The 144,179-nt window shown below is 28.5% G+C and overlaps 10 protein-coding genes, 1 long non-coding RNA gene and 1 pseudogene across 13 annotated transcripts in view; 5 read left to right on the top strand and 7 right to left on the bottom strand.

Moving 5' to 3' along the window:
* The window catches only part of LOC105251625 (TBC1 domain family member 31), a 3,552-nt gene extending 476 nt beyond the window's left edge, over window positions 1-3,076 (top strand). Inside the window, exons 2-5 of the mRNA XM_020027629.2 lie at window positions 1-1,288; window positions 1,645-2,117; window positions 2,178-2,407; window positions 2,742-3,076. The exon at window positions 1-1,288 is cut by the window's left edge and continues 213 nt beyond it. Coding sequence (XP_019883188.2) covers window positions 1-1,288; window positions 1,645-2,117; window positions 2,178-2,407; window positions 2,742-3,028 — 2,278 coding nt within the window. The 3' untranslated portion in view covers window positions 3,029-3,076. The remainder of the gene's footprint in view (window positions 1,289-1,644; window positions 2,118-2,177; window positions 2,408-2,741) is intronic.
* A 151-nt stretch (window positions 3,077-3,227) lies between these two features.
* LOC105251623 (adenine phosphoribosyltransferase) lies at window positions 3,228-4,903 on the bottom strand. Its single transcript, XM_011258567.3, has 5 exons — window positions 4,784-4,903; window positions 4,302-4,482; window positions 3,766-3,997; window positions 3,594-3,672; window positions 3,228-3,503 (listed from the first exon to the last, which is right to left on the bottom strand). The coding sequence occupies exons 2-5, from the start codon at window positions 4,382-4,384 to the stop codon at window positions 3,361-3,363; spliced, it is 537 nt and encodes a 178-aa protein (XP_011256869.2). The 5' UTR covers window positions 4,385-4,482; window positions 4,784-4,903; the 3' UTR covers window positions 3,228-3,360.
* An 18,362-nt stretch (window positions 4,904-23,265) lies between these two features.
* LOC109610044 (proto-oncogene tyrosine-protein kinase ROS-like) lies at window positions 23,266-29,269 on the top strand. Its single transcript, XM_025414181.1, has 9 exons — window positions 23,266-23,400; window positions 24,054-24,141; window positions 24,273-24,596; window positions 24,778-25,074; window positions 25,303-26,792; window positions 27,408-27,503; window positions 27,698-27,915; window positions 28,200-28,670; window positions 28,905-29,269. Exons 1-9 carry the CDS (start codon window positions 23,328-23,330, stop codon window positions 29,250-29,252), a joined length of 3,405 nt encoding a protein of 1,134 aa, XP_025269966.1. The 5' UTR covers window positions 23,266-23,327; the 3' UTR covers window positions 29,253-29,269.
* A 3,607-nt stretch (window positions 29,270-32,876) lies between these two features.
* On the top strand, window positions 32,877-40,919 carry LOC112639618 (proto-oncogene tyrosine-protein kinase ROS-like). 2 transcript variants are annotated; one of them, XM_025414183.1, is made up of 6 exons: window positions 32,877-33,250; window positions 37,589-37,742; window positions 38,357-38,444; window positions 38,580-38,903; window positions 39,086-39,381; window positions 39,608-40,919. In XM_025414183.1, the coding sequence occupies exons 1-5, from the start codon at window positions 33,098-33,100 to the stop codon at window positions 39,276-39,278; spliced, it is 912 nt and encodes a 303-aa protein (XP_025269968.1). In that variant the 5' UTR covers window positions 32,877-33,097; the 3' UTR covers window positions 39,279-39,381; window positions 39,608-40,919. The 2 variants fall into 2 exon arrangements, with proteins under 2 accessions (XP_025269968.1, XP_025269967.1); XM_025414182.1 differs by lacking the exons at window positions 32,877-33,250; window positions 37,589-37,742; window positions 38,357-38,444; window positions 38,580-38,903 and having other exon boundaries at window positions 39,279-39,381.
* Window positions 40,919-43,740, top strand: LOC112639619 (proto-oncogene tyrosine-protein kinase ROS-like). The gene is made up of 5 exons (XM_025414184.1): window positions 40,919-41,094; window positions 41,848-41,949; window positions 42,138-42,355; window positions 42,613-43,083; window positions 43,357-43,740. The coding sequence occupies exons 2-5, from the start codon at window positions 41,895-41,897 to the stop codon at window positions 43,459-43,461; spliced, it is 849 nt and encodes a 282-aa protein (XP_025269969.1). The 5' UTR covers window positions 40,919-41,094; window positions 41,848-41,894; the 3' UTR covers window positions 43,462-43,740.
* A 12,776-nt stretch (window positions 43,741-56,516) lies between these two features.
* On the bottom strand, window positions 56,517-71,390 carry LOC105256363 (leucine-rich repeat-containing protein 15). The gene is made up of 5 exons (XM_025414180.1): window positions 70,815-71,390; window positions 62,533-62,812; window positions 60,339-60,653; window positions 58,691-59,023; window positions 56,517-58,586 (listed from the first exon to the last, which is right to left on the bottom strand). Exons 2-5 carry the CDS (start codon window positions 62,809-62,811, stop codon window positions 57,147-57,149), a joined length of 2,367 nt encoding a protein of 788 aa, XP_025269965.1. The 5' UTR covers window position 62,812; window positions 70,815-71,390; the 3' UTR covers window positions 56,517-57,146.
* LOC105256362 (dynein regulatory complex protein 11) lies at window positions 63,671-70,372 on the top strand. Its single transcript, XM_011266206.2, has 9 exons — window positions 63,671-63,810; window positions 64,003-64,155; window positions 64,272-64,405; window positions 64,693-64,950; window positions 65,488-65,789; window positions 65,908-66,429; window positions 66,564-66,911; window positions 67,046-67,294; window positions 69,965-70,372. Exons 1-9 carry the CDS (start codon window positions 63,671-63,673, stop codon window positions 70,364-70,366), a joined length of 2,508 nt encoding a protein of 835 aa, XP_011264508.2. The 3' UTR covers window positions 70,367-70,372.
* Window positions 71,391-75,306: 3,916 nt separating the features above from the next.
* On the bottom strand, window positions 75,307-81,152 carry LOC105256364. 2 transcript variants are annotated; one of them, XM_025414187.1, is made up of 8 exons: window positions 80,906-81,152; window positions 80,401-80,528; window positions 78,679-80,012; window positions 77,163-78,474; window positions 76,906-77,069; window positions 76,458-76,662; window positions 75,703-75,825; window positions 75,307-75,624 (listed from the first exon to the last, which is right to left on the bottom strand). In XM_025414187.1, exons 1-8 carry the CDS (start codon window positions 80,966-80,968, stop codon window positions 75,495-75,497), a joined length of 3,459 nt encoding a protein of 1,152 aa, XP_025269972.1. In that variant the 5' UTR covers window positions 80,969-81,152; the 3' UTR covers window positions 75,307-75,494. The 2 variants fall into 2 exon arrangements, with proteins under 2 accessions (XP_025269972.1, XP_025269971.1); XM_025414186.1 differs by having other exon boundaries at window positions 77,163-80,012.
* A 2,178-nt stretch (window positions 81,153-83,330) lies between these two features.
* On the bottom strand, window positions 83,331-86,812 carry LOC112639626. The gene is made up of 3 exons (XR_003123592.1): window positions 86,606-86,812; window positions 83,766-83,825; window positions 83,331-83,479 (listed from the first exon to the last, which is right to left on the bottom strand). It is a non-coding gene; the product is annotated as an uncharacterized LOC112639626 (long non-coding RNA).
* Window positions 86,813-87,098: 286 nt separating this feature from the next.
* On the bottom strand, window positions 87,099-88,699 carry LOC112639600 (annotated as a pseudogene).
* Window positions 88,700-116,033: 27,334 nt separating this feature from the next.
* LOC112639601 (histone-lysine N-methyltransferase SETMAR-like) lies at window positions 116,034-117,065 on the bottom strand. Its single transcript, XM_025414157.1, has one exon. The coding sequence runs from the start codon at window positions 117,063-117,065 to the stop codon at window positions 116,034-116,036; it is 1,032 nt and encodes a 343-aa protein (XP_025269942.1).
* A 5,650-nt stretch (window positions 117,066-122,715) lies between these two features.
* LOC112639602 (proto-oncogene tyrosine-protein kinase ROS-like) lies at window positions 122,716-123,485 on the bottom strand. Its single transcript, XM_025414158.1, has 2 exons — window positions 123,291-123,485; window positions 122,716-123,060 (listed from the first exon to the last, which is right to left on the bottom strand). Exons 1-2 carry the CDS (start codon window positions 123,462-123,464, stop codon window positions 122,716-122,718), a joined length of 519 nt encoding a protein of 172 aa, XP_025269943.1. The 5' UTR covers window positions 123,465-123,485.
* Window positions 123,486-144,179: the final 20,694 nt, after the last annotated feature.

Genomic DNA, 144,179 nt, shown 5'->3' on the forward strand with positions numbered 1-144,179 from the left:
CACGCAAATGTCCTTTGACTACGACGAGGAATACCTGATCGCAGTGGACACCAAAGGATACCTGCATTGCGTCGAATTGTCAGATGAAATTCCATGTTACAAAGTATTCGGGAAAGTCGGACGATCCACATTTCTGGCATTCAATCCTGTATCCGAGGGAGAAATATTGATAGGACTCGATACAGGCGATATAAAGATCTGGAAGCTTCACGCAGACGTCAACGAGTTCTGTCTGTTATCTGGTCATAGATTAGCAGCGACACACGTTTCCTTTTACAGGAATTATTGCCTAACCGGCTCCAGGAACGAGGTGATAATATGGGACCTGCGGTCTTACAGCAAAGCTCATCAGTTAAAGGTTGATGTAAAGAACGCTGTGATCAAGAAAGCTGCCTTTTCCAACGCGGGTCACATTGTTGTGCTGTATCTCAATGATACCATGCAAGCCTGGACACTTGAACAATTGCACAGAGACATCAAGATCGACACAAGCACATTCGGGGTGCGTTATATCAAGGATTTTGTCTTCACCAGAGATGCAAGAGCCATGATAATGGCTGGCGCAGGAAGCATAAGCGTTCTGAACACGTATGATTGGAGCTTGCTGAAGAAGCTACAGTTATCTAAGAATTTTGCCGAGGCCAGACAATTATCAGTTGTCCCGTATCCATTGGATGGTGGAGCGAACAAAATTGTCGCGTTTCTATCTTCCAAATGCACTCTTCAGTTTTGCGATATAAATGAATCAAATTTTCTCCACACATCTATCTCCATCGATAGAGTTAAAAAATTTGCCATTTCGTCTGCCGGCAGATATGTAGCCTACATAGACCAGGAAGGGTGTTTGAATATAACGTATGCGGATAAAATAATTTCGAGAAAATTATTTTCTCACCAACCGAGAAAACCATCAGAGCCACGTAGACTCCAGGCGCACAAGATAAGCGATCATTTGGAGTGCGTTAGACAGAGTATGAAACGAGAGTTGGATACGGAACGATTAATGTCTATTTTAAAGGAATTTGGGGAATTCCCAAATAAATATCGCACGCTCATTTGGTCCACTATTTTAAAACTACCGGCCAACAAGAGTGCATACGTTGCCTTGGCAAGTAAGGTGACTCGTGGAAAATTTACGTCAAGTACTTCGAAAGATCATCCCCTGGCGGACAAAGGCAGGGCGTCATTGCTGGCCATGACGATGGATTGCCTGTTGCAATGGTATCCATTGCTAATACAAAGTCCGTTTCTCCCCAACTTGATTTTTCCATTTCTAGTCGTATTTCAGGTATTATTTTATTTATTCTGTTATTATTCTATTATTATTTATTTATTCTATTATTACTATTATATTATTATTTTATTTATTCTATTATTTATTTTATTTATTCTATTATTTATTTTATTTTGAATGTGTATTTTTTATCAACATGAACCAAGATATTTAATTTTGTTAATTATTTTATTTATTCTATTATTTATTTTATTTATTATATTTATTCTATTATTATTTTATTTATTCTATTATTTATTTTATTTATTATATTTATTCTATTATTATTTTACTTATTCTATTATTTATTTTATTTTAAATGTGTGAGTATTTTTTATCAACATGAACCAAGATATTTAATTTTGTTTCAGAAAGACCCCCTACTTGCCTTTGAGTTGATTTTAAGCATATTACTAAATTACTGTCAAAAATGGTTTGAATACCATCCATTGCCCCCACTGAACGTCCTTGGAATTATTGAAAATATTCTCTTGGAGGCAGACCCTGCGCTACTAAATATCTTCTGCGAACATGGAATAACGACTAGCGAATATGCGTGGCCGTTACTGCAGACTGCCATGAGCGAAGTGTTATCGGGAGATGAATGGTTAATTCTGTGGGACCATTTAATATCTCTTCAGAAACCCTCCCTCCTATTGATGTGTGTCGTTGCTTATAATATTTATTCGAGAGAAAATATAATTTCCTTGATAAAGTCACGTTCTGGAGATATCGAGACTTTTTATAGCACACAAAGTCACATTAGAGCCAAGGATTTATTGAAGATTGCGAGAAGATTAGATCAAGAGATACCGGAACGAGTACATCCTAATCGTTATCTAAGGTATTATTGTGTAGTGTACGCAACAATCATGTATTTATTAATATTGGAAATTTATTTCAGGGATAAACTGTTGCAATTAAATCATATTGGGCCTTATCCTTCGTTTATAAAGAAGGAATATCCAAAATTCCTCGCTGAGAATCTCAGCATTGCGGATTTGAGAAAATTGAAAATACAAGAACAACATTTGCAAGAGTGTAATCGTAAGATTGTAGAACGTGCCGATAGAAAGAGATTATGCACAGAGACTAAAGCTTTTGCGAGACAAATTCATGAAACAAGATTAAATGGTATATAATTCATATATTTTTCTCTTCATTTCTCATATTTTCTCGCCTTAATCTTGATAGCATATATTTAATTACAATTCATATAACATTTAGTTTTTATTATTTTAGTAATATAATTATAAATTATAATTATATTTTAGTAATATAAATTATAATTATATTTTAGTAATATAAATTATATTTTAGTTATATAATTATATTTAGTATTATAATTATATTTTAGTAATATAATTATAATTATAAAGTATTATTTTAGTAATATAATTATAATTATTAAAGTAATATAATTATAAATATGGAAGGAAATTTCACTAATCAATGGTTTTTATTTCAGAGGTAAAAAAATGCTTTCAAGAATATATTAATAATTTAGATTGGAATTTTGATAAATTTACACCAGATGCGAGAGTAGAAAACTCTTACTGTCATTTGTATAAAAATAATGACTTGGAAAAAATACAAGAATGTAATAAATGCAAGATTAAGGAAGATGGCATCTCAAATTCTGAAGACAGCAAATCAAAGAATCATGAAAAATTGCAGCAAGATGTAATAAAACTCGAATATGAAGTACAAAGTTTTCTAGATTCACTGAGATCATGTAGATCAGAAGTTAGATAATGGAAAAGTTAATCTCGTCAAATTTAGATAAAATAAAGTACTTTAACATAATCATTGATATATATAAATAATTACATTTTAGTTGTATATATGTATTTTAAAAAATTATATATACAATTTTATTTATACAAATTTACTTTTTTACATTGTATATAAAATATAAAAATCATTTATTTATGTATATACAAATATAAAAGAATATTCATTTTTTCTTATCTATTTTTGGAAATGTTATACGGCAGGAATGCAAGCGGTAATACATGTTACTGTATTACATTATTATGCTCAATTGTCTATGCTTTGTACTTATCAATTTTTTAAAAAATTATCTATTAATCATCGTATTTTAAAAAAGAATGTAGAGGAACTTCAATCTTGTCTCGGCCTTTTAACGAAGTCAATTCTATTATCACCAAGCATTCAACTACATTAGCTGCTACGGATTTTAGCAATTGAACAGCAGCAGACATTGAACCTTCAAATATATATTTCATTCATTCTTAACATTTATATATTCTAATTAATATATACATATCATAAAATTAAAAACTATTTCGCACTTTACCTCCAGTTGCCAGCAAATCGTCAACAATAAGCACTCTAGTTCCATTGGTAATCAAGTCTGATTGCAATTCAAATGTGGCCTGTAAAAGTAGGATAAAATTCATGTATAAATTATATATAAACAAAAATTTTTCCAAGTCACAGTCAACATTGTGTAAAACTTTTTAACTTACTTCGCCATATTCTAGGACATATTTTTGTTGAACGACTTTCCCTGGAAGTTTCCCTTTTTTTCTAATAGGTAAAAACGGCTTGCCTAATTCCATGCAGATCATAGGGCCAAAGAGAAAGCCACGCGAGTCTAATCCTACAATCAGATCTACTTCGAGGAATAAAATATGCTCCACAATTAAATCCTTCATCGCTCTTAGCGCTGTGATGTTTTGAAATACACCAAATATGTCTCTGAAAATGAGTGACTTAATAAATATAAAAAACGAAAGAATTGATATTAATTTAATTAAAAAAATAATAATGATAATAATGATAAAGTATATTAATAATTAAAATATATTAATATTCTTAATTAATTAATATATTTAATATATAAAATATATTAATTATTCATACAAAATATATTAATAATTAAAATATATTAATAACAATAATAAATATATAATAATAATTATATAATTAAAATATTTTTCTATCTTTCTCGTGTAATCTTTTTGGAAATTTTCTCGCCTTTTTTTTTTCAATATTGACTTACCGAAAAGTCACTCCAGGTTCAGGAAAATTGGGATAAGCTTTTATAGCATTCTTCAATATTTGCAATTTATCGTTCTTGTCCATATTTGTGATGTGTATAATTGTACTTTAATAAAAAAGCTAACGACTATGAAATGGTACGTCGAAATAATTGACAATGTCGATCTTCTCTAAAATTTACACTAAAATTTGGAGTTTATTAGTTACACTTATATATCACGAATTTCTGGCGTATCAGCTCGCGAATTATCAGTTTGATAAAATATTTGTTTTGTCTAAATTGGATTTAAAATATAAGGTTATCTCGGAATTATTGAGATTATTCAAAGTATAATGACTTTGACCTTAGCCGCTCATTTTCCAATTTAGGGACCGTGAAATCACGGTTCCTGTTCTTAAAACGGGGGGATGACAAAAGTGGGAGATACTTAATAATTTCATTTGTCAAAATTTAGTAAATCTGCTCATTTTCACAATTTTTACCTCGTTTTAAAAACCGTAATAGGCCTCTTAAAAAAAAAAACTGTTAAAAACTATCACGTGAGTAAAAATAAAGGTAGATAAAAGATCTGTTGAGTGATGCGCATGAACGACATGTGATTCATTCCATTTTACTCCACGCGTATGCGTGGAGATCGCTCCTCCCACCATCACGCATGCGCCAAAGGTAGAAAACAAATTGTTTTAAAGTTCGCGTTAAAGACGTTCGCGTTTCGGGCGTTAAGCTTATTATTAGATAAAAATTCAAACCTTTGATATTTAGCAAGAATAATAACATTGTGATCGTTCTTACAAAATTCGTGGTATGTTATCGGTCATTAAAAAAAGTTATTAACGATGAAAAATCTTTTTTTTAACATAGGCTGTTATGAAAAACCATAACTTTTTATGTTTCAAATTTATGAAAAAAATATTATTAGAATAGATACGATGACAAATAATGTTTTGAAATATCCTTTGAATCATAATATTATTATCATAAAAAAAAGGTGTTATCGTACGTTTGAATTATTTATTAACAATTACAATTAGTACTACTACTGTACTATTCGTCTACCTGACAGGTGAGAGAGGTTAGATGCCGGTGATGAAACTGATAAATCACAAGTTTTTATTTTTTTAACACTTTGTAAGTGATTATCTCGCCACAATTTTTGTTTTTGAGAAACAAATTTTCTCTTTAAAATTCCATGATTATTTCTAACGTTGTAATAATTACTTTTATTATTATTCATGTCATGTATTAGTATTCGTGTGTTTTTGTCAAATTAATTATTTTAGTTTTTTGCGATAATTAATCAACAAATAATTTTAATAAGTCAAAAAAACTTAATAAATTATTTTAGATTATTTATTGAAATATTTTTAAACAGTTAACAAACTGTAAATAAAATTTGTAAATGATAGTCCTCATTTGACTCACGATTACCGCATGAATGTCCTTAAATTGGAAGAATTTGTTGTTCTAAAATTCGTAAATGGCCTCGAGAAAGCACATTTATATTAATGATAAATAATGAAAATAATACGAAAATAAATAATAATAACACTAATACTGCTCGTGTGTTGCAAAGCAATAATAAAAATTCTAGGGCCAATAATACCAGCTAATAACTAGGGTCTAAATAAAATAAAACCAATATTAATAAGTTCATTTAATTCAATAATCACAAACGTTTCGACTTTACTTAGTCTTCCTCAGTATGAAAAATAACAAAATCAACATATGAAAATCATCTGTATTCCTTTAACAATATTATTCGTATGTCGCAGAAAAGTAAGTATAAATTTAGTTAAAATGTGAAAAAAGAAAAATTCATCGTTAGAGCGCTATAGGATAAAATAAACAATAAAAAGCCCACATACATTCATACAAAACCAAATGCTTCGATAGTAATGAAAATAATAATTTATGATGCCGACAGTGCTGTATAGCAAGACATTTATGTATATAAATTGATAGTAAATAAATTATTCAATCGCGAAAGATACTGTAATTTTCCAATGTAATGTTTAAGGGTAAAATAAATATTTTTCTATATTTATTGTCGTATTTATATATTTTTATTTACAAAACACAAAATGCCTGCTGTGGAATAAAAACATTTTTAACCGTATTTCTATCAATCTTAATTAGCAGTAAACTGATCTTTGATATTTATTAATCATTTTTTAAATTATTTAAAAATTTAATTATTAATACATGTATAGAATTTATCAAATTAATCACTGATCCTTCTGAAGTTTTTATAATTAAGATTCGAAAAATATAGATGTTGCAAAATATTTTAAATGTCTCTTTCTTTATATAAAATATAAAGAATTTATATGTTCCATTTTAATATAGCCAACATTATTTATATATTTTTATTATAATTTTCATACCAGCATAATATTTTTGCTTAATACTTTATATAATACAGTATACTAAATTATAAAATTTAATATAATTACAAAATAATATTATTATTAATAAAAATAGGATGTATGCATACTATCTTTTAGTTTTTAATCTTTCCCAATCATTATGCATTTCTATCCAATATATTCTTTTCTTTAAGTTCTTGGATTATTATGGTTTATTGTATTCTTTTATGTAACATCATAAAGATTACCATCACTTGTCATGCTTAGTCCTTCCTATTATGGAGTCCATCGGAATACTTTCTTTGTTCTCAGATATAGATATTTAAATCACTGTAGTTGCCTTTTTCTATTTTTTTTTATATTATTGTCTCTTTTTATACATATATAAAATATATAAACATATATAAATATATAAAATATATATACATGGAATAATTTATTACACGAAAATGTCCAAAATATACGTATAATATAAAATTTACTAAAAATTTTTACATAGTCCAGACGAGATTGATTAGCGAAGATTAATTTCGCGACATTTATTATTAATAATAGATATGCAATAATAGAATTTAATAAGTTTTATATAATATAATGTAAATAATTGTGATCAAAAGAGTCATTAATAAAATTATTGATCGTTTCTTCAATTGTAAAAGAAAATTTTTGCATTACTGGCGCATTTTGTGTAGATTATCAAAGGAAATATTCAAAATGAAAAGATAGATTAAACTTCGAAATCAACAATTAAATTACTAAATAAATCGCAATTTAAAATTCGCGAGAAAACGACACGAATAAATAAATCGACAATAATCGGAATATTTGATTGCGAGATACGCATAATTTTTATAATATGATAATCTAAACCATCAATAGACACGCGTACGATATAATTATTATCACACAAATGATGACAGACAAAGATATTTTGGCAAACATTTGTGATCCGTATTGTTTATGAATATAAAATTCACTGTTTGATTTATTTGCGATTAATACACGCGACTTTATATGAATTTCACGATTAAGAATAAAATACATTCTATTTCGCGCATGATTAGCTGAATAAGATGAACTCTATAAGCTTTAAAATATAATTAAAAATAGCGTTGTAGCGACGTTTAATAGAAAATAACGGAACGAATAATTTTCAAAGTCTCTTTAATAATCGATGTAAAAGTAAAATTTAATCAGATTTAAATAAATTAAAGAATCACGATTAAAACAGTCATTAATAAAGTTATCGATTGTCTTTTAAATTATAGAAGAAAATATTTGCACTACCAGCATTTTGCACGAACTATTAAAAACAATATTCAAAGACGTGGAAAGATAAACAAAGCTTCAATGTATAAGTCAACGATTAAATTATAAGATAAATCGCGATTTAAAATTCACGATAAAACGCGACAAATAAATAAATCGATAATAATCGGAATATTCATATTGCGAGATACGCATAATTTTTATAATATGATAATTGATAGGCATGTGTGCGACATAATTATTATCACACAAATGATTAAATTTTAAGATAATGTTAAATTATAAGATAAATCGTGATTTAAAATTCGCGATAAAACGGGACGAATAAATAAATCGATAATATTAAAAATATTCAACTGCAGATACGCGAGTGACATACAGGTAGTATCCGATAAAAAGAGAAGCGATCTTAAAAATCGAGAACATCTTGTTTCTGCATCAGATTTCGCAAGATCAATCTATGAAGAAAAGTTAAGTGATCCATTGAACGTCGAGAACTTCACTGTAAGAGGAAACGAATCCCGGATCTTCCGGACTATTCCCGATAGCAATGATTTCAGTAATAAATCAACGACAATTATCCCTCGTCATTATCTTCAATTTACGAAAATGATATTCACGCCAGAAAATATGTCCTTCCATTACTAAGAAATATATTTCTTTATTGAAAATTAAATGGATATAACAACCTTTTTTATTGAAATGTGATTACGAACGATTATATTTATAAATAATAAAATCCATGCATCATTGGAGTTTGTGTTAAATATGCGAACACATACATATAATAATTTTCAAGTATCGCGCGCACGAGATGAATCGAACTCGATATCAGCAAGATTTAAAAAAATTTCAATTAGAATAGTGTGCAAAATAAAATAAATCAAACAATTTCAAATAATTAATTCTAGATTAATTCTTTAGATTCTTATTCTTATAACGTTTAAATTAATAATTTTTTTCTTTTAATCAATATCTTACTGATATAGGGGTACCCATTCGATTTGTCTCGAAATTTTCTCGTAAGTACTCGCACATTTTATATAACATTCATGTATAATTTCGCGTATATATAATATATAATATTAATAAAAATTATAGAAATATTTTTGATACATGAATTTGTGCATGTATTTTATTATACATATACATATATAAAATGATATATCTAAAAACTATATCTAAAAAACTAATATTTCAAAATGGCGATGGATGTCCAATACCTGCAAATAGTTTCTTAAAAGAAACTAAAAATTAATATCCTCAGTACCTAGAAATAATTTTCCAAAAGAGACAAATTATATTAATTAAAAATATATTCGTTCGTAATTATTTTTATAAAAAATTTATACAAATTACAATATGAAATTACTTAAAAAATAAAAATTTATACACAATGCTACATCCATATTTAATCTACCATTAAATCTTTCTGGCATTAGACAATAATAATACCAATCCTAATAATGATAGAACATTTTTAATGAAGAAAAGTCATTTCTTTCATCTAAATATATATTATTTAAATTAACTCGACGTTAAAGAAGCATATGGCATTCGTCGTTGAATTACTATCGAAATCATTGTTTTCGGAAATTGCCAAGAAAACCTGGGATTAGTTCCAATCTTACAATAAAAATTCCCAATTTTTAACCGGACACCGAACTAGACGTCGCGAATGGATCTCACAAGAACCGATGAGAAATAATTCCTCACGATAAAAATTATTTCGACTCCTTGGCGGTACGAACCACGTAACTTTCACTAACGTTTATTTAACGGAAGGAACAACGATAACTCTTTTATTAAAACGATAATCTCGTCTAAGAACGTGAAAAAGAACGCGAGAAAAACATGGTGTTTTCGCAACGGTAATTTATTAATTTATTTATGAATATTTTCCGATACGAAAAAAAAATTCGTAAATACAAATATAACTGAAAAAACAAATTATTAAATTCATAATAATTAACTCGCGTTTCTATAATATCGAAGGTGATTGTTAAATTTTATGGCTAATATTTAATCTTTGACTTATCGAATCTTCACTCTCTTATTCGACATTTCTTTATATTTAATTAGCAATATTTAGGAATATTATCTAACGAGAGAGAGCGATAAAATTCTTTTGTTAAAATGATAATCTTGTATAAAGACACGAAGAGAACGCGTAAAAAACGGTATTTTCGTAATCAAAATTTAATAATTTATTTTAAGAATATTTAGTTCCGCGCGATATGGAATTCATAATAAATAAAGTTAACGGAAAACATATCATTAAATTTATAATAATTGACTCGCAATTCTGTAACGAAGGCGTCTAGCAAATTTTATAATGCTTATATTTAATCAATAATCATCATTTTATAATGCTTATATTTAATTTAGCATCGAATTTTTACATTTTATATAAAAATTTTTCGAATTTATTAATGACTCTTTGACATGAAAATACAAACAGTTACTCTTTTATGAAAATATATATTAATTTTTCCGAAAATATATACTACAGAAACAAATACTTTAATTTAATGAATAACTATTATGTTAATTACTATTATGTAATTATTATACGTATACTTTCGATCATTTTTCGTGTAATTTACATAAAAATTTACAATCGTAAATACAATTTTATATAATATAATTATAGTCATAATTGTATTGTATTTTATAATTAAAATATCAATATTGGATTATAATTAAAATACAATTATAACTATTTATAATTTACAATTTACAATTTATAAATTTATGATGCTGTCAATATCAAATAATAATATTCGATTTATTCAAATATTTAATAACATTGATATGATAATTTGATATTGATAACAATAACATTTGGATTTAATATTATTTGATTTAATACACATATATTTTTAAGTTTTAAAATAAAATATAACGTTAAGATTTCTTAAACGTTAATAATTGTGCAATTTCTTTAATATTTCTGAAAATAATTTTTTGATCATTTAAATTTCACTTTTAAAATATTTTTATTTTTAAAACATGTTATATTTATTTTCACAACGTTTATAAAAATAAATTCAACTTAATAAAAATAATTTTAATTTACCCCTAGGATTATTGGAATATTACAAGAAAGAATGAATCTTTCTTAATAGTCCTAACAACCCTACTATTAAAGGATTCTAATAATTTTAATAGCTCTAACAATCTTACTATTACAAAATTCTAATGATCTTAAGAGCCCTAACAATCCTAATATTAATAGAAGAATTCTAATGGTTTTTCTTAATAGCCTTAACAACTTTACTTCCTGATTAATTAAAATTATTCGAGATTTGAAGAATCTATCTCTAATCATCATCTCACCTAATCATGTATATATTTTAGTCGTGTGCCCTAACCGCGTGCCCTAACCGCGTATCTTAACCGTACTCTTCAGGCCAGTTGAACCTATCTCTCGTTGATCCTGACCACTTTCTTTCTCGATCTCTAATCAGAGATCGAAGAAGGAGTAATTACTCCTTCTTTTGCCGGATTAATTACCAAAAGAAAAGAGCGTGAAATATTTACGCTCCTTTAATAACGATCGTTCGATTTCATGATCGTTCATTAAATATTGAATATAACCTTATTTTAACTCAAATAAAGCCAAATTACTACAAATTTCTATAAATTATATTTTATAATAAAATATAAAATTAATGTGTGTATTTATCATATTTCAAATTATTTAATTAATTAATCATTTGGCTTTATATTAAGTTAAAGTAAAGTTTAAAAACAATATCTACAAACAAACTTTACGATGGATGAGCTATGAGCAATTAGAAGATAAGTGCGTATTATAAGAGTAAATTAGCATTAAAAATTGATAAAATTGATAATTGTCAATACGTGTCCTTTATTTAATAAATTATTATTTAATAAATTATTTATTAAAATCTTTACCAAAAAGTCTTTTCTTGATCTCTTCTTTTTTTAATTAATATTTCAATAAATTTTTGCAATAGATGTAAAGCATAAGACATTATTTAATTTAATTTATTTAATTTTATCCATTCCAGCTCACCCATTTTAAGGCAACGAATTTATCTACAATCTACAATCTACATCTACATCTGCAATCTCTACGAATCCGTTACCTTAAAGTTAAATAAAAGTTTTTTTCACTCACCGGCACTGATGCGCAACAGCAGAGTTGTTGTTATCGAAGCTAGTTGTCTGTAACATACAAATGTAAAATTGATTTATAATAATGCTCATAAGATGCAATTAATATTTTAAAAAATTTTTAACGCGCGCATTTTATATCTGATGTGTAAAATAATAAGCAGATAAATACGTCTGGAAAAATTTTATAAATTTTTAAAACTGTTTTTTAAATAGAAAGCTTTATATGATTTTTGTAAAAATCTTTCTCTCTAATTTTCTTTTTAATTCATTTAATAAGATCGAATTATTGTTCGTTTATAACAATTTATAACAAATGATATATAAATAATAGATACTCACCATCAGATTGCTCCGCCGATGCAAGATGCCTCTCCCAGGCCTCCTCCTCCTCTCATGTTGTTGGCGCGCGATACTTTTAACGACACTCCCGCACTTGCGAGCGATATTTTTATATCGCTATTTTCCTTATTTTACGCGCGTTACTGAACGACACTCCCGCACTATTTCGATGCGATTAAAAATTTTATATTTGATCGCGCGATGTATATACTTAATATGTATATACCTTTAACGGCACTTCCTAATATGTATATACCTAACGCGACGCATTGACGAAGCGCTTGCCGTCCGCGGCACGTTGATGGCACCAACGACGCGAAAGGATACTTGGCTTCCCATTCAAGCACCTTAAGATTTATCATAAATTGAAAAATTTAAGATAAACCTCAAGGTACCATCCAAGTACTAAGCCCTCCCATCGCGACAAGGTGTCCCCATAGGACAGTTATATTATATTATATATTATCTTATATTATATTATATATTCAATAGGTGGCGAATACATCCAGGGGGATGGGACGCGGAGACATAACAATATAATAAATAATAAATGTGATAAATAATTAAAATATTAAAGACTTACATCATATCTTATTGATCCATCCATTTCCAAGACCTTCTTTTTTTCTTTTGTTTCACTTTCTCACTTTCTCGTGGCACTCCAATCCTCGTTGCACTCATTTGAATTCCTCGTTACACTTACACTCATTTACGAAAAATTTTTCGTTACACTTGCAATTTTGGTTAGAGAAAGAATTTGATAATATATGGAACGTCTCACATCACTACCTCACTGCTCGAGAGTCACTGAGCGAATGATCGTAAGTCAGAAACATTACCGCGATATTGTTTGTATTGCCAAGGTTGACTATGTAGAGAGAGAATTTGATAATATATGAAACGTCACTACTTTATTGTTCAAGGTTACTGTGCGAATGATCGTAAGTCATAAACATTACCGCGACATTACTGTTTATATCGCTAAGGCCAACTTATATTATGTTATTGTTATAATTCGTTGTTAAAATATTCTACGAGTGATCGCCGATTAAGAAAATTTAAAGCATTGGTCGAAATTTATTTAATTAATAAGAATTGTTAGAGAAATTATTATAATAAGCATCAATAATCGAAAGATCATAATAAAATTAATTTCTTTATCTCCTTTTATATTCCCTTTTTCAATTTTTATTTACAGTAATTAATGATTGCGATTCGATAAAGATTTATCGTTGCGATACATTTTCATGACATTTATTATAAATTAATTTATTTTTAATTATTAGTAATTATATCAAATTATATTTCGATACTAATTGTAATCGTATTTAGAAAAAAAATTCGACAATATTCGAAGCGTTTCGCACTACTACTTTATTGCTCGAGTGTCACCGTGCAAATGATAATAAAGCCGTAACATATTAACAATAACGCGCTATTTATGTTTATATTGCCAAAATCGAACACCGTGTTATTGATAATTCGTTGCCGAAATATTTTACGTACTATATATACTGTTATACATGAAAATATTAAATTGTAAACGTTTTATAGATTAATTAAACAATTATTTATTAAACAATTAATTAACATACGAAGCATTTCCCATTGTTACTTTACTGCTTGAGTGTCACCGAATAAATGATAGTAAAACCGTAACGTACAAACAATAATACGCTATTGTTTACGTCATCAAAATCGAACATAATGTTATTGATAATTTGTTGTCGAAATATTTTATATACTATAAAACAATTTATTGATTGAAATTGATTATTTATTAAACAATTTATCACGGAGTCTTTCATTATACTAATTATTTGCATCTATAATTCGATTGTTTTACTTCGTGTTCTCTCATAATCCAAATTATATTTACATTATCAAATAGAACGATAAGATAACACGAATGAAATATATTTGTGACTCTAAATATTAAAATAATAATAATAATAATAAAATATTAATAATAATTATTATCCGTAAAATTCGCAACGATTGACGCAATTATTTAATATTTTGGATTCCTATAATTTAATCAATTTTTGATTAAATTGTATATTGTTTAATTAACAAGGATTGAGAAAATTTAAAGCATTGTATGAAATATATTTAATTTTAATATTGTTAAAGAAGTATTATAATTAACAGCAATGATCGAAAGATCATTACATAATTAATTTTCTTATCCCTTTTTATATATCCCCTGTTTCAATTTTTAATCGCGGTAATGGAGTATTACGATTCGATAAAGATTTATGGTTGCAATACAGTTTCATATTGTTAATTAATTTTCAATTAATTAATTTTTATTAATATTTAAATTGTGTTTCGATACTAATCGTGTTTAGTAAGAAAATTACAATATTCATAGCATTTCTCACTACTTTATTATTCAAGAGTCACCGTGCGAATGATGACAAAATGCGGTAATGTATAGCACGTTACTCTTTATATTTTATATTGCCAAAATCGAACGCCGTTATCGATAATTCGTTGCCGAAATATTTTACTTAAAAAAACCTTAATCAAACCTAAAATCAAAAAATCTAAAAGAGTGATAAAAATAAAATATTTAAAAACTGATATGAGATCAATACTATTAGCCAGGTACAATAAATTATGTGATATTAATTCGTAATTGATAAATGAGTTAAAATTACTTTAATTCCTGAAACATTTTTTATATGATGTATAATTTAAAAAAGCTTTACACAAATTCTAAATCGCATAAATGACCTTCAGGTCGAAGTAAGATATGAAAACTTGGCGTACCCCGTATTTAAATCACATAGTTTAAAATAGGAAAAAGTTAGATTTTTGATGTCTAATGTAAAACTTAAAATTACACTACGGACCGCGCACGCGCGTACCTAAATTTCGAACTTATATATCTTGTCTCCTCTGTATTACGTGGAAAACATCACATAGAGATTAGGCAAAGTGAAATTTCTTTTTTTATAAGTTTTTTTTATTTTCTCTGCAAGTAAAGTTTGATTATTGTAAACCGGATTAAAAAGCTTCGCAGGTCGTTTCTGGCCCATAGGTTGCCTGTTGCATATTCGTAGTCTAAACCTTATTTTATAAAAACGTAAATTGTACTTACTAAATGAAAGGATTAACAAATATATATTTTATATATGTATATTGTATAATTAATTTTTTTATTTTATTTAAGATATGTAAACGATGGGGCGGCGGGGGGGGGGGCACGCCAAGTTTTCATATCTTACTTCGACCTGAAGGTCATTTATGCGATTTAGAATTTGTGTAAAGCTTTTTAAAATGATATACATCATATAAAAAATGCTTTAGGAATTAAAGTAATTTTAACTCATTTAGTATCGATTACGAATTAATATCACATAATTTATTGTACTTGGCTAATAGTATTGATCTTATATCGGTTTTTAAATATTTTATTTTTATCACTCTTTTAGATTTTTTGATCTTTTTTTATGTACTTGGCGTATTATTTTTTTTACCTTTATAAGGTTTTTTTTAGGAGATCTCACTGCTTTTTATAAAAATTTATATTATTTCTTCAGAAAATATGTTAGACTTTTTAAAGATTTTTTTTATGTACTTGACGTATTTTACCGTTATAATCTACCTTGTATTTACTATTTACTGCTGATATTCCCATGAATTCGGAAGTCCGTTTGGCTACTTTTGCTGATGATACTGCGATTTTAGCTACAGGTAGTAACACTGCCATAGCCACGGATAAATTACAATGATCTATTAACCAAATCGTTGACTGGACCAAACGGTGGCGTATGAAATTAAATGAAAGTAAGTCACAGCATATAAATTTCACACTAAAAAAGGAGATCCTCCTGCCGGTCACCATTAACCAAGTAGTTCCATATGCTAATATGGCGAAATACCTCGGCATGACACTCGATGCTAAACTTCAATGGAAAGAGCATATAAAGATAAAGCGGAAGCAGTTGAATAAACTGCGATCTTCAATGGAGTGGATGATTGGAAGGAATTCCAAATTATCGATACATAACAAACTATTGCTTTATAAACAAATCCTTAAGCCTGTTTGGACATATGGCATTCAATTATGGGGATGCAGTGCTAATTCGAATATTAAAATTATCCAATCCGTCCAAAATAAAGTTCTTAGAGACATCGTCAGTGCGCCGTGGTACTGTCGTACATCGGACATCCACTATGATCTTCAAATGTGCACAGTTGCTGAAGAAAGGGGGTCAGCAGCGGATAGGCATAAACTGCGTCTTGCCAAACATACTAATCGTTTAGCAACTCGTCAACTTCTCAACTTAGAAGGAAAATTCAGAAGGTTGAAGAGAACCAAACCCACTGATCTAATGAGACAATGAGAACTTAATGAGTGTAGTCTTTCTCCACATGAACAGATGGAACTTTTCAAAATTGTAGTGGCAATTACTGCAATTGTCACATAGTGTTCAACGTTACAATTCCTATGAAAAATATTTTGTAAAACGGTCTCTACGACTGGCTCAAATTTATTTACTAGCAGATAGCTTTTTAAAAAAAATAAAAAAAAAATGAGTCTGAATCTTATGATGGAGGAAAACGAAAAATGTCACATTTCTGCATTCGATTATCATTTCTCGAGATTGACTGCACAGATTTTATTCAAACTGGTCGCAATCGAAAGCTTGTATTCACATTATATAAGAAAAATGCCGTTAGATTTTTTACGACTTTCGTTTCTAAAATATTTTAATCGAAAGTTTATTTGACGTAAAATTCCGGATAAGCTACTTGGTATCACCGCGTCGAGGACAGTGACTCTCAATGCTCGGATCCAGTTCTTTTTCAGTTTTTTGGCGTGATGTATTTGGCGTCACGATGCTACTGCGTCGCTTGATTTAATAATAAATGTTGTCGAATAAAGTACTCTCTAAAAGTGAATCAGTGTATTATCACTGAAAAACAGTAAATAGTCACTGATTACAGCAGTTATAAATATGTTATGAGCATTGTAAATCAGTGATATTTTATTGAAAGAATTAGTTAATAATTTTGACTATTTCAATCAGTAATATCTCAGTAATATTTCTTTCGTTATTGCCAGTAATATTAAATTCTTATTAAATACAATTCATCTCTCTATCTATTTCATTAATATAATATAAATATAAAAATATATAAATATATATATATATATATATATAAATATATATAAAATTAAAAATTTTATTTATATTTTCTAAATATTTATTATATTAAAAGTTTTATTTTATTTATATTACATATAATGAACTTATATTATATATTACACATTATATATTACATATAATATATAATTATATTATATATTACATATAATGAACTTATATTATATATATATATATATATATATATATTATATATATATATATATTATATATATATATATATATATATTATATATATAATGAACTTGTTATTTTAAATAGATATCGAACGAATAATTTTCATTAAGTAGCCACACATTTATTTATCCGACTTAAAAGATCGATTTAATATTTAAAGCCTCTCTATTGAGATTATCAGAAATTAAATCGAAGTAAAATTTCTAATTTTATCTGTTTTATCTCTTTGCAAACTTTATATAATTTTTATGACTATAATTAAATACGATAGAGATAGCGATCATAGCGGTAAACGAACGTACTAGCGATTACTAGTTTTACAGTGAAATTTACTTTAATAATTGTTAAAGTCTGATCGCAAAAGTCATGTTATATGAAAAATTTTAGAAGACTTTTTTTGGGATCTATGTACTAACTAATGACATTAATAATAAAATAATCGTCACTTCATGACTGAAAAATGAAGAATGATCAAAATAATGTTATATCAAGACATCAATATATAAAGTCATGTCACATATCAGTAATTTTGACGACATATGACCAAAAATGACCAGTTTGGAACGTCAAAATGACGCGTGCTTGCTACCTGGAATTATCAATAAGCAATCTTCGCATCATAGCATATCTTAAAGTTATTTATTGACGACAGCCATAAAATGTTTAATCATCTATTGACAATGCCGTAGTTAAAGGGTTAACTGTCCACTTAACTGTCCAATATTAGTGCTGTCTTGTTGCAATGCAATGAAATTAAACCATACATCAAATTTTGTCTCGAAAATATTATAGTTCTAAAAAGTGACATAGAAGAGATTTATTAAATCTAAACATTATACTTATATTTTCTAACTGATATATACATAACTTTTAGTTAATGAGGAATAATTGTAGATAGATATGCATGTATTAATATTAAAATGTTTGTTTTTCACGATATATATTAGACATTTAACATGTAAATTTTTGTATTTTATATATTATATAAGATCTACACTTTTTAATGTAGTATTAACTATTTTGTAAATTCATAAATATTAATACACAATTATAATTTTCTTTTTAAGTTTTTTTTATATTATGTTTTGAAACTTTTTCTTATTTCAAACTATACATATAAATTTTTGTACGTACATATATCATTGTTGGAGGAAATAAATTTATAAAATATTTGAAAATATATCTATTATTATACATAAATTTAAAAGGAGACCATTATATAAATACTTGTTTAAATCTTTCTATGCTGAATGTTTCTTTGATAATATAATGAAATTTTTAAAATAAAAATATTGTATATTATTTAATATAAATGGACTGGATATATATCACAAAAGGAGACCGGAGCATCACAGAATTATTTTTAATTTTTAATTATATTTCACGTAATTAAGTGTTTATAACACTTTTTGGAAATAAAGTAATTGATCATTTATAGCGGGAGAAAGAGAGAATTTGATTGAATTGGATGCATTAATGCACACTGATGTATCTAAAGATTACTGTATATAAAATTGCAATAGTATAATTAAAATAATAAAGTAATTAATATTATAAGTTTTTATATTATATTATATTCTATTAAGTATATTATGTTAAGTTAATATTAAATAAAATTATATTGTATACGTTGTTATTATATTATAAGATTATTCAATGCAAAAAACGATAATAATAATTCGTACAATTATTTTATTTATTTTAGTTATTTATATATTGTAAATTTGTATTTATTTATACTAGTGTAAAAACGCTATCGCGTTACGTATTCAAATTACATTATATGAATTATATGAATATCACAGAAAACGTATAAATCACTTTTTTTAAATCCATTATTACTTTCATTATAATCAGAATATCTTTTATATAAACGTCTCTCTCCTATGCCAAAGAGAAGATACGCAAAAATAAATTAATATAAATAATTTAATATAATTCATTAAACAGTTATATGTACATATAATTATTTTTATTTATATATAGAACTATTTTTGTTTTATACATATATAACTTTTTTGTCAAACAATTTTTAAAGATTTTAATTCTTTTTAACGCCAAGTATCGCACCGGAGAGAAAAAAATTACAAATGGAATGCAGTTAATAAGACGTCATGGCAACACATGATCAAATTGATCATTCGAAGTCATTTATCATTGTGCTCGCTACTAGCCAAAGACACTACCGCGTTACTTGTCGCTTGATTCAAATTTCATCATATGAATATCACAGAAAACGTGTAATTGTGTACGAATAGTGGATTTTAAAAAACATACGTAGTAACACAATCGTAAGAATGATGTGTGTATATATGAATTAATATCAATTCGATTAGCACATTAAAAATAATAGAGTGAGAAGAAAAAACTAACTAAGAATTCAACGGGAACTGATTGAGCAAACATTTACAAAAAATGCAAATTATATTTGGAACAATTTTATGTATTTTATTGAAAGGTTTAGTACATACAAGAGCAACTATTACGTCTATTCCGAAAATTTATAAGACTTCAAACAGCCTTCAGAAAGAAAATATTTCCATGTATCCGGATTTAAATTTCACGCAGGTAAGAGATATTTTTCGTTTGATTAAGAATCAATTGAATGCTATTACAGCTAGTAATTCATAAATGATTGATAATAATAATATATACTCTCTCTACAATAAAATAAAACTATTCAACTAAAAAAAATGTGTTGTAAAAAAAGGATGTATAAAGTTTCGAAATTGTATTTATAAATGGAAGTGTTATATAGTATAATATATTAAGTTTAATTAAAATTTGATTGTATTATTCTCTCTCTCTCTTTCTCTCTCTCTCTCTCTCTCTCTCTCTCTCTATATATATATATATATATATATATATATATATATATAATTATTATTTCTAAAAATAACAATTTTTAAAATTAATAAAGTTTGCTGCTTACTAAATATCCGTTACATTAATATATACATATATACATATATATATATATACATATACATATATACGATGACACTTGAATAGACCTTTATGTCATTTTTCTTCAATTTTTAAAATTTCTTTATTTTTCTAGATATTTATAATAATATTTATTGATATATAGTGTAAGGTTTATATTAATATAGATTTCATTTTATAAAATTAATTTAGAAAATCGCTAGATGCTAAAATTTTATTAATTTTCATTGAACATAAAAGAAGTAGTTAAAATATGTCTTTCTCTGTGTGTTGATGGAGACAGTGACATGATAATCTTGACGAAGTGATTTCTTATTTCTCACGATAGAACTGTTAATTTAATTACTGTATGTATATAACTTGTTGCTCAAATCTTATTTGAACATCTATGTAATTTAGTATCATTAATTTTTCTGATTTGTTGTATTACTGGAAATAATTTTTTTTGTAGTTCACTCGAAAAGAACCAAAACCTATGGTCGAAACGTCGTGATTGTGATTTTTTACCTCAATAAATATTGCCAGTGTTGATCGATTTTAACTACTTCTTTTATTTATTTACTGGCAATCTTCAAGAAAATTTAAATTTCATTGAACATACTTATATATCCAATAATATATAATTATATACACATATTTTTATCGAGGTATTATCGATTTATACTATCACCTTCAGAATTTGTGTTAAAAATATAACAATAATGAGAGAAAAAATTTGATAAGGTTATAGATAAAAGACTTTATATAATTTCTACGACTAATATTTAATAATTGTAAAGAAACAATATTTTTAATATTTTTGAAGTACAAACATTAATAAAACTTTAATAATATCGGCAAATTTTTGAAAAAAAGATTAAGTTACGATAAAATTGGACAAAAGTTATCTAACCTATTATGAAAGGATCAAATTGTTAGACACAAAATTGTTTCAACAATTGCAAAGAGCTACACTTTTACTTGTATTATTTGCCAAAAGAGTAGCTGTTATAAATCCTTATTGACTCTTGTTAACCTATTGATTGATCTTCTTTTTAATATACAGCGTGTGTCAAAAGTTCCGGGACGGCTGGATAATTTGAAAAATACGCATCACAGAGGAAAATGACCTAGACAAAAGTTGTAGGATTTTTCCCGGGATTATGCAAATGATTTTGCAAATGTAATTTGCAATTAACAATTCCATATTTTTTCTTAAAAACAACTGTATGTTTTCTTTACACCAATTGATTCTTCTCATTATTTTGTACATAAAAGTATGAAGGTAAGATAATCGAAAAATGAATGGTTTACTAGATATTTTATGGTTTATGTAAAATTAAGAAATTATTTCAAGCCTTATAACTCAAAAAGTACTTAATAAAAAGGTACTTAATTATAGTGTTTTGGAAAGCTTTCGAGATAAGCTACAAGAATATGCAATGAAAAATAGGGGGTTCCATTTAAGAAATTGAAGGTAATCTTTATGTGACCTTCAAATGACTATCCAAGGTCAAATCTAAGGTCACCGTCGGATTGCCCGGGAAAAATCCTACAACTTTTGTCTAGGTCATTTTCCTCTGTGATGCGTATTTTTCAAATTATCCAGCCGGAACTTTTGACACACGCTGTATATATATATATATATATATATATATTTGTTTTTATACAATATATATTTGTTTTTATACAAAATGTTTTAAAAAAATTAAAAAATAGATTTTATATAATTTTATATAAATAAAACTACATCATATTTAATATATATATATATATATATATATATATATATATATGTATACATATATATATATACATATATTATATATATATATATACATACATGTATATATATATACAGGGTGGGGAAAAAGTATGGAAGCAAACAATTATTTCCGAAACTATTCATCTTCCAAAAAATTCTATGAATACTCATAGACAGTGTATCATATGACAACAGGTACAATTACATGTTATTAGTGGACGCAACTGAACGTCATGATGCGAAATCAGTAAGCAATGTCCATGTGCATACAAATTGTTTGTATCACAATTGTTTCGTAACTGGGAGTGTTTTTAAGGGAATGGGGCTCATATGCAGTGTTTTGTAAACGTTTCGACATCAGCTACAAGAATCTGTAACAAAAACTGACGAGTTCCATTTGAAATTTTTTACGTTATTTGTATGCAGCTCGTAAGGGTCATTTCAAGTCATGCCGTCTATGTCACATAATACATCTTTTCATACCATAAAAATTATGTCTAAGACATTTTGTCGAAAAATGAATAGTTTCGGAAATAATTGTTTGCTTCCATACTTTTTCCCCACCCTGTATATATATATATATATATATATATATATATATATATATATATATATAAATTAGGAATAACATATTGTATATCAAACCAGTATTATTAACTCAACAAATGGCAATTTTTCGTTTAATTTTATTATTTATACATATAATTTATCAAAAGCAACAGAAATAATCGTGTTTCTGTTCTAACGGTACTCACTCAATTCTTTTTGTATGTTATACTTTATGAAGGATATTTTAATATCGGAGAAAAGTGATCATCATATACTAAATTTCAAATCTGACTGGAGTTATTTTGATAATATGACTATAACAAGTGAGCAAGAAGTCGATGAGGTTCCACTTGCAAACATTTCTATCACCCCAGAACCTATCAGTAAGTTGCAAAAAATGCATAAAATAAAATGCATTAATGATAAAATCTGCAAAAAAATTCATAAAATAAAATGCATTCATACAATAAAATCTACAAAAAATTCTAAATATAATTTAAATTCAAATGAGAATGGAAATCAAATCTAAAAATATCCTCTAGCAGTGAGAAAAATATAAATTCTTTTCTGTTGAAAAAGAAATAGAAAATCATAATATTGTAAAAATAATATTGTGAAAATTATAATATAAACAAAATATTGTAAAAATTTTCATGATTTAAAATAAAGTCTATACATATTTTACTAATTTGCTATTTTGTTTTAAAGCAATCGCAAATATTATACTTCTAATTTTTTAAGCAACAGAAATTTTTCGAAGAATGTGACTTATCATTTTATTAAAAATTATTTATTGATTTTAGCTAAGGATTAACAATTAAGACTTTCTAAGTCTTAAATAACGGAAAATTTTTTTATATTTTTTATATTTTATTTTTTTAAAGATCAATACTGTACTAATTTTATAATATACATTTATTTTTTTTTTCTTTTCACATTAAATTATTTTTTCTGATTTACTGAGATAATTCACTTAACTATTATATATTAATTTTATATATAATTATGTTAATGTGTACGATCTTAAAATCTCTAGAAAGCAGTTTGAGCAAGCCAACATCTCTCAAAGCATTTGTACAATTCGACGATGAATTTACAAAAAACGATATTTTTGTGACATTGAGGTAAAAAATCTAAATTCTCAGTTTGTATTCTTTTATTTTTCTTTCTTTTTCTTAAATTCAACGACATAAAAAGGTTAATTCTGTTATAATTTTACTAAATATAAAAAAACTGAATTGTTGTTCTTTTACAGATGGAATCAACCTGAGTTTACCGATGAACCAATACAAGGATATACAGTGAAATGTTTTATCGAAAACTTACAAGAGATTCAAATCTATGACGATAAGAATATCACAACTACAAAATTGGAATACACGGTAAACAATCTAAAACCTAACACGACATATTATTTCCGAATATGTGCGCATACTAAAGTTGTTGCTGGTCCTTACGCGGAAATCCGTGTGTCAACTATACGTGAAAATCCAATACCTAAATTATTAATCTACACGGTTGACGGTTTCGAAATATGGGACCAGGATTCAAACATTACTAAATTCGTATCGATGGAATAGTACGTATACTGATAAAAAATAGTTATAATTATCAAATTGTTTTTGACACTTTTAAAGTTAATGTTATTATTGCTATGCACAAGTTTATTATTATCAACATTATAGTAATAACTATAGAAATAGAAATCTTAACTATAATTTTTAGTTTACTATACAATTGTAGTTGGCCCTTTTTTTCAGTGGATTCACTTACTCGATACAAGAACAAAGAATTTATTGGTATAACGATAAACATGACCTAATGACAATGAAAATTAATGAAAATAATATCACAAAAATGGCTAGCTATGATAAAGATCTATATGGTCTCTGCATTGACTGGGTAGCAAGAAATCTATATTTTATGAGTGATTATCAAAAGTCAAGATATATTGTAAAGTTCGACTTAACAATGTGGGAAAATGGCATAATTAAATTTGATGAGATTATAGAGATAAACGCTTATTATGCAAAAATTCGTATGTTACCGTCTATGGGGTATGTTTACTACCTTTCACCTGAAAAAAAAATTTTCTATTAAAGATTTATGCAAATTTGTAATTTTTCTATAATTTTACATAATTAAGATGTTTTATATTTAATTAAGATCATAAGTAAAAAAAAAAGTTATTATATAATTATAAGAATTTCGAATTTTTACTACGTATAAGATTTTATTTTTGTTAAAAAGTTTTATAATGAGTAAAATAATTATATATTTTTTAGACTTTTATATGCCGTATCGCCAAATTCATTTAATAACCAATACGATATGATGAAATATCATCTCGATGGAAAAAATAAGCAAATTGTTCAAATAAATTCGTCTATTATGTACTTTTGCCCATTTCAACTTACAGAACTTAGAAGCTTAACAGAATACTATTTACAGTATACGATAATTGATGACATGAATAATGAGGAGCCGTTAATTTACTGGTTAACTAACCATCACGTAATTGTGACAGACATTAACGTTTCTATGTGCAATACGATTTTACACAATAAAAACATAAACAATACAAGTGATGGTATAATATTCAAATCTATAACAATTGACAAAACATACGTTTACATTTTAGCAATGGATTATAATGGTTACTATCTCTACATTTTGGAAAAAAGATATGCAAGTCTCAAAAGCGTAAATGCAAACAAATATGTTGAAAAGATAATAATAGACCGAAAAGAAGATTATCAGACTTTATATCAAATTCACGCTTTCGATAAATCTTCTCAACCATATCCTCCAATAAGATGTTTGACACCTGACGAAAAAGTTTATAATTTTGAGAATGTGACTGCAATGACAAACAGCATCATTGTAAGTCTTCCGGAGCCGGTTGTAAAGAGTGAATGCAAAAAATATAATTTACCAACTACTATATATACTATCTCCGTAAGCTGTTTAGACAACAATCTCAACAAGTCTGAAAAATTCAATGTGCTGACGTGCGAGCGATATTACGAGATTCAGAACTTAATTCCATTTACAGAGTACAAGTTGAAGTTTACTTTAAGCAATTTTTACTTTGATCAATTATCAATAAATCCATTCGATTCGAATGTGATATCAATAAAAACTAATTCGGGCAAGCTTCATGCACCAGAAAACGTAAGTGTTCTAGCTTTGACGCCTACTATAGCAGTAGTTCATTGGATACCACTCAAGAAAGTGAACTGCATAACCGTGACCTACGAAGTGCATTGGAAGTCAGATATATTATTGAACAGCATGCAACAAAATAATAAACAATTGATCAATGTGCCGAAACGTATGGCAGACGGCAGATTTTTCACAAAGATTAATTTGTCGGTATCAGTACAAGGTTACTTGATACATGTACGTGTGTATCCAACTAATTTCAGTGATTTTTACAACGAGAGTTTGGGTAAGATCGTTCACATATACTCAGAACCAAACATTATTATTTTGAGCGATGTCAACACAAATAGCATGAACATTTCATGGATCTCAAACATCAATCTGACGATCTCTTCTGCACTAGAATACAAAGACGTTTCAACAGAAAAGTGGCAAACAACGAATGATACTAGAACGAATTATAACAAGGAAGTAATATACCATATCAAAAATTTACAATCGGGAACTTCATACCAGTTTCGCTTGATATTGAGATACCTCGAATATGAGGAAAATTTTACATGGCCGCCTGATGAAAGATTTATTTTTTCAACTCGTGGTAGCAAACGTGGTAAGCAAATTAAGATATCCATACAACACAATAAGATTGCAGATATATTGAAGAATAATTTCATTGCAATACTGCAAATCGATTGCGAAACTCTTCTGAGTTATAAGTAAATAGAAAACACTTTTTGAAACCTAAAAATTCGGCTACGCAATTGGGAGATGCGAAAAAATTAAAGAGTGTTTTAAAATGTTTTAAAATGTTTCTAAAATATAAATATCATATTCCTAATATCTAACTGATATTTTGTTAATTTGTTTTTCTGCAATGTTTCTGTAATGTATTACATTACAATTTGCAATATTGCAACATTATCACAAAGTAGCTGTAATATTCTGTGGTGCATAGATGTTATATTATTATACGCTTATTTTTTTACAATATATATGAATAGATTGATAAAATTTAAAAAATTCATTTATTTATTACTAATTTATTATTATCTATTTATTATTAATTTATTAATAATTAATTATTAATTAATTTATTATTAATTATTATTAATTATTTATTATTAATTTATTATTAATTAATTTATAATAACGTTATTAGTAGATATAAGTTTTTAAATAAAACACACACACGAAAATATTAAAATTATGTTTTTGCATAACATAGATATTTCGAACACTCCTGGAATAACAAAAACAAAATATTATTTACCATTGATGTTAAGTTGTATCATTACGGTTATATATATAATCTGCATCTGTTGTAAGTATATTTGATATAGGTATCAACTTAAATTGTAGATTATACATATATATTTGATATAATATCTAGAGATTTACTGAAACTATTAATTTACTAGTGATTTACTTATATAAAATTAAACTAATAAATTTACTAAAAAACAATAAATTTTATAATGCATATTATTACATAATTAAATCGAAATTTTATAACAGTATATCATCGACGCAGAAATAATAATAAGCAACTTTTGCCTTCAACAATGACCGACATGGAATTAGAGATTCTACATGAACTACCTTGCCAAAACACTCAATTGAATATGCTTTACAGTCCTATGTTACATTATAATCCGAATGAATATGCGATAACTAAAATCGAACGTAAACAAATCACATTAACAAAACCTCTTGGTAGCGGCGCATTTGGAAAGGTAAAAATTAGTTTTTTCAAGCAATGTTTCAAATTAATTTCTAGATCAAGAAAACAGACCTTTTCTAATAAAGATATAAATTATATGAATTTTTATAGTAGATTATATGTAATATAAAATTTAGATGAGACAACATACATGTACTTTGTTATATATTTTTCGTTGAATTAATTTAATATAAAATTGAATTTATTTAATATAAAATAAAATATAACGATACTTGACATTAATCTATACATTTTTAAATGAAGTACATATTTAAATTTGTGTGAAATATTTCGCAGGTGTTTCAAGGAAATGTGAAGAACTTAGAAAGATCGGGCACAGAGATATCCGTTGCAGTAAAAACGCTTCAAGACGATGCTTCTTCCAATGAGAAAAAGAAATTTTTAAAAGAAGCCAAGCTTATGAGTCACATTCAACATACACATATATTAAGATTGTTGGCCATTTGTGAAGATGGGGATTCTCCATTATTAGTGTTGGAATTGATGGAAACTGATCTGTTAAAATATTTAAGAGATTGTCGAAATTTGCAACCGTCAGATTTGCATGCCTTGCGTTTGCAGGATTTACTCGCCATGTGCGAAGATGTTGCACGAGGCTGTTGCTACTTGGAAAAGTTGCGCTTCGTACATAGAGATCTTGCGTGTCGCAATTGTTTAGTATCTTCGAGAAATCGCGAGAATCGTGTCATTAAAATTGGAGATTTTGGACTAGCTAGAGATATCTACAAGGATGATTATTATCGCGTGGTAAAAGCAATTATTTAAAATTTAATTATTAAAACAATGAATTCTTTTGGAAATGCTTTCATTTTTTTATCATAATATTATTTTCCATTTTTTGAATAATATTGAGTATAAATACATTGTTTATATTTATATAAAGTAAGAGATAAATAAGAGTTTTTTTCATTTTGTATATATTTTATTCTAAATGAACAACTTGAGCCAGAAAATTAAATTTTTGTTAAAAATATGTTTTAGAAAGGAGAAAATTTGCTTCCTGTTCGCTGGATGGCACCGGAATCTTTAATAATCGGAATATTTTCTTCTCAAAGCGATGTTTGGTCATTTGGTATTTTAATGTGGGAAATTACATCGTTGGGTGAGCAACCTTATATTGGCAAGTCTAATGAAGAAGTGATAAATTATGTACGTGCTGGAGGCAAACTGTCGATAAATCTTAACTGTCCGTCAATATTATACCAGTTGATGCTACGTTGCTGGAGTACAGCGGATGCTAGGCCAAATTTCAAATTATGTTTGAAAAATATTATAGAATTAAGAAAGAACATAGAAGATGCCTTACTGAGTCCAGTCGATACTATTTAGCCGATATAATTAAATTAATGTTTATCTTCGTTTCCGAACGATTCGATAAATCTTAATGTAAAAAAAATATTTCTAGAATATTTCTAAATTGATTCTGTTATTTTAAAGTTTAATCTTAATATTAGATTTATCAATGAAGGTAAAAGAAATTTTTTACTCTTACCTTCCATAAAATCTTGATTATTAAAAAATATCACATCCATTTTCATGATTATACAACAACGTAATATAATGATATATCTATTTTGTGTTTTTGAATAATCTATTGTAAGTGAAATCTAATGATTGCGATTATATATATATATATATATATATATATATATACATATGTATAAACAATATTTAATATAACATAATTTTTTTCAACATGGAAGTTTATAATTAATATTCGACATTATATATGAGCAATAATTACAAACTGATTGTAAAATTTATGAGCGAATGAGGAAACGCGAATAATATCCTTTATAATTAGTTGTGAATATATAAATATAATAATATAATTATTACTAAATTTATAACAATTATATATAAATTTTTACATTATTCGAGATAAGTGTGTGTATATATATATATATATATATATATATATATATACTTATCTCGAATAATGTAAAAATTTATATATAATTGTTATATATAAATTATATAGTTATATATATATATAATTATATATATATATATATATATATATATATATACACATATATTTTACCTTATATTTAATGACTTACTATATATTCAAATTATATTGATTACAAAAGTATGCAATTGTAAAAATGAACTATATTTATTGCTCTATCTCCACTAACTATATTTAATAAAGCTAATGTGCAATATTTACACACAATTAAGTACGATCTATCATTTGGAAAAATCATCAAATACTCATAACGTTCCCAGGTACCAAGCACACGTCATTTTGACGTTTCAAATTGGTCATTCACTATGTATTCTTAACGTCTCGAATTGACGTTTTTATAACGTAACAGTAACGGTCTAATGTCACAGACTCTTGACGTCAATTCATGACATGTACCGTATTTTGACGTCATAAAATATATCATATTTTAACGTTCTTTTTTTAGCATAATAATATTATTTAATAGTGTCGTAGAATAAAGCACTCTCTAAAAGTGAATCAGTGTATTATAAATGAAAAACATTAAATAGTCACTGATTACAGCAGTTATAAGTACAGCACTGTAAATCAGTGATATTTTATTGAAAGAATCAGTTAATAATTTTGACTTGATTTCAATCAGTAATATGTCAGTAACATTTTTTTCGTTATTGCCAGTAATATTAAATACTTATTAACTACAATTCATCTCTCTATCTATTTCATAAATATAATATAAATATAAAAATAAATAAATATATATTAATATAAATAAATATATATAAAATTAAAAATTTTATTTATATTTATTAAATATTTATTATATTAAAAATTTTATTTTATACTCTTATATTATATGTATATTGAACCTGTTATTTTAAATAGATAACGAACAAATAATTTTCATTAAGTAGCCAGACATTTATTTGTCTGACTTATAAGATCGATTTAATATTTGAAGCTCCTCTATTGAAATTATCAGAAATTAAATCGAATTAATATTTCTAATTTTATTTGTCACTCTTTGCAAATTTTATATAATTCTTATGACTAAAATTAAATACGAGAGAGATAGCGATCATAGCGGTAAACGAACGAACTAGCGATTACTGGTTTTACAGTGAAATTTACTTTCATAATTGTAATTCTGATCGCGAAAGTCACATTATATAAAAAACTTTAAAAGATTTTTTTATGGGATCGATGTATTAACTAATGCCATTAATAATCAAATAATCGTCATTTCACGACTGAAAAATGAAGAATGATCAAAATAATGTTATATCAAGACGTCAATATAAAATCAGTCATTTTGACGACATATGATCAAAAATGATCAGTTTGGAACGTCAAAATGACGCGTGCTTGCTATCTGGGTGGAATTGTTAATAAACAATCTTCGCATCATAGCATATCTTAAAGTTACTTATTGACGACAGCCACAAAACGTTTAATCATCTATTGACAATGCCGTAGTTAAAGGGTTAACTGTCCACTTACTATTAACGCTGTGCTGTTGCAATACAACGAAATTAAACCATACATCAAATTTGTTTCGAAAACATTATAGTTCTAAGAAGTGACACAGAAGAGATTTATTGAATCTAGTAAACATTATATTTACATTATCTAACTGATATACATAACTTTTAGTTAATAAAGAATAAATTGTAGATAGATATGCATGTATTAATATTGGAATGTTTGTTTTTTTACGATATTTATTAGACATTTAACATGTGTATTTTTGTATTTTATATATTATATATGATATAAGATCTGCACTTTTTAATGTATTATTAACTATTTTGTAAATTCATAAATTTTAACACACAATTGTAATTTTCTCTTTTCAAGCTTTTTTTATATTATGTTTTGAAGCTTTTTCCTATTTCAAACTATACATATAAATTTTTGTACGTACATGTATAATTGTTGGAGGGAATGAATTTTTATAAATTTGTAAAATATTTGAAAATATGTCAATTATTATACATGAATTTAAAAGGAGATCATTATATAAATACTTGTTTAAATCATTCTATGTTAAATGTAATTATTATTTAATAATATAATGATATTTTTGAAAATAAAAATACTGTATATCATTTAATATATAAATGGACTGGATATATATTACAAAATGAGACCGGAGCATCACAAAATTATTTTTAATTATATTTTACGTAATTAAGTGTTTGTAACACTTTTTTGGAAATAAAGTAATTGGTGATTTATAGCGGGAGAAAGAGAGAATTTGATTGAATTGGATGTACTAATGCACACTGATGTATATAAAGATTGCTGTATATAAAATTACAATCGTATAATTAAAATAATAAAGTAACTAATATTATAAGTTTTTATATTATATTATATTAAGTATATTATGTTAGGTTAATATTAAATAAAATTATATTGTATACGTTATTATATTATAAGATTATTCAATGCAAAAAACGGTAATAATATTTCGTACAATTATTTTATTTATTTTAGTTATTTATATGCTATTGTAAATTTGTATTTATTTATAGTGTAAAAATGCTACCGTTACGTATTCAAACTACATTATATGAATTATATGAATTATATGAATATCACAGAAAACGTATAAATCACTTTTTAAAAATCCATTATTACTTTTATTATAATCAGAACATCTTTTATATAAACGCCTCTCTCCTATGCCAAAGAGAAGATGCGCAGAAATAAATTAATATAAATAGTTTAATAAAATTTATTAAACAGTTATATATACATATAATTATTTTTATTTATATATAGAACTATTTTTGTTTTATACATATATAACTTTTTTGTCAAACAATTTTTAAAGATTTTAATTCTTTTTAACGCCGAATATCGTACCGTAGAGAAAAAAAAATTACAAACGGAATGCAGTTAATAAGACGTCATGGCAACACATGATCAAATTGATCATTCAAAGTCAGTTATCATTGTGCTCGCTACTAGACCAAAAACACTACGCGTTACTTGTCGCTTGATTTAAACTTCATCATATAAATATCACAAAAAAACGTGTAATTGTGTACGAATAGTGAATTTTAAAAAGCGTATACGTAGTAACACAATCATACGAATGATGTGTGTATATATGAATTAATATCAATTCGATTAGCACATTAGAAATAATAGAGTGAGAAGAAAAAACTAACTAAAAATTCAACGGGAACTGATTGAGTGCAAACATTTACAAAAAATGCAAATTATATTTGGAACAATTTTATGTATTTTATCGAAAGATTTAATACTGACAAGAGCAACTATCACGTTTATGCTGAAAAATTATATCAGTTCAAACAGCCTTCAGAAAATAAATGTTTCCATGTATGCGGATTTAAACTTCACGCAGGTAAGAGATATTTTTCGTTTGATTAAGAAACAATTGAATGTTATTGCAGCTGGTAATTCATAAATGAATGATAATAATTTATATATACTCTCTCTATCTATATAATGAAATAAAATAAAATAAAACTATCCAACATAAAAGAAAAAGTGTGTTGTGGAAAAAGAATGTATAAAGTTTCGAAATTTTATTTATAAATGGAAGTCTTATATAGTATAATATATTAAGTTCAATTAAAACTTGATTGTATTATTCTCTCTCTCTCTCTCTCTCTCTCTCTCTCTCTCTCTCTATATATATATATATATATATATATATATATATATATATACACAGGGTGCTTCCGCAACATACATATCGGTAAGTCGGGTTGCCTATCTGACGATCGGTCTTCTTTTACCGACCTCGCATAATTGAAAAATAATAAAATCAGAGGATCGATCATGTAATTTTTTTTCGTGAAAAGTGAAAAAATTCCTTGATTGATACCTTGAATGCAAATCCGTAGGGAATGAGGAACGTGAAAGCTTTCAACATTGATATAGTATAATTGTAATATTTAATAACATAAATAACATTATATTTAATAACATAAATAACTTAAATAACATTAATAACATAAAATGACACAATTGAAATATAATAACACAGATAAAATATAATGAATTTAAACAAAAAACTATTTTTTAATGTTCACAATACATGCTCAATGTAACCGCCATTCTTTTATAAACATAAAGCAATCCTCCGCATAAAATTTTTCCTTACTCTCCGAATTATCGGAGGAGTGATTTCCGCACACGCCTTTCGAATTTTATTTTTAAGATCTTCTTTATATAATGTTATTTATGTTATTAAATATTACAATTACACTATATCAATGTTAAAAGCTGATTTTACTTTCCTCATTCCCTACGGATTTGCATTCAATGTATCAATTAAGGAATTTTTTCACTTTTCATGAAAAAAAATTACATGATCGATCCTCTGATTTTATTATTTTTCAATTATGCGAGGTCGGTAAAAGAAGACCGATCGTCAGATAGGCAACCCGACTTACCGATCTGTATGTTGAGGAAGCACCCTGTATATATATATATATATATATATATACAGGGTGCTTCTTCAACATACAGATATATATATATATATATATATATACAGGGTGTTCAAAAAGTCCCGGTACGGGGGAATAACTCGAAAAGTAAGGGTCGGACAAAGAAACTTTTCCAACAAAAGTTGTAGGGCTTACTCCAAGCTTTTATCTCGTGACCTTGAGTTTGACCTTGAGCTTGACCTTCAAGGTTATTTGAAGGTCAAAGTGTTTTTTTAAAATGGGAACCCCTATTTTTGATTGTATATTCTTATAGCTGATCTCGAGAGCTTTCCAAAACACTATAATAAAATATTTTTCCCTCAAGCATTTATCGAGTTATGAGGCTTCAAATCAATTCTTAATTTTACATAAACCGTAAAATATTTTGTAAAATATTCACTTTTCTATTATTTTACCTTAATACTTTTATGTACAAAATAATGAGAGGAATCAATTGGTGTAAAGAAAACATACAGTTGTTTTTAAGAAAAAATATGTAATTGTTAATTGCAAATTACATATTTTTTCTTCGGAACAATTATGTGTTTTTTTTTAGACCAATTGATTCCTCTCATTATTTTGTACATAAAAGTATTAAGGTAAGATAATCGAGAAATAAATATTTTACTAGATATTTTATAGTTTATGTAAAATTAAGATATTATTTGAAACCTTATAAATCGAAAAGTATTCAATGAAAAAATACTTTATTATAGTGTTTTGGAAAGCTCTCTACATAAGCTATAAGAATATGCAATAAAAAATAGGTGATTCCATTTAAGAAATTAAAGGTGTGACCTTGACCTGACCTTAACGATGCCATCCAAGGTCAAACCAATGACACCATCTTATGTTCCCCTCAAAACCATACAATTTTTGTCTAAAACGTTTTTCTCTAAAATGCTTAGTTTTTGAAAGAAAAGGGGTGTACGGGTGGTCTAGGACACCCTGTATACAAGGTGTCCCATTTTAATCGATGAATCCAAATTTCTCCTAAACTACGCCAGCTACAAAAAAATGTTTCAGACAAAAGTTGTATGGCTTGAAGAGGGACATAAGGTAGTGTCATTGGTTTGACATTGAAGAGTCACCTAAAGGTTACGTGAAGATCACATCCAATTTTTTAAATGGGACACCCTATATGCTTTTACATATTCTTATAGTTCATCTCGAGAGCTTTCCAAAACACTATAATTAAGTTAGTTTTCATTAAGTAGTTTTCGAGTTATGAGGCTTGAAATCATTTCTTAATTTTACATAAATCGTAAAATATCTAGTAAAATATTCATTTTTTGTTTAACTTATCTTAATACTTTTGTGTACAAAATAATAAGACGAATCAATTGGGGTGTAAAAAAAACATATAACTGTTCCGAGGAAAAAAATATGTAATTTGCAATTAACAATTCCATATTTTTTCTTAAACAACTGTATGTTTTCTTTACACCATTTGATTCTGCTTATTATTTTGTACGTAAAAGTATTAAGATAAAAGTATTAAGTATAAAAGTATTAAGATAAGATAATCGAAAAATGAATATTTTACTAGATATTTTACGACTTATGTAAAATTAAGAAATGATTTCAAGTCTCATAACTTGAAAACTACTTAATGAAAATTAACTTAATTATAGTATTTCGGAAAGCTCTCGAGATGAACTAAAAAAATATGCAAAAGCATATAGGAAGTCCCATTTAAAAAGTTGGATGTAATCTTCACGTAACCTTCAGGTGACTTTTCAATGCCAAACCAATGACACCACCTTATGTTCCCCTTCAAGCCATACAACTTTTGTCTGAAACATTTTTTTGTAGCTGATGTAGTTTAGGAGAAATTTGGATCCATCGATTAAAATGAGACACCCTGTATATAATAGTCTTAACATCACAGAGCGCCGCTAGCGCAATCTTACGTCGAATGCGGCAAACGGACAACTTTTTACGCTTGCGCATTGGGGACTTGGGCGACGATGATCAAGGAGACGTTTCTTAATGAAAATTTTTCATATTTCGACTTTGGATCATAATATTGCTGTTCACGATGCACGTAGAGCAAAAATAAAGACACTTTTCTTATATAAATCAACCTCAAGCTATCCATTAAGCCTAATAAGAACTCGATCCGTTCAGCGATTATTTCAATATGATAATCTCGAACATCTCCAACTATCCGACTCGCGTAATGATACACGGCGCGTCTTGTTGCTTACGCGGGACTTAGCACAAGACATTACCGTGTCACTTGATACGATGACACTTGAACAGGATTTTAAGTCATTTTTCTTCAATTTCTAAAATTTCTTTATTTTTCTAGATATTTATAATAATATTTATTGATATATAGTGTAAAGTTTATACTAATGTACATTTCATTTTATAAAATTAATTTAGAAGATCGCTAGATGTTAAAATTTATATTAATTTTTATTGTACATATCCATATATCCAATAATATATAATTATATGCACATATTCTTATCGAGGCATTATCGATTTATACTATCACCTTCAAAATTTGCGATAAAAATATAACAATAATAGAGAAAAAATTTGATAAGGTTATAGATAAAAGAATTTATATAATTTCTACGACTAATATTTAATAACTGCAAAGAAACAATATTTTTAACATTTTTGAAGTACAAACATTAATAAAACTTTAATAATATCGGCAAATTTTTGAAAAAAAAAATGAGTTACGGTAAAATTGGAGAAAAGTTATCTAATCTATCATAAAAAAATCAAATTGTTAGGCACAAAATTGTTTTAACAGTTGCAAAGAGCTACACTTTTACTTGTATTATTTACTAAGAGTAGCGTTATAAATACTTATTGACCAGTTATAAATCCTTATTGACTCTTGTTAACCTATTGATATATTGATTGATCTTCTTTTTAATATATATATTTGTTTTTATACAAGAAGTTTTTAAAAAAATTAAAAAATATATTTTATAATATAAATAAAATTACATCATATTTATATATATATATATATACATCATATTAATATATATATATATATATATATATATACATATATATATATATATATATATATATATATATATGTATATCAATTAGAAATGATATATATCAAATCAGTATTATTAACCCAACAAATAACGAATGAAAATTATTCGTTTAATTTTATTATTTATACATATAATTTATCATTAAAAGCAACAGAAATAATCACGTTTCAGCTCCAATGGTACTCACTTAATTCTTTTTGTATGTTATAGTTTATGAAGGATATTTCAATGTCCGACAAAAATGATCATCATATACTAAATTTCAAATCTGACTCAAGTCATTCTGATGATATGACTATGAGAAGTGAAGGAGAAGTCGGTGAAGTTCCACCTGCAAATATTCCTATCACTCCAGAACCTATCAGTAAGTTGCAAAAAAATACATTAAATAAAATGCATTAATAATAAAATCTACGACAAAAAATTGTAAATATAATTTAAATTCAAATGAGATTGGAAATCAAATCTAAAAATATCTTCTAGTAGAGAAAAATATAAATTCTTTTCTGTTGAAAAAGAAATAGAAAATCATAATATTGTAAAAATAATATTGTGAAAATCATAATATAAACATAATATTGTAAAAATTTTTATGATTTAAAATAAAGTCAATACATATTTTACTAATTTGCTATTTTGTTTTAAAGCAATCGCAAATATTATACTTTTGATTTTTTAAGCAATAGGAATTTTTTGAAAAGTGTGACTTATCATTTTATTAAAAATTATTTATTGATTTTAGTTAAGGATTAATAATTAAGACTTTCTAAGTCTTAAATAACGAAAAATTTTTTTATATTTTTTATATTTTATTTTTTTAAAGATCAATACTGTACTAATTTTATAATATACATTTATTTTTTTTTCTTTATTTTCACATTAAATTATTTTTTCTGATTTACTGAGATAATTCATTTAACTATTATATATTAATTTTATATATAATTATGTTAATGTGTACGATCTTAAAATCTCTAGAAAACAGTTTGAGCAAGCCAACATCTCTCAGAGCATTTGTACAATTCGACAATGAGTTTACAAAAAACGATATTTTTGTGACATTGAGGTAAAATATCTACTTTCTCAGTTTGTATATATTCTTTTATTTTTCTTTCTTTTCCTTAAATTCAACGACATAAAAAGGTTAATTCTGTTATAATTTTACTAAATATAAAAAAACTGAATTGTTGTTCTTTTACAGATGGAATCAACCTGACTTTACCGATGAACCAATACAAGGATATACAGTGAAATGTTTTATCGAAAACTTACAAGAGATTCAAATCTATGACGATAAGAATATCACAACTACAAAATTGGAACACATGGTGAACAATCTAAAACCTAACACGACATATTATTTCCGAGTATGTGCGCATACTAAAGTTGTTGCTGGTCCTTACGCGGATATCCGTGTGTCAACTATACATGAAAATCCAATACCTAAATTATTAATCCACACGGTTGACGGTTTCGAAATATGGGACCTGGATTCAAACATTACTAAATTCGTATCGATGGAATAGTACGTATACTGATAAAAAAATAGTTATAATTATCAAATTGTTTTTGACACTTTTAAAGTTAATGTTATTATTGCTATGCACAAGTTTATTATTATCAACATTATAGTAATAACTATAGAAATAGAAATCTTAACTATAATTTTTAGTTTACTATACAATTGTAGTTGGCCCTTTTTTTCAGTGGATTCACTTACTCGATACAAGAACAAAAAATTTATTGGTATAACGATAAACATGACCTAATGACAATGGAGATTAATGAAAATAATATCACAAAAATGGCTAGCTATGATAAAGATCTATATGGTCTCTGCATTGACTGGGTAGCAAGAAATCTATATTTTATAAGTAATAACGATGAAAACTCAGGATAATTGTAAAGTTCGATATGACAATGTGGGAAAATGGCATAATTAAATTTGATGAGATTATGGATATGAAGGCTTATGGAAAAATACGTATGTTACCGTCTATGGGGTATGTTTACTACTTTTCACCTGAAAAAAAAATTTTCTATTAAAGATTTATGCAAATTTGTAATTTTTCTATAATTTTACATAATTAAGATGTTTTATAATTAAGATCATAAGTAAAAAAAAATAAGTTATTATATAATTATAAGAATTTCGAATTTTTACTACGTATAAGATTTTATTTTTGTTAAAATGTTTTATAATGTGTAAAATAATTATATATTTTTTAGACTTTTATATGCCGTATCAAATTCATTCAATAACCAATACGATATGATGAAATATCATCTCGATGGAAAAAATGAGCAAATTGTTCAAATAAATTCATCTATTATGTCTTGCCCATTTCGACTTACAGAACTTGAAAGTTTAACACAATATTATTTACAGTTTACAATAATTGATGACATGAATAAAGAGAAGCCGTTAATTTATTGGTTAACTGTCAATCACATAATTGTGACAGACATTAACGTTTCTATGTGCAATACGATTTTACACAATAAAAACATAAACAATACAAGTGATGGCATAATATTCAAATCTATAACAATTGACAAAACATACGTTTACATTTTTGCAACGGATTATAATGCTTACTATCTCTACATTTTGGAAAAAAGATATGCAAGTCTCAAAAGTGTAAATGCAAACAAATATGTTGAAAAGATAATAATAGATCGAAAAGAAGATTATCAGACTTTATATCATATTCACGCTTTCGATAAATCTTCTCAACCATATCCTCCAATAAAATGTCTGACACCTGACGAAAAAGTTTATAATTTTGAGAATGTGACTGCAACGACAAACAGCATTATTGTAAATCTTCCGAAGCCGGCTGTAAAGAGTGGATGCAAAAAATATAATTTACCAACTACTATATATACTATTTCCGTAAGTTTTGACAACTGTTTAGACAACAATCTCAACAAGTCTGAAAAATTCAATGTGGTGACGTGCGAGCGATATTACGAAATTCAAAACTTAACTCCATTTACGGAGTACAAATTGAAGTTTACTTTAAGCAATTTTTACTTTAATCAATTATCAATAAATCCATTCGATTCGAATGTGATATCAATAAAAACTAATTCAGGCAAGCTTAATGCAGAAAACGTAAGTGTTCTAGCTTTGACGCCTACTATAGCAGTAGTTCATTGGATGCCACTCAAGAAAGTGAACTGCATAGCCGTGACCTACGAAGTGCATTGGAAATCAGTTACATTAATGAACGGCAAGCAACAAAAGAGCAAACAATTTATCAATGTGCCGAAACATATGGCAGACGGCAGATTTTTCACAAAGATCAACCTGTCGCCAGTACAAGATTACTTGATATACGTACGTGTGTATCCAACTAATTTCAGTGATTTCTACAACGAGAGTTTGAGCAAGATTGTTCACATATACTCAGAACCAAACATTATTATTTTGAGCGAGATCAACACAAATAGCATGAACATTTCATGGATTTCAAACATCAATCTGACGATCTTTTCTGCGCTAGAGTATAAAGACGTTTCAACAGAAAAATAGCAAACAACGAATGATATTAGAACGAATTATAACAAAAAAGTAAGATACCAGATCGAAAATTTACAATCGGGAACTTCATACCAGTTTCGCTTGATATTGAAATATCTCGAATATAAGGAAACTTTTACATGGCCGACTGATGAAAGATTTATTTTTTCAACACGTGGTAGCAAACGTGGTAAGCAAATTAAAATATCCATACAACACAATAAGGTTGCAAATATATTGAAGAATAATTTCATTGCAATACTGCAAATCGATTGCGAAACTCTCCTGAGTTATTATTATAAGACAACGTTATGATGACAACGTTAAGATGTTCACTTTTTGCAATATTGCAATGAAATATATATTATAACAACATTGCAGTATAATATATTTGAAAGAATGCAATGTTATTGCAACATTTAAAATATTACGTATAAAATACACTAGTCAAGAAAAAATAGAAAACATTTTTTGAACCATAAAAATTGGGCTACGCAATTGAAAGGTGCGAAAAAATTAAAGAGTGTGTAGTTTTAAAATGTTTCTAAAATAGTTTTAAAATGTTTCTAAAATATAAATATTATATTCCTAATATCTAACTGATATTTTGATAATTTATATTTCTGCAATGTTTCTGTAATGTATTACATTACAATTTACAATATTGCAACATTGTCACAAAGTAACTGTAATATTCTGTGGTGCATAGATGTTATATTATATGCTTATTTTATGCTTATTATATGCTTATTTTTTTATATATGAATAGATTAATAAAATTAAAAAAATTTATTTATTTATTGCTAATTTATTATTATCTATTTATTATTAATTTATTATTAATTTATTATTAATTAATTTATAATAACGTTATTAGTAGATATAAGTTTTTAAATAAAACGCACATACAAAAATATTAAAATTATGTTTTTGCGTAATATAGATGATATTTCGAACACTCCTGGAAAGACAAACTATTATTTACTATTGATGTTAAGTTTTATCATTATAGTTATTATAATCTGCATCTGCTATTTTTACTGTTGTAAGTATATTTGATATAGATATCAACTTAAAATGTAGATTATGCATATATCTGATATAATAGAGATTTACTAAAACTATTAATTTACTAGTGATTTACTTATATAAAATTAAACTAATAAATTTACTGAAAAACGATAAATTTTATAATGCATATTATTACATAATTAAATCAAAATTTTATAACAGTATATCATCGACGCAGAAATAATAATAAGCAATTTTTGTCTTCAACAATGGCCGACATGGAATTAGCGATTCTACATGAAGTACCTTGCCAAAACACTCAATTGAATATGCTTTACAGTCCTATGTTACATTATAACCCGGATGAATATGTGATAACTAAAATCGAACGTAAACAAATTACATTAACAAAACTTCTTGGTAGCGGCGCATTTGGAAAAGTAAAAATTAGTTTTTTCAAGCAATGTTTCAAATTAATTTCTAGATCAGGAAAACAGACCTTTCCTAATAAAGACATAAATTATATGAATTTTTATAGTAGATTATATGTAATATAAATTTAGATGAGACAACATACATGTATTTTGTTAATTTTCGTTGAATTATTTAATATAAAATAAAATATAATGATACTTGACATTAATCTATATATTTTTAAGTGAAGTACATATTTAAATTTGTGTGAAATATTTCGCAGGTGTTTCAAGGAAATGTGAAGAACTTAGAAAGATCGGGCACAGAGATATCCGTTGCAATAAAAACGCTTCAAGAAGGTGCTTCTTCCAATGAGAAAAAGAAATTTTTAAAAGAAGCCAAGCTTATGAGTCACATTCGACATACACATATATTAAGATTGTTGGCCATTTGTGTAGATGGGGATTCTCCATTACTAGTGTTGGAATTGATGGAAATTGATCTGTTAAAATATTTAAAAGATAGTCGAAATTTGCAAGCGTCAGATTTGCATGCCTTGCGTTTGCAGGATTTACTCGCCATGTGCGAAGATGTTGCGCGAGGCTGTTGCTACTTGGAAGAGTTGCGCTTCGTACATAGAGATCTTGCGTGTCGCAATTATTTAGTATCTTCGAGAAATCGCGAGAATCGTGTCATTAAAATTGGAGATTTTGGATTAGCTAGAAATATGTACAAGGATGATTATTATCGCATGGTAAATGCAATAATTTCAAAAAATTAATTATTAAAACTTTAATTATTAATTATTAAAAATTAATTATTAAAATTAATGAATTCTTTTGAAAATGTTTTTATTTTTTTATCATAATATTATTGTACATTTTTTGAATAATATGGAGTATAAATAAATTGTTTATATTTATATAAAGCAAGAGATAAATAAGAGTTTTTTTCATTTTGTACATATTTTATTCTAAATGAACAACTTGAGTCAGAAAATTAAATTTTTGTTAAAATCATGTTTTAGAAAGGAGAAGATCCGCTTCCTATTCGCTGGATGGCACCGGAATCTTTGACATTCGGCATATTTACTTCTCAAAGCAATGTTTGGTCATTTGGTGTTTTAATATAGGAAATTACAATGTTGGGTGAGCAACCTTATATTGACAAGTCTAATGAAGAAGTGATAAATTATGTACGTGCTGGAGGCAAACTGCCGATAAATCTTAACTATACGTCAATATTGAACAAGTTGATGCTACGTTGCTGGCGTACAGCGAGTGCTAGGCCAAATTTCAAATTATGTTTGAAAAATATTATAGCATTAAGAAAGAACATAGAAGATGCCTTACTGATTGTGAGTCCAGTCGACATTATTTAGCCGATATAATTAAATTAATGTTTATCTTCGTTTCCGAACGATTCGATAAATCTTAATGTAGAAAAATTATTTCTAGAATATTTCTAAATTGATTCTGTTATTTTAAAGTTTAATCTTAATATTAGATTTATCAATGAAGATAAAAGAAATTTTTTAATCTTATCTTCCATAAAATCTTGATTATTAAAAAATATCACATCTATTTTCATAATTATACAACAACGTAATATATTGAAATATTTAATTTGTGTTTTTAAATAATTAAAGCGAAACCTAATTGATTGCAATTATATATATATATATATATATATATATATATATGTATATATATATATATATATATATATGTATAAACAATATTTTTTTCAATATGGAAGTATAATTAATTTTCAACATTATATATGACCGATAATTACAAACTGATTGTAAAATTTATGAGCGAAAGGAAAACGCGAATAATATTCTCTATAATTAGTTGTGAATATATAAATATAATAATATAATTATTTTTGAATTTATAACAGTTATCAAGTATAAATTTTTACATCATTCGGGATAAGTATATACATATATACATATATTTTATCTTTATATTTAATGACTTACTATATATTCAAATTATATTGATTATAAAAATATGCTGTAAAAATGAACTATATTTATTGCTCCATCTCCACTAACTATATTTAATAAACCTAATGTGTAATATTTACACACAATTAAGTACGATGACATTTATGTATATAAATTGATAGCAATTAAATTATTCAATCGCGAAAGATACTGTAATCTTCCAATGTAATGTTCAAAGATGAAATAAATATTTTTCTATATTCATTGCTATATTTATATATTTTTATTCACAAAACACAAAACGTCTGCTGTGGAATAAAAACATTTTTAACCGTATTTCTATAAATCTTAATTAACAGTAAATTAATCTTTGATATTTATTAATTATTTTTTTAATTATTTAAAAATTTAATTCTTAATACATGTATAGAATTTGTTAAATTGATCACTGATTCTTCTGAAGTTTTTATAATTAAGACTCGAAAAATATAAATGTTGCAAAATATTTTAAGTACATTTTCCTTTATGTAAAATATAAATAATTCATATGTTCCATTTTAATACAGCTAACATTATTTTTATATATTTTTATTATAATTTTCATACCAACATAATATTTTTATGGTAAATACATATTACAAAATATAATAGAAATTTAATATAACATATAATTCCAAATTTAATACAAAATAATTCATTACATGGAATAATTTATTACACGAAAATGTCTATATATACGTATAATATAAAATTTACTAAAAATTTTTACATAGTCTAGACCAGACTGATCACCGAAGATTAATTACGTGACATTTGTTATTAATAATAGATATGTAATAGAATTTAATAAGTTTTATATAAGGTAAATAATTGTGATCAAAAGAGTCATTAATAAAATTATTGATCGTTTCTTCGATTGTAAAAGAAAATATTTGCATTATTGACGCATTTTGTATAGATTATCAAAGGAAATATTCAAAATAAAAAGATAGAATAAACTTCGAAATCAACAATAAAATTACTAAATAAATCGTGATTTAAAATTCGCGAGAAAACGCGACGAATAAGTAAATCGACAATAATCGGAATATTCGATTGCGAGATACGCATAATTTTTATAATATGATAATCTAAACCATCAATAGACACTCGTGCGATATAATTATCATACAAATGATGCCAGACGAAGATATTTTGTGATCCGTATTGTTTAAGAATATAAAATTCACTGTCCGATTTATTTGCGATTAATATGCGACTTTATACGAATTTCATTGATTGAGAATAAAATACATATCCTATTTCGCGCATGATTAGCTGAATAAGATAAAATGAGCTTTATAAGCTTTAAAATATAATTCAAAAATCGCATTGTGGCCATGTTTAATAGAAAATAACAGAACGAATGATTTTCCCTCTGAAATCCCTCTAAAAATCGATGTAATTGTAGAGTTTAATAAGATTTAAATAATATAAAGAATCACGTTTAAAACAATTAAGTTATCGATCGTCTTTTAAATTAAAGAAGAAAATATTTGCACTACCAGCATTTTGCACGAACTATTAAAAACAATATTCAACTATTAAAAACAATATTCAAAGACGTGGAAAGATAAACAAAGCTTCAATGTATAAATCAACGATTAAATTATAAGATTAATCGATTTAAATTTTCCGAGAAAACGCGACGAATAAATAAATCGATAATATTCAGAATATTCAATTGCAGATACGCGAGTGAAATACCGGTAATCCGATAAAAAGAGGAGCGATCTTAAAAAAGGAGAACGATTAATATCATGTTTCTACATCAGATTTCGCAAGATTAATCTGCGAAGAAAAGTTAAGTGATCCATTGAACGACGGGAACTTCACTGTAGGAGCAACTAATTCTGGATCTTCCGGACTATTCCTGATAGCAATGATTTCAATAATAAATCAACGACAATTATCCTTCGTCATTATCTTCATTTCATGAAATTAATATGCACAGAAAACATGTTCTTCCAGTATTAAAAAGTATATTTCTTTATTGAAAATTAAATGGATATAACGACCTTTTTTATTAAAATGTGATTACGAACGATTATATTTATAAATAATAAAATACATGCACATTATTGGAGTTTGTGTTAAATGTGCGAACACATAATTTGGGATACCGTTTGCGCGCTCGAGAAGAATCGAACTCGATACCAGCAAGATTTAAAAAATTTCAATTCGAACAGTGTGCAAAATAAAATAAATCAAATAATTTTAAATAATTAATTCCGGATTAATTTTCTAGATTCTTATTCTTATAACGTTTAAATTAATAATCTCTTTTTTTTAATCATATCTTACTGATGTAGAGATACCCATTCTATTTGTCTCAAAATTTTTAAGTATTCACACATTTTATGTAACATTCACGTATAATTTGCTTATATATAATATATAACATTTGTGCATGTATTTTATTATACATATATATAAAATGGTATGTACCTAAAAACTAATATTTCAAAATGGTGATGGATGTCCTGCTGGAATACCTGCAAATAGTTCCTTAAAAGGAACTAAAAATTAATATTAATATCCCCACCACCTAGAAATAATTTTTCAAAAGAGACAAATTATATTAATTAAAAATATATTCGTTCGTAATCATTTTTATCAAAAAATTTATACAAATTAATTACAATATGAAATTACTTGAAATTACTTGAAAAATTAAAATTTATTACACAACGCTATATCCATATTTAATCTACCATTAAATCTTTCTGGCATTAGACAATAATAATACCAATCTTAATAATGATGGAACATTTTTAATGAAGAAAAGAAAAGATTCATTTCTCTCATCTAAATATATGTTATTTACATTAATACGATTTTAAAGAAGCACATGGCATTCGTCATTGAACTATCAACAAAATCATTGCTTTCAGAAATTGCCAGGAAAACTTGGGATTAATTCCTTCAATCTTACAATAAAAATTTCCAATTTTTAACAGGGCACCGAACTAAACGTCGCGAATGGATCTCACAAGAACTAATGAGAAATAATCCTCCATGATGTAAATCGTTTGGACTCCTCGGCGATACGAGCCACGCAACTTTCACTAATATTTATTTAACGGAAAGAACAATGATAACTCTTTTATTAAAATGATAATCTCGTCTAAGAACGCGAAAAGAACGTGGGAAAAACACGATGTTTTCGCAATTTTAATTTATTAATTTATTTATGAATATTTTCCGATACGAAAAAAAATTCGTAAATATAAATATATAACTGAAAAAATAAATTATTAAATTTATAATAATTAACTCGCGATACTATAATATCGAAGGTAATCGTTAAATTTTGTGAAGCTAATATTTAATCGTTGATTTATCACATGGAATCTTCATTCTCTTATTCGACATTTCTTTATATTTAATTAGCAATATTTAGAAATATTATCTGACGAGAGGGACAGCGATAAAATTCTTTTGTTAAAATGATAATCTTGTATAAGGACGCGAAGAGAACGCGGAAAGAACATGGCATTTTTGCAATCATAATTTAATAATTTATTTTAAGAATATTCAGTTCCGCGCGATAGCGAATTCATAAATAAATAAAGTTAACAGAAGCATATCATTCAATTTATAATAATTGATTCGTGATTCTGTAACGAAGGTGTCCATCAAATGTTATAATGATTATATTTAATCATTAATTTAGCATCGGATTTTTACATTTTATATAAAAATTTTCCGAATTTATTAATGACTTTTTGACATGAAAATACAAACAGTTTTGTGAATATTTCAAAAATATATACTGCAAAAACAAATATTTAAATTTAATGAATTACTATTATGTCAATTACTATTATTTAATCATTATACGTATACTTTCGATCATTTTTCGTGTAATTTACATAAGAATTTAGAAAATACAATTTCGTAAATACAATTTCATATAACATAATTATAGTCATAATTGTATTGTATTTTACAATTAAAATATCAATGTTAGTTTATAATTAAAATACAATTATAACTATTTATATAATTTACAATTTACAATTTATAAATTTATGATGCTATTAATATCAAATAATAATATTCCATTTATTCAAATATTTAATAACATCGATATAATAATTTGATATTGACATTAACATTAACATTTGGATTAAATATTTGATTTAATATACATATATTTTTAAATTTCAAAATAAAATGTAACATGTTAAGATTTCTTAAACTTTAATAATTGCGCAATTTCTTTAATATTTTCGAAAATAATTTTGATATTTTAAATTTTACTTTTAAAACATTTTTATTTTTGAAACATGTTATATTTATTTTTTACATTCATATTACAACGTTATTAAAAATAAATTTAACTTAATTAAAATAATTTTAATTTACCACTAGGATTATTGGAATATTAAAAGAAAGAATGAACCTTTCTTAATAGCCCTAACAACCCTACTATTAAAGGATTCTAATAATTTTAATAGCTCTGACAATCTTATTATTACAAAATTCTAATGATCTGATTCTTTCATGATTTTAAGAGCACTAACAACCCTAATATTAATAGAAGAATTTTAATGGTTTTTCTTAATAGCCTTAACAACCCTACTTCCTGATTAATTAAAATTATTCGAGATTTGAAGAATCTATCTCTAATCATCATCTCACCTAATCACGTATATATTTTAGTCGCATGCCCTAACCGCGTATCCTAACCGTACTGTTCAGGCCAGTTGAACCTACCTCTCGTTGATCCTGATCACTTTCTTTTTCGATCTCTAATCAGAGATCGAAAAAGCAGATAATTACTCCTTCTTTTGCCTTAATTACCGAAAGAAAAGAGCGTAAAATATTTACGCTCCTTTAATAACGATCGTTCGATTTCATGATCGTTCATTAAATATTGAATATAACTTTATTTTAACTCAAATAAAGCCAAATTATTACAAATTTCTATAAATTATATTTTATAATAAAATAAAAAATTAATGTGTGTATTTATCATATTTCAAATTATTTAATTAATTAATTTGGCTTTATATTAAGTTAAAGTAAAGTTTAGAAACAATATCTACAATCAAACTCTACGATGGATGAGCTATGAGCAATTAGAAGATAAGTGCGTATTATAAGAATAAATTAGCATCAAAAATTAATAAAATTGATAATTGTGAATACGTGTCCTTTATTTAATAAATTAGATAAAATCTTTACCAAAAAGTCTTTTCTTGATTTCTTCTTTTTTTTATTAATATTTCAATATATTTTTGCAATAGATGTAAAGCATAAGTTCGAAAGAACTTATTAAAATTATTGAATTGAATTTAATTAATTTAATTTAATTATTTAATTTAATTTATTTTATTTAATCCATTCCAGCTCACCCATTTTAAGGCAACGAATTTATCTACAATCTACAATCTACATCTACATCTGCAATCTCTATAAATCCGTTACCTTAAAGTTAAATAAAAGTTTTTTTCACTCACCGGCACTGATGCGCAACAGCGGAGTTGTTGTTATCGAAGCTAGTTTTCTGTAACATACAAATGTAAAATTGATTTATAATAATGCTCATAAAATGCAATTAATATTTTGAAAAATTTTTAACTCGCGAATTTGATATCTGGTATGTAAAATAATAAGTAGATAAACACGTCTGGAAAAATTTTATAAATTTTTAAAACTGTTTTTTAAATAGAAAGCTTTATATGATTTTTGTAAAAATCTTTCTCTCTAATTTTCATTTAAATAATAAGATCAAATTATTGTTCGTTTATAACGATTTATAACAATTAATATATAAATAATAGATATTCACCATCAGGTTGCTCCGCTGATGTAAAATGCCTCTCCTAGACTTCCTCCTCTCATGTTTTTGGCGCGCGATACTTTGACGACACTCCCGCACTCGCGAGCGATATTTTTATATCGCTATTTTCCTTATTTTACGCGCGTTACTGAACGACACTCCCGCACTATTTCGATGCGATTAAAAATTTTATATTTGATCGCGCGATGTATATACTTAATATGTATATACCTTTAACGGCACTTCCTAATATGTATATACCTAACGCGACGCATTGACGAAGCGCTTGCCGTCTGCGACACGTTGATGGCACCGACGACGCGAAAGGATACTTGGCTTCCCATTCAGGCACCTTAAGATTTATCATAAATTGGAAAATTTAAGATAAACCTCAAGGTACCGTCCAGGTACTAAGCCCTCTCACCGCGACAAGGTGTACCCCATGGGAGGGTTATATTATATATAATTTTATATATAATATAATATATAATTAATTTTGTAATATACTATATAAATTTTAATTTGCAAATATAAACGATAAATAAAAATATAAAACATAAGAGAAAATCTATTATATAAAACAATGTTCAAAATAATTGTTAGAAAAAGAATTTGATAATATATGGAACGTCTCACATCACTACCTCACTGTTCGAAGGCACTGAGAGAATGATCGTAAGTCAGAAACATTACCGCGGTACTGTTTATATCGCCAAGGTTGACTATGTAGAGAGAGAATTTGATAATACATGAAACGTCACTACTTTATTGTTCAAGATTACTGTGCGAATGATCGTAAGTCATAAAACGTCGTTGAAATATTTCATGAATGATTGTCGATTAAGAAAATTTAAAGCATTGGTCGAAATTTATTTAATTTTAATAAGTATCGTTAGAGAAATTATTATAATAAGCATCAATAATCGAAAGATCATAATAAAATTAATTTCTTTATCCCCTTTTATGTTCCCTTGTTCAATTTTTATTCGCAGTAATTAATGATAGCGATTTGATAAAGATTTATCGTTGCGATACATTTTCATGACTTTTACCATAAGTTAATTTATTTTTAATATATTCGTCATCAAAATATTTTACGTACTTTAACATATATATACATGGAATATAATATATTAAAGAATATACAAGTATTTTAAATTATAGATTTTTTAATTGAGGCCGACGACGCGAAAGGGTACTTAGCTTCCCATTCAGGCACCTTAAAATTTATCATAAATTGAAAAATTTAAGATAAATCTCAAGTCACCATCCAAATGCCACACTAAGCCCTCCCACCGACAAAGTATACCCCATGGGAGGGTATTATATTATATATAATTTTATATATAATATAATATATAATAAATTTTATAACATACTATATAAATTTTAATTCGCAAATATAAACGATAAATAAAAATATAAAAGATAAGAGAAAATCTATTATATAAAGCAATGTTCAAAATAATTGATTTTAAAACTAATTATTGCGCGGAATTAATTTTTACATTTTTACTTTTAAATAGATATATTTTAATGTTATGAATTGCGTAATCATAAAATAATTTATATTGTTTAAATGTAAACTTTTCGGCATACGCTGACGTTCGTGCACTTGTAAATAATAACGCAATTTAAAGTGCACAAGAATTTTAATAAACCGCGGGTAACATACAAGAATTCAAAATAATCATAAAATGGATCACAAATAGACGCGCGTCTGCACAACTTGACAGCTGGGCTCAGACTCTTTGACAGTCGTTTATAACAATATCTTGACAACGCGCGCGGAAACGATCTTCTTTGAAAGAATTCAACGGGTGACGAATACATTCAGCAGGACGGGATGCGGGGACGCAACAATATAATAAATAATGAATGTGATAAATAATTTATATTAATGACTTACATCATATCTTATTGGTCCATCCATTTACAAAATCTCCTTTTTTTCTTTTGCTTTCTTCGCTTTTTCCTTGTGGCACTTCAATCCTCGTTGCATTCATTTTAATTCCTCGTTACACTTACACTCATTCACGAAAAGTTCCTCGTTACACTTGCAATTGAGTTCAGAGAAAGAATTTGATAATATATGAAACGTCTCGCATCACTGCTCAAGAGGCACTGAGCGAATAATCGTAAGTCAGAAACATTACTGCGGTATTGTTTGTATTGCCAAGGTTGACTATATAAAGAAAGAATTTGATAATATGTGAAACGTCTCTCACGTCACTACTCACTGTGCAAATGATAATAAAGCCATGTAACATATTAACAATAACGCGATTCTGTTTATCAAGATCGAACACGGTGTTATTGATAATTCTCTCGTTGCCGAAATATTTTCTATAATATAAAATTTTTGCGCGAGGAATATTAAATTATAGAAGTATTTTAATTAATTGATTAAGATTAATTGATTATTTATTAAACTATTCATCATGAAGTCTTTCGTTATGCTAATTATTTGCATTTATAATTCGATTATTTTATTTCGTATCCTTTCATAATCTAAATTATATTTAGATTGTCAAGTAGAACGATAAAGTAAAACGCGAATGAAATATATTTGACTTGAAGTATTAAAATAATAATTATTGTCCGTAAGATCGCAATGATCGAAATGATTATTTAATATTTTGAATTCGTATCACTTAATCGATTCTCGATTAAATTTTATACATCGCGAAATATGCATTTCGAGATCTATCATCGCGACGTAATTTTACGTATTATTTAACATATATAAAATTAAGTATTCATCATATCAAATTATTTCTCAATGTATTTATCAAATCAATCGCGTTTAGAAAAGGAATTTGACGGAGCTTCTCGCGTTACTTTTCTGTTCAAGTATCATTGCGCGAATGATACGAGAACCAAAACAATGTCTTTTGAATATCATTACTCTATATGTCATAAAGATCAAATGCAGTATTATCATTAATTTGTTAGAAAAATATTTTATAAATTATTACATATATATTATACATATATATATATGCAAAATATTAAATTTAGAGAAGTATTTTAAATTATTGATTAATTTAGAGAAGTATTTTATTGATTAAAGTAAATTATTGATTAATTTAGAGAAGTATTTTAAATTATTGATTAATTTATTATACGATTGATGTACGATTCTTTATATTAATCTCGACTTTGCAATTTGACTGTCAGACTAAAAACAATAACGAAATAAGCATATTTTTAAAAATTTATTTATTTTATTTTGTTAAGTTAAAATTTTTTTTGTATAATATCTACATATATGTCATAATTATTACATAAATAAGACATTTAAATAATTTTCTTGTTTTAACCCTTTTCGTCCCAAATGTCCATAATTTCTTCTCAACTTTCGACGCTGTAACTTTTGACCTGAACGTCGTTGAAAGAAGACATAATTGAAAAAAGATATTTCTTATAGTTTGAAACCTCTTCCTTCGAATGCCATGATCAGAATCAGCCTACGAATTGACGGAAAAAAGTTATAACTGTTTTTTTAAAAAAAATGTCAATTTTTCGACGCCGTTTCGCAAAAACCCTATATTTTGACAACGAAAAAGTTATTCCTGACCATTGCAAAATGTAATCGCGTATTTTTCACATGCTCTTTCTTATCCCGTTGGAAGTTTTTTAAAAAACAAAATGTTGGCTTTAAGATAGCTGACAATTCAGAATTCCTCATTTTTTTGCACAAATGTCGATTATTCTTCCGTTTCGCATCTATGACTGAAAACTTGATGAAATTGAATGAAAGAGTGGGGATTATCATTTGTGAATATCTAACCTCAAAATGACTCATTCTTAATTTCAAATTAGTCAGATATTATGTTTCCATCTTGAAATCGCCATTTTGTTTTTCAAAAAAATTCCGACGGGATAAAAAAGGGCATGTAAAATATACGCGATTACGATATTTTGCGATGGTCAGGAATAACTTTTTCGTTGTCAAAATATAGGATTTTTGCGAAACGGCGTCGAAAAAAATTGACATTTAAAAAAAAAACAGTTATAACTTTTTTCCGTCAATTCGTAGGTTGATTCTGATCACGGCATTCGAAAGAGGAGGTTTCAAACTATAAGAAATGTCTTTTTTCAATTCTTTTCAATGACGTTCAAGTCAAAAGTTGAGAAGAAATTATGGACATTTGGGACGAAAAGGGTTAAGAAAGAGAAAGAGGAAAATGATTCGTAGTAATATTAATTACAATTTCAAGAACTTTGTCTGATTATCAGTTAAAAATATAAACCCCAAGCACAAATTAAGTATGCAATCAAATGGTACTTTTACAGATCTTTTATAAAGTAAAGTGTTCAAAATCATTGATTTTGAGAAACTAATTATTACGCTCAATTTATATTTTTATTTCCTTTGAACAGATATTTAATATCATATTTTTATATAATAAATTATTATTAATTAAATTATTTATATTATTTATATTATCAGAGGGACATATATGTTACCTTCTGATAATATAAAACATTCGTGGACATTGGTTTTGTTATTTATGTCCACGTTTTTAATGTCTACAGAGGGAGTATCGCTTCCAGAAATCAGCGAGCCATGACATCTCTCAGTCTTCTCTCTGCAAGTATAAAGACCTATGATATTCCCTAAGATATAAATTCATGGGACGCTTGACGCTCATTTTTAGCGTCAAAAGATATCACGTGATTAAAAATAAAGATATCAATTCGTTATTTTTTGTTGAAAAGACGTCTTTATATCGTAAATTATCGAAACAAATGTCTATGCAAATTACCTAGATTCTTCACTTGTTTGTTACATTGATAATAATGAGATGACTGCGTCATTCTTCAAATTTACCGCGCAAAACTTTACACTTTGGTTGCAAGATGGAATTTATTGAGAAAGCAGTCAATTAATAAAAAATAATAATTAATAATAATTGTGTAATCATAATATATATATTTTAATTATTTTAAATATGTATATATTATATATTATATTATATATTAAATATTATATATTTAATACATTAATAAATTAAATAAAATAAACTATATTTTTTAATTTACTTAAATTAAAATAATATTTTAAAATAATATTTTTTTATAATTTCCTATATTGACTAAAGGGATGAGAAAAATAATCAAGACGCGAAATGTTAAACAAGAATTTATTTATATTCGTTTCTCTATGAGACGCATTCGTGTGTCTTTCGATATTTTAGTAACAAAAACGAAATACTTGCTAGTAATATAGTAATTATATAAACTATAATTATATATAATATAATTATTACTTTACAACAATGCACGTATTAGAAAGACATATTTACAGCATGTAAAACATACAGATGGCATTAGTACATATATATATTACAAAATGAAGAAATAATCCTTCCTCTTTCAAAATCGTTCGCAGATCTCGAGTCTGCGTCTATGGTATTTTTTTTTATTTCTCTCTCCCTCTATTTGATTAAAATTATGTAAAAATATTGAGATGTAGAATATTCTATTTTAGAAGTAATTTGTTACGTTTTTATATCGATAGATCGAAAAATATTTAATCTGGGGCTCTTTACAAATATTCCCAGCAAACACCAAGTAACATTTATTCCACCAAACGCAAAATATTGCCGCGACATTGCTATAATATTGCCGCAATAATGCTGCAATATTCTGTGTTTGCTGGGTATATAACTTAGTTGTAATTTTTCACTCAATAATATAACTGTTATATAACATGTTATACAGAGTGTCCCAAAAGTCCCGGACCGGTCGAATATTTCATAAACTATGCACTTTAGAAAGAAATGTTTTAAACAAAAGTTGTATGGCTTGAAGGGGGCCATCAGATAGTGGCAATGATTTGACCTTGGAGAGTTATTTGAAGGTGACGTAAAGATCACCTTCAATTTCTTAAATGAAACTCCCTATTTTTTATTACATATTCGTGTAAAATCATTTCTTAATTTTGCATAAACCATAAAATATCTAATAAAATATTCATTTTCCGATTATCTTACCTTAATACTTTTATGTACAAAATAATGAGAGGAATCAATTGGTGTAAAGAAAACACATAGTTGTTTAAAAAAAAAAATGTAATTGTTAATTGCAAATTACATATTTTTTTCTTAAAAACAACTATGTTTTTTCTTTACACCAATTGATTATTATTTTCTTAAAAACAACTATGTTTTTTCTTTACACCAATTGATTTCTCTCATTATTTTGTACATAAAATTATTAAGGTAAGATAATCGAAAAATGAATATTTCACAAGATATTTTATGGTTTATATAAAATTAAGAAATGATTTCAAGCCTCATAACTCGGAAAGTACTTAATGAAAACTAACTTAATTGTAGTGTTTTGAAAAGCTCTCGACATGAGCTATCAGAATATTTAATAAAAAATAGGTGGTTCCATTTAAAAAATTGACGATTTCTTTACGTGACTTTCAAATGACTCTTCCATGTCAAATCATTGCCACTATCTGATGGCCCCCTTCAAGCCATACAACTTTTGTCTGAAACATTTCTTTCTAAAGTGCATAGTTTATGAAATATTCGACCGGTCCGAGACTTTTGAGACACTGTATAACTGTTATTTGGCGTTTGCTGAGTTCCTATGTAGATTGAATCGTACATTACCCAACGAACAGTTATATAACTGATACCAGATAACAATTATATAACTGTTAGTTATAATTTCGCATGCAACAATATAACTGTTACATGTTATGTAACAGTTACATAATATGTGACAGTTATATTGTTGAGTGAAAAATTACAAAATTACTAACGGTTATATAAATGTTATATAAAATGTTACTTAGAGTTTGCTGGGTAAAATCCGTGCACGTATATGTATCTACATTTTCGAGTTTTTAAATTCTAAATTTTTAATTCTACATAAACAATCTCATACAGCACAGAATATTGCAGCAATATTATTATTATCGTAACATTGCAATATTGCCGCCATATTGCCGCAATATTGCCGCAATATTGTTGCAATATTCTTCATGTGACGTTGCTGATTCCATCAGGCGCTAAACTTTGGTTGTGGCCAAAAGCTTGATGTAATGCGCCTTGTGGGTGATCTCGAATTCCTGAGTTGGCAAAAAACATTGCGCCTGAATCCTGGGATGCCGCAATCGTTTAACGATGCTCCGACCGAGCATAGCAAGGGCGATCAGGAAGACACCGGTCACGGCAACCACGGCCATCACCACAAACACCTCGGCGTTTTGTCTGCTGTAGTCCTGCTCGACCACCTCGACGCAACGAAATCTCTCGCGATCGTCCACCAAGTTGCCGGTTGCCGAGGAGACGACGGTCACGTCAGCTAGTTCATCCAGACTCGCGCATACCTTGTAATAACCTGGCAACGACACCTCCACGTCGGTGACGAACGCGAAGCTGCAATTGAGCCTTTGCCGATGAATCGCGGAAATTGCGTCGAACACGACGACGGACAGCTCGCAGGTAGACGCGAGGTTCGTCTCCTTCATTCTTGAGAGAACCACGTCCACGTGTAGGTAACCCTTGTCGGATACGTTCACGTGGACGCCGGTGATTCGGGGATCGGAGCCGAAAGACGACTGTGTCGAGGACATCGAGGAATGATCCTCTTCGCTTGGCAACTGCTCTTCCGTCGCTATCTTTCGCCGCTCCAGGGTTTCCTCCAAGACGATGACATCGCTACAGCCGAGACCGAGAGACATGTCATAGGCTGTAGGTACCAGCAGGACCACGCAATAACGGTACTTGTGACCTAATTTTAGGTGCACAGAGGCTGGTATGGCGACCGGCAGGGTACAGGGATCTCGCATCATCCGGGAATCGCAATGCAACGGGCTAGATTCCGTCCGCATCTCGCTGTCATCGATTGTTTCGTAAACGATGAGTGAGTCGCAGGTGTAATGTTCGGTACATTGCTCCATATGCCACAATAGATTGATGCCGGTCGATTCGTCATAACGGAACTCCTTAAGACTTAGTTGCACTCCTGCCAGCGGCACTCGAGTCATCATGGGCGGCGTGGGTTCACCGCAGAGCAGACTGCCAGGTGGTACTTGGGTCAGGATGCCGTTCTCCAGAGCGGGCGGTGTCGCGCACACCGCCGATGACTTGTCTTCCTCCAACACGCTGGAGTTTGCCAGCCAGTTGGCGAATTCTAGTAAGGTGCAGTCGCAATTTAACGGATTGTCGGCGAGCGAGAGTCTCTTAAGACGCAGCTTTGACGTTGACACGTCGCTCGCCACGATCGTTATTTCATTATCGTCCAATCGTAAGTCTTGTAGACTCTTCAGCGGCACCACTAGATCGGCCGTCAATGCTCGTAAAAAGTTGTGCGTTAAATCCAATGTGATTAGCTTCTCTAAATGCGCTAAAGAGGCACTGGATACGGCAACTATGCGATTATTTGCGAGATCCAACCGCGTCAAGGTCGATAAGTACTTGAACGAATGATCCTCCAACACGTCGATCTGAGCAAATTAAAACAATAATTAGCTTAAACTTAACTTTTTAAAAATATTTTCATTTATTACTCTTTCAAGCAAAGTCTAACTTGAATTAAGCCACCACTTGCCTGATTGTGACTCAGACTCAGATAAGTAAGATTCTTGAGACCCATGAGAGCTCCCTGCTGAACGTTGACAAGGCCATTCTCTGACACGGTGAGGAAGTGCAATTTAGGCATTAGTGGCAGCAGATTGGGACCCATTGGGCCTAGCAACAAATTACTCGACAGATCCAGTTCCTCCAAGCGCTTGAGACCTCTGAGCGCGGATAGTGCAGCAACGCTTAAGCGATTTCCGCGCATTCTCAGCGAACGCAACACTGGCAATGCTAGGAAAACTTGTGGTGACAATTGTGACAACAGGTTATCGCATAAGTCCAAATAAGTCAGGCTTGACAGTCCCTGAAACCGTAAACGTTCTGTTGCTCTTTCAAAAACCAATTTTCTCAAAACCGTTCTTATCTCTTTATTATATGTTTATAATAATTATTTTATAATTTACTGTTTTTTATAATCCATCCAACACAAAATATTGCAGCAACATTGCTGCAATGTAATATTGCAGCAACATTGCTGCAATCTTGCAATATTGCTGCAATATTCTGTGTTTCCTGGGATTTATATTCTTTCCTAGCAAACACTAAATAACAATTATATAACTATTATGTAACAGTTACATAACATGTAATAGTTATATTGCTGAATGAGAAATGCAGTGTAATATTGTAACAACATTGCTGCAATCTTGCAATATTGCCGCAACATTGCTGCAATATTCTGTGTTTCCTAGGATTTATATTCTTTCCTAGCAAACACTAAATAACAATTACATAACTATTATGTAACAGTTACATAACATGTAACAGTTATATTGCTGAGTGAGAAATTACAACCAACTGTTATATAAATGTTACTTGGTGTTTGCTGGGTTAATTTCTGAATTTAATTCTTTCCTTTAATGAAATTTAAATCGAAACGCATTTTTTAAATGGTACAATAAAATAAAATTCAATTACATCCCAATAATAATTTCCTTCTATTTATATTAAGGATGTTTTGTACCTATTTTTAAAATATTGAGAATTTAATGAAAATTGTACAGAATGTCCTTACATATGTTTAGAATCTTCAGTACAATTTTTAAATCGATTCACTAAAGCGTTCACAAGTTATAAGGATTTTAATTTGCACCGAATTAACATGTATTCTTATGGGAAACGTATAACCACGTCGGTTCAAATGACAAAAACACATGGAAATAATATTCAGAATTTGTTTAAAATTTGCAAAAGTTTAGATACAGAGGAAATATTTGGTCAAATAATATTATACAAGTACTAACTGGTTAAAAAGATATTAAATATAATTCAATGAAGTTAGCTATGTATCTGTTACAAGGCGAAATTCTCTGCCAAAAGTTAATCATTTCGATTCACAAAATTCGGAATATTTCAATAAAAACGCAATAAATATTAAAAAATATATCTCTGCACTGTAGTTAAGATCAAATTGTAATATTTCACACAATTTTTTATTCAAAATACACCAAAAGTGGATATATTCGTCAATATTGATTTTCAGCTACTTTTTGCTGGGATTGTACATACAAAACATCCTTAACGTTCCTTTTATTAAATTTATTTCCATCACTTACTGGTGATATTTATAAAAATTAAACACTTTATACATAAATTACCTATCGCTTAATTAGCCGTACCTTGAACGAATCCGCTTCTAATGTCTTCAATTTGTTATGGGACAGGTCCAGTCGATCTAAACCGACCAAGTGCGACAGCGCAGTCGTGGGAACCGAGTCCAGAAGATTATTGGGCAATCCAAGCGCCTGCAACGGCCGTGTCAACGCTGTGAACGCGTTCTCGTGGACGTGTTTCAGTTCACCAGTAGAGACGACCAACCCATGAAGCGCGACGTCCTCGAAGAAGCGTGCTGGCAACACGGAGATCCCTGTCACGGTCACATCCAGCAGCGATATCATGTCCGGTCGACTACGTTTTAAATGTTCGCTGATGACCTGAGGCAAAGCAACAGTAGAGACAATAAGAAATCTCTTCATTCTTTCTTATCCTCTATCTTTCTATATCTACCCCTCTCTCTCTACCTCAAAATTGATGTATAAATTGTACATTTTCCTGTAATCGACTTTCTATGACAGTTTAATCTGAAAGATATACGAACAGTTGTTCTCGATAAATACATTTACAAGTTTTCATCTATGTGAAATATCAAATTAACCCTTTCAGCCATATATATTTGTCCTTACATCCAAAATTTTTTAATCCATTTTTCAGGGGTTTTTTGATCGCCGAATTTGAATCTAACGTGAAAATTTTCGATTTCAAAAAATTCAATATGGCGAATCCAATATGGAAAATTATAAATTTTTCCTTCAGATTCGGATTCTGATCAAAAAACTCTCGAAGAGAAAGTTTTAAGAAAATACAATTGTCAGTTTGGATTTAGTACAGAAAATATTGTATTTTTTATACAGAATAAATAACAAAAACATGGCGGAAAATTCTGAAAAAATTCTGAAAAATACTTTAGAGTCTACTCAATTAAAAAAATTTCCCTTTTTATTTTCTTAATAGATTAGTGAAAAATGCATTTCTCCGTAAGAAAGTACTAATTTTGACTATTTGTTTTCTCATCATATATCTTATTTTTGCAATTAACAATTAATGACTTCATATTATTTTTATATTTATTAATATTCTTAATGTTCTTAATATTCTGTAGAAACAAGAAATCCGGTATTGTTAAAAAAAAATAGTTGTAAAAATGAAAAGCTACGAAGAAAAAGATGAGTCGCTGAGCGACGTATCATGACGCGAAGGATTAAATCAATATATTTAATCTACTTGGCTATTATCGCGTCTTTTCTGATTCTAAATTTTTTAATAGATTCACAAAAAGAGAGTTATGAAAGATATTTATCGCAATATCGACAAATATGATAACGGAATATTCGCGCAGCGAACCGGATGTACGCAAAACAAGAGAGACCGAATGAGAAAAAAAAGAGAGAGAGGAAGAGAGAGAGAGAGAGAGAGAGAGAGAGAGACGAGAACGAGAGAGGAAAAGAGAAGTGAGCACAATGGATTCTTGAATAATATATGTATGCGACTTGTATTTCATTGGCAGTCTATGCCACCCACGTCCTTCTTGACCGTTGCTTAAAAAGTAACGACCTCGATTGCGCCGCGAAGCGTAACATCAGAGATTGAGCTTACATCTCATTCCGCGGTGTCTTTCGAAATTTTCCTCGAGGAAATATTAATTTCAACTTTATAATATGAATTTAATTTGAATAAATTATTGTTCGAGTTAAAGCATTTTTTGTAATTATCGGGGATTTAAATATTCACAAAATTATCGAAAACATTTAATTCGTTACATTAATATAAGAAATTGTCCTTTAATCTGACTTGAAAGGATATTATTTTTTATAAAAATTCGAGTTTTTAAATATAAATTAAAATAATTCTTAATCTTTTAATCTCTCTAAATCAATATTGCTTTACTCAATAATATTGATTAATTTCGTCAATTACTTGCAACGTCATTCTGTACGCAATTGTCGTCGGTACAATTAAGTTACAGATAAATTAAGGATTTTCAAGATTTTTTTAAATTACACATCTAAATATCTGCAAGATTTTCGAAAACATTTAATTCGTTACACTAATATAAGAGATTGTCCTTCAATCTGACTTGAAAGGATATTATTTTGTCTTACAAAGATCGAGGATTTTTAAATATATTTAAATTAAATATATTTAAATTAAATAATTTAATTAAATTAAATAAATTAAAATAATTCTTAATCTTTTAATTTCTCTAAATCAATATTGTCTCAATAACATTTGATTAATTTTGTCATTCGCAATTACTTGCAACGTCGTTCTGTCGCCGGTACATCTGAGCGTGTGTGGAAAGTCGCAGGAACACTCCACGCCCGCTTTTGTGATATTCGGACACTCCCAAACCGCATCGGAGGGAGAAGACGACGAGGATGACGGCGATGCATTTTCCTCGGTGGCGATTGTCGTTACTCTAGATGCACTCGTAGACGTCTCCGTTGTCGTCCTGGCGTCGTTCTCCGTCACATCGAGACATGACGCTGTCATTATCAACGTTAAAACGAGCAAGCTTCGAAATGGTCTCGGCATCCTGGAAAAGAGCATGTAATAAATATATTGTAAATAAATAAATAAATAAATAAATAAACTAATAAATATATTGTATTTGCAATCACAAAAGATACCTTCTGTGCAATGTGACAAATAATGCTGCAAAGTATTACTATTATTTTTAAGAAACTTTGAAGATTTCGAAGATTTAAAGTTTAAGGTATCTTCGAAGCTTGGAAAAATATATTCTTGCAAATTCAAATTGTAAGAAATATTGAAAATATTGTAAAGGTGTAATAATAATAATAATTATAATAAATAATATTATAATTATAATATTAAAATAATTATTATTATTTAAAAAGAATAATAATAGTATATTAAAAATATATAATATTATTAATATTATTAATATTATTATTATTTTTAATATAATATTTAATAATTATTTTAATATTATTTATTATTATTTATTTTTTAATAATTATTTAAAAATCAATTATTATTAATAAATTATTAAAAGTGAAAATTATTGAAAATAAATTATTGAAAATCAAAATTTTCAGATACATTTTTCAATTTAACAATATAATTGTAACAGATCATTTTATCATATAATTTTATAAATATATATTTATTGTGATATAATTTTTGAAGTTTTTCGAAACTTTTATCTTAAAATTTCGATCTCCGAAGATCTTAATAAGCTTCGAGTTATAGAGAATAATAAGATTTCGATTTTGTTTCCAGTTGACATTCCGTGCAAATTCATTCTTAAACGCCAATCACCGATAACCACAGTTTTGAACTGACAAATTCGAAATTGCGAGTGTAAAACTACTTCAAATTCTTCTTATTATTATTTTATATCTCCCTAAAATATACGTCCAATTCTGAAATGTCCCACGTTTATTACACAGAATTATGGCTTGTCACGAGAAGCGATTTAGAAAAGCTGTTGGAGCTCGAACGAAAGCAACAAGATACGCCACTAAAGAAAAAAGTGGCTTTAAATTTTGCGTTATCCATGTATCTAAAGTACGTGCTCAAAAATATATTGATTTTATAAAAACATTCGTTATATATGATATATTTTTTACTAATATAAATTATATATGTATTTATAAATTATTTATAAATTATTTATATAAATTATTTATAAATTATATAAATTAATACAATTAATTATATAAATTATTTCATTATAAAATTATTTCATTATACACATAGATATCGTAATATCGTAAGAAGACTCATCATGTGTTATGATCAAATGGTGCACACGCAAAAACGAGAGTTAATCAAGCAAATGTTAGATTGTGCTATCGGGCGAATGCTGGAGTACAAGGAGGAAATCGTCAAATTAGATTATACGAACTATCAGTACGCTCTTCCTCTTTGCTTATTCAAATATAATTTTAAAAATATTTTTCGCAATTTAAAGAAAGTGAAAATTAAATATCTCCGCACTATACGATTTAAGAATATTTTTCACGCAGATGGCCCGACGATATCCTGAATCGTATGAAATTTACACCGGATGATATCGAGCTGTTTGCATCAGTATCAGGCCGCGAGCGTCTCGAGGAACGCAGGAAGTTTATTCAGGAGTTGGTGGAGAGTGCCTACAAAGGTGCGCAAAATCATTTCAATTAATAACGAAATTGTTTTCGGGATAAGAGTCAATAAAACAAATGCAATAGAGAAATTAATTAAATTTGAAATCTTACAATTAATTAAATTTGAAACTGTATACTTAACTAAATTTGAAATTTTGATATTTTAATATTTACTTAAATTGATCACTATTTAATATATTTATTTAAATTAATCATTATTTATTTCAATTTATCACTATTTAAAGAAAATTAATTGTAATTTTAAAAATAATTTCTAATCTTTTATCCTATAATCGTCCAGCACCACCAGTAAGAGAACGGAGTTTCTCGCAGTTGCATATTGAAAGCATGACCGAACTGGGGGAAGAAACGCTGAAGATGCGGGTGTCACGAAGGAAAATGCGCGCTGTTCCCTCAAAGATGGAAGTAATCCGCGAATCGCCCGAAGAAATAGCCGCCCGAGAAGCAAAGCTCGCTGCCGAGAAAGCCATGCACCGCGCAATATTATTGATACAGAGCCATGAAAGAGCCAGGATGGGACGCTGCACCGGAGCAGATGGTATATTTAGAAAAAATACAGAGTGTCCCAGACTTGACGAATCAGCTGTTAATGTAGATTCCTAAGATCATTTGCAGACGAAAATTCTAATACCAAAATGTTGAAAAAGACTATAAAAATGTCCAAACTACTGACGTATGAAAAACACAATCGCGTTCACTTTAGAATCCTATTTTTTACTTTATATTCATCCCTCTATCGATATCGATATTATTGTGCTGTATGTGAGGCCCCTTGACGCGCTATGTCCCTGAGAATAGGAAAACATAACACGATTGGTAATCCTTAATCTTTCATAGCGCCGAAACTACATCTTCCTCAACATTTTGGTATTAAGATTTTCGTTTCCAAATGACCTCAGGAATCTACCATTAACGGCTGATTCGTTAAGTCTGGGACACCTTGTATAAGATTTTTTTAGACAGTATATTTTCAATTGTATAATAAAGGAAAACTTTGTTATCCAAATATCTGTCGGCTTTCCTTAATACAATTGTCCTCATTCGTGTAAAATTATTAATACTAGATCTTTCGCAGTGAAACGTATATTCGATTACAACAAGAAAATAGCATCCGGAATGATAGTACCAAGGAAAATAGACCGCTCCAGGTACATCAAGTCAGCGATAACGATACAACGTGCGTGGCGTCGATACGCCGCGAGGAAAGCCATGAAGAGACGAATCGCGCGTCTCGAGGAGGCTCTGGGTATGATTATACCAAGCTGGCAGAGTCGCAAAACGATCGCAAAAGACGAGGAGAATTTTCAGCGACGACGAGCTCTAATGCCCATATTCGAAGCGCACACTAAGAAGACAACCAGCGAGGAACGTACGAGGGTAAATTTTCCGACCAAAATTTCTAATAAGTAAATGAAAGAAAAGGTACGAAAAAATAAGTCTTGAAAAAGAAAAAGAAGATGAGAATAATTTTAAACGATTCATTTTCCTTCAAAAGCTACTAAGAATTAGAGGCCCTGGGTTGATGGAGGATATTACCGATGAGATTCACGAGTGGTTTGTCATCTGGTATGACACGTTAGGACATTATGATGCGTTTCCGGCAGCGGAGCTCGGCGGCAGCGTGTTGATCGCGACCGGGGAAACCTCAACGCCGGAGGAATATCTAATGGAAAAACTAGTAAAGGAAAAACAAGCCAAGAAGAAGCGTCGAAGGGCCGAAAAAATGCCAGAAGTTAAAGTTGAACCTGTCAAGCAGGAAGCTCTTGATTGGAAGATGCCGCGAACGAAAGCTCTGACTTGTTTGGAGGAGGCCAACGATGATTTCATCCGAAACTGGAGTCTTCGCGACGAAAGTGACAATCCGGAGCAGGAAGAGTACTTGGACTTGATTACTGAGAAACTTTGCCACGAGTTGCAGCTCGAAATGAGGGAGATCGTGGATGAGCTGATGAGGGCTGAGCTAGAATTGCTAAATAAGGCTCTGCAGAAGGATCATGATAAGAAAAAACCTGCAAAAGTAGACAAAGGTGATCAATAAAGAGCTAATAATCAGTCACAGTTGTTACCTTTAATAAATTTTAACGTAAACTAGCCTTCAAATTTGTTCACCTAGATATTACAATTTTGATATTAATTGCAGATATAAAGAAGGACACTGACACAGTCAGAATACAGAAGAAAAGGGAAGACATTTTGGAAGACGTGGCCGTCGAGGACCTCTTTAATGAACTGTTGCAAGCCAATATTATTAGAAACTATCAGATCGTTTTCTTGCGCGATTGGCACGGTGATCTTTCCTATCAAAATTACGAAGCGCGTCGCGAGTTACGGGATTACAAAGAACGGCTGGGAGAAGTTAAGCAGCTCGTCTTAGAATATTGCGTGTTGCCTTTAATCTCCAAGGAAACGCATCAAATTGCGCCACTCGTGCGTTCAGTGTGCATCTACGGGTTACCAGGAGCCGGAAAGACCTTGCTCGCCAATGCAATCTGCTCAGAGGTAGAGTTTTCCCAATCTCTTCAATTTTCTTCATTAACTTTAGCGAAGGAAGAAAAAACGTTAGTATTATAAGGATTAAAAGAGAGCAGATTTCTAATTAATTTAACTTAAGACTTAATTGAGTCCTTTGCTAGGTCGGCGCATTACTCTTTGATGTATCGGCGCCCGTCTTGCTTGATAAATACGTAGGCAAAGAGAAGCAAAAGAGGCTCATGAATGTAATTTCCAAAGTGGCCCGTGCTTACGCACCTTCCATCATTTTTCTCGATGGTGGCGAGAAACCTTGGCTGAAGAAAGTTCCATCGGCAGAACGACATCTTCAACCCAAGCGATTCGCCAAGTATTTCGTCAAATTAGTGAAAGGCATCAAGCCGGGAGATCAGGTAAATAATTGGACAGATCTCGTTCGATTGAAGATTCTTAGGCATCAGAAATGCACTTCGTATCGTGAGAACTCTCGGAATGGCACTCCTAAATTGTGGGGGACTGCGATCGAGCAGCGCCTACTTTGTAAAATTCTTGCTATTCCCGTTTGAGATCTTTCTTCAATATGAATGAATCGCCGCCGCCGCCTCGTCGGGTCCACAGACACATACGTACAATCACCTGGCTCTCTCTTTCTCCTTCTCCTACGTCACTCGGACCTCTCGTCTCGATCGCTCGAGGTTGCTCATCAATGAAACACCTCCTACTGATGTATATAGTATGGAGACGTAGGTGGCGGGCGAGTTAACGTAGGATTTAGAGTGTTGGAGGCTTCGAACAGATACTGTTATTCACTGGCATAAATACTACAAGAGATACGGATCGATATTTTTATTTGAAAAATCTGCTTTTCTGATTTTTATTTCGACTTTAATTCAAGTTTCTTTAAGAATTAAAATGTAAATCTCACACTGAGACAAAAATCTGGTTACGTTAATTAGAATTCTGGTAGATTCAACCAGTATGTCTGTTGGAAAATGGACGAACCAGAATTCTTGTAGGAATAACCAGATGAATCTGATTAATTTCTTCGTTAAATTTACCAAATTTTCTGGTTAATAATTAATATGTATAATAATATATATGATTAATTAATATATGATTAGTTTAATAATATTTATTAGTTTAATAATATTCACACGCTTTAATATTTTAAAATTTATCGAATTTAATTTATAGGAATTCTTAATAGTATGTGTAATAATATACTTAATTTTAAAATATAAAGTATTTTAAATTTATCAATAAAAATACTTTGAGGATATAAATTTGGTGATTATTTTTTAATCTCTAAATGCTAGTCTCTGACAAAATTTTTTTTCATATCGTGATAAATTATTTTTTTAACTAATTTAAATTAAAAAAATTTGAATTTATCAATTCTGAATTTTTAATTCGCGTACTGAGAAAAAATCTGGTTGCATTAATTAGAATTCCGGTAAATTCAACCAGTATGTCTGTTGGAAAATGGACGAATCAGAATTCTTGTAGGAAATACCAGATGAATCTGATTAATTTCTTTCCGTTAAATTTACCAAATTTTTTTAATAATTAATATATGATTAATTATGATTAGTTTAATAATATTTATCACACATTTTAATATTTTAAAATTTATCGAATTGAATTTATAGGAATTCTTAATAGTATGTGTATTAATATACTTAATTTTAAAATTTAAAGTATTTTAAATTTATCAATGAAAATACTTTGAGAATATAAATTTTGCGATTATTTTTTAATCTCTAAATGCTAGTCTGTTACAAATTTTTTTTCATATCGTGATAAATTATTTATCTAACAAATTTAAATTAAAAAAATTGGAATTTATCAATTCTGAATTTTTAATTCGCGCACTAAGAAAAAAATCTGGTTGCATTAATTAGAATTCTGATAGATTCAACCAGTATGTCTGTTGGAAAATGGACGAATCAGAATTCTTGTAGGAATTACCAAATGAATCTGATTAATTTTTTCCCGTTAAATTTATCAAATTTTCTGGTTAATAATACTAAACTCACCAGCACCAAGTCGTCTAAAATTTTTTCCATGTAATCTCAAAAGTCCGTTTAATATTTTGAATTCCAACAAGATTATTGGATAAATTCAATCCAGATTATTGAATATTATTTTAAATTATTTTAAATTCAGTTTATTAGAAATTTAACTGATAAACAGTGATGCAAGAAGAGGCTGCAGCTCAAACACACACAATCAAAGAGCTAGTGTCCTCTTTCTGGCACTACTGCACGTAAGAGAAAAAAATATATACTTTGGATTTAATGTTAATACAAGCAAAGAAATTAATATTATATAACAAGAAATTTTATAGATTCAACCAGAAAATATTAACTAATCTTTATAGTAAAATCTATTAAACGTTCTAATTATAAAAAATCGAATCTTATCAAACTAGAAAACTAGAAATTCTTGTTTGATTTGAACCAAAATACCTTCAAACATATACATGATTGTTAGTACAATCAAACGATTTTTCTCAGTGCAAGATTTATTTTCTATAGCAACCAATATGAAAAGATCAAAGAGTACTCGCGACAAACAGTTAAATATGATTTAAATATGGTTCATATTGCTTATTTATATGAACTAAATTAAACTCAAATAAAAACCAAATGTCAAATTTAAAAGTAATTAAATTTAAATATGTTTTTAATATGCATCGAAATTAAATTTGAATACGTGCTTGCTATTAGATTTAACTTATCCAGGCATATATATAGATCATATTAATATTTAATAAGCATCTAATCAACCTGAATTTCTAATTTGATTTATATTTGAAACAAATAAGATTTTAATTAACACAATCAGTATTAATTCATTTCAATTCAAATGAAGGTTTTAACGTCTATATTAAATTCATATTTAACTGTTTTTTCGCAGGTAATAATATATTTTTGGTTGTGACAAATAAGATAACGTAAGATAATAGAATTATCTAGGTAAATACGAAAACAATATATTCGAGAAATATTCAAATACATTCAACCTAGAGTCGAACTCTGCTTGAAATTGTTCTTATCGAGTATTACGAATTCATTCAACAGATACTGTTCCTTTCATTGTCTGAAGAGCCGCAGAAAGCGACAGCCGCCTTCGTTAAGCTGCACGATAAATTCATAAGAGTGCCCACTACCGACTACAACACTTTGTACATGTACTACAAGGATCTACTGATGAAGTATCACGGCGTCGATCGCGATATCGACGTCTCCTGCTTGGCCAAGACGTCCGTGGGGATTCCTCTGAACATTATCCGGCAAGCTGTAGAGAAGGTGCTGTCACTGTACCGAAGAATCACCCTTAAGTTCAAACCATTAAGACCGATCGAGATCATGAACGAGTTATTGACATATCGATATCCTACGGAGATGGTGGAAGACTTAGACAAGTTCGAGAAACGCACTCCACTCGCTAAAGCTTTGCGAGCTAAGAAGACCCGCGATTGAATGAAAAAAAAGAAAATAAGAAAATCTATAGGAAGATTCAAAATTTCCTCGGTGCAAAAATGCTCACACCTAATGAAAATCTCTGTTGAATATTTTTATTATTATTTGCGTCCAGCAACTAGATACAAGTTTAAAATATTTCTGTTTTGATTTTAATATTTGTATCACTAAATTTAAATATTAAAAGATTATCTACGAAAAGTAGGGATATTTTATTTAAATTTCAGTGTTTATTTTTATTAATTATATATTAATAATTATATATTAATATTAATTTATATATATATATATATATATTTATTAATATTATATTTATTTTTATTAAAATAATTTATAAATATAATTTTATTTTTATAATTATTAAATTTTATTCAAATGTTAGATTATGCGTATAAGAAAGAGCGGACGTGATGTGACGTTATATTACGATTACAGTCCTGGTACGTACCTATAACGTGCGATATGCGTCAGTCTCGAGCAACCCCTGCACCCTCCCACACCTGACCTCGGTCTCAGAGCGGAGGAGGAACCCAGTAGCACCCACGCCAGTCAAGTGCCTGTGAGTACATCGTGTGATCCGTCCTACAACGATGAAGAGTAGTCCTCGATCCTTGGGACGTTTCCCAGTATCATAATCCTTCTTCAGGAAATTCTTCGAGTTCTTATATTGTATTAACCAAGTTTGCTGGGGAACCTCGGATCTCTTCGATATTTCTTATCCCTCGCGGTATCGCCGCATAATTGACACGCGAAATCGACTCCGCGGCAAGGTGATTTCAATGCTTGGGTGACTTCAATGCCCGACGGTCGCTAGTGACTTCAAAGCCCGATGGTCGCCGATGAAGCTCGATTAAAGAGACCTTGGACGCGAATGCTTGCGTGGAAAACGGACATCGCGTCTCTCAGAATCTCGCGCGACATGAACGCCCGGATAGCACCAGGACGATCGCATGGACGTGCGACGGTCGTGCAACACGCGTGTTGCGAGACACTGTGCGCCGAGAGCATGCTCAGCGACCGCTTCCAGAGAAAACGTCGCCTCCACCGTCGTGTCCACGCGGTGGGGACTCCCCCGGTCCGTCCGTCCGTCTTTCTGTGTGTCTCTCGGTTTCCACATAGCATAGCCATGTATGGAACACGGGACGACGTTCTCTCTCCCGGCCCTTACGCCCACTTGCCGCAGCCGGAGCTGGAGCAGGTATCGTCGCGATTGACGAATATTGTTTTCTAGCAATTATTCGTTGGCCTGAAAAATGTGCGAATGCCCTCTTCACGGGATATTTATGCGTCGATGCCGTCGCCACGGATGGATTCTGTCGCTCGTTGACACGTCTGACCTCCTCCTACATCCCTATATCTTTATAGTGAACGACGGCGATGACGAAGAGAAGAGAACGATGTCCTAGGAAAGAAGACTCCTAGAGGTATCGTGTCGATAAGTGCGACGCTCTTATTCGGTTCCATAAAAAAAATCGTCGATGATTGATCGAGGAAAATTAATTAAAAAATTAATAATTAAAAAATCTCCAGTTTCTTCAGTTCATTAATAAACTTAATTAATACCTTTTTTCGTTCTCTTTTTCCAATAAGGCAAGATAGCATTTTTATAGCTCGATATCCCACATCTTCTCCCTCCAGCTTCTCGTCTACGATTTTATTTATCGACGCGTCCATGATATGAGAAGTAGCAGCGAACAATCTCCATACGCGCTGCTTTCGTATGCACGAGAATTTGGGAGAAGATCGGTCGGGGAGTGAACGAGAAAGATAGAGAGAGAGAAAGAGAGAGTGGGTGGAGTAATAGGGGGCCCCTGAAGGTCTTTGGGATCCTCGTGAAATGCTTTTTGATACTGGAAATCGGTCGTCGTCGTCGTTACGAAATCACGTAAAACCGGGCCTCTACGCCCACGCTGCAGCGAGAGAGACTGGCGTAAAGAGTCGCGGTGAAAGAAAGTCCGACTTCTTTAATAAGCTTGAAGTGTTTATAACATCTGGCCACGCCAAGCCAGAGCGATGTTGGATCTGAAAATAAAGGAAAGGCAGAACATTGGACGTGAATCAAACTTTAATTAGTTAATTTACTCATCGCGATTTAATTCTCGACTTTCCTGATGAAAAAATCTCATAATTTTGATTAGAACATTTTTTAAAGGAATTTTTTATAATTTAAATTTATGAAGAATTTTGTGAAAATATATCAGATTTATTCAGGTTTTTTAAATATTATTTTAGAAAATTGTAGAAGGAAAAGTCTCAGAATATTTAACATTTATAGAAATTCTAATGAAATTTATTTATAATAAAAATATCAAATATCTTTATTTCTTTTCTGAAATTTTTTTTTAAAACTGTGCCAATTCGTTTAAAAAATCTTAAAATTTACTGAGAGTTTTAGAATTTTTAGAGGAAATCTGAAAATTTTTGAGAAATTCTGTAAATAATTTTCACCAGTTGACTTTATTTTCCAAATCGCATCCACGCATCGCTCTAACGAGAGCGCAATAGGAATCTTTTTTTTCATATAGTAAAAAGATGAAGCGGTAGTAGATTGTATGCTGACAGTCTGATCGAGAGTTTCATTGTATACAAATGTCGCTAGAAAAAAAAGCGGATTTAAGCGGCGCTTGCATAAGTAGTTAATTTATGTTCAAGTCAGAACGCACTTCCTTCGAATTGTCACTATTGCCTATAAAATCATATTAGGATGATTATTATTGTTTAATATATTGCAAGACAACACATTGGGTCAAATATAAATCAAATAACAATATGTTTACGGTATAATTTTTTTTAAATATTAATTTTAGCGTGTAAAGACTCTTGATTGAAAATTATTTATACAGAGTTTCTTATAAAAATTTTTAGATTTTCTATAAAAATTCTAAAACTTTCCCAGAAAATTTTAAAATTTTCTTTTCGAATTAACACATTTTTTAAAAATCTTTAGAAAAGGAATGAAGATTTTATATTTTTAAATGAATTTTATTAGAATTTCTTATATATCATAAATATTAAATATTTTGAGATTTTTTATTCCACAATTTCCTAAAATAATATTAGAAAACTTGAATAAATCTGATCAATTTTTTTTACAATTCTTCATAAATTTAAATTATCAAGAATTCTTAAAATTTTCTAATTACATTTTCTAATTACATTTTTTTTCATCAGAGACGCGTTCGAAGATGAAGCGAAAAATATCTAATTAATAATATGGCTATAATAAAATCGCTCTGTAGCCCAGGATTACTCGATTCCACGATCAAAGCTCATTATTAAATGAATTTTATTAGAATTTTTTATATATTATAAATGTTAAATATTTCGAGATTTTTATTCTACAATTTCCTAAAATAATATTAAAAAATTTGAGTAAATCTGATCAATTTTTTCACAGTTCTTCATAAATTTAAATTATCAAGAATTCCTAAAATTTTCTAATTGACATTTTTTTTTTCATCAGAGACACGTTCGAAGATGAAGTAAAAAATATCTAATTAATAATACGGTTATAATAAAATCGCTCTGCAGCCCAGGATTACTCGATCTCACGGTCAAAGCTCATTATTAAATGAATTTTATTAGAATTTCTTATATATTATAAATGTTAAATATTCTGAGATTTTTTATTTTACAATTTCCTAAAATAATATTAAAAAACTTGAATAAATCTGATCAATTTTTTCACAGTTCTTCATCAATTTAAATTATCAAGAATTCCTGAAATTTTCTAATTATGAAATTTTTTTTTCATCAGAGACGCGTTCGAAGATGAAGCGAGTAATATCTAATACGGCTATAATAAAAATCGCTCTGCAGAGGATTACTCGATTCCACGATCAATGTTCACTATTAAATGAATTTTATTAGAATTTCTTATATATTATAAATGTTAAATATTCTGAGATTTTTTTATTCTACAATTTCCTAAAATAATATTAAAAACTTGAATAAATCTGATCAATCTTTTTATAATTCTTCTTAAATTTAAATGATCAAGAATTCCTAAAATTTTCTAATTATGACATTTTTTTTTCATCAGAGATGCGTTCGAAGATGAAGCGAAAAATATTTAATTAATAATGTGGCTATAATAAAATCGCTCTGCAGCCCAGGATTACTCGATCCCACGATCAAAATTCATTATTGATGTGCGACTGTATATATATCGACAGAGACGAGCATTTTTCTCAAGAGCGCGACGAAAAGCGCCGTACGATTCCATGAAAGACGATCGTTCGCACGATATACTATCCAAGGAACTCGGCTTATGTGCTTGCACAAAAAGCTGCATCTTCCGAACCGGCTATATTGGAGCCAGTTGACCGGCCTCTCTCTCGAAACTTTACGTTTATTGCTGACGGTACAATAAATTATGCTATAACATAAATATCACATGAAATTTAAATCAGACTCAAATTTTCATTAAATATAATGTAAAAAGAAAATGTAAATAATAAAAGTACGAGAAAATGATATATTAATACGAACAGCCATAATAGAAAATAGAACACACACACATATATCCCTAATAATTTTCTTGGCATATTTTTATTAGAAAATTTTTATAGAAAATATTTTTTATGTTTCTTAAATTTATATATTGTAATTTTTTATATTATATATTGCAATTATAACTTATAAAGAATATTAGGAAATAGTAATTTAATTAGTAAATAGAGAGATACAAAAATAAGAAAATGTTGCTTTTCGAATATGTGAAAATAATTGCAAAATTATTTACAATATTCTCGATTTACAAATTAATTTATTTAATTCTAAATATTAATATAAAAAGATTTATAGCTAATTTGCAAGGAAGTACTATAAATTTACACACTCAATACGTTTTAGCATATTTTTATTACAGAATTTTTATAAAAAATTCTTTATAGTATGTTTTTTTTCATATTATTTGTTATAATTACAACTTACAAAGAGAGTAACAGAAAATGGTACAACTTACAAATGATACAAAAATAAAAAAAACTTTGTTGTTATGTATATAGATAATTGCACAATCATTTACATTACAACACTGATTTACAACTTAGATTCATTCATTTTTTAATTTGAACACATTAGACGGCTAAAATAATATCTTCACTGAAAATCAATTGATAGTTTCTTAATAATTACATTTTTTTGGCATTGTCATTTCTATTATGTCAACATAATCTTTGACATCGTTCATATATTTTCTTAAAAACATGTGATCTTTTTTTATATTCTTAATTAGACCCTTAACATCAGTTTCTCTGTAAAAATGAGAAAAAAAAAATAAGAATACACAATATTAAATAATTTCCAATTTGTGCGTTTCTTCATAAACTTACTTTATTGTACCCAGCAAACAATGAACGTTTACATCACTTGAAGTGAGTTCATCAAATCGTTTGACTTTAATAATGACTTTCACGATAATATCCATTTTTTTGCTTCGAGATACAAATGAAATTCTAAAACAAATATCCTGTTACTATTTCATGAAGTTAGTATGCATGTTATAAAATATTTTAAGTATTAGTATTTCATATTTTTATTAGCATAATATACAGGGTGGCTCCGAACGTTCCAGTCAGATTTTGAGATCTTATAGGAAATTTAATTCTGAACAAAAAATTTCCTATAAACATGGGTCGAAAAATGCTTCCTTAAGAAGTTATCGCTCAAAAATCTCTGATGAAGGAAGAGTAAAAGGTGAAAAGAAAATGAAATAAAAAGAAAATGAAACTAAATAAATTTCTTGAAAAACGACTTTATTCATTTTCTACTATTACGTGCTATTACTAAAATATTAGTTAAAAAAAAAAATTATTTTATTTTCATAAAAGAAAAAGATTTTTATTTTTTATTTTTATCGTTTTTTTTCAAGAAATTTATTTAGTTTCATTTTCTTTTTATTTCATTTTTCTTTTCACCTTTTGCTCTTCCTTCATCAGAGATTTTTGAGCGATAACTTCTAAAGGAAGCATTTTCCGATCCATGTTTATAAATTTTTTGTTCAGAATTAAATTTTCTATAAGATCTCAAAGTCTGGAACGTTCTACTCTGGGGGCCACCCTGTAGAGTGATATGAATGGATAATTACTGATCACAATTAATCTCCATCAGATTTATATCGTCCAAGCGTTTCAATTCGAACATGAAGTCCATCGCTAATTTGACATTCTGTGAAACATATTCCAGCATTGGTAGAATATCCTCACGAGTTTTATACCTATCCATAAGCAGTTCCGCATCTAGTTTCTCCAGAATTAATTTGTGCACTATCTTTGTAAATAGACCTGAATCATCTGTTGGAAAAATAGAAAGAAAAGATTAAAATATTATATAATATTAAAATATTAAAATATTATATAATATTAATATTTATATATTATATATATTATTATATATTATATATATATTATTATATAATATTTATATATTATTAATATTTATATATTATTAATATTTATATATTATTTATATATTAATATTTATATAATATTAATATAATATTAATTTTTTCCGTTCATTAATATATGTATAATTACTTGAAATGCGGGAAACAATCTTGATTCTTTTAATCAGATTCTCTTCTGAACAATTAAAATCGTACGATAGAAACATTGCTACCAATAACGAATTCGATATGAAGCCGAAAACGATCATTTTTCTGTCGATATTCTCGTGATACACGTTCCAAATGCAATCGTCCCTGTAACAAAATAATATTAGTAATATTTAATATAAAATAATATTAGTCTTTTCATCCATTTTTGAGGCAATAAAAATATGTATATTTACAAACCTTTCGCCATACGTCTCTAATTCTTGTGACAGTGATGTAAAGGGATCTTGCTCAGCCAAAGACTCCTCAATCGCTCCAGCGCATTGTTCTTCTGTATTTTCTTCATTTTGTCCTGTTACTCTTACTGCGTCGTTTATTAAATTTTCTTTACAATATTCCTCCGAATTTAATTGGTTTCCAATTACTTCCGCCTTCTGTGGATCAGTGCACTGTTCTATTAGTAATTTTTGCACATCCGAATATTGCTGTTTCTTTTTATTTCGCAGGTTATCGTTTATCCTTTCCCAGATGTATTCTTCTTCAGCTATTATTTCGCTGCCTTTGATAATTGGCGATTCGTAATTATCAATTTTTGTCTCTTTACATTTATTATTCTGTATTGATATATTTTCTTCAAGATTCTCTACATTTATTTCACAATGTTTGGATTCATTAATTAGATTACCATAAATAATTGTTCTTCCAAGTACTTGACAATCGACTTCTTGATTATATTCAGTTTCATTCGCTATATTTTTACTACAGTCATCTTCCATTTGATTCTCGATATTGATGGATTCATTTTCTCTTAAAGTTGTACAACTTTCATTATCCTTTGCTACACTGTTTCTCGACGTTGCTTGAGTTATATTATTTATTACTAATTGATTTGAACTATTACATATATTATTGATCGTTTCATCTATTTTACTAGTCGCCATCTGAAGTTTATCTTTGCATAAAGCATCAGGGAAAGAATTCTCTTCTTTATCATTGTCTAATGATATGAACGATGGTGGTTCAATCGTTTGTAACTCTTCGACACTGTTTTCAACAGTTTTTCTTAGTAAACTATATTCGCTAATGTCATTTAGATTATCTTCAAAATTTAATCTAAATGGCTCGGTATAATTTATTGTGTCCTTTACAAAACGCTCACTATGCTCAGTATTATTCATATAAATATCATTAGATCTTTCTAAATGTACATTACTTTCTTGAGGAGCGGGAAATTCCATAAAAGACTTGCAAGTCTTGTTTGGATTTAATAAATTATTTGTCGAGACTGACAGAGGCTGAAAACCACCATCTTTAGAAATGTTTAAATTTTCTCTTTCATTTCTTGCATTTTGTGTAAAATCACTATGCTCAGTATTATTCATATAAATATCATTAGATTTTTTTAAATGTACATTACTTTCTTGAGGAGCGGGATATTCCATAAAAGACTTGCAAGTCTTGTTTGGATTTAATAAATTATTTGTTGAGACTGACAGAGGCTGAAAACCACCATCTTTAGAAATGTTTAAATTTTCTCTTTCATTTCTTGCATTTTGTGTAAAATCACTATGCTCAGTATTATTCATATAAATATCATTAGATTTTTCTAAATGTACATTACTTTCTTGAGGAGCGGGATATTCCATAAAAGACATGCAAGTCTTGTTTGGATTTAATAAATTATTTGTTGAGACTGACAGAGGCTGAAAACCACCATCTTTAGAAATGTTTAAATTTTCTCTTTCATTTCTTGCATTTTGTGTAAAATGCAGACTCGAAATTGGAGCAGTAATTTCCATTGATGTATGTTGAATTGTTTTGTTTGCAGTTGTATCAACTTGAAGAGCCAATTTCGAATTTTCAGCAGGTGAATGTGCTTTTGATATTGTTTGAAAGAATGACGTAGATTCTGCAGTGCAAATAGGATTAAGTGTTTGTTCGTGTAAAGAGACTGGGACAGCTTCAGTAAACTCCATAGACTTGCATAATAATTTGGTTTTTTCACTAAAGTCAATTGAATTGTCCGCATTCTTTTCCTTACGTATATTCTCTTCAGATATCGGCTTGTGAATGATCGGACGAGTAATTTCTCCTTGATTTCTTAATGGCACTGTGGTCATTTCCATGGATGCATTATGAAAGAAAATGGTTCCATCGTCTCTGGATAAAATTAATTCATCCATTCTCAAATTCTCCTTGTCGTAAGCAATCAAAGGTACATTTACAGGTTTTGTTATTTCCATTGCATCATTAAAAAATTCAGTTTTATCAATTTGATTTTCTCTCAGACCATTTTCATTAATTATATTTTCACCATGGGGATGTGAAATATTTTCATCATATATTTTCAATGATATAGGAGCTGTCATTTCCATTGAAACATTAAAAGGTACGTTTGTACAAGACATGTCAGTGGTAGCTGGCTGTATTACATTTGTTAACATCATTGATTCATTAATATTCTGTGTTGCATTCTGTGTCTGTTTGAAAAAAGTACTTTCAGAAGCAATATTAGAGTAATGCAAATTTCTTGAAGATACTGTCTTAGCATGCATATTATTTTCAGCGCTCCAATTTGCGCTTTCACAATTTTGTATCTTTGAAATTTGTTCAAAAATACTTAAATCAGAATTAATAGCTCTCGCAGATACTGGTACAGCCTGAATGGATACATTATTGCTGTTGCTGACATAATTTGTATCTAAATTCAGATGCAATGTAAAATTATCCTTCTTTATATTTATGTTCTCTTTTGCAAGTGAAGGTGTAGGTATTGATGCTGTAAATTCCATAGATAAATCCTGGATGCATGTCCCATCTAATTCAAAGTCAGCGTTGCCACATGAATATGATTTTATATTGGTCACATTTTCTTCAAGCTGGGACTTTTCATCAGATGGTTCCATATATTTCTCACTTGTATTACACGCAATAATACTTAACGTCGCATCCTTAGACGGTTGAGCAGATTTGTTTTCTCTCAATTCAGTTTTAGCGTTCGCATCTCCTACAAAAGATCCTTTAGCAGAATCATTCTCCTCATATGTATTATCCCATACAGTCCCTTGCTCAACCGTGTGACAAAACTCTCTGCACAGGATAGAGTAATTAAAGAAAAGAAATTAAAGTAAAAATAAATTAAATAAAATAAAAAAATAAATCTAAGGTTCTCTAATAAAATGTAATCTAATTTAAAGAAAAATAGAATAAAGATAAGAAGAATAAAGATAAGATAAATAAAAAAATAGAGCACAAATGTGAAAAACTCTTCAGAAAAATTCTGTAATTAATTAAAAAAAATAAAATAAATTTTTAAATTAATTAAAAATAATTCCTAGCATCTCAAATCAGAAAGTAAATGTAATATCTTATTGTGGAGCTCAAGAGACTTTGTTTTGAGACATTAAAAAGATGTTCCATATATTGTATAAAAATAAATTGATTAATTTTATAAAAGATAATACAATATTATACTCACTTGACATGTTTCTTATCTGCAAAACTGACACGCCTTTTGATCTTTGAAGGAGTCGAACTTGTTTCATTTCGTGGGGAATCAAAATCCACATTTTGCAATGGTTTACGGGGTTTGCGTGGTTTAAGAATCTATCAAAAATCATAACGAAAATTATTAACAATCAAAAATTAATTTCTAAGATATTAATATTATTAAATTAATACTATTATTATTAAATTAACACTATATTATTAAATATTATTAATAATTTAATAATAATATTATAATGTTTTATGATAATTTAATTTAATTATAATAATATTTTAATTTAATTTTAAATAATACAATTCCTATAAATAAATTGCAGCAATATTGCAATGTTGCTGCAATGTTACAACAATATTAATAATATTGCTGCAATATTGCAATGTTACAACAATATTAATAATATTATTAAATTAATACCATTAATTCTTTAATTTGTAAAAAATACCTAAATCAAAATTTGTAAACAATATAAACTCACCGATGAACGTCTGGATCGTCTGGATTCATTTTCCTTGGATTTAGAAGGAGTACTTCGCAACATGATGAAAAATACTCTTTTTCACTCTCTTTCTTTTCAGAGAAGAATCTCTTGTGTGAATTTTGTATCAGGTGTATCTAATTTCACACAAAAATTAAATAAGGATAATCAAAATACTTACATATTCCTCGAGTACATTCGAGTAGACGCGAAAGCGGTTATGATTTGAAAAAATTTAGCCACATTCAGCATTCAGCGGACTCAAACGCTAAGTGGTAATCGAATATGATTGGTTGCTACTTTCAGATCTGGCCAATCAGCGTCAAATGACATCGGAAATCTAGTAATGTTGCGAATGGTCGGATTTAAACTCTCTAGAATAGTTTACTAGACATCACTGACCAATCACAGACGTTCTTCCGAAGAATGTAACTGTTGCTTTCTTCAGAAGACTGTGATTAGTCAATGACGTCTAGTAAACTATTCCGGAGCGATTAAACTAACTATTCGCAACATTACTAGATTTTCCAATGTCATTCGACGCTGATTGGCCGGATCTAAAAGTAGAAACCAATCATATTCAAAATTTTTAAAATCGAGTCATAAACACCAGCAATAGTCATAAGCATCTCTATTGATCTCCTCTATTGATCTCTATTGATCTCCTTGTTGATTTTCTGATTGAATGCAGAAAATTCGCTTCGGTAATCTTCCTCAAAACACTGTTCAAAGAAAGTTTCGAGAGTGATCAAGAAAAAATCTATAAATAATTTAACAATAATTTAATATAATTATATTTTTAAATAATAATAATTGAATTTAATTTTAATTAATAACTCAGCAAACATCAAGTAACAATTATATAACTCTTAGTCAATGTTTGCTGATATCTAAATAAAATTATTTAGATAATCATCCAGATAAAGAAATGAATCATCTTTATCTTTAACTAGAAGAAATTCAAAGTATCTTTATCTTTATCTTAGATGAAAAATATGTCATCTTATCTAAAAATTGTCTAAGATGACGTTTTCATTATGCAAAAAAGTTTTCCAGGCAAGCTTCTAAAAATCTATCTAAAATATCTAAAATATATTTTTTATATTATTATTATTAATATATTATAAATATATTATTATATTATTAATATATTATAAATATATTATTATATTATTAATTTATTATAAATATATTATAAATATATTATAAATATAAATTAATAAATAAATATTTATCATATCATTTATATACCTTTTTACTATTATTTAAATATTCTTTAGGAAAAGAGAAAGAATATGTGTTTATGATTTTAATATCCCATTTATAATCTACGTCACATTTTTTACAAATATTTATAGTTTTCTAAAATAAACAAAAATATCTAGATAATTATCTAGATTATCGCAATAATTATCTCATCTTTCATCTAGATTAAGTAAAAGCAAAATCTTTATCTCATCTAAGATAAATTTACGGATTTTTATCTTTATCTTTATCTAGATAATTTTGAAATTATCTACAGCAAACACTGCTCTTAGTTGTAATTTTCCACTCAACAATATTACAATTAATACAATTTATAAAAAAATAAGATATTAAATTTAATACATGTTATGCGTATAATAAAATGCAACTTACATGTATATTATGTTACATCTTTTACATTTTCCATACATTAATTTTCCATACATTAATTTTTTATTTTTATTTATAGTTTCTTTATAATTAATTTCAATTCTTTATATATAATTTATTTAATTTTACATAAAATAAATTATATATATGAAAATATTCTTAAGAATAATATATTTTTATGTTTTTTTTCTGAAAATAAATTTAACTTTTATATACCCTAATAGCCCTAACAGCCCTAATAGACCTAACACAGACTTAGCCGCCCTACTTGCTGGCTTACACCAGTAGAAATTCACGATAAGGTGAAATTTGGGGAACCCTAATTAGGAATCCGCGATAATGATGAATTTAAGGAGCCCTAACGGGAAATTCGCGATAAAAATTAGGAAGCCTTAGCCGCCCAACATATCTTTTGGCCAATATTGACCATGTATTTTTCAAGCCAGTTATTTCTATTTCTAGCCATTTCATTCTGACGATTAATAATTCGTCTATAATCGTGTGATTACGACCGTATTTTAACGCACATCATTCAGTCGTCAAAAATCTCAAAATATAAATTATCATGCATATATAAAATATAATTAGCATGCATTAATTCTCAGTCGGGTTACTTATAAATATCTTTATCTTATATATGAAATATATGAATTTACAGATTAAAAATCTATATTTTTAAAATTGTTTTATAAAGGCCGATATACTTAATGGAAGTAAATATTTCATGTATATCTGTCATAAAATTGCAATAAAAATATTTATCTTTATTTTTTAAATATTTTTCCTGTTATTTTAATTTTTACGAGTATTGTCCGGCCAATCGAGAGTTAGAAGCAACGGATTTTTTCATGCATTTACAAATCCTTTGCTTCAAAATAAAAGGTTGTCACTTAGCAGCACTGATGCGCAACAGCGGAGTTGATATTGAAGCTACGATGTCTGTAACATACAAATATAAAATCCAAATTATATCAATGTTTAAAATAATTAATATTTTAAGAAATTATTATTAGACTCATTGAATTTTATATCCGATGCACACAATTATAAATAGATATATAAATATAAAATAATTTTATAAGTATTTTTTTTTTTTAGGTAAAAACTTTTATAAAAAGAATTATTACAAAAATTTGTCCAATTTTTCTTGTTTAAATTATTCATATAAAACAAATTAATAAATTTATTTATTTATTTATATACAATTAATATAAGTAATACTCACCATCAGGTTGTCAGGCTAGGCTTGCTCCTCCTTTCAGATCATCTAGGTTGTTGTGTCGATCTATAACACATACAAATAAAAGATCTAAATTGTAATAATGCTCAAAATAATTAATATTTTAAAAATTATTGTATGCATTGAATTTTATATTGGACGCATATAATAATAGCAGGTTAATAAAATAATTCTATAAATTAAAAAAAAAACATTACTAACAATTCTTTAATAACTTTATAAAAGCTTATGCCTTTACAAGATTATAGATTTTATATAAAAATCCTTTTTTTCAAAATTCTTTCGTATTTAAATCATATGAATAAAAAAATCAAATTAATTGTTGCGATTAATTATTTAATTTTTAAATTATAATAAATATATTTAATATTTAATATATAATTACAAATAAATAAATTATATATTATATATTATATTATATTATATTATATTATATTATATATAATTTTTTTATATATAATATAATATATATAATTTAAAATTTATTTGGTAATATAGTGTATAAATTTAAATTTGCATAACAAAACCGTAAAATAAAATCATTAAGGCGGTATTGTTTATGTCGGATACTATGTTGTTATTAGTTCAATGTTGAAATATTTTAATATATTAATATATAATATCTCATATATCTAACGTATTAATGTATCGTAAGATTAAAAGATTACTTACATGTTGTGATACATAACTATTGTCTAATTAACAAGGATTTAATTACCAAGGAGGATATTTAAAGCATTGGTCGAAATATAGTTAATTCTAATATTGTTAAGAAAATATTATAATAAGCATTAATGATCGATATTATAACAGAATTAATTCCCTTATCCCCTTTTACGTATCCCATATTTCAATTTTTATTCCCAGTAATGAATGATTGCGATTCGATAAAGATTTATCGTTGCAATACTGTTTCATATCGCTAATTAATTTTGAATTAATTAATTTTTATTAATATTTATAGTAAATTATGTTTCGATATTAATCGTAATCGTGTTTAGTAAAAAAATTACAATATACGAAGCGTTTCTCACAACTACTTTATTACTCGAGAGTCACCGTGGAAATGATGACAAAGTCGTAACATATAGCGCGCTACTGTTTATATTTTATATTGCCCAAGTCAAACACTGTGTTGTCCAAAATTTCCTGCAGAAATATTTTATATATTATAAAATATATATTAACGCGGAGTATTTAACTATGGAAGTATTTTAATTTGATAAAAATTTTTTTAATTGATTGAAATTGATTATTTATTAAACAATTTATCACGGAGCCTTTCGTTATGCTAATATTTGTATGTATGTATTTGCGAAATATTAAATTATTTTAATTTATAAGATTAATTAATGATTTTACTTATTAAACGATTAATGTTTAAATTAGGAACCTTTCGTAATGTTAATTATTTGGATCTACAATTTGATTGTTTTATCGCGCGTCTTGAATTTAAATTATATTTAAATTTAGATTTAAATTATATTTAAATCTTAAAGAAATAAAGCGATAAAGCGCATTATGGCGAAATAAATTTGATTCTAAATATCATTAAAGAATTATTGCCCGTAAAGATTGCAATGAAACAATAATTGATTATTTTAAATCCCCCCTCTATCAATACGATTCTTGATTAAATTAATAAATTATACGGAGCGTATATTTCGTTCATCGTTGAATTGTTATTCATTATCGAAATCATTGTTTTCAGAAATTATCAGGAAAATCTGGGATTAGTTTCAATCTTACAATAAAAATCTCGAATTTTCAACGCTGAATTAGACGTCGCGAATTGATCTTATAAGAACCGATAAGAAATAATAAAATTATAATGAAAATTGCTTCTCTATTCCTCATCGGTACTTTGCTGTTCTTCGTAGTACTTTCATTCATTTGAATACCTTGTCGCATTTGAATTCACTCGCGAAAGTATTCGCGATCACACAAAAAAAAATTCGATAATATATGAAGCATTTTGCATCACTATTTTACTCAAGTGTCATCGTGTGAATAATAGCAAAACCGTAAGATATAAATATTAGCGTGTTACTATTTATATCGTCAACATAAAACATAATGTTATATAGGGAATTTGATGCTAAAACATTTTAGGTACTTTAACTAATATACTTTAATATACTCTTATAGACGCAAAATATTAAATTGTAAGAGTTTTTAAATTTATAGATTAATTAAATAATTATTTGTTAAACAATTAATTAATATACGAAACGTTTTGTATCATTACTTATTGCTTAAATATCACCGAGCAAATTATAGCACAACTGTAATGTATAAACAACGCGCTACTATTTACGTCGCCAAAGTTATGATTTTATTGATAATTCGTTGCCGAAATATTTTATGTATTATAAAATACACACACGCAGAATATTAAATTATAGAAGTATTTTAATTTATTGATTAAAATTGATTATTTATTAAACAATTCATTATGGAACCTTTTAGGCATAAAATATCTAAATAATATATTATTGTAAAGCAATTTATGGAATATTACTATCTATATAAAAGTATTAATTAATACGAGATTTTATTATAGATATTTTAAGTATATTAAAATAAGATAATCTAGAATATTTTATATATATATTATACTAATATAACTTCAAAATTTAAATAATTTAAATAATTTACAATAAGAATGAGAGAGAGAGAGAATCATTATCGAGAAAAAGACAAGCAATAAATAATATGATCTGAATATAAATGATATATATAAATCTAACACATAAATGATATATATAATATAATTTCAATATAAATGATAAATATAAATGATAAATAATTTATAAATTATTTACCGGATATTGTTGCTCAATATGTTGCCAGTGCTTTTTCAGACTTGCTTTTTCTCTCCTTTGCTATTTCTTCGTTGCATTCATATTCACTTCCGAAAACAAGATTAATTAAGATTAGTTAATTAAGATTAGTATACGTAATAATTGTGAGACACTTTGCACGATACTCCCGATCGCGTAGTAAATACAACAATTAAAATTTTAGCAAGTATTAATTAGAATTATCATAGCGAATTATGTTTCAACTACTAGTCGCAATTGCGTTTTATCGTTAGAGAGAAAAATTTAATGATATACGAAGTATTTCGCACTTTACTCCTCGAATGTTGCCGTGCGAATGATATCAAGGCTGTACCACAGCGCGTCATACGCCGCCAAGGCCGAACGTGTTACTGTTCATTCATTGCCGATTTATTTCACGTACTTTAACATATACACGGAATATTAAAGTGTCTAGGAGTGTTTTAGGTTACATAGATTAATTAAATAATATTTGTTAAAAGACTCAGATTGCTTGGCATTCCTCTTGATATGCAGCAGCCAATACATGAAATGCTTTAAAACATGTGTCCAGAGCTTTTAATGGCATGCGAAACTCATACCGCACAGTATCTATCTAAACGTAACTAGCAATAATATTCGTTAAAGTTGATCCAATAAATATTAACGTCGGCTGTAAGTTCAAGCCACGATTTGCCAACCATTCACTATGTGCTTTGATTTGACGATTCAAATCTCCTGGAATCTGTAAAAATATTTTTGAACATTCATATACATATACTTAATTATATTAGACTAAAATAATATTTATTTTTCTACTACAACTCTACTACATACTACTCTTTTACAAATGATAATTACAAGGACATGGAGAATAAAAGCTCTCTTGGCTTCTGCAATAGATGGCATGCGCTCACTCGCACCTCTTGTCCTTTTACAACAAAATGATAGCAGTAAATGTAATAAAATTACATCATTTTTGCCTGAAAAACAAATAAAATATTAAAGTAAAATAATAAGATTATATATCGTTAACAAAAAAAATTGCCATAAAAATATCAGTCTTTTTATAAATACCTATATCTGTAACACTCAAGTCTGTAAGTAACTTCCTGCCATACACATCTGATTTAGCAATTTCCACGTTAAAGAGATTAATCAAAACTTCTTTAATTGAATCCCACTTTGATATCAAATCATCTTCTCTACCAGGATATAATTCTTTAAAATCTTGCCGAATCTGCAAATTAATTAATTCGGCATATTTAAATTTAAAAAAGAAAAAACCGAAAAGAAAGAAAGAACATCACATTCAATATGTAAGATCAATTTTCTCACTAATAAATATCCATTATTAGGTAGTGTAAGCACCGGCCAATTCTTAAAATAATCATTTACTAAAATATTAAACTCTTGTTGAATAAAATACGTTGCCCTTTGTGGCTGCGATATCAATCTAGTTTCTCTAAGATACTGAAAGCGCAAAGGATGTGTCACTGACCAACTACGCAAAAGTTCAGGCCAAGACTCAATACTATCGGGATATAACGGGAATTCCCGATTCAGCGACTTCGCCCCGATATTTTTCTCGTCTACGTCTCTTCAGGGAGGTAAAGAGGATTGTATAGAATTTCTCAAAAATGAGAATCTATATCTTGGTTAAATGCACCAAGTAAAATATATGCATATGCCGTGTTTTTCGTTTAAAAATTTCGCGTACAATTAAAAAGAATTTTTCAGGCATTTACCATCCTCTGTGGCTCGTAGACGCTAGTTTTCTTATCATGTTATTAAATTAAATAAATTATTGAATGAATAAAATAAATAACTGTAGACCCGAGATAACATAAACAACGTAAACAAATGAAACTAATGAAACTAATGAAATTGTCAATAAGCGATTCCGCATATTTATATTTTTATTTATATTATTTACATTTATTTATTATCAGAGAGAAGACTGAAAGGTATCATGGCCCGCTTTCAGGTGATCCCTGGAAACGATACTCCCTCTGTGGACATTAAAAACGTGAACATGAATTACAAAGCCAATATCCATGAATGTTCTTAGAGCGTGACATACAGGGTGGTCCACATAACAGCTCTTAACAGCTTAATATCTCGAAAACTATGCTATCGATTTTGAAGTTCTTGGTCTTAAATTGCATGGATCTGAATGGCTTTTCTAACTACATAAACGTGAAGTGGCCTTCCCTTCCCCTTTAAAAGGAACTTTATAATTTTAAATGGAACTCCCTATAAAACGTTACATATTTAGATTCTACAGGAAAACACAAGTAAATTTTGTCTGAAACATTTTTTCAGATATTTCCATGATGAGATATAACAGTTTGAAGTTTCGACTTGTAGGTACTTACTTGAAGCGCTCGGAAATAGCGTTGTTGAATTATACGCGCTTGAGTTTTTTGCTTATTCGTGAAGAAACAAAAATAATAATATTTACAATTCTTGAGTTTGACTCAATTATCCATGAAAATGTTTTCAGTTTAGAGCTGTTATTCAAGCAGTAACATTGTGATTATGGCTATTTTTGATACAGAAGTGAATATGTTATTAGTGTTAGGTGAATGCCAAAAAAATGATCGGCGTGCTTTGATGTTTTGAGTAAATAAATGTTTACAAGTCCGTGGTGGACATTTAATTTAAAGAACATTTTATTTGTTCACGAATAAGCAAAGAACTCAAGCGCGTATAATTCAACAACGCTATTTCCGAGCGCTTCAAGTACCTACAAGTCGAAACTTCAAACTGTTATATCTCATTATGGAAATATCTGACAAAAAAATGTTTCAGACAAAATTTACTTGTTTTTTCCTGTAGAATCTAAATATGTAACGTTTTATAGGAGGTTCCATTTAAAATTATAAAGTTACTTCCGCCTCCCCTTAAAGGGGAAGGGGAGCCACTTCACGTTTATGTAGTTAGAAAGGCCCTTCAGATCCATGCAATTTAAGACCAAGAACTTTAAAATCGATGGCATAGTTTTCGAGATATTGGGCTGTTAAGAGTTATGTGGGCCACCCTGTATATGTCTCTGATAATATAAATAATATAAATAAAAATATAAATAATTTAATTAATAATAATTTATTATATAAAAATATTAGTATGTTCTCTCTTTTCACGCTATTATTTATTTATTTATTTAGCTCGCTATAAATCAATCTTTTAACATGTAAAACTAAATATTATAGAATTTGACTTCGGAAAAGCGCGGTAAAATAATCGAATAAATTCAAATACTTCTATAATTTAATATTCCATGTTAATGTATATTTTATAATATATAAAATATTTCGGCAACAAATTATCGATAACATGGTGTTCGACTTTGGCAATATAAAATATAAATAGTAGCGTGCTATACATTACCGCTTTTTGTCATCATTTGCACGATGATTCTTAAATAATAAAGTAGTGAGAAACACTACGAATATTGTAATTTTCTTACTAAACACAATTTGCTTTAAATATTAATAAAAATTAATTAATTAAAAATTAATTAACAATATGAAACTGTATTGCAATCATAAATCTTTATTATAAATCGAATCGTAATGCTTCATTACCGCGATTAAAAATTGAAACAGGGGATGTATAAAAGAAAATAAGAAAATTAATTATGTAATGATCTTTCGATCATTGCTGTTAATTATAATATTTCTTTAACAATATTAAAATTAAATATATTTCGAACAATGCTTTAAATTTTCTCAATCCTTGTTAATTAAACAATATACAATTTAATCGAAAATTGATTAAATTATAGGAATCCAAAATATTAAATAATTGCTTCGATCGTTTCGATTTTTACGGACAATAATTATTATTTTAAGTCATCATATTTAGAGTCACAAATATATTTCATCCGTGATATCTTATCGTTCTACTTGACAATGTAAATATAATTTGGATTGTGAGAGAACACAAAGTAAAACAATCGAATTATAGATGCAAGTAATTAGCATAACGAAAGGCTCCGTGATAAATTGTTTAATAAATAATCAATTTTAATCAATAAATTGTTTTTTAGTATATAAAATATTTCTATAACGAATTATCAATAACATGTTCGACTTTGATGACGTAAACAATAGAGTATTATTGTTTGTACGTTACGGTTTTGCTATCATTTGTTCGGTGACATTCGAGCAGTAAAGTATCGAAGGAAAATGCTTCGTATGTTAATTAATTGTTTAATAAATAATCGTTTAATTAATCTATAAATTGAAAAACTTCTACAATTTAAGATTTTCATGTATAACACTTCTACAATTTAAGATTTTCATGTATAACAGTATATGTTATAGTACTTAAAATATTTCGGCAACGAATTATGGATAACACGGTGTTCGATTTTGGCAATATAAACAATAGCGCGCTATTGTTAATATGTTACGATTTTATTATCATTTGCATGGTGATATTCGAGTGATAAAGTGGTGCGAAACGCTTCGAATATTGTCGAATTTTTTTTCTAAACACGATTAGTATTGAAACATAATTTGATACAATTACTAATAATTAAAAATAAATTAACTTATGATAAACGTCATGAAAATATATCGCAACGATAAATCTTTATCGAATCGCAATCATTAATTACTGTAAATAAAAATTGAAAAAGGGAACATAAAAGGTGATAAAGAAATTAATTTTATTATGATCTTTCGATTATTGATGCTTATTATAATAATTTCTCTAACGATTCTTATTAATTAAATAAATTTCGACCAATGCTTTAAATTTTCTTAATCGGCAATCACTCGTAGAATATTTTAACAACGAATTATAACAATAATATAAGTCGGCCTTGGCGATACAAACAGTATCGCAGTAATGTTTCTGACTTACGATCATTCAATGGCTCTCGAGAAGTGAGGTAGTGATCTGACGTTTCATATATTATCAAATTCTTTCTCTAACCACAATTGTAAGTGTAACGATAAACTTTTCGTGAATGAGTGTAAGTGCAACGAGGAATTCAAATGAGTGCAACGAGGATTGGAGTGCCACGAGGACAAAGTGAAACAAAAGAAAAAAAGAAGGTCTTGGAAATGAATGGATCAATAAGATATGATGTAAGTCATTATATTTTAATTATTTATCACATTTATTATTTATTATATTGTTACGTTCTCGCATCCCATCCCCCTGGATGTATTCGCCATCTATTGTGAATATACAGGGTCTACCAAAAGTGTGGAAACCCCTAAATATCTCGGAAAATATACGTTTTACAGAAAAGTGTTTCCAACAAAAGTTGTAGGGTTTAAGAAGATCTATATACTGATTCTATCAGTTTGACCTTGGATGGCGTCGTCAAGGTCAGGTCAAGGTCACATTGACTTTTTTAAATGACACCCCCTACATTTGATTGCATATTCTTATAGCTTAATTCAAGAGCTTTCCAAAACACTATAATAATGTTCATTTTTATTAAGTACTTTGCGAGTTATGAGGGTTGAAATAATTTCTTAATTTTACATAAACCATAAAATATCTAGTAAACCATTCATTTTTCGATTATCTTACCTTCATACTTTTATGTACAAATTAATGAGAGGAATCAATTGGTGTAAAGAAAACACATAGTTGTTTCTAAGAAAAAATATGTAATTTGCAATTAACAATTCCATATTTTTTCTTAAAAACAACTGTATGTTTTCTTTACACCAATTGATTCCTTTCATTATTTTGTACATAAAAGTACGAAGGTAAGATAATCGAAAAATGAATGGTTTACTAGATATTTTATGGTTTATGTAAAATTAAGAAATTATTTCAACCCTCATAACTCGCAAAGTACTTAATAAAAATGAACATTATTATAGTGTTTTGGAAAGCTCTTGAATTAAGCTATAAGAATATGCAATCAAATGTAGGGGGTGTCATTTAAAAAAGTCAATGTGACCTTGACCTGACCTTGACGACGCCATCCAAGGTCAAACTGATAGAATCAGTATATAGATCTTCTTAAACCCTACAACTTTTGTTGGAAACACTTTTCTGTAAAACGTATATTTTCCGAGATATTTAGGGGTTTCCACACTTTTGGTAGACCCTGTATAATATAATATAAGATAATATATAATATAATATAATTCTCCCATGGGGTACACCTTGTCGCGGTGGGAGGGCTTAGTACTCGGATGGTACCTTGAGGTTTATCTTAAATTTTTCAATTTATGATAAATATTAAGGTGCCTGAATGAGAAGCTAAATATCCTTTCGCGTCGTCGGTGCCGTCAACGTGCCGCGGACGGCAAGCGCTTTATCAACGCGTCGCGTTCTTGCGTTGCAATATTCTCGCTTCGTCGCGTTTTCGCGGAACTTTTAGACTTTTTCATATAAAATCCCCATTTCATTTATTGCCAAGAGTCTCTACTTTCGATGCCAATTAACTGGGATGTTCGAGTTTGCACACGTTGCTCGACAACATACACTCTTGCTTCGTGCTTCATCAAGTGATTCGGCCCGAATTAGTCAGAACTCGTTCGATTGCTCGGAATGGTCGTCAATGGGTCTCTTCTCTTTGCTCGTTTACCTGTCCCTGTCGATGAGTCTAGTGGATTCCCCTAGACACAATTTTTGCTCGGTAAAAGGGGTTGCCTTCCCATTTTTTAAATTGCTAAATGTAAGCATTTAAAAAATGTGGGTATCTCCTTCTTTTACCGTCTCTACTAGCCTGGTGTAGCATATAGCAAAATGGGAGGCATAATATGTCCGGGTGGAGCATCTGAAATCGTGCTTAGCGGGTCCAGATTCGACACGAGATAGAATTATGCGCGAAAAAGAGTTGATGAACTTCATTTTCCTCTATTTCCGTCAATTGTTTTGTCTTGTTTCTGGTTTGTGCTTAATTCTTGCTTGTTGTATCGTTGCATTCCCGACCTATTGATTAAGGTCATTATATCTATTTCATTTTCAATAATGAAATATATTTCTTAATAATGGAAGAACATGTTTTTTTGATGTGCATATCAATTTCGTGAATTAAAGATAATGACGAGAGATAATTGTCGTTGATTTATTATTGAAATTATTGCTATCAGGAATGTCCGGAAGATCCAGGATTGGTTCTTCCTACAGTGAAGTTCTCGTCGTTCAATGGATCACTTAACTTTTCTTCGCAAATTAATCTTGCGAAATCTGATGTAGAAACAAGATGTTAATCGTTCTCCTTTTTTAAGATCGCTCTTCTTTTTATCAGATTATCGGTATGTCACTCGCGTATCTGCAATTGAATATTCTGAATATTATCGATTTATTTATTCGTCGCGTTTTCTAAATTTTAAATCGCGAGTAATCTTATAATTTAATCATTGACTTATACATTGAAGCTTTGTGTATCTTTCCACGTCTTTGAATATTGTTTTTAATAGTTGTGCAAAATGCTGGTAGTGCAAATATTTTCTTCTATAATTTAAAAGACGATCGATAACTTAATGATTGTTTTAAACGTAATTCTTTACATTATTAAAGAGACTTAAAATATTTTGCAACATCTATATTTTTCGAGTCTTAATTATAAAAACTTCAGAAGAATCAGTGATTAATTTAACAAATTATATACATGTATTAACAATTAAATTTTTAAATAATTAAATAAATGATTAATAAATATCAAAGATTAGTTTGCTGTTAATTAAGATTTATAGAAATACGGTTAAAAATGTTTTTATTTCACAGCAGGCGTTTTGTGTTTTGTAAATAAAAATATATAAATATAGCAATGAATATAGAAAAATATTTATTTCATCTTTGAACATTACATTGGAAGATTACAGTATATTTCGCGATTGAATAATTTATTTACTATAAATTTATATACATAAATGTCATCGTACTTAATTGTGTGTAAATATTACACATTGGCTTTATTAAATATAGTTAGTGGAGATGGAGCAATAAATATAATTCATTTTTACAGCATACTTTTATAATCAATATAATTTGAATATATAGTAACTCATTAAATATAAAGATAAAATATATGTATATACTTATCCCGAATGATGTAAAAAATACATGATAACTGTTATAAATTCAAAAATTCAAAAATAATTATATTATTATATTTATATATTCACAACTAATTATAGAGAATATTATTCGCGAGAATATATATATTATATTTATATATTATTATATTTATATATTCACAACTAATTATAGAGAATAATATTTCTCTTTCGCTCATAAATTTTACAATCAGTTTGTAATTATCGATCATATATAATGTTGAAAATTAATTATACTTCCATATTGAAAAAAATATTGTTTATACATATATATATATATATATATATATATATATATATATATATATATATAATTGCAATCAATTAGGTTTCGCTTTAATTATTTAAAAACACAAATTAAATATTTCATTATATTACGTTGTTGTATAATTATGAAAATAGATAGATGTGATATTTTTTAATAATCAAGATTTTATGGAAGATAAGATTAAAAAATTTCTTTTATCTTCATTGATAAATCTAATATTAAGATTAAACTTTAAAATAACAGAATCAATTTAGAAATATTCTAGAAATAATTTTCCTACATTAAGCTTTATCGGATCGTTCGGAGAAGAAGATAAACATTAATTTAATTATATTGGCTAAATAGTATCGACTGGACTCACAATCAGTAAGGCATCTTCTATGTTTTTCTTTCTTAATGCTATAATATTTTTCAAACATAATTTGAAATTTGGCCTAGCACCCGCTGTACGCCAGCAACGTAGCATCAACTGGTTCAATATTGACGTATAGTTAAGATTTATCGGCAGTTTGCCTCCAGCACGTACATAATTTATCACTTCTTCAATAGACTTGCCAATATAAGGTTGCTCACCCAATGTTGTAATTTCCCACATTAAAACACCAAATGACCAAACATCGCTTTGAGAAGTAAATATGCCGAATATCAAAGATTCCGGTGCCATCCAGCGAACAGGAAGCAAATTTTCTCCTTTCTAAAACATGATTTTAACAAAAATTTAATTTTCTGGCTCAAGTTGTTCATTTAGAATAAAATATATACAAAATGAAAAAAACTCTTATTTATCTCTTACTTTATATAAATATAAACAATTTATTTATACTCAATATTATTCAAAAAATGTACAATAATATTATGATAAAAAAATAAAAACATTTCCAAAAGAATTCATTGTTTTAATAATTAATTTTTTTAAATAGTTGCATTTACCACGCGATAATAATCATCCTTGTACATATTTCTAGCTAGTCCAAAATCTCCAATTTTAATGACACGATTCTCGCGATTTCTCGAAGATACTAAACAATTGCGACACGCAAGATCTCTATGTACGAAGCGCAATTCTTCCAAGTAGCAACAGCCTCGCGCAACATCTTCGCACATGGCGAGTAAATCCTGCAAACGCAAGGCATGCAAATTTGACGCTTGCAAATTTCGACAATCTCTTAAATATTTTAACAGATCAGTTTCCATCAATTCCAACACTAGTAATGGAGAATCCCCATCTTCACAAATGGCCAACAATCTTAATATATGTTTATGTCGAAAGTGACTCATAAGCTTGGCTTCTTTTAAAAATTTCTTTTTCTCATTAGAAGAAGCATCTTCTCGAAGCGTTTTTATTGCAACGGATATCTCTATGCCCGATCTTTCTAAGTTCTTCACATTTCCTTGAAACACCTGCGAAATATTTCACACAAATTTAAATATGTACTTCACTTAAAAATGTATAGATTATTGTCAAGTATCATTATATTTTATTTTATATTAAATAATTCAACGAAAAATATATAATAAGATACATGTATGTCTCATCTAAATTTTATATTACATATAATCTACTATAAAAATTCATATAATTTATTTTATTAGGAAAGGTCTGTTCTTGATTTAGGAAAGGTCTGTTCTTGATTTAGAAATTAATTTGAAACATTGCTTGAAAAAACTAATTTTTACCATTCCAAATGCGCCGCTACCAAGAACTTTTGATGTTAATGTGATTTGTTTACGTTTGATTTTAGTTATCGCATATTCATCCGGGTTACAATGTAACATAGGACTGTAAAGCATATTCAATTGAATGTTTTGGCAAGGTAGTTCATGTAGACTCGCTAATTCCATGTCGGTCATTGTTGAAGGTAAAAATTGCTTATTATTTCTGCGTCGATGATATACTGTTATAAAATTTCGATTTAATTATGTAATAATATGCATTATAAAATTTATCGTTTTTAGTAAATTTATTAGTTTAATTTTATATAAGTAAATCACTAGTAAATAAATAGTTTCAGTAAATCTCTATTATATCAGATATATACTATATGCATAATCTATAATTTAAGTTAATATCTATATTAAATATACTTACAACAGTAAAAATAGCAGATGCAGATTATAATAACTATAATGATAAAACTTAACATCAATAGTAAATAATAGTTTATTATTCCAGCAGTGTTCGAAATATCATCTATATTATGCAAAAACATAATTTTAATATTTTCGTGTGTGCGTTTTATTTAAAAACCTATATCTACTAATAACGTTATTATAAATCAATTAATAATAAATAAATAATAATAAATTAATAATAAATAAATAATAATAAATTAATAATAAATTAATAATAATTAATAATAATAAATTAATAATAAATAAATAAATTTTTTAAACTTTATCAGACTATTCATATATAAAAAAATAAGCATATAATATTATAACATTTATGCACCACAGAATACTACAGCTACTTTGTGACAATGTTGCAATATTGCAAATTGTAATGTAACACATTACGGAAACATTGAAGAAATATAAATTAACAAAGTATCAGTTAGATATTAGGAATAAGATATTTATATTTTAGAAACATTTTAAAACTATAACACTCTTTAATTTTTTCGCACCTCTCAATTTTTATGGTTCAAAAAGTGTTTTTTATTTTTCTTGACTAGTGTATTTTATACGTAATATTTTAAATGGTTGCAATAACATTGAATTCTTTCACATATATTATACTGCAATGTTGTTATAATATATTTTTCATTGCAACATTGCAAAAAGTGAACATCTTAACGTTGTCATCATAACGTTGTCTTATAATAATAACTCAAGAGAGTTTCGCAATCGATTTGCAATATTGCAATGAAATTATTCTTCAATATATCTGCAACCTTATTGTGTTGTATGGATATCTTAATTTGCTTACCATGTTTGCTACCACGTGTTGAAAAAATAAATCTTTCATCAGTCGGCCATGTAAAATTTTCCTCATATTCGAGGTATCTCAATATCAAACGAAACTTGTATGAAGTTCTCGATTGCAAATTTTCAATATGGTATATTACTTCTTCGTTATAATTAATTTTAATATCATTCGTTGTTTGCCATTTGTTTGTTGCAACGTCTTTGTATTTTAGTGCAGAAGAGACCGTCAGATTGATATTTGAGATCCATGAAATGTTCATGCTATTTGTGTTAACCTCGCTCAGAATAATAATGTTTGGCTCCGAGTATATGTGAACGATCTTGTTCAGACTCTCGTTGTAAAAATCACTGAAATTAGTTGGATACACACGTACGTGTATCAAGTAATCTTGTACTGGCAGCGACAAATTAATCTTTGTGAAAAATCTGCCGTCTGCCGTACGTTTCGGTACATTGATCAATTGTTTATTATTTTGTTGCGTGTCGTTCACTAATGTAACTGACTTCCAATGCACTTCGTAGGTCACGGCTATGCAGTTCACTTTCTTGAGTGACATCCAATGAACTATTGCTATAGTAGGCGTCAAAGCTAGAACATTTACGTTTTCTGGTGCATTAAGCTTGCCCAAATTAGTTTTTATTATCACATTCGAATCGAATGGATTCATTGATAATTGATTAAAGTAAAAATTACTTAAAGTAAACTTCAATTTGTACTCCGTAAATGGAGTTAAGTTCTGAATCTCGTAATATCGCTCGCACGTCACCACATTGAATTTTTCAGACTTGTTGAGATTGTTGTCTAAACAGTTGTCAAAACTTACAGAAATAGTATATATAGTAGTTGGTAAATTATATTTTTTGCATCCACTCTTTACAACCGGCTCCGGAAGATTTATAATGATGCTGTTCGTCGTTGCAGTCACATTCTCAAAATTATAAACTTTTTCATCAGGTGTCAGACATCTTATTGGAGGATATGGTTGAGGAGATTTATCCAAAGCGTAAATTTTATACAAAAATCTTTTTACTTGGCCTATTACTATCTTTCTAACATATTTGTCTGCATTTACGCTCTTGAGACTTGCATATTTTTTTTCCAAAACGTAGAGATAGTAAGTATTATAATCATTTGCTAAAATGTAAACGTATGTTTTGTCAATTGTTATAGATCTGAATATTATGTCATCACTCATGTTTTTATTGTGTATAATCGTATTACACATAGAAACGTTAAAGTCTGTCACAATTACGTGCTGGTTAGTTAACCAGTAAATTAACGGCTTCTCATTATTCATGCCATCAGTTATCGTATACTGAAGATAATATTCTGTTAAGTTGTTAAGTTCTGTAAGTTGAAGTGGGCAAAAATAATATAACATAGTAGACGAATTTATCTGAACAATTTGCTTATTTTTTCCATCGAGATGATATTTTGTTATATCGTATCGCTTATTCGTGAAATTGTACGATACGTCATATAAAATTCTAAAAAATATATAATTATTTTACACATTATAAAACATTTTAACAAAAATAAAAACTTATACGTAGTAAAAATTCGAAATTCTTATAATTATATAATAACTTATTTTTTTTTACTTATGATCTTAATTATAAAACATTTAATTATGTAAAATTATAGAAAAATTACAAATTTGCATAAATCTTTAATAGAAAATTATTTTTTCAGTAAATGATAGTAAACATACCCCATAGATGGTAACACATTTATAATTTCAATAATACCGTTTGTTTTCATAATCTCATCAAATTTAATTATGCCACTTTCCCACATTGTTAAGTCGAACTTTACAATATATCCTGAGTCGTCATAGTCACTTATAAAATATAGATTTCTTGCTACCCAGTCAATGCAGAGATTATATATATGTTTATCATAGCTAGCCATTTTTGTGATATTATTTTCATTAATATTTAATGTCATTAAGTCCTTTCCGTAATGCCAATAAATTCTATGTTCTTGTATCGAGTAAGTGATGCTATCAAATGCACTGTATGAACTGAAAAAAAGAGCCAACTACAATTGTATAGTAAAAAAATTATAGTTGAAATTTCTATTTTTATAGTTATTACTATAATGTTGATAATAATAAACTTGTGCATAGCAATAATAACTTTAACTTTATAAGTGTCAAAAATAATTTGATAATTATAACTATTTTTTTATCAGTATACATACTATTTTCGCCTCAATACGAATTCAGTAATGTTGTTTGTATCCAGGTCCCATATTTCGATCCCATTCGAGTTTTGGATTAATAATTTAGGTATTGGATTTTCATGCATAGTTGACATACAGATTTCCGTGTAAGGACCAGCAACAACTTTAGTATGCGCACATACTTGGAAATAATATGTCGTGTTAGGTTTTAGATTGTGCACTATGTGCTCCAATTTTGTAGTTGTGATATTTTTATCGTCACAGGTTTGAATCTCTTGTAAGTCCTCGATGAAAAAACATTTCACTGTGTATCCTTGTATTGCTTCATCGGTAAAGTTAGGTTGATTCCATCTGTAAAAGAACAACAATTCAGTCTTTTTATATTTAATAAAATTATAACAGAATAAACCTTTTTATGTCGTTAAGAAAATTTAAGGAAAAGAAAGAAAAATGAAAGAATACAAAGTGATAATTTAGATTTTTTACCTCAATGTCACAAAAATATCGTTTTTCGTGAATTCATTGTCGAATTGTACAAAAGCTCTGAGAGATGTTGGCTTGCTCAAACTGCTTTCTAGGGATTTTAAGATCATCGTACATATTAACATAATTATATATAAAATTAATATATAATAATTAAGTAAGTTATCAGTTAAGTAATTATCTCAGGCAATCGGAAAGAATAATTCAATGTGAAAATAAAAAAAAAAAAAAGAATAAATGTATATTATAAAATTAGTACAGTATTGATCTTTAAAAAAATAAAATATAAAAAAATTTTCCATCATTTAAGATTTAAAAAGTAATTGTTGACCCTTATCAAAAATCAATTAATAACTTTTAATAAAATGATAAGTCATACTCTTCGAAAAATTCTTATTGCTTAAAAAATCAGAAGTATAATATTTGCGATTGCTTTAAAACAAAATAGCAAATTAATAAAATATATATTGATTTTATTTTAAATCATGAAAATTTTTACAATATTATGTTTATATTATAATTTTCACAATATTATTTTTACAATATTATGATTTTCTATTTTTTTTCTAACAGAAAAGAATTTATATTTTTCTCACTACTAGAGGATATTTTTAGATTTGATTTCCAATCTCATTTGAATTTAAATATTATATTATCATATTTACTATATTATTATATTAAATACTATATTATTATATTTACAATTTTTTGTCGTAGATTTTATTATTAATGCATTTTATTTTATGCATTTTTTGCAACTTACTGATAGGTTCTGGAGTAATAGAAATATTTGTAAGTGGAACCTCATCGACTTCTCGCTCACTTCTTATAGTCATATTATCAGAATGATTCCAGTCAGATTCGAAATTTAGTATATGATGATCACTTTTCTCGGACATTGAAATATCCTTCATAAAGTATAACATACAAAAAGAATTGAGTGAGTACCGTTAGAGCAGAAACGCGATTATTTCTGTTGCTTTTAATGATAAATTATATGTAATTATATAATAAATAATAAAATAATAAAATAATAAAATAAAGTAAATAATAAAATAAAACGAAAAATTGCCATTTGTTATTTGTTGGGTTAATAATTCTGGTTTGATATACAAAATATTATTTCTAATTGATATATATATATATATATATATATATATATATATATATATATTAAATATAATGTAGTCTTATTTATATTATAAAATCTATTTTTTAATTTTTATCAAAACATCTTGTATAAAAACAAATATATATATTAAAAAGAAGATCAATCAATAGGTTAACAAGAGTCAATAAGGATTTATAACTACTCTTAGCAAATAATACAAGTAAAAGTGTAGCTCTTTACAATTGTTGAAACAATTTTGTGCCTAACAATTTGATTCTTTCATGATAGGTTAGATAACTTTTCTCCAATTTTATAGTAACTTAATCTTTTTTTCAAAAATTTGCCGATATTATTAAAGTTTTATTAATGTTTGTACCTCAAAAAAGGTAAAAATATTGTTTCTTTACAGTTATTAAATATTAGTCGTAGAAATTATATAAAGTCTTTTATCTATAACCTTATCAAATTTTTTTTCGATTATTGTTATATTTTTAACAGAAATTCTGAAAGTGATAGTATAAATCGATAATACCTCGATAAAAATATGTGTATATAATTATATATTATTGGATATATAAGTATGTACAATGAAAATTAATATAAATTTTAGCATCTAGCGATTTTCTAACTTAATTTTATAAAATGAAATCTACATTAGTATAAACTTTACACTTTATATCAATAAATATTATTATAAATATCTAGAAAAATAAAGAAATTTTAGAAATTGAAGAAAAATGACTTAAAAGTCTGTTCATATGTCATCGTATATCGTATATTAATGTAACGGTTATATAGTAAGCAGCAAACTGTATTAATTTTAATTAAACTTAATATGTTACACTATACTATATAGCATTTCCATTTATAAATAACATTTCGAAACTTTATACATTCTTTTTTCACAACACACTTTTTCTTTTATGTTGGATAGTTTTATTTTATTTTATCTTATTATATAGATAGAGAGAATATATATAAATTATTATCATTCATTTATGAATTACCAGCTACAATAACATTCAATTGTTTTTTAATCAAATGAAAAATATTTCTCACCTGCGTGAAGTTTAAATCCGCATACATGGAAACATTTCTTTTCTGAAGGCCCTTTGAAGTGATATAATTTTTCGGCATAAACGTGATAGTTGCTTTTGTCAATATTAAATCTTTCGATAAAATACATAAAATTGTTCCAAATATAATTTGCATTTTTTGAAAATGTTTGCACTTAATTAGTTCCCGTTAAATTCTTAGTTAGTTTTTTCTTTTCACTCTATTATTTCTAATGTGCTAATCGAATTGATATTAATTCATATATATACACATCATTCGTACGATTGTGTTACTACGTATGCTTTTTAAAATCCACTATTCGTACACAATTACACGTTTCCTGTGATATTCATATGATGAAGTTTGAATCAAGCGACAAGTAACGCGGTAGTGTCTTTGGCTAGTAGCGAGCACAATGATAACTGATTTCGAATGATCAATTTGATCATGTGTTGCCATGACGTCTTATTAACTGCATTCCGTTTGTAATTTTTCTTTTCTCCGGTGCGATACTCGGCGTTAAAAAGAATTAAAATCTTTAAAAATTGTTTAACAAAAAAGTTATATACGTATAAAACAAAAATAGTTCTATATATAAATAAAAATAATTATATGTACATATAACTGTTTAATGAATTTTATTAAACCTTTTATATTAATTTATATCTGCGTATCTTCTCTTTGGCATAAGAGAGAGGCGTTTACTAAATAAAAGATATTCTGATTATAATGAAAGTAATAATGGATTTAAAATAAGTGATTTATACGTTTTCTGTGATATTCATATAATTCATATAATGTAGTTTGAATACGTAACGCGATAGCGTTTTTACACTAGTATAAATAAATACAAATTTGCAATATATAAATAACTAAAATAAATAAAATAATTGTACGAATTATTATTACCGTTTTTTGTATTGAATAATCTTATAATATAATAACGTATACAATATAATTTTATTTAATATTAACTTAACATAATATACTTAATATGATATAATATAATATAAAAACTTATAATATTAATTACTTTATTATTTTAATTATACTATTGTAATTTTATATATAGCAATCTTTATATGCATCAGTGCATTAGTGCATCCAATTCAATCAAATTCTCTCTTTCTCCCGCTATAAATCATCAATTACTTTATTTCCAATAAAGTGTTATAAACACTTAATTACGTAAAATATAATTAAAAATAATTTTGTGATGCTCCGGTCTCTTTTTGTGATATATATCCAGTCTATTTATATATTAAATGATATACAATATTTTTATTTTCAAAAATATTATTATATTATTAAAGAAACATTCAACATAGAATGATTTAAACAAGTATTTATATAATGGTCTCCTTTTAAATTAATGTATAATAATTGACATATTTTTAAATATTTTACAAATTTATAAAAATTTATTCTCTTCAACAATGATACATGTACGTACAAAAATTTATATGTATAGTTTGAAATAGGAAAAATCTTCAAAACATAATATAAAAAAAGCTTGAAAAGAAAATTACAATTGTGTGTTAATATTTATGAATTTACAATATAGTTAATATTACATTAAAAAGTGCAGATAATATATAAAATAAAATCTTATACAATATATAAAATACAAAAGCTGATAGCTAATAGCAGTTCGAGATTGTTTCTTGAGTCGTTCTTTATGTACCTCGGTAAATTGTCTGGAACAAATTTTTGTTAGCGTCTGCTTCGGGCATTCATATATTATCATTGGTGCTGTTTACATTCCACCGTGCTCTGATTTATCTGTATATGAATCTCACTGTCTTGCGGCCGAGGAGGTGATGCTCTATGCCGGGTGTTGACGTTTTGTTGGCGGGTGATTATAACTTACCAAACGTACACTCCGCGACAACGATTCGTTCCGTGGTCCCTCTCGCGGAGCAAGGGGAGCGTAGCCTCTAACCAATCAGTCATTGCCACGCTGCCAGCTGATTGGTCACTTCTACGCTCCCCTTACCCCGCGAGAAAGGGGCCGCGGAACGAATCGTTGCCGCGCAGTGTACAATGGTTCAATGAAAATAATAACTTTCTCTCTTGTCATGCATCTCCTAACAGTCAATTATTTGAACAAACGAATATAATTTTGCAGTACTTTAATAAATTTAATTTTTTGCAACATAATTATATTATAAACTCAGCTGGAAATAATTTGGATCTAATTTTCTCTAATCTGAAAAATATTCATATTTGTTCTGCGTTTGAATATTTGTTGAAGTCAGATGTTTATCACCCTCCTCTCATTTTATCTCTACCATTGGTTGTGCGGGCGTCTCCTCTGAGGACACCAGAATTGTTGAGAGATTTTAATCGTGCTGATTTTAACAAAATTAATAATTATTTAAGTAGCATAAACTGGGATGATGAATTAAATGACTTAGAAATTAATGTTGCGGTTCGTCTTTTATATTATCACTTGAACTCAGCTATTGATTTATTCGTGCCGGTTAAATCTAAATGGAAATCTTTATATCCTGTCTGGTTCTCTAAAGAATTAATTCGTCTAATCAAAACCAAACGGGCTGCGCACTTTCATTAGAAACATACTTATTTGTACCAGGACTACTTGCACTTTGCGCATCTTAGATCGAGGTGCAAGGCTGTCTCTGCTAAATGTTTCAATCAATACACAGCGAGCATGGAAAATGCAATCGGTGAAAATGTTAATGTTTTCTGGAGATTTGTCAACTCTATGAGAAAAGCAAAGTAGTACCAAATTTTCTTTGTAATAATAATTCCATTACTGATGATCCCGCCGTTATTGCTGACAGCTTTGCGGACTATTTCGAATCTGTTTATACGAGTGATAGTGTACGGCTTCCTTTTGCGAACTCCAAGCTTGATCTAAATTTTTTGAATGTTGATATATTGGGCGAAGTCTTTAAATCCTTGGATACTTTAAATCTTAATTCGTGCCCAAGTGTCGATGGTATCCCTCCGAGATTTTTTAAATCTTGCAGATACATTATGGCAAGGATATTCTGGATAATTTTTAACAAATCATTGCAATGCGGAATATTTCCTGATGATTGGAAGATGTGCACTGGTATTCCAATTTTCAAGGGTGATGACAGATCTCTAGTATCTAATTATAGACCTATCTGTAAGCACCATGCCGAAACTTTTTGAGAATTTGGTTGCCGATAAACTGTCTTCCTTATTAAAGAATTTTATAATAAATGAGCAACATGGCTTTGTTGCGGATCGTTCAGTTTCGACGAATTTATTGATTTTTCACGATTATATAATTAATGCGGTCGAGGAGGGTCGATGCAGTCTACACTGACTTTAAGAAGGCTTTCGATTATGTAAACCATACTCTGTTATTTTGCAAACTGCGGGCAATGGACATTGATGGTGTGTTGCTTCAATGATTATCTAGTTTTATCTCCGACAGACATCAAATAGTTAAGTATAAGGGTGCAACCTCTAAAAAAATTAATGTTTCCTCGGGCGTACCCCAGGGCTGTCATTTGGGTCCATTACATTTAACTTATTTATTAACGACATTAAAGATGTGATAAAAGAGTCAAATTTTTTGCTATATGCTGATGATCTAAAAATTTTTTATCGAGTGCGCAATGACCGTGATGCTCAGTGTTTGCAAAATGATCTACATATATAATCTATATAATCTTGAATTATGGTCTAAAAATAATCTCCTTCATTTCAATTTATCCAAATTATCAGTTTTTCTAAAAAGAGATTTACCTTGTTCAATAATTATACACTCAATGGAACTAATCTCTCGAGAATTGATTGCATGCGTGATCTCGGTATTATGTTTAGCGCTGACTTAACCTTTGATATACATTTTCAATTTATTGTTAACAAAGCAAATAAAATAATGAGATTTGTTTTTCGGATGTGTAAATTTTTTAAAAGTATAAATACTCTGAAATTACTGTATTGTTCTCTGGTGAGATCTCAATTGGAGTGCGCTTCAGTTGTGTGGGCTCCTTATCAAGCTAACCATAATCTTCAGATCGAGCGAGTACAGCATCGTTTTCTTCGCAGGATTAGTTTTTATTTCGGGGTACCGATACATTACCTAGATCACAACTATGATAATTTATTAGACATTCTTAAGTTACAAACACTCACAAATAGAAGGAAAGAAATCGATATGGTTTTTCTCTTTAAATTAATTAATGGTATGACAATTTGCTTTGAACTATTGGTAAAATTAAAATTTAACATTCCGGTGAGATCACTTAGAAATCGGAAACTATTTTACGAGGAGGCACACCGTACGTCATATGGCAAATATAAACCGCTTAATCGGATTGCAACTTGCGGCAATCAAATTGTGAATAATGTTGACTTTTTTGATCCATGTTTTAAACAAATCACAATCTTATTAATGTAATGATCATTATTGTTTCTATCTTAGTATTGCCTGCTTATTTCTTTATTGTATCAAAGGGATAGTTTATCCCGTTTTTTGTATTAAATAAATAAATAAATAAAAATACACATGTTAAATGTCTAATAAATATCGTAAAAAATAAACATTCCAATATTAATACATGCATTTCCACAATTTATTCTTCATTAACTAAAAGTTATGTATATCAGTTAGATAATGTAAATATAATATTTACTAGATACAATAAATCTCTTCTGTGTCACTTCTTAGAACTATAATGTTTTCGAGACAAATTTCATGTATGGTTTAATTTCATTGCACTGCAATAACACAGCGTTAATAGTAAATGGACAGTTAACCTTCCAATCCTTTAACTACGGATAGGCATTCCTATTCGTCGTCTATCGACGACAGCCGTAATTAAAAAGTTATGGCATTGTATATAGACGATTAAACGTGTTATGGCTGTCGTCAATAAGTAACTTTAAGATATGCTATGATGCGAAAATTGCTTATTGACAATTCCACCCAGGTAGCAAGCACACGTTATTTTAACGTTCCGACCTGGTCATTTTTGGTCATATGTCGTTAAAATGACTGATTTGTTACAAGACTTTATATTGACGTCTTGATATAACATTATTTTGACGTTACTTCTCAGTCATGAATTAACGATTATTTTATTATTAATGTCATTAGTTAGTACATCGATCCCATAAAAAAATCTTTTAAAATTTTTTATATAACGTGATTTTCGCGATCAAAATTACAATTATTAAAGAAAATTTCACTGTAAAACCAGTAATCGCTAGTTCGTTCGTTTACCGCTATGATCGCTATCTCTCTCGTATTTAATTTTAGTCATAAGAATTATATAAAATTTGCAAAGAGTGAGACAGATAAAATTAGAAATATTACTTCAATTTAATGTCTGATAATCTCAATAGAGAGACTTCAGATATTAAATCGATTTTATAAGTCGGATAAATAAATGTCTGGCTACTTAATGAAAATTATTTGTTCGTTATATTATTTATTTGAAATAATATAATGTTAATAATATAAATAATAATAATATATATGTTCGTTTTATTATTTATTTAAAATAACAGGTTCAATATATATGTAATATAAATATAAAATAAAATTTTTAATATAATAGATATTTAATAAATATAAATAAAATTTTTAATTTTATATATATTTATTTATATTAATATATATTTATTTATTTTTATGTTTATATTATATTTATGAAATAGATAGAGAGATGAATTGTAGTTAATAAGAATTTAATATTACTGGCAATAACGAAAGAAATAAGTATTACTGATTGTGAGATATTACTGATTGAAATCAAGTCAAAATTATTAATTGATTCTTTCAATAAAATATCACTGATTTACAGTGCTGTACTTATAACTGCTGTAATCAGTGACTATTTAATGTTTTTCAGTTATAATACTGATTCACTTTTAGAGAATGCTTTATTCGACAACACTATTAAATATATTATTATGCTAAGAAAAGAACGTTAAAATATGGTATATTTTATGACATCAAAATACGGTACATGTCATGAATTGACGTCAAGAATCTGTGACATTAGACTATCACTTTTGCGTCATAAAAACGTCAATTCGAGACGTCAAGAATAGACAGTGAATAACAAATTTGAACCGTCAAAATGACGTGTGCTTGGTACCTGGGAACGTTGTGAGTATTTGATGATTTTTCCAAATGATAGATCGTACTTAATTGTGTGTAAATATTGCACATTAGCTTTATTAAATAAAGTTAGTGGAGATAGAGCAATAAATATACATAGTTCATTTTTACAATTGCATACTTTTATAATCAAAATAATTTGAATATATAGTAAGTCATTAAATATAAGGTAAAATATATGTATATATGTGTATACTTATTCCGAATGATGTAAAAATTTATTACACATACTACATTATACATAATTGTTATAAATTCAAAAATAATTATATTTTTATATTCATATATTCACAACTAATTATAAGGAATATTATTCGCGTTTCCTCTTTCGCTCATAAATTTTACAATCAGTTTGTAATTATCGGTTATATATAATGTCGAAAATTAATTATACTTCCATGTTGAAAAAAATATTGTTTATACATATACATATAATCGCAATCATTAGGTTTTGCTTCGATTACTCAAAAACACAAATTAGGTATATCATTATATTACGTTGTTGTACAATCATGAAAATGGATGTGATATTTTTTAATAATCAAGATTTTATGGAAGGTAAGATTAAAAAATTTCTTTTACCTTCATTGATAAATCTAATATTAAGATTAAAATAACTTTAAAATAACAGAATCAATTTAGAAATATTCTAGAAATATTTTTTTTACATTAAGATTTATCGAATCGATCGGAATAGAAGATAAACATTCCCGATTCAGCGACTTCGCCCCGATATTTTTCTCGTCTACGTCTCTTCAGGGGGGTAAAGAGGGTTGTATAGAATTTCTCAAAAATGAGAATCTATATCTTGGTTAAATGCACCAAGTAAAATATATGCATATGCCGTGGTTTCCGTTTAAAATTTCGCGTACAATTAAAAAAGAATCTTTCAGGCATTTACCATCCTCTGTGGCTCGTAGACGCTAGTTTTCTTATCATGTTATTGAATATATAACGAGCCTTATTCCTTTCGATTTAAGATAATTACAAGGACATGGAGAATAAAGGCTCTCTTAGCTTCTGCAACAGATGGCATTCGCCCACTCGCACCTCTTGTCCTTTTACAACAAAATGAGTAAACGGCAGTAAATGTAATAAAATTACATCATTTTTGCCTGAAAAACAAATAAAATATTAAAGTAAAATAATAAGATTATATATCGTTAACAAAAAAAATTGCCATAAAAATATCAGTCTTTTTATAAATACCTATATCTGTAACACTCAAGTCTGTAAGTAACTTCCTGCCATACACATCTGATTTAGCAATTTCCACATTAAAGAGATTAATCAAAACTTCTTTAATTGAATCCCACTTTGATATCAAACCATCTTCTCTACCAGGATATAATTCTTTAAAATCTTGCCGAATCTGCAAATTAATTAATTCGGTATATATATATTTAAATTTAAAAAAGAAAAAACCGAAAAGAAAGAAAGAACATCACATTCAATATGTAAGATCAATTTTCTCACTAATAAATATCCATTATTAGGTAGTGTAAGCACCGGCCAATTCTTAAAATAATCATTTACTAAAGTATTAAACTCTTGTTGAATAAAAGACGTTGCCCTTTGTAGTTGCGATATCGGTCTAGTTTCTCTAAGATACTGAAAGCGCAAAGGATATGTCACTGACCAACTACGAAAAAGTTCAGGCCAAGACTCAATACTATCATATTTTAAATGAGCGATTGCAGTTTTTACTGCAGAATCATTTAAATCACACCTTCCTGAAAAATATCAGAAAAATAATGATAACTTTCTCTATGAAATCATATTGAAATTATGTAATTAAAAAAATTATAAATTCCTCCATTTTTCTCTTGCTTCTTATACATTTATATAGCTAAATTATATGTATATCTACGGAATCATTCGCTTTCTACATTAAATATTTGACTAACATATATGATACCCTTATTATTACAACATTTTTTATTTCTTATTACTATTCAAAAATTGCTATAAATTTTGACGAACTATAAATATTTTCTTTTCGAAACTTCTTATATAGTAAATTTGTTTAGTAACTTCAAAATTTTGTCCAAAATAGAGTTAAAAAATTAAAATTAAAGTTTAAAATTAACAAATAAACAATTATTCATTACTTATTCATATAATAAATATAATTATGTTTGTGTGTGTGTGTGTGTGTGTGTGTGTGTGTGTGTGTGTGTGTGTACAAATATTATTCCTTTGAATATTCATCTAACAATTTCAAAATTTTGTCAAAATGTAATTTATAAATATAGAAATAAATAATTATGTATGTATGTATATAATAATTTATGTAAATTGAAATGAAGTAGTGATCCGATACGGTTCGTATATTGTTGAATTTTTTTTTTAAATGCAATTGTGAGTACTTGCACGAATGAGTGCAAGTGCCTTGAGGAATTTGAGTGAGTGCAAATGCCACAAGAACAACAAAAACAGCAGAAGGAAAAAAGAAAATTTAAATAACGGACGGATCAATGAAATATGTATATGGTAAGTAATTTACATAAATTATTTATATAATGTGTCATATGCCATATGTGTCATTTCTTAACCCTTTAACTATGAATATGTATTCATAATATTAAACCTTCAAACACAAAAATAAAATTTCGTTAACCGCTAATAATTATTAAAAAAAGTGCCCACCACGTAAGAAAAATAAATAAGTAAATTAAATAAATTATTGAATGAATAAAATAAATAATTGTAGACCCGAGATAACATAACGTAAACAAATGAAACTAATGTAATTGTCAATAAGCGATTTCGCGTATTTATATTTTTATTTACATTATTTACATTATTTATTATCAGAGAGAAGACTGACAATGAGAGGAATCATGGCCCTTTCAGGTGATCTCTGGAAGCGATATTCTCTCTGTGAACATTAAAAACGTGAACATGATCTATAAAGCCAATGTCCACGAATGTTCTCAGAGCGTAACATATATGTCTCTCTCTAATAATATAAATAATATAAATAAAAATATAAATAATTTAATTAATAATAATTTATTATATAAAAATATTAGTATGTTCTCTCTTTTTACGCTATTATTTATTTATCTATTTATATATCTTCTTTTTCTTTTCAGCATCATTTATTTATTTATTTATTTAGTTCGCCATAAGTCAAGCTTTTAAAATGCAAAACTAATAATATTATAGAATTTGACTTCGGAAAAGCGCGGTAAAACAATCGAATAAATTCAAATAATTAACTCCGTGATAAATTGTATAATAAATAGTCAATTTTAATCAATAAATTAAAATACTTTCATAATTTAATATTCCATGGTAATGTATATTTTATAATATATAAAATATTTCGGCAACGAATTATCGATAATACGGCGTTCTACTTTGGCAATATAAAATATAAACAGTAGCGTGCTATACATTACCGCTTTTTGTCATTATTCGCACGGTGATTCTCGAGTAATAAAGTAGTTGTGAAAAACGCTTCGTATATGCTAATTATTTTACTAAACATTAATTACAATTAGTATCGAAACATAAATTGCTTTAAATATTAATAAAAATTAATTAATTAAAAATTAATTAACAATATGAAACTGTATTGCAACCATAAATCTTTATCGAATCGTAATGCTTCATTACCGCGATTAAAAATTGAAACAGGGGATGTATAAAAGAAAATAAGAAAATTAATTATGTAATGATCTTTCGATCATTGCTGTTAATTATAATATTTCTTTAACAATATTAAAATTAAATATATTTCAAACAATACTTTAAATTTTCTCAATCCTTGTTAATTAAATAATATACAATTTAATAAAAAATCGATTAAATTATAGGAATCCAAAATATTAAATAATTGCTTCGATCATTTCGATTTTTACGGACAATAATTATTATTTTAATATTTAGAGTCACAAATATATTTCATCCGTGATATCTTATCGTTCTACTTGACAATGTAAATATAATTTGGATTGTGAGAGAACACGAAGTAAAACAATCGAATTATAGATGCAAATAATTAGCATAATGAAAGGCTCCGTGATAAATTGTTTAATAAATAATCAATTTCAATCAATAAATTGTTTTTTAGTATATAAAATATTTCGACAACGAATTATCAATAACATTATGTTCGACTTTGATGACGTAAACAATAGAGTGTTATTGTTTGTACGTTACGGTTTTGCTATCATTTGTTCGGTGACATTCGAGCAGTAAAGTAACGATGGGAAATGCTTCGTATGTTAATTAATTGTTTAATAAATAATCGTTTAATTAATTTATAAATTGAAAAACTTCTACAATTTAATATTTTCATGTATAACAGTATATGTTATAGTAAAATATTTCGGCAACGAATTATCGATAACACGGTGTTCAATTTTGGCAATATAAACAATAGCGCGTTTGTTAATATGTTACGGCTTTATTATCATTCGCATGGTGACACTCGAGCGGTAAAGTAGTGGTGCGAAACGCTTCGAATATTGTCGAATTTTTTTTCTAAACACGAATACAATTAGTATCAAAACGTAATTTGATATAATTACTAATAATTAAAAATAAATTAACTTATGATAAACGTCATGAAAATGTATCGCAACGATAAATCTTTATCGAATCGCAATCATTAATTACTGCAAATAAAAATTAAAAAAGGGAACATAAAAAGGGATAAACAAATTAATTTTATTATGATCTTTCGATTATTGATGCTTATTATAATAATTTCTCTAACGATTCTTATTAATTAAATAAATTTCGCCCAATGCTTTAAATTTTCTTAATCAGCAATCACTCGTAGAATATTTCAACGAATTATAATAATAACATAGTATAAGTCGATCTTGGGGATATAAACAGTAATGTCGCGGTAATGTTTATGACTTACGATCATTCGCACAGTAACCTTGAACAATAAAGTAGTGACGTTTCATATATTATCAAATTATTTCTCTACATAATCAACCTTGGCGATATAAACAGTACCGCAGGAATGTTTCTGAATTATGATCATTCGCTCAGTGACTCTCGAGCAGTGAGGTAGTGATGTGAGACGTTCCATATATTATTAAATTCTTCCTTTAACCACAATTGCAAGTGTAACGAAAAACTTTTCGTGAATAAGTGTAAGTGCAACGAGGAATTCAAATGAGTGCAACGAGGATTTGAGTGCTACGAGGACAAAGTGAAACAAAAGAAAAAAAGAAGGTTGGAAATGGATGGATTAATAAGATATGATGTAAGTCATTAATATTTTAATTATTTATCACATTTATTATTTATTATATTGTTACGTCCCCGCATCCCATTCCTCTGGATGTATTCGCCACCTATTGAATATACAGGGTCTACCAAAAGTGTGGAAACCCCTAAATATCTCGGAAAATATACGTTTTACAGAAAAGTGTTTCCAACAAAAGTTGTAGGGTTTAAGAAGATCTATATACTGATTCTATCAGTTTGACCTTGAATGGCGTCGTCAAGGTCAGGTCAAGGTCACATTGACTTTTTTAAATGACACCCCCTACATTTGATTGCATATTCTTATAGCTTAATTCAAGAGCTTTCCAAAACACTATAATAATGTTCATTTTTATTAAGTACTTTGCGAGTTATGAGGGTTGAAATAATTTCTTAATTTTACATAAACCATAAAATATCTAGTAAACCATTCATTTTTCGATTATCTTACCTTCATACTTTTATGTACAAAATAATGAAAGGAATCAATTGGTGTAAAGAAAACATACAGTTGTTTTTAAGAAAAAATATGGAATTGTTAATTGCAAATTACATATTTTTTCTTAGAAACAACTATGTGTTTTCTTTACACCAATTGATTCCTCTCATTAATTTGTACATAAAAGTATGAAGGTAAGATAATCAAAAAATGAATGGTTTACTAGATATTTTATGGTTTATGTAAAATTAAGAAATTATTTCAACCCTCATAACTCGCAAAGTACTTAATAAAAATGAACATTATTATAGTGTTTTGGAAAGCTCTTGAATTAAGCTATAAGAATATGCAATCAAATGTAGGGGGTGTCATTTAAAAAAGTCAATGTGACCTTGACCTGACCTTGACGACGCCATCCAAGGTCAAACTGATAGAATCAGTATATAGATCTTCTTAAACCCTACAACTTTTGTTGGAAACACTTTTCTGTAAAACGTATATTTTCCGAGATATTTAGGGGTTTCCACACTTTTGGTAGACCCTGTATAATATAATTTAAAATAATATGTAATATAATATAACCCTCCTATGGGGTACACCTCGTCACGGTGGGAGGGACTTAGTACTTGGATGGTATCTTGAGATTTATCTTAAATTTTTCAATTTATGATAAATCTTAAGGTGCCTGAATGGGAAGCTAAGTACCCTTTCGCATCGTCGGTGCTGTCAACGTCCTGCGGACGGCAAGCGCTTCGTCAACGCGTCGCGTTTTCGCGTTGTTATATTTTCGCGTCGTCGCATTTTCGCGGAACTTTTGGACTTTTTCATATAAAATCCCAATTTCATTTTTTGTCACGACTCTCTACTTTCGATGCCAATTAACTGGGATGTACGAATTTGCACACGTTGCTCGGCAATGTACACTCTTGCTTCGTGCTTTGTCGAGTGATTCGGCCCGAATTAGTTAGAACTCGATCGATTGCTCGGAATGGTCTTCAATGGGTCCCTTCTCTTTGCTCGTCTACAGCCACACGCATTGCGTGTGTTAATCCTGTCGAGGAGTCGAGTGCATTCCCCTAGGCGCCATTTTCGCTCGGTAAAAGGGGTTGCCTCCCTATTTTCTAAATTGCTAAATGTAAACATTTAAAAAATGTGGGTATCCTCTTCTTTTGCTGTCTACCAGCCTGATGTAGCAACCGCGGAAGGCATAATATATCCGGAGCACCTGAAATCGTGCTTAACAGATCTAGGTTCGATGCGAGATAGGATAATTATGCACGAAAAAGAGGGTGAACTTTATTTTCCTTTATTTCCATCAATCGTTTCGTTTTCTTTCCGGTTTGGGCTTAATTCTTGCTCGTTGTATCGTTGCATTCCCGACCTATTGACTCGAAGTGGATTCTCGTAAGTGAAATGGGATTTTCGCTCGTACCGAAACCGGGAGTGCCGTTAAAAGTATATACATATTAAGTATTGGATGATTGCATAAGTTCGTGCCCGATTTAAAGATAAACTTCAATAGGTTATATTTTAAAGAATACACTTTTATTAATCAATTATATAGTCTCCATTCTCCTCTACAATGGTTTTCCAACGATCTACAAGCTTGTCGATTCCATTTTTGAAGAAAAAACTTGGTTTTTTTTGAAAAAAGTTTGTAAGGTGCTTTTCGACAGCTTCCTCGGAATTGAGATTCTTGCCATTCAAACTATTCTGCAAAGACCGGAACAGATGAAAATCTGAAGGCGCAATGTCTGGAGAGTATGGCGGGTGCTGCAGAATTTCCCATTGCAACTCCTGCAGTTTTCGCAGCGTCTGTTGGGCGACGTGTGGCCTAGCATTGTCGTGATGGAAGATGATGCCTTTTCGATTGGCTAAAACCGGACGTTTTTCTCGAATAGCTGCATCGAGTCTAGTGAGTTGCTCACAGTATTTGTCCGCCGTGATTGTTTCGCCGCGTCGGAGCAGCTCGAAGTGAATAATTCCCCTGCAATCCCACCAAACACACAGCAACACCTTCATCGGATGCAGGCCAGCTTTTGCGACGGGTTCTGCTCCTTCAGCTGCTTTTTTCCATGTCCTCTTCCGCTGTACGTTGTTGTAGAGAATCCACTTCTCATCGCCTGTTACCATTCGATCCAAAAAAGGCTCTTTTTTGTTACGCTCGAGAAGGGAAAGGGCTACAGTCATGCGGTTCAGCTTATTCCTTTCAGTCAGGAGATGCGGCACCCACGTATTATCGAGCTTGGAAACGTATCCAAGCTTTTTTAAATGGCGAAAAGCGGTTGAATTATCAATGTTCAGCCTCTCAGCAATATCCTCAGTTGTAATCCTTGGGTTTTTTTCCACTAAGGCACACACAATGTCGTCATCAATGCCAGAAGGCCGTCCAGAGCGGGGTTGATCTTCCATGTTAAAATCACCATTTCGAAATCTGCCAAACCACTTTTTGACTGTCCGGAGAGCAGGAGCACGGTCCAAATAAACGCTCTGAATGTTTTTTTGTGCAGTCCCAACACTCACGCCTTTTCGAAATTCATATAGTATTACATGTCGCAAATGCACCTTTTCGTTCTCCATTTTTAATAATTTCTCTTATGCACAAATGGACTTATCTGAACAATGCCTGATGCTAAAGTGACATAAGACACTGTCACCTATCCGGTGCAAGCAATATTACCAAACGAAAACAATAGAACTCCGTCATGCAATAACTTAATGCCATCTATGAAAATCGGGCACGAACTTATGCAATTATCCAATATATATATAGCGCGATCAAATATAAAATTTTTAATCGCATCGAAATAGTGCGGGAGTGCCGTTCAGTATCGCGCGTAAAATAACGAAAATAGCGATATAAAAATATCGCTCATGAGTGCAGGAGTGTCATTAAAAGTATCGCGCGTTAACAATATGAGAGAAGGAGGAGGCCTGGAAGAGGCATTTTACATCGGCGGAGCAACCTGATGGTTAATATCTATTATTTATATATCAATTGTTATAAATTGTTAACTTGTTATAAACAAACAATAATTCTTATTACTTAAATGAATTAAAGAGAAAGATGTTTACAAAAGTCATATAAATTTTTCTATAAAATACAAAATTTTTCTCTAAAATACAATTTCAAAAATTTATAAAATTTTTTTATACGTTATAGTGTTTATCTACTTATTATTTTACACATCGGATATAAAATTACACGGGATATAAATTTTTTTTAAATATTAATTGTATTTTGTGGACATTATTATAAATGAATTTTATATTTGTATGTTACAGAGAACTAGCTTCGATAACAACAACTCCGCTGTTACGCATCATTGCCGGTGAGTGTGAAAAACTTTTATTTAACTTAAGGTAACGGATTCGTAGAGATTTAGATGTAGATGCAAATGTAGATTGTAGATTGTAGATAAATCCGTTGCCTTAAAATGGATAAGATAAGATGGATGAAATTAAATAAATTAAATTAAATAATTAAATTAAATTCATTAAATTAAATTAAATAAGGTTAATAAGTTCTTTCGAACTTATGCTTTACATCTATTGCGAAAATATATTGGAATGTTAATTAAAAAAAAAGAGATTTTTTGTAATGATTTTGTCTAATTTATTAAATAAAGAAAACGCATTAACAATTATTAATTTTATCAATTTTTGATGCTAATTTATTTTTATAATACGCACTTATCTTCCAATTTGCTCATAGCTCATTCATTGTAGAATTTGTATATGTTGTTTCTAAACTTTACTTTAACTTAATATAAAGCCCAATGATTAATTAATTAAATAATTTGTAATATGATAAATAGACACACATTAATTATATATTTTATTATAAAATATAATTTATATAAATTTGTAATAATTTGGCTTTATTTCAGTTAAAATAAAGTTATATTCAATATTTAACGAACGATCGTGTAATCGAACGATCATTACTAAATGAGCGTAAATATTTCACGCTCTTTTGCTGGTAATCATCCGGTAAAAAGAGAAGTAATTCTCTCCTTCCTTGACCTCTGATTAGAGATCGAGAAAGAAAGCGGCCAGGATCAACGAAAGATAGGTTCAACTGGCCTGAAGAGTACGATTAGGATACGCGGTTAGGATACGCGGTTAGGGTACCCGATTAGGGCACGCGGTTAGGACACGCGACTAAAATATATACATGATTAGGTGAGATGATGATTAGAGATAGGTTCTTTAAATATCTCGAATAATTTTAGTTAATCAGGAAGTAGGGTTAAGGCTATTAAGAAAAATCATTAGAATCCTTCTATTAATATTAGGGTTGTTAGGGCTCTTAAGATCATTAGAATTTTGTAATAGTAAGATTGTTAGAGCGATTAAAATTATTAAAATCCTTTAATAGTAGGGTTATTAGGGGGGAGGCTACTAAGAAAGATTTATTCTTTTTTTTAATATCCCAATAATCCTAGGGATAAATTAAAATTATTTTAATTAAGTTGAATTTATTTTTAAAGACGTTGTGAAAATAAGTATAACATGTTTTAAAAATGTTTTAAAAGTGAAATTTAAATTATCAAAATTGTTTTCAGAAATATTAAAGAAATTGCGCAATTATTAACGTTTAAGAAATTTTAACATGTTACATTTTATTTTGAAATTTAAAAATATATGTATATTAAATCAAATATAATATTTAATCCAAATGTTAATGTTAATGTCAATATTAAATTATTATATCGATGTTATTAAATATTTGAATAAATGGAATATTATTATTTGATATTAATAGCATCATAAATTTGTAAATTGTAAATTGTAAATTATATAAATAGTTATAATTGTATTTTAATTATAAACTAACATTGATATTTTAATTGTAAAATACAATACAATTATGACTATAATTATGTTATATGAAATTGTATTTACGAAATTGTATTTTCTAAATTCTTATGTAAATTACACGAAAAATGATCGAAAGTATACGTATAATGATTAAATAATAGTAATTGACATAATAGTAATTCATTAAATTTAAATATTTGTTTTTGCAGTATATATTTTTGAAATATTCACAAAACTGTATGTATTTTCATGTCAAAAAGTCATTAATAAATTCGGAAAATTTTTATATAAAATGTAAAAATCCGATGCTAAATTAATGATTAAATATAATCATTATAACATTTGATGGACACCTTCGTTACAGAATCACGAATCAATTATTATAAATTGAATGATATGCTTCTGTTAACTTTATTTATTTATGAATTCGCTATCGCGCGGAACTGAATATTCTTAAAATAAATTATTAAATTATGATTGCAAAAATGTCATGTTCTTTCCGCGTTTTCTTCGCGTCCTTATACAAGATTATCATTTTAACAAAAGAATTTTATCGCTGTCCCTCTCGTCAGATATTTCTAAATATTGCTAATTAAATATAAAGAAATGTCGAATAAGAGAGTGAAGATTCCATGTGATAAATCATCGATTAAATATTAGCTTCACAAAATTTAAGGATCACCTTCGATATTATAGAATCGCGAGTTAATTATTATGAATTTAATCATTTATTTTTTCAGTTATATTTTTTCAGTTATATTTACGTTTTTTTTTTTCGTATCGGAACATATTCATAAATAAATTAATAAATTACCGTTGCCAAAACACCGTATTTTTCTCGCGTTTCTTTGCGCGTTCCTAGACGAGATTGTCTTTTTAGTAAAAGAGTTGTCATTGTTCCTTCCGTTAAATAAACGTTAACGAAAGTTGCGTGGCTCGTATCACCGAGGAGTCGAAATGATTTTCATCATGGAGAATTATTTCTCACTGGTTCTTGTGAAATCCATTCGCGACGTCTAATTCGGTGTCCTATTGAAAATTGGGAATTTTTATTGTAAGATTGAAGGAATTAATCCCAGGTTTTCCTAGCAATTTCCAAAAGCAATGATTTCGGTAGTAATTCAACGGCGATACTCTTCTTTAACATTGAATTAATTTAAATAATATATATTTAGATGAGAGAAATGTATCTTTTCTTTTCTTCATAAAAAATGTTCTATCATTATTAGGATTGGTATTATTATTGTCTAATGCCAGAAAGATTTATTAGTAGATTAAATATGGATATAGTGTTATGTATAAATTTCTATTTTTCAAGTAATTGCATATTGTAATTAGGTTTTATTAACTTTTTTGAGAAAAATGATTACGAACGAATATATTTTATTAATTAATATAATTTATCCTTTTTGAAAGATTATTTCTAAATACTGGAAATATTAATGTTAGTTTTTAGTTTCTTTTAAGAAACTATTTACAGGTATTGGACATCCATCGCCATTTTAGAACATTAGTTTTTAAATATATGCCATTTTTATATATGTATGAATAATATAAAATATATGCACAAATTAACGTATCCAAAATATTTTTATAATTTTTATTAATATTATATGTATATTATATATACGCGAAATGCTATATGAATGTTACATAAAATGTGCAAATACTTAAAAATTTCGAGACAAATCGAATGGATACCCCTGTATCAGTAAGATATTGATTAAAAGAAAAAAAATTATTAATTTAAACGTTATAAGAATCTAAAGAATTATTCTAGAATTAAAATTATTTGATTTATTTTTTGCAAACTATTCCAATTGAAATTTTAAATCTTGCTGTTATCGGGTTCGATTTGTCTCGCGAGCATGAAAAGGTACCCGAAAATTATTATATGTGTTCGCATATTCAACACAAACTCTAATGATGCATGGATTTTATTATTTATAAATGTAATCGTTCGTCATTACATTTCTATAAAAAAGTGTTATATTCACTTAATTTTCAATAAAGAAATATATTTCTTAATAATGAAAGAACATGTTTTCTGACGTGAATATCAATTTCGTGAATTGAAAATAATGACGAGGGATAATTGTCGTTGATTTATTATTGAAATCATTGCTGTTGGGAATAGTCTAGAAGATCCGGGATTCGTTTCCTCCTACAGTAAAATTCTCGACGTTCAATGGATCATTTAACTTTTCTTCATAGATTGATCTTGCGAAATCTGATATAGAAACAAGATATTAATCTTTCTCCATTTTTAAAATCGCTTTTCTTTTTATTACCGATTTGTCACCCGCATATCTGATGGCTTCAATTATTATATTATAAAAATTATACGCAATATGAATATTTTGAATATTATCGATTTATTTATTTGTCGCGTTTTCTCGCAAATTTTAAATCGCGATTTATTTTGTAATTTAATTGTCGATTTACATTGAAGCTCATTTTATTTTTTCGCGTTTTGAATATTTTCTTTGATAATCTACACAAAAGGCGCCAGTAATGCAAATACTTTCTTTTACAATCGAAGAAATGATCAATAATTTTATTAATGACTCTTTTGATCACAATTATTTACGTTATATAAAACTTATTATATTCTAACAAATTAATAAATAGATAAAGAATTAGGCTCTTATTATATTCTATTATTATTATTCTACTTATTATATTCTATTATTGCATATCGATTATTAATGATAAATGTCGCGTAATTAATCATCGCTAATCAGGCTTGTCTAAACTATATAAAAATTTTTACTAAATTTCGTATTATACGTATATTTTGGACATTTTCGCGTAATAAATTATATGTTAATTAATATGTTATATTAATTACATTAATATTTTTGAATAAAATGAAAGAAAAAATAATCAGTAATCGAGAAAACAGATAAAAGGCAATTACAATGATTTGAATATATCTTAAACGTGAGTGATTTAAATATTCCAAAGAACTCCATAGAAAGGAGTAAACATGACAAGTGATCTTTATGATGTTAACACAAAGAAATACAATAAACCATATAATAATACAAAAACTCGAAGAAAATATATTGAATAGAAATGCATAGTGATTGGATACGATTAAAAACTAAAAGACTGTGTGCATACAACCTACTTATTAATAATAATATCATTTTGTAATTATATTAAATTTTATAATTTAGTACATTGTGTTATATAAAGTTTTAAGCTTAAAAATATTATGCTGATATGAAAAATATAATAAAAATATATAAATAATGGCTATATTAGAATGGTATATACGAATTCTTTATATTTTATATAAAAGAAGAGACATTTAAAATATTTTGCAACATCTATATATTTTTCCTACATTAAGATTTATCGAATCGATCGGAAAAAAAGATAAATTTAATACTTATGTCGGCTAAATAGTATCGACTGGACTCAGTAAGGCATCTTCCATGTTCGTTCTTAATGCTATAATATTTTTCAAACAAAATTTGAAACTTGGTCTAGCATCCGCTGCACTCCAGCAACGTAGCATCAACTGGTACAATGCTGACGGACAATTAAGAGGCATCGGCAATCTGCCTCCAACGCGTACATAATTTATCACTCCTTCATTAGTCTTGCCAATATAAGGTTGCTCGCCCAACGATGTAATTTCCCACATTAAAACACCAAAAGACCAAACATCGCTTTGAGAAGTAAATATATTGATTATCAAAGATTCGGGTGCTATCCAACGAACAGGAAGCAAACCTTCTTCCTAAAACATGATTTTAACAAAAATTTCTTCTGGTTCAAATTATTCATTTTTACAATATGTGCAAAATGAAAAACATTCATTTATCTCTTGCTATATATATAAATAAAAACTATTTATATTTCATATTACTTGAAGAAACAATGCACGATACTATTATGATAAAAAAATGCAAAGAATTTTTTTACAAATTCATTTTTTAATCATTAACTTTTTTTAATAATTGTATTTACCATGCGATAATAATTATCCTCGTAGATATCTCTAGCTAGTCCAAAATCTCCAATTTTGATGATACGATTCTCACTATTTCTCGAAGATACTAAACAATTGCGACACGCTAGATCTCTATGTACGAAACGCAATTCCTCCAAGTAACAACAACCTCGCGCAACATCTTCGCACATGGCGAACAAATCCTGTAAACGCAGAGCATGCGAATCTGACGGTTGCAAATTTCAACATTCTCTCAAATATTTTAACAGATCAGTTTCCATCAATTCCAACACTAGTAATGGAGAACCCCCATCTTCACAAATGGCCAACAATCTTAATATATGTTTATGTCGAAAGTGACTCATAAGCTTGGCTTCTTTTAAAAATTCCTTTTTCTCATTGGAAGAAGCATCTTTCCGAAGCGTTTTTATTGCAACGGATATCTCTGTGCCCGATCTTTCTAAGTTCTTCACATTTCCTTGAAACACCTGCGAAATATTTCACACAAATTTACATGCGTACTTCATTAGAAAATGTATAGTGTAATGTCAAGTAATATTATATTTTACTTTATATTAAATAATTCAACGAAAAATATATAATAAAGTGCATGTTTGTTGTCTCATCTAAATTTTATATTACTTATAATCTTTTATAAAAATTTGTGTAATTTATATCTTGATTAGAAAATACATATCTGTTTTGTTGACCCAGAAATTAATTTGAAACATTGCTTGAAAAAATTAATTTTTACCCTTCCGAATTTGCCGCTACCAATACGTTTTGTAAATGTAATTTGTTTACGTGTGATTTTAGTTATCACACATTCATCCGGATTATAACGTAACATAGGATCGATTTCAGTGTTTCGATAAGGTATATTATATAGAATATCCAATTCTATATCGGTCATTATTGAAGACAAAAGTTGTTCATTATTACTTCTGCGTTGACGATACGCTGTTATAAAATTTAATTATATAATAATATGTATTATAAAATATTTTTCAATTTTTAGTAAATTTATTTGTTTAGTTTTATATAAATAAATTACTATTTTCAGTAAATTATAACAAAAAGTACATAATACCAATATATAACAAAAAGTACATAACACCAAGTACATAAAAAACAAGTCCAAGCATTGAGTTCCAAGAATTGAGTTGAGAGTCACTGCTCTCGACGCGGCGCTACCAAGTACCTTATCCGGAATTGCGCGTCAAGTAAACTTTCGGTTTAAGATATTTAATAAACTAAAGCCGTAATCAAAAATCTAACGACACTTTTATTATAAAATGAATATATGTTTTCGATTGCGACTTGTTTGAACAAAATCGGTTAATCCTGAGAAATGATGATCGAATATCAGAATTGTGACATTTTTCGTTTTCCTTCATTTTCTTCATTTCCTTCATTTCCAGTATCTCACGTACATATGCTCGCACGCACGATGGCATACCGACTAGCGGGAGAAAATACTTATCATGCGGCCGCAATTTACATGGAATCATTTCCCGGGCGTGCACGAAAACCAAGTGGCCGTACAATTTTACGTGTTGTGCAATAATTATGTGAAACTCGGTGTCGTGCATAATATCGGGATAACGGTCCAGCAGTGCGCCTTCGTGTACGAGATGAAGAAAGGATTCTTGAAGGATTCATTTTATCATCGTATCATTATCAATGTGTGCAATACATTTTATCGAGGGATTTTCAATCACGGAGCAATTTTTGTAAAGGTACTGTCACCATTAATTTTTTACATTTACGATATATTCAGCGTATAGTAATGGCATTTTGAATAATTTTCAAATTAAGAGTGGAATAGGCCTATGGGGGAAACCACTATAAAAAAGCGCACCATGCTATCTACCGCAAGATGATGTGGAAATGATAGCGCATCATTTTCTCGCTATTAAAAGGACGGGTCATTTTTCGGCGCGATATTGCGATATATCGCAAACCACCATCATATCTCGGAGAGTGACCCGCCCATCGCTTCGCCGCGCTCGTAGTATTGGATTACAATGGGACGATTCTCGTCGCCGCGCGCTTCTACTCACGCAGATTGGCCGATCTTCTTTATTTAATTTTTCGTTAATTACTGCGACAATCCCAAAACAATGCAGGTTATTTCTTCTTAATTTGAGCCAATCTATTTCCTTATTTCGTTAAGGTCGAAAATTGACGGACACCCTGTATAATAAACTAGGTGATATATTCTTTTTCTCTTGTAATACAAAAAAAGGCTCGTATCAACGACTGCGACTCGTTCTCCCAGCGCGACCTCTGCTCATCGGAAACTCTCTAGCTCCCTAGCTCCTAGCGCCACGAACCGGTCATCTACAGTATCTCCATATCGCTAGTAATAAAAACAACTCCACATTCAGCCCCCTTGTTTTTATTGACTTGTAATACATAAATTTTTTGATGTTTTTCAATATTGGGTCCAGGTAAGGTTTTGTTAAACAATCTGCAATCATCATTTCATGTGATACATGTTTCACTTTTATATCTTCTCTTTTAACTTCTTCTTGTATGTAATGACATTTTCTATTAAGCATCTTGGACTTTGTCTTAAAGTTGCCTCCATTTGCTAATTTAACTGCATTCAAATTGTCGCATCTCATTTCTATTTTTACTTCGCTTGATAATCCAATCTTTTTCATTAATTTCTTCTTCCATATTACTTCTTTTAGTCCTTCTACCATTGCTTCTAATTCGCTTTCTGTTGAAGATAATGCAACCACTGATTGTTTTTTGCTTTTCCGATGAATCAAGTCTCCATTTCAATATATTAACAATCGAGTAAATGATTTAGCATCCCTTGTACTATCCCACGATGCATCAGTTTCACATTCAATTCCGGTGAAAGTACTCCTTTTTCTAAACTCTAGGCAATACTCGATCGTTCCCTTCAGATATCGCAGAATTCGTTTCAGCGCTACCATATGCATTATTTTTGGTTCATTATTAAATTGTGACAGACAGCTCAATGGAAATGATAAATCGGGTCTTGTATGCACACTCAGATACATCAATCTTCCAAGTAGTTCTTGATATAATTTAGCATCACATTTATTACTTCCTTCACATTCCTCTAACTTTTGATTAGTATCAATTGGTGATCCTACTGGATTACAATCTTCCATTCCATATAGCTTTAATAATTTTTCAATGTAGTTCTTCTGATGTACATATGTCCTTCCTTCTTGTTGATCTAATTGCATGCCTAAAACTGTCTTTGCTGTTCCAAGATCTTTTATATTTAATTGTTTTTTAATTTTCTTCATATAAAATTCCACAAAAAAATCATTACTAGATACTAATGACATATTATCTACGTGTATTCCACAAAATAAAAAATTGTTTCCATTTATGACATAAAATAAACATGGATCTTCCTTAGATTATTGTAAGCCAGTTTTAATCAATGTTCCTGTTAAATATTCATTCCAACATCTTCCTGCTTATTTTAAGCTATATATACTCTTCTTCAACTTGCATACTTGATTTTTATTATTTTTACAATATATCCTTCCGGTAAATCCATAAAAATTTCTTCTTTAAGTTTTCCATGTAGAAAAGCAGTCTCTACATCATATATCTTTATCTTCCTTCCTATTTGTGCACTTATGCTAAATAACAATCTAATCGTTTCAATTCTCACGATCGGTGCAAATATTTCCTCATAGTCCAGTCCTGGGCGTTGTCCACATCCTAGCGCTACTAATCGTGCTTTATATCTTCGCTGTTTCGGGTTTTCTTTTATGTTGAATATCCATTTATTCTTTATCACTTTCTTGTCTTTCGGCGCGGTACTATGTCCCATACATCATGTTTCTTTATTGATGCCAGCTTCTCATCCATAGCCTGTCTCCAATCTTCTGAGTCGTTAGATTCTAGTGCTTCTTTTACATTTTTCGGTATTTCTTCATCATTAGATAACATCGCTGCTTGTTGATCTTTTATCCTTTTAGATCTTCTTAAATTCTGTTCTCTACATCGTTGTTCATCTTCTTGTTGTTGTATTTGTCTTCGCAATTCTATTGCTTCTCTGGTTGTTCCTTTTGGTCTTCCTCTATTTCGTATTTCTTCATGTTGTCTTTGCAATTCCTCACTATTATTTTCATTTTTCATGTCATCCTTGTCAGATTCTTCTAACACAGCATCTTCATATTCACTGATTTCTGTTTCAGTTCTTCTTTCTTCTTCATTTGCTTCTTCTTCATCTGACTCTTCTCTTTCATTATTTTTTAAATTTAATCCCACGATGATTAATTCCAAATTTTTGTTAACTGTTTGGTTGTCATGTTCGTTTAATAATTCATTTCCCATTCTATTTTCGTCAAATTTAACATCGCAATCACTTCTAATTTTGCCTGTCTCCGGGATATATACTCGATACATATTATTTGTAGAATAGCCCACAAACACTCCTTTCAATGTCTTCGATTCAAATTTCTTCTTAGTGCATCCTTTGTCCAATAAATATGCTGTACATCCAAATACTCTCATATATTTTATATTAGGTTTTCTTTGATTCCACATTTCGTATGGACTCTTCCTTTCGTATGTACTGTTGATTTGATTCTATTTTTTACATGTGTTGCTGTACACACTGCTTCAGCCCAGAAATCCAGTGGCAATTTCGAATCTGACATCATCGTTCTTGTCATTTCTATTATAGATTTATTCGCTCGTTCCACTACTCCGTTGCATTGTGGTGTTCTTGCCGGACTTAGTTCATGTTTTATTCCTTTTTTGCTTAACCAATTTTTCAAATAATTTCCTGTAAAATCACCTCTATTGTCCGAACAGATAGATTTTAATTTTAATCCAGTCTGATTTTCTTTCAATATACAATCTTCCTGCCGACGGGATCCGGACAACGGCAGGGCCGTAACACACTGCCCCTCCTCTTCAAGATTGTCGTCCCGACAATCAGCAAGGGGCTCGACGACCATTGCGGACTTCCAGGGACCCCGAACGATATCCTGCTCTGCCTGAGCTGCTGCTCCCGGTTACCGAGCATCGTTCCGATCAGGCCCCAATCCTCCGGGCAGGCTCTCAGCGTTTGATTAGTTTCTTCAGATGTTCCGTTGTATCACTCTTTTTTTTCTAATAATTCTACAAAAATAACTCGCAGATAATCATCAATTACTGTCAATATATATTTTTTTCCTCCACGTGACTGTGGTTTTATAGGACCAATCAAATCTACATGCCACAAATCCATTTTATTATTCGTCTTCCTGCATTCCAATCTGGGATGATTCTTTCTGCGCATTTTTCCTTCAACGCATGATTCACTTTGTTTCTTTTCTTCAGTAGATTCCTTTATTCCTATGACAAGATGTTCTTTCTTCATATCCTTGACAATCTTCTTACTCGCATGTCCCCAATCTTCTGTGCCATATATTTATCTTTTGTGATGTTGCTGCAGTCTCATTCTTTGTTAATGATTTCACATAGTAGGCATTTCCTTCACGCTCAGCTTTCATTATTATTTTTTGATTATCATATACAATAGCTTCATATTTATCAAAGTTAACATTAAATCCATTATCTGTGATTTTCGCCACTGATAATAAATTTGCATTAATATCTGGAATATATAATACATTAGTTAGCCGCGCTCTATTTTTACACGTTAATTGTTTCGCCAGTATTTCTCCAATGCCTTCAGAGTTCAAATTTCTTCCATTTTTATCTGCTAAACGAAGACTTTCCCTCTCTTTTTCTTCCATGCTGTCAAACAATTTATTGTCATATGCCATATGACTCGTTGCACCCGAGTCTAATAACCAAACGCAGTTTTTACTATCTTTTTTACTATACATTTATTCTCTTTAACAGCTAGTACTGTACTTACATGTGATTCTTCATTTATTCATAATATATTATGATAGATAATTCATTTACAGACACTGCTTCATCATTAATTTTTGATGTAGATTCATTTCGTCCACGACCTCGTCCAGCTCCTCTTCCTCGAGAATTTCCTTGAAAACCTCTAAATCCTCTACTAAATCCTCTTTCTCGTGATGCCGAATTCCTTTTCGGTTCCTTACAATCGGCTGCGATATGATTAAATCCTTGGCAGTTAAAGCATTTTTGCTTGTTGTAACACTCATGTAACGTATGACCTTTGATACCACAGTTATAACAAAGAATGTCACTTTTCAATTTCTCTCTTGTTCTTCTAACATTTTTATAACCTCTTGATATTTTTTCTTCCTTTCTTTTTTCTCTTCATATCTCTTCTTGTTTTAATGCATATCGAATATCATTACTTGTCAAATCTTTCTGCATTTCAAATATTCGTATATTTTGCTCAAATTCAATTCTTAGTCCTCTCAAAATGTACATTTTTAATTCATAATCTTCTATTCTTCTTCCTAATTGTACACATTGATTTCTTAATGCTTCAGCTCTATTCTTTAAAAAAGCATCTATACTCTCGTTTGTCTTCATTCGATAATAATTCTATAGTCGACAGTTTACTTAAAGATTTCGCCCTTAATTGTTCAGTCTCTCGCCATATCATGCTTAATCAATGATCACAGTTTATCTGCACTCTTTTCTCTGCTGTATTTTAACAACTATGCCTTACTGATAGTATTTATCATTATTGTTCTCGCTGCATAATTATCATCGTCCCATTCATTCCATGCCTTATATTTGTTCCTATAATCTTCATCTTCCTCTTTAGGTTTTTCAGGTGGCTTTACATTTATTACCTTTCATAGTTTTTTTGATCTCAAAATTCCTTCGATTTTCTCGCTCCACAAAAAATAATTCGTGTCATCGAGTGGTTCTATGCTTGTTAGATTCCAACTCTCCGCCATAACCTTTATTTTTATTTGTACTTTTCTATCAGTCTTTATTTTCAATAACTCTATTTTCTCTCAGGGTTGGGAAAGTTACTTTTTAAAAATAACTCGTTACCGTTACCGTTCTTTTTTCTAAAAAATAACTCATTACCGTTACTCGTTACCAATTTTCAAAAGTAACTCGTTATCGTTATTGTTACTTAAAAATAACGCGTCGTTACAATTTTTGTTACATTTTTTAAATATAAGTTTATTAAATATCACAGGGTTTATTTTAAAATAAATGAAAACGTTACTAAATTTTGTCGAAATTCTTTATTAATTTTTAAAAGAATTTGTTGTTCAACTGTGTCATCATTTAGCTGCCCTCTTTGTGGCGTTAATACAGATCCACCGACACTGAACATCTTCATTAAACTTTTTTTTTCACATCTGTCCAATGACGCGTTTACGTACATGTAATTTTGCATTCCACACTCTTCTTTGAATGAAAATTACACCGAGTAAATTTGCAAAAAGTGATAAATGTAACTGTTAAATTTGTTACTCGTTACCGAAAAATGTAACAAAGTTACAGTTTTCGTTACTAACGAGATTTGTAACGTCGTTACCGTTACAGTTACCGAAAAAAGTAACTGTAACGGTAACAACGTTACAAGTAACGCGTTACTTCCCAACCCTGTTTTCTCTCAACACTTTAATACATAACTCTAATAACTCTTTTCAACCACTCTCTGCTACCATTTGTGAGGTATTATTATTTTAGAATCAAGAAACATAGTTATATAATAAACTAGGTGATATATTCTTTTTCTCTTGTAATACAAAAAAAAGGCTTCTTTTTTTCTTGTAATACAAAAAAAAACGCTATCAACGACTGCGTTCTCCCCCTCTGCTCATCGGAAAATCTCTAGCTCCCTAGCTCCTAGCGCCACGAACCGGTCTATAGTATTTCCATATCGCTAGTAATAAAAACAACTTCACATAATGCATTATCGAAAATATATTTTGTATAAAAATAGTGTATTTATTTTTCAATGAAGATATAATGATATCATGTAATTTCTGCTCGTCTATTTGTGACATGTATATGTATATGCCTTATAAAAATTCAAGCTTTATACTAAGTATACTCACAATATAAAAAATAATTATGAATGATAAAGCACATCAATATTATAATAATAGCAATCGAGATGATGCCTAATAATATTGTTAAATATGCTGCAGTCAATGTTTCGGTGGATTGTGTTAAATTGATCACAATTAATTGACTCCAAGCCGATCTCCAACCGAAACCATTTTTAGCTTGTACTCGAAATTGATACTTTTGATTCATGTCCCCAGGAATAATCCAATAATTATTCGTTCCATTGTAATATAAATTCCACTGCTTGTCATAATTGTCGTCAATGATACGCCCTTCCAGTCGATACAAAATTATTTCTGAGTGATTAATTTGTACGGATTCCCAATATAACTGGCGTACAGAATTGCGTGTTACTAAATTAGGCACCCCAGGAACGCTCAAGGCATCACCTTGTTATACAAATAAATTAAAAACTTTTAAGTTAAAAAATAATGAATACTTCTCATGATTTTATTGATTAAAACATATGATAAAACAAATTTTTCCTTGTTATTGAAAGAAATCTTTAATTCCTTAAATAAAAAATTAAATAGAAATAGAATGGAATAGAATTATTTGAGCCAAATTTCAAATTCCTTAAATAAATATATTTCGCATGAAATATTACAAAGTGTTTCCTTTGAAATTTGACATCGTACAAAAAATGTTTTAGATAAAATTTTGAAGAAAAAAAAGTGGAAAATCTTGAATTTTAATTGTAAGATTATTTTTTAAATGTGAAGATAAACTCTAATTTTTTTATCGGGTTTTCGCAATATTTAGCGTTAAAAAAGTTATAAGAATGTAAGCCAAAAATTGAATAATTTGTAAGATATTTTATACTTTAATTTTACATCATTTTACACAAGCTATAATATATCTTATAAAATATTCATTTTGCGAGTATCTTGCTTTAATGCTTAGACACAAAATAATAAGAGACTCAATCGTAATATATAAAAAAACACATCGTTGTTTTTAACGAAAAAATATGTAATTACTTGTTGCAAATTTATATTTTTTTCTTACAAATAACTATTTTCTTTACACTAATTAATTTCTTTTATTATTTTATGTATAAAAATATTGAAGCAAGATAATCGAAAAATGATATTTTACAAGATTTTATAATTTATGTATAATTATATATTGAATTAAAATATATGACACTTCGTAAATTATTTAATTTTTGATCATCTTATAAGTTTTATCTATAATTTTTTATGCCAAATATTGCATATGGGAATCGATTTATATAAAAGAAATTAGTGTAGTCTCATTTAAAAAAATTAAATTGATCTCTACATAGTCTTGAAAAATAATTTTATCAAAATTATATAATATATCTTTTTTCTCTCTCAAATTTCTATCAATTTTGCCTAAAATATTTTTATGTATGATGAAGTTTTGGAAAAAATACCTTATAACATTTATATCAGAAACATCTTGTATAAGTTAAATTATTATATAATCTTTTTTAATGCATTTTTCTGTTAATATTATATACTTACTTTTTATAGAATCGACAGATTCTTTTCTGTTCGCAAAAATATAAGTAATTTTAGGTGAATCTTCGTTGAGTTTATTAGATTCTGTTGTGGTCGTAGAAGGATAAATAATTTCTTCATTTACTCTAACATTAGTTCTTATAGGCATATCGAAGTAATGTTTAGATAATGCTCTTCTTATAGACTGGTCCAGCGAAAAAATGTGATTTCTGGAGCGATTATCTAGGGCGTCGTTATTTTCTTCAAATGGCCACAATGAAGGTGGCAATTGCAGGTCCTAAAGCACGAAAAGTATACATTTAAGTATCTTCATAATAATACTTATGTTGGAGAGGGGCTCTTAAAATTTTTTTAATCTATAAAAAAACCTTTAAAAAATATAAAAAAATAAAAATACTATACAAAAATATTATAAAAAACTAAAATGTACAAAAGAAATTAAAAAATGTAAAAAACAAATGAGATTCTATTTGCCACGTCCTCGTCGTAATATCGGGTAGTGCAAAGGGTAATTATTTACTTATACGGATCACGATTTCAATAATCATCACATATGTTATCAAGATCATCACTCTGAATAATGTTGTGAAGGTTTTAGCCGGCGGTCATTATTTATTAAAAAGTTATAAACAAAAAATGTCTAATGAATAATATGTAATTTTATGACACCGTATATAAACTATGTTGTCGTTTGACATTGTTTATCTTTCTTATATTGAAATCAGATAGTGGAACAATGATAGGCTTTTAAGTTTTTGATATTTCTTATGACTTTGAAAATATTTAAGAAAAAGTGAGTTAGTACAAAACACATTGATGTACAGTTAACATAAAGTTCTACGAGTTTCTCGCTTTAACAACAAAATACGATGAGTTATTAAACTATTTGTGCGCGAAATATGTTACATTTATAACTTTCTATGCAAAGTGAAGTGTATCTCGCATTACAAACACGTGCTGGATTAAGTGAAGCAAAGTTCACTTAATCTTGACCTTCATTAAAAATAAATTTTGCTTTATCTTAGGAAGTATATGCGTAGGTACAGTTCCGCCTCCCTGTGGGGGGCTCCACTTTCAGGAGATATAACCCAACCTGTGTTTGTGATGTAGGATACATTTCACTTTGCATATAAAGTTACAAATCTATGTGGAATTATGCAACAATTGACAAACTTTTCTTTCGATAAATGTATTAATGAACTTATGAAACTTTTTTTGTTTATATCTTTTTAATAAACAATGACCGCTGACTAAAACCTTCACAACATTACTCAGAGTGATGATCTTGATAACATATGTGAGAATTATTGAAATCGAGAGGTGATCCATATAAATAAAAAATTATTGCAAAGAGCAAACGCGATCAAGAAAGCTAGAATGGGGAGGGCGATTTTTTGGTTCTTTGCCCTGGGCGTCATAATTTCGCAGTTCGACCCTGTTGAGCATTATATTTCTACGGTCGATAAAACGGATGGTAACTTATCGATTAGTCATGTCCTTAACAGTTAAACAATTAATTAATAGCGATTTCGGCTGGTCTGCACTGGTGTGCCACCTGTGTAGAGTTGGTGCAAATGTGTGCAGTGCGTACACATCAACTGGCCGATTACACCAACTGGCTCCAACAAATTTGTGAGAGCCACTTTGTGTACACTCAACATGCACCTGTGCGGTATACTGAGCCCAGACGAATACGCAGCTCCAGTGAGGGACTGCACCATTCGACCAGCCGAACATACAACACCCGAAATGTGCAGTCGGTGCAGACCAGCCGAAATCGCTATAAGTAAGATATAGAGTCTGCTGTCGTTCTACCGTGTGCATTATATTCGTCACGTTGTTCTTTGTAAAATTAAAAAAGGAAATTTTTCTGTTCGCGTTATAAAGGCAGGAGACATCAAAACTGTTCTTTTTTATACATTGAATTGTTCATATGTCAAATATATATATATATATATATATATATATATATATATATATATTCTATTAACACAATCCATGTGGTGACTATATTATTTCGCACGCAATAACCACCGCCCAACAGGTTATGGGCCCAGAAAGAAAAATATAGTCGAAAACAATAAAATACTAAAAAGTGTTAAAAAAAAAGGTAAAAATGGCTAAAGTATCAGTAGAAGAAATAAATCAAGTTGAAAAGCTGAGCGGAGTGGAAAACTTTCAACTGTGGAAATTTGAAGTAACAATTCTGCTGAAAGCGAACGATTTATATGAGGTAGCTACGGAAGTCTCTGATGCGGTACAAGACGCAACTTGGCTTAAAAAGGACGCAAATGCACAAAAGGTAATCGTATTATCTCTCGGTAAGAAACCCATGACTCACGTATTAAATTGTAAAACGGCACAATCCATGTGGGCAAAATTATGTGCAATATACGAGAGAGATAGCGAACAACGAAAGTGTGCACTAATGCAAGAATTTTTTAGCTACACTATGGACAAAAGCTGCGATGTGACAACACACATTAGTAAACTAGTCAACATAGCAAGTAACCTAAAAGCCTTGAATGCAGACATAGCAGATCCGATGTTAATCTCTAAAATTCTGGTCACTACCAGACTCTTTTAAAGGATTCGTCACAGCATGGGAATCAACCGCCTCAACGGATAAAACTCTGGAAAACTTGACATCAAGAATACTTGCGGAAGAAGCGAGGAACTCTGAACAAGAGGAAAAAGAAAACGCTGTAGCATTCAAAGTCACTAAGAAAAGATGCTTCAAGTGCAATTCAACGGGTCATCTGGCTAAAGCATGTAAGAAGACAGTATCGAAGAATCAAATTGATTCAAAGGAGAAGCAGCTATATTGCAATATATGCAAGAAAAATAATCACTTAGAGAAAGATTGTTTCTTTCGAGGTAAGGAGACTAAGAAAAAGGATCAGCAAATTGACAAGGTGTCGTTTCTTGTGCACAAACAAGAAAATACATCATCATGGATAGTGGACTCAGGCACGACATCTCATATGACTAATAAGCTGGAACATCTGGAAAATTTTAAACAAGAACGATCCAAAGTCGGCGTAGCAAAAGCAAATGAATCAATGTTGTCCAAAGGAATAGGTACACTAAATTCGGAGAATTGCGTACTGAAAAACGTAATGCACATTCCAGACCTGAACTCAAATCTGATATCAGTTTCTGCTATCACGGATCATGGAGGAGAAGTGATATTCACTGGAAAAGAGGTAATAATTAAAAAGGATAGAAAGCAAATTCTCTGCGGAAGCAAGAAGGAAAACGGACTGTACGAGATAGAGCTCTACACAAACAAACGAGAATCAGAAGAGAAATCGTATGCAGCACACAGATTGGATTCAATAAAAATATGGCATAAAAAACTAGATCACTTGAGCTTCGATGGAATGAAGATTTTAAAAGGAATTTCAAAAGGCATGGATTTCATTGCAAAAGATCTGAAAGAAGTAGAAGCAACATGTGAAACCTGTCTGAAAGCTAAACAAACAAGGGTGCCATTCGAAAAATCTGAAACAAAAACAAAACGACCCCTAGAATTAGTACACTCTGACGTCTGCGGTCCTGTGGAAACTCAAACGTGGGATGACAAAAGGTACATTTTAACAATGTTAGACGATTATACACACTTTACTGTAATCTATTTACTACAAAACAAGTATGAAGTCGCGGATACAATTAAAGAATATGTAAAATATGCTGAAGCTCGGTGGAACACGAAACTGGCAAGATTAAGATGTGACAACGGTCGCGAGTATGCAAACAAGAATCTACAAAATTGGTGTAAAGAAAATGGCATACAAATGGACTTTACTATACCCTACACTCCACAATTGAACGGGAAAGCAGAAAGACTCAATCGTACCTTGCTGGAAAAAACCAGAGCACTGTTAACTGAATCAAGCCTAAAGAAAGAAATGTGGGGAGAAGCGGCATACACAGCCGCGTATTTGCTAAATAGAAGTCCCACTAAACTGCTTAAAGTAACTCCTTATGAAATGTGGAACGAGAAGAAACCTGATCTGAATTCACTAAAAATATTTGGCTGTGCGGCACATATTAATATTCTAGGACCACTAAGAAAACTGGATAATAGAAGCAGAAAACTTATCTTCGTGGGATATAGTCCTAAAGGTTATAGACTCTGGGACGCTGAAAGAAGGAAAATAGTCGTCTCAAGAGATATTAAATTTGAAGGAAAGCCTGAAATCGTAAAAGAAAGAGATAATAAAAATATATTTGTTAGACTTGACAACGAAGAAGACATGCAAGAGGATCAAAATGAAGAAGAGGAAAACATACAAGAAGAGCTTAGAAATGAAAATGAAGAAGAAATAGAAAACGATCAAAACGAAGAAGAACAATCAGAAGAATACGAAGATGCAGAGGAAGAGAATGACATAGAACAAATGCAACAATTGCGAAGATCGGCTCGAACAACAAAATTTCCACAAAAATATAATGATTATGTTTTTCTAACCTACCAAGAAGCCATCACGGGTGCGGAAAAAAAGGAATGGAAAGAAGCAATAAAAATAGAGAAGAATTCTTTGGAAAAGAATAACACATGGAAAGTCGTCGATAATTCCGAAGCAGAAGGAAAAAAAATATTAAGCAGCAAATGGATCTTTAAAACGAAAGACAACGGAAAAAAGAAAGCAAGATTAGTAGTCAGAGGATTCCAACAAGTTCAAGGAATAGACTACGAAGAAACATTTAGTCCTGTGGTCAATAACGCATCTCTGAGAATATTATTCGCTTTGGCTGTGAAGAAGAACTACTCATTGATTACATTCGACATAAAAACGGCTTTTCTATACGGAAATTTGGATGAAGACGTTTACATGTATCCACCAGAAGGTTATGATTATGGTGATAAAATATGTAAACTACAGAGAGCCTTATACGGACTAAAACAAGCCCCGTTAAACTGGAATCGGAGATTCTCGATTTTTCTTAAGCAAGAAGGTCTTAAATCAATAAAGTCGGAACAGTGCATCTATGTAAACGAAGATAGAACACTTATTCTAAGATTCTATGTGGATGACGGAGTACTATTGTACAAAGATTTACAAAAGTGCAATCAGTTTATTGAAAAGCTTGAGAATGAATTTGAAACAACAATCACTAAAAACCCGAAGAATTTTTTGGGCATTAATCGATCTCCAGGGAAATTAATCGATCTCCAGGGAAATTAATCGATCTCCAGGGAAATTAATCGATCTCCAGGAAATTTAAAACTAACACAGAAAAATTTCTCGAAAAGATTGCTGAATAGATTTCAGATGAATGAATCAAAGTCGGTAGATACTCCATCGATAAAATACAACGAAGAAACAGAAGATCTAGAAAAGACAAACTACAAATACAGAGAAGCAATTGGAGATCTGCTATATCTAACAACGAAAACACGCCCGGATCTAGCACAAGCTGTAGGACACGGAAGCAGATACCTGAACAGCTATACAAAACAACATGTAACGGAAGTAAAACGAATGTTTAGATATCTCAATGGTACAAAAGATCAAGGGATAAGCTTTGATAACATACACAACGAAACGGAAGTGATAGCTTATTGTGATTCTGATTATGCCGGAGACATAGATACGAGGAAAAGCACTACGGGATACGTAATACTTTATTGTGGCGGACCAATTGCATGGTGTTCAAGAAGACAACCCATAGTAGCAATATTTAGCACCGAAGCGGAATACATTGCTGCGGCAGAGTACTGTAAAGAAATACTGCATATAAAGACTCTAATTGAAGAAGTGTTGAACGAAACTGCGGGTGTAAAATTAAAGATAGACAATCAAAGTGCTACTAAACTGATTAAAAATGGTGTTACTAATAGACGCTCAAAACACATTGATGTAAAATATCATTTTATTCATGAGGAATTAAGAAAAGGTACAATCAACATTGAATATTGTCAAACTGACAAACAGCTCGCGGATCTATTTACCAAACCGCTTGGAAAAACTAAATTTAATACTCACAAGATCACTTTAGTTAAGTAAATAAGAAAATACGTTATTGCTTAAATAATATATAATGAAAGTATACTTAAAAACTGTAATAGAATAAATTTTTTTTGAAGCATATCTATATGTGACTGGTAGAAATTAAGAGAGGGTGTTGAGCATTATATTTCTACGGTCGATAAAACGGACGGTAACTTATCGATTAGTCATGTCCTTAACAGTTAAACAATTAATTAAGTAAGATATAATCTGATAATAGATAGAATCTGCTGTCGTTCTACCGTGTGCATTATATTCGTCACGTTGTTCTTTGTAAAATTAAAAAAGGAAATTTTTCTGTTCGCGTTATAAAGGCAGGAGACATCAAAACTGTTCTTTTTTATACATTGAATTGTTCATATGTCAAATATATATATATATATATATATATATATATATATATATATTCTATTAACACAATCCATGTGGTGACTATATTATTTCGCACGCAATAACCACCGCCCAACAGACCCTACTTATAATATTATTTAAAAGAATTAGTTTTATATATTTGCGATTAGGTCCTTCGATCTTTTGATCAATGTTCTTGCGAATTATGATATTTCAAAATATCGATAAAATATAAATGTATATACATTATATACTATATAACATATATCATATAATTGTATGTATGTATGTATGTGTATACAAAGAAGTATTGCTTTAATACACGATCCTAGAAGAAGTTGTTAAAACTAATGTGCCCCACCCCATGACCTAGTCATTAGTTCTATTTTATTAATAGTCGTATATCTAAAATCTGATAGTTTTATTGTAGCCATTGTTAATGCATTAAAATTGGACGAAAATATTACGAAATATGTATATAGAATAAAAGGATACATGGAGGTGAATAAAAATTAAATTTTAATCTCTTTATAGTATTTTCGCTAGCAATTCTACGTAAACTTGAACACTACAAAATTCTCGATAAGCATTACTATAAAATTTGCCTCTAGAGAAGAAGCATTCGATGAGATATACTCCTTCTTTCGTCATGACTCATGAGATTCATATTATGACGCAAGCATTAAATTCTAACAATAGCTAAAATGAAATCTGTCAGATCTCAAACAATGATTATTAATAATAGAACTAATGATCTAGATTATTTTTAATTTAGTCAAGAAAGCATATAGAGTGGTTTCTATACTTCCCGAATTTGAATCCATGCAATTTTTATACTTGAAAGATATTTTTGAATACGCTGAACAGTCCGAAATAAAATTGACGAGAGTTGTGAGAAAAATGGCGAATTCAATGACAACATCTCAAGAAAGACATTACATAAAGTATTTTATAGTTTTTGATACAAACTTGATTTTTATTTCAATTCTAATAATATATATTTCGAAAATATATAATATCGTTGAAATTGTTGATATTTGATATTTTTTTATAAGCATTTATTAAATAATAAAAATATTTCCGATTGTTTTTATTTTATATTAAACTGCCAAAAATGTTCTTTATTACAAAAGATTTTACTTTTTCTGCTATATTTATTTCTATGTTTATTTCTATATCCTATTTATTTAAAAATAACAACTGATTTAGGCTCCAGCTTCTCTAAAATATCTTCCCTAGCGAAAATGAATATTCGGAGCGTAAGTCGAATGTAAGAAAAGAGTAACAGAAGCATAAACGAAGCTCCTAAGAAGCGTAAATTGAAATGTCAAAGCATAAACGAAGCTTTTAACGTTTCGTTTACGTTTCGACGTTTCAATTTATGCTTCTTAGGAGCTTTTAACGCTTCGTTTACGCTTCTGTTACTCTTTTCTTACATTCGACTTACGCTCCGAATATTCATTTTCGCTAGGGATTGTATATATTTTAGTATTTAAATCTGGTTTTTCTATAGAAATAATGATATAAATAAATCATAAATTTCAATAAAAGTAATATTGTGTAAATATATATTATGTACATTATATATTTTGAGTATTTTTCAAAATAAACATCTGATACGATCGCTCTGTGACACCCTCTATATATACACAATATTCTTATTATTAGTTTACAATATTAGTTTACAATATGCCTAAAAAAAGCGTTAAAATTGTCAAATTTTTACTTGTTATGTCTTCTAAAGTAATGTCACCTCTCACTTATTTTTTTGCGGGGAATTACTCAGAACAATCTCCTTTTTAACATATTCAAGCGGCAATAAATGTATAATCTTTTATGTATTTTTATCAGAATTTTAATACTAAAACGTGATAATTAAAAAATTAAGATAACAAAATTAGGAAACAAAATGATATAAAATTATATAAAATTATATAATATTTTTACTTTCATTTAATTAAATTATATAAAATATATAATATTTTTATATATATACTTTTATTTATCTTTATTTTACTTTATATGTACTTTACAGCACATATAATTGATATCACTTTTATAGGTTTTAAGTAACAATATATATATATATATATATATATATATATATATATATATATATTAGAGCAACATCTACTCTTTATTTATTGTTTGAAACACATGCATGGATTTGGTGTTTTCTTATCTTTATTTAAAGATATTTTTGTAACAAATATATCATCATTTTTTAATAAGTAATGATACAAAAATAATAATGACATGATTGATAGTACCAACAGAAAATTTCTTTATCAATAATTTCAGTTATAATAAATTTTTAATTGCATACAAATATACATAAGTATATTTATATAAAAATTAAACAAATCAGTTTTAATGGCAATGCGAATCAAGTGTCGATCTTATAACACAGTAATTTGTTATACAAAACAAATAAGTATGAAACAATAAATACAAATGTGAAAAGTTTGCGAATGTTTCGACCTTATTTTTGGGCTATCTTCAGCGCAAGTATTAAACAAATAACAAAAGCTTTACATCGGAGTCAATTATATTAAAAGCGTGCCGTCTAAAATTACATTAATATTGATTCAGTGTCTAATTATTTTAACGATGCCTGTAATGAAATCAGTCAAAATTTTGTCAAAGAAAAATTATATTAAAATAAAAAACACAAATTGAAATAATTTAAATAAATAATATAAACTAATATAAACTAAAGATAGAAAAAAGTAAATTAAATTAAATTAAATTTAAAAGGTTAAGAGGTTAAAATCTTATGTTAAAGTCAACAAATTGGAATAATTTAAATAAATATAAATTAAATGTAGAATCAGATAAAATTAAAAAATTAAAAAGTTAAAAAGTTAAAACTACGAAATTGAGACTTATTTTCAGGCATCGAAAACACGGACGAGCCGTTAGAGGTGAATAGAGACAGATTAACATCTTTAAAGACAAAGATCGACTAGTCTTTATCGGATAACTGTGGCTTATTTATAAACGTTAACGCGAGTCAAATAAAAATGTACACATACGCAAAGTCACAGACCTTCTATTATGATGGAAGACTATGTTAAATTTTTGGCAAATTATTAACAGTGTTTAAATAAATTTCTGGTAAACATTCCGTATCCATTTACAAATTTAGACCATTTTTTTGTCTTTTAATAAATAACATTTCAGAAATCTTTCTTAAATACATACATGCTGTCACAAAATCATATTATATTCATTAAACTTTTCTCGTTAATAACTTTTTAATAAATAGTAAATAATAGAGCGACACTTAAAATCTTTTGATACTTATTCAGGAGAGTAAGCTTGACAACATATGTTAAGATCGATATTGAAATCGATGAGGGCATCCGTAAAATGCATATTTATTAAAAAAGTTATATAAAGCAATTTGTGTGATAATTAAGTTTTATATTCAAAAAGAAATATGCGTGTGAAAATGGTAATAGACAAAATTGGAGTATTAAATTGTTATATATATATATATATATATATATATATATATATATATATATATATAGTTATATATATATATATATATATATATATATATATAGTTATATATATATATATATATATATATATATATATAGTTATATATATATATATATATATATATATATAGTTATATATATATGTAGTTTTGTGTGTGCGTGCGTGCGTGCGTGCGTGCGTGCGTGCGTGCGTGCGTGCGTGCGTGCGTGCGTGCGTGCGTGCGTGCGTGCGTGCGTGCGTGCGTGCGTGCGTGCGTGCGTGCGTGCGTGCGTGCGTGCGTGCGTGCGTGCGTGCGTGCGTGCGTGCGTGCGTGTGTGTGTGTGTGTGTGTGTGTGTGTAGTTTTATATATAGTTTTTGTATTGTATGGTAATAAAATTAATATGTAATTTCTACTTAATAATTTATGTATATAATTTATACTCAAAATAGTTTTACTTAAAATAGTTTATTCTTTTAATTCTATCTAATTGTTCCCAAATAATAACCAAATAGTTTCAGCAATTTCCTAATCTGTATTCTTTATTTCTCCTTTCTTCCCTCCTTCCCTCCCTCTCTCTCTCTCTCTCTCTCTCTCTTTCTCCCTCCTTCTGCCCTCTCTGTCCCCCCTTTTTCTTTTTCTCTCTGATCAATGATATTTTCTTGCATAACATATTTCTTCATTCAGAAGATAGATAAGAATGAATTAATAAAGGTTAATATGGGTTAATAGTAATCTTTCTCGGTAAATAATTCTTAGAATTCTGCTCTTTTCAATTGAGCAATGTATAAATAATTCGAATTTATCACGATTGATTTATTATTGTCTTCTCAATTAACTTGTGCTTGTCTATTAACTTCGTATTTATATTTACGATTTTATTATATTGTAAATTTCAACAACATATTCATTCAAATGAAATTTTTATATCTGAATATTTTTACCACATAATGATAGAAATCTTATCACATAAATTTTAATCACAAAATTTTTTTGATCAAGGAAATACAGATTTTAAGTTTTCTGTTTGATTAAATAAAAAATAGATCATGTGTGAAAGTAACTACATTTGGTGAATAAATGATTATATTCTTTTCTACGATATATAATATGATTATAATATATAATATAAAATATATAATACAATATGTAATATATAATATGATTGTTACTAACAAATATTAAATAAAATAAAGATGTAATTGATGACTATGTATATAGAAATTATATTAAAAATACGTTCAATTAGTAAATATTCGTGCATGAAAGAAAGAGAGAGAGAGAGAGAGAGAAAGAGAGAGATATAAAATAAGATTAAAACAGAAGATAATAACAACATGCGCACATTAAGACTAAAGATTCCCTTTCTTTTAAAGATAATAGTTAAATTATTTTTTTTAATGTATTATATCTTATTTTTTAATTTATTCTTGTATTATTAATTTTTTCGATTCACACTTATAAATATATGAAAAAAAAACTGGTCTTCAAATCTTACTGATTGTTTCTCTCTTAAAACCCAGTTTAAATTAATCTATTAATCTAAATATAAATAATCTAAATATAAATAAATATGA

This window comes from Camponotus floridanus, unplaced genomic scaffold (genome assembly GCF_003227725.1).
Source record: "Camponotus floridanus strain SB8 unplaced genomic scaffold, Cflo_v7.5 scaffold79, whole genome shotgun sequence".
NCBI lineage: Eukaryota > Metazoa > Arthropoda > Insecta > Hymenoptera > Formicidae > Camponotus > Camponotus floridanus.

Coding starts and splice junctions, on each gene's coding strand:
- LOC105256363 (XM_025414180.1), bottom strand. CDS start 62,811: ATGCCGAGACCATTTCGAAGCTTGCTCGTTTTAACGTTGATAATGACA. Junction 59,024..60,338: donor TAGAAGCGGATTCGTTCAAG/GTACGGCTAATT, acceptor TTACGGTTTCAG/GGACTGTCAAGCCTGACTTA. Junction 58,587..58,690: donor TGAGTCTGAGTCACAATCAG/GCAAGTGGTGGC, acceptor TAATTTGCTCAG/ATCGACGTGTTGGAGGATCA.
- LOC112639619 (XM_025414184.1), top strand. CDS start 41,895: ATGTTAAGTTTTATCATTATAGTTATTATAATCTGCATCTGCTATTTT. Junction 42,356..42,612: donor GTAGCGGCGCATTTGGAAAA/GTAAAAATTAGT, acceptor AATATTTCGCAG/GTGTTTCAAGGAAATGTGAA. Junction 43,084..43,356: donor AGGATGATTATTATCGCATG/GTAAATGCAATA, acceptor ATCATGTTTTAG/AAAGGAGAAGATCCGCTTCC.
- LOC109610044 (XM_025414181.1), top strand. CDS start 23,328: ATGACTATAACAAGTGAGCAAGAAGTCGATGAGGTTCCACTTGCAAAC. Junction 26,793..27,407: donor AACTCGTGGTAGCAAACGTG/GTAAGCAAATTA, acceptor TGCATAACATAG/ATATTTCGAACACTCCTGGA. Junction 27,504..27,697: donor ATATATAATCTGCATCTGTT/GTAAGTATATTT, acceptor ATTTTATAACAG/TATATCATCGACGCAGAAAT.
- LOC105251623 (XM_011258567.3), bottom strand. CDS start 4,384: ATGGACAAGAACGATAAATTGCAAATATTGAAGAATGCTATAAAAGCT. Junction 3,998..4,301: donor GAACCTGGAGTGACTTTTCG/GTAAGTCAATAT, acceptor ACTCATTTTCAG/AGACATATTTGGTGTATTTC. Junction 3,504..3,593: donor CGATTTGCTGGCAACTGGAG/GTAAAGTGCGAA, acceptor ATATATTTGAAG/GTTCAATGTCTGCTGCTGTT.
- LOC105256362 (XM_011266206.2), top strand. CDS start 63,671: ATGTCCCACGTTTATTACACAGAATTATGGCTTGTCACGAGAAGCGAT. Junction 66,430..66,563: donor ATAAGAAAAAACCTGCAAAA/GTAGACAAAGGT, acceptor GATATAAAGAAG/GACACTGACACAGTCAGAAT. Junction 66,912..67,045: donor CCAATGCAATCTGCTCAGAG/GTAGAGTTTTCC, acceptor GTCCTTTGCTAG/GTCGGCGCATTACTCTTTGA.
- LOC112639618 (XM_025414182.1), top strand. CDS start 39,293: ATGACAATGTGGGAAAATGGCATAATTAAATTTGATGAGATTATGGAT. Junction 39,382..39,607: donor CGTATGTTACCGTCTATGGG/GTATGTTTACTA, acceptor TATATTTTTTAG/ACTTTTATATGCCGTATCAA.
- LOC112639601 (XM_025414157.1), bottom strand. CDS start 117,065: ATGGAGAACGAAAAGGTGCATTTGCGACATGTAATACTATATGAATTT.
- LOC105256364 (XM_025414186.1), bottom strand. CDS start 80,968: ATGTTGCGAAGTACTCCTTCTAAATCCAAGGAAAATGAATCCAGACGA. Junction 76,663..76,905: donor GATTGTTTCCCGCATTTCAA/GTAATTATACAT, acceptor TTTTTCCAACAG/ATGATTCAGGTCTATTTACA. Junction 75,625..75,702: donor TGTTTGCTGGGTACAATAAA/GTAAGTTTATGA, acceptor TCATTTTTACAG/AGAAACTGATGTTAAGGGTC.
- LOC112639602 (XM_025414158.1), bottom strand. CDS start 123,464: ATGTGCGAAGATGTTGCGCGAGGTTGTTGTTACTTGGAGGAATTGCGT. Junction 123,061..123,290: donor AGGATAATTATTATCGCATG/GTAAATACAATT, acceptor ATCATGTTTTAG/GAAGAAGGTTTGCTTCCTGT.